This window comes from Dermochelys coriacea, chromosome 3 (genome assembly GCF_009764565.3).
Source record: "Dermochelys coriacea isolate rDerCor1 chromosome 3, rDerCor1.pri.v4, whole genome shotgun sequence".
NCBI lineage: Eukaryota > Metazoa > Chordata > Testudines > Dermochelyidae > Dermochelys > Dermochelys coriacea.
The window spans coordinates 62,742,884-62,864,779 of record NC_050070.1 but is presented as its reverse complement, the minus strand read 5'-3'; the positions used below and the strand labels follow the sequence as shown (position 1 = coordinate 62,864,779).

The following is a 121,896-nucleotide window of genomic DNA, read 5'->3' as shown; positions in this document are numbered from 1 at the left end:
AGGATAGAGAAATAAAAGGACCTTGAAAGAAAAGAAAATAGAGCAGAAAACAAAATGATATTCTACAAGGAAAAGTACAATTTAGAACATCTAAAAGTAAAATAATCTGATACACAGACATCCAATAGGAAGGAGAAATCAGTAATACTGCAGAATAGATAATCGTGATAGTGGAGAGTAAGTTAGACATGTGTTATTATGTAATGTCGCAATGAAAAAGGCCAGTGTAATTTTGGGGTGCAGTTAATAGAGAAGGAAGTAATATTCCATCTCTATACAGCTCTGGACAAACTTCATCAGGAATTATTTATTTATTTGATCCAATAAAAGATATTTACCTCCAGCCTTGTCTCTCTAATATCCTGGGACCAATATGGCTACAACAAAGCTGCATATGCTATCAGAAATATCAGTCACTTCTTCGGGATAGCCATTACCAGAAATGTATTTACAAAATTGAGAGAATCCAGAAAACATTAAGTAAAATCAGGAAGTTGGAAAGACTGACTATGAAAAAAATTAAATCAGTTAAATATGTGTAACTTGGCTGGTAGATGATAAAGTAGGCCATTTTTACAACTTTAAAAGTTTTGAAGGGTACTATCATCAAGAAGGGAGAGAAATTATTAAGATTGTGCAACAGAAGCAGCAGATTCTACTGAACCTACTGACCGCTATTCCTACCTACATGCCTCCAGCTTTCATCCAGACCACACCACACGATCCATTGTCTACAGCCAAGCTCTACGATACAACCGCATTTGCTCCAATCCCTCAGACACAGACAAACACCTACAAGATCTCTATCAAGCATTCTTACAACTACAATACCCACCTGCTGAAGTGAAGAAACAGATTGACAGAGCCAAAAGAGTACCCAGAAGTCACCTACTACAGGACAGGCCCAACAAAGAAAAGAACAGAACACCACTAGCCATCACCTTCAGCCCCCAACTAAAACCTTTCCAAAACGTCATCAAGGATCTACTACGTATCCTGAAGGACAACCCATCACTCTCACAGATCTTGGGAGACAGGCCAGTCCTTGCTTACAGACAGCCCCCCAACCTGAAGAAAAATACTCACCGGCAACCATACACCACACAACAGAACCACTAACCCAGGAACCTATCCTTGCAACAAAGCCCGTTGCCAACTGTGTCCACATATCTATTCAGGGGACACCATCATAGGGCCTAATCACATCAGCCACAATATCAGAGGCTCGTTCACCTGCACATCTACCAATGTGATATATGCCATCATATGCCAGCAGTACCCCTCTGCCATGTACATTGCTCAAACTGGACAGTCTCTACGTAAAAGAATAAATGGACACAAATCAGACGTCAAGAATTATAACATTCAAAAACCAGTTGGAGAACACTTCAATCTCTTTGGTCACTCGATTACAGACCTAAAAGTGGCAATTCTTCAAGAAAAAAACTTCAAAAACAGACTCCAACGAGAGACTGCTGAATTGGAATTAATTTGCAGACTGGATACAATTAACTTAGGCTTGAATAGAGACTGGGAGTGGATGGGTCATTACACAAAGTAAAACTATTTCCCCATGTTTATCCCCCACCCCCACTGTTCCTCAGACATTCTTGTCAACTGCTGGAAATGGCCCACCTTGATCATCACTACAAAAGGTTCCCCCTCCCCCCGCTCTCCTGCTGGTAATAGCTCACCTTAAGTGGTTACAGTGTGTATGATAACACCCATTGTTTCATGTTTTCTATGTATATAAATCTCCCCACTGTATTTTCCACTGAATGCATCTGATGAAGTGAGCTGGAGCTTATGCTCAAATAAATTTGTTAGTCTCTAAGGCGCCACAAGTCCTCCTTTTCTTTTTGCGAATATAGACTAACATGGCTGCTACTCTGAAACTTGTTTGTGTTAGCGATTGGCTGGACAAGAAGTAGGACTGAGTGGACTTGTGGGCGCTAAAGTTTTACATTGTTTTGTTTTTGAATGTTATAATTTATAACATTTATAACATTTATAAGTTGCACTTTCATGATAAAGAGATTGCACTACAGTACTTGTATGAGGTGAATTGAAAAATACTATTTCTTTTGTTTTTTACAGAGCAAATATTTGTATTAAAAATAATATAAAATGAGCACTGTACACTTTGTATTCTGTGTTGTAATTGAAATAAATATATTTGAAACTGTAGAAAAATATCCAAATATTTATAATAAATTTAAATTTGTATTCTATTACTGTTTAATGGTGTGACTAAAACTGTGATTAATCACATGTAATTTTCAAAATCTAGTTTATTGTTTTGCACTAATCACTTGACTTAACTGCGATGAATTGACAGACCTAATAAAAATACTAATGAAGATCAATCCTTAAACTCCACTAGTAATCTCCCCCCATCTTGAGAGTCCTTTTAGCACAATCCATTGTCTCGTCCTCTTTAGCAGGTTCATACTCACTTACAATTCTCATACTAATCCCCATCATCTCCAAGTTAAATAGTTTCTCACATAGTACCATGCCAAATGCCATTCTGAAGTCCAGATAGATCTACTGCATTTCTCTTTTCTTTCTTTCATAAGACAAGACATCAAGTTAGTCTAGCATGATCTACCTTGGGATGAAATGCAATATGGATTTACCCATGTTACATATATTTCCATTTAAATAAGAAGATTGAGAGGTAACTTGATAAGTATGTTTAAGTACCTTCAGAAGGAGAAAATACTGGGTAATAAAGGGCTCTTTATGCATCAGAGAAAGCATAAGAAGAACCAATGGCTGGAAGCTAAAGCCAGAAAATTCAAATTAGAAATAAGGTGGGTAGGATATATAGATATAGATATATATGATTAATCATTGGAACAAACTATCAAGGGAAGTAGATTGTTCTCCTTTTCTTGAGTCTTCACATCAAAACTAGATTCCTTTCTGGAAGATAAGCTTTAGTCAAATATCACAGTAACCTACCCTATAATCCTGAGGCAAGTCAAATGCATCATGGTTTGATAATAATGGACAAGAATTGATTACATTTGTTGGAAGTCCCACACTCTTTCCTTAACTGATTCCAGAGAGCTAGGGCTTGCTAGCAAGTCACGTGTTCTCTGAGACTATTTCCTCCTTTTTAAAACAAAGAAAATAATACCTTTCTATCTCTCCAGGGTCTTATATGGGTAAATTAATGTTTATAAAGTGTATAATGCAATGGCAGATAACATTTCTCATCATAGGCATGCTTGTGGCAACTGGATACTCCCTCAGAAGAACTTAAATCTCAAGAATAGCATGCAGATAGAGGGAAGTGTTGAATGTATTCAGAGTCATTCAGGTTCAGAACCTTAATTCATGGCTGATAAATAAAGGGTGTAACTCCCCCCCCAATACATCACATAAATAAGGGTATGCTTAGCAATGACGTTTACACCCATATTTAGGTAGTTACAGAAGCAGCCAGAGCAGGGATGCTGGAATAATTTTTATAGTGGGGGTGCTGAGAGCCATTGAACCGAACTGTAAACCCAGTATATAAGGAAACCACTTCAAGCCAGTTGCTGTGGCAGCACCCATAGTTCCAGCACCTATGAGCTACAGATAGTATACACTTTGCACAATCAAGACAATCTTCACCTAATTATATTGTCACAAATGGTATCTGTTGGGGAATATTCCCTGCATTTCAGCCAAATACTAGAATAGAAGCCAGGATACAAATCATGGTAGCTACACACCTACTAAGGTGGGGTACTACACCTGTGGTGTAAGAGCCAGGAAAATGTTGCATTTGTTAGTTAGCAAGGTGCTGTAGATGTGACCGTACAGGTTTCTCTAGTTTCAACATAATGCCCTCAATACACCAGGTAATTCACCATACATTCATGCCTATGCATCTTTCATTGCAAAAGTGTGCTTGCCACACCCGGGGGAAAAAAGGTAGATTCTGTGGCAGATATTACAGCCAATACTTGGCTCTGTAAAGGTAAGAAAATTTTACATTGTGTTTGGGACTTGGGAGAGTCACAATACTAGCCAGTAAGAGCATGCACACTTTTCTGAGGTTACCACTATCTTCACTTTACTGAGGTTATCACAGTTCTCATGTCTGTAACACTAGTTTTCAAAAGAAGCTGCACTTGAAACACAAATAAGGCTATGAACATGCACTAGCACATATGAACACACACAAATACACTGTGGATAACACATTAACTAAGTGGCTCCTTCTTAGCCATTTAACCTCCAGTAATTAGTTATGAATCAATGTCAGGAGGCTAGGGAGCTCTCTGAAATGGAGGGTTCATCTTTTGGATGAACCCAGAACAAAGATCCTTTTCACTTGTGATTGTTGAAAGGATACTATCGGTCAAATTTGGCACAAGAATTCCAGTTTGGTTTTTAAAAAAGCCACTACAAAAATCTAAGTCCAATAGCAATGTTTACATGATATTTAAATTACAATAGATACATTTTAAAACAAACATTTATACACTCCACTGTGGTGACTACACCCAAAGACTTCAGCACTGTTCTTGAATGAAGATAAGCAACTAGCTAGAAACAAAAGTTTACTAGTTTGTTTTCATTGTACATAATGAGAGAAATGCAAAAGGCAAACAAACAAGACAATGTGAAAATACTGATTAAACTTTTAATAATTTGAACTTTTATTTGTAAGCTTAGGTTTAAAAAAGTGTTTACTAAAACAATATGTTCTTAAGTCAGATAGCATTACTTTAAAAATATCATAGTATTTTCCTTAAAAATAGAGATGTCTGCCTCCTGTCCTGGCCAAATTCCAACATGGATAATTACATTCTTCCTACTTTCTACGGCCTCAGCAGTTTCAGTTGGACCCAGTCTGGGATACTGGCCCCTAGTGCTTAATTTGTGCTAGGCCTTGCCAGGGCACCTCTAGGCTTGGCAGGTCATAGCCCAACACCTCTGGGATTGCCACGTCAGTTATGAAAGTAAAAGAATTGTTTGAGCCCTGGAACCTCTTTCATTACAAATTAAGCACCAGTGGTCTTACTGAGCTAGGTACTATATAAATAGATAAGAAGTTTTAGCCATGAGAATTTACAATCTAGGTAAAATTGTAGTTGCAAGGGGCACAGAATCAAATCTGGGTCAACTGCTAAGAAGAAAGCTGTGCTCCCCAGCATACCACCAACAGTATTATTTCATGTTCAGTGCTAAACTGTTCAGGTACAGTTGCTGTGCACTTGAGAGACAGACAGATTTCAATTTCTGCTCTTTAAATTCTGTTGGTCTTAGCCTTTACTCAAACAAAAGATTTACTTACTTCATTGGAAGTTCTGTCTGTGGGATTCGAACTTTGAAAGTGTAAACAAAAATATTACTGGATATAATGTAACTATAATATTGGAGAGGGCCATAGCAAAAACAGTAGAAGTTTGAAACTTGAAGTAGTACTTAATTTGTTTCTGTATCTATGCTGGTCTACACCCGTCTACTGTCCATTGAAATCAGTGTGAGCTGTAATCTCTTACGCCAAGGCTGAATTTTTCCCATATTCCTCATCAAGAACGAGCACCTTTGTATAATTTCTGATACAGCACCCAATTTGTTTGATTCAAGACACTGTTGTTTATTTTAAAGAAACATATGAAAGGAAAGATGTGGTCTAGTGAACTGATTATAGGGTAGATTATAGACAGAAGATCTGGGATCTATTCCTGACTCTGCTAAAGATTCACTGTGTGATCCTGCAAAAGCAGTTCAATCTCTTTGTGCATCAGTTACTCCATCTATACAATGATAGGGTTGCCAACTTTCTAATTGCACAAAACCAAACACCCTTGCTCTGTCTCTGCCCCTTCTACGAGGCCCCAGCCCTGCCATGCCCCTTCTCTGAAGCCCCACCCCCTGCTCACTCCATTCCCCCTCCCTCTGTCTCTCACTCTCCCCCTCTCTCACTCGCTCATTTTTACTGGGCTGAGGCTGCAGGTTGGGGTGCAGGAGGGGGAGAGGGCTCCGGGGTAAAGCCAGAAATGAGGGGCTAAAGGTGTGGGAGAGGGCTCTGGGCTGGGACAGGGAGCTGAGGTGCAGGCTGTGGGGTGGGGCTGTCAGTGGAGGAGGGGGCTCCTGGCTGAGAGGTGGAGCTGAGGGGTTCGGAGTGTGGGAGGGGGTTCCAGGTTGAGGCAGGAGGTTGGGGTGTGGGAGAGGGTATGGGCTCTGGGCTAGGGGTGCGGGTTCTGGGGTGGGGCTAGAAACGAGGGGTTCAGGATGCAGGAAGGGCTCCAGACTAGGGCAGAGGTGCGAGGAGGTGCAGGCTCCAGGAGGGAGTTTGGATGTGGGAGGGAGCTCAGGGCTGGGGTGCAGGAGGGGATGCAGGGTACAGGCTCCAGGAGGAAGTTTGGCTGCAGGAGGGGGCTCAGGGCTGCGGCATGGCTGTGAGCTCCAGGAGGGAGCTCCAGGCTGGGGCAGGGGGTTGGGGTGTGTGAGGGGGTGCGGGCTTTGGGAAGTGCTTACTTCCGGGGGCTCCCCGGAAGTGGTGACATGTCCCTCTGCACCTAGGGTTTGGCATGGCCAGGCGATTCTGCATGGTACCTCCATGCACGGGCACCACCCCCCTCAATTCCCATTGGCTGCGATTCCCAGCCAATGGGAGCTGAGGAGCTATGCAGAGCCAGGTAGGAAGCTTGCCAGCCCTGCCAACCAGACTTTTAACTGCCCAGTCAACGGTGCTTACTGGAGCCACCAGGGTCCCTTTTTGAAAACCGGACACCTGGCAGCCCTAACAATGGAGCAAACTATGCCATGCATAGTAAAGCACTTGACACATATAGACAAAATGCATTGTAATTAGTAATATTTTAATTACAGGTTTCAGAGTAGCAGCCGTGTTAGTCTGTATTCGCAAAAAGAAAAGGAGTACCGGTGACACCTTAGAGACTAACAAATTTATTAGAGCATAAGCTTTCGTGAGCTACAGCTCACTTCATCGGATGCATTTCCGATGAATGCATCCGATGAAGTGAGCTGTAGCTCACAAAAGCTTATGCTCTAATAAATTTGTTAGTCTCTAAGGTGTCACCGGTACTCCTTTTCTTTTTGCGAATATTTTAATTGTTATAATGATTTGAATATTGCATACTGAGCTCATACAGCAGAAAGTTCCCTTAAGCCAACTGAAATTTATTTAAGTATAGAACAGATGCATTATTGCAACTCCTGTGCAGACCAGTTTGCACTTGTTTATTCAAAGAGCATACAAGCTCTGCTGGCATCACCAGTAGAGTTTGTGAGATATACAAATTAATAGTTGCAATACAAGTAGCTTATAAACTCCACTGGTTAAATCAGAAGACCTCAAACTGTGAAAATTGATTCCTTAAAAGGAAAAAAAAATGTGGAACTACCAATAGAAAGCCAATGAAAAGTTTTCATCTTTCCATACAAACAAGATGTCAAATTCTGCAGAAATCTATGCTCTGTTAAATTTTTGTTATTTTTCTAATCACACACTACTGGTGGTCTGCAAATTATAAGATTTTTCATCCTATAGAGAGTTATCATAACAAACCAAAAGCAAGCTGAAGAATTTCTGGACTGAGACATCTTAGAAGATCAGTAGCAACTTTTTTTTTTTTTAAAAGGATTGAAAGGGATATTGTAAAGGGGTGGGCCTCTTATGGCCAGCAGTGGCACTGCAAATACACCTCATTTAAATTTTCCTCCCAATGCACCATTAATAAATCGTCTTGCACAGATCAAGTCAATGAGAAACCAAAACAAACTAATCAGAATAAGTGTATTTCCTTTAATATAGCCCAGGGAAGGAGCACTTGGAACAATAGTTCAAAGGCCCTTATCTCAGGACCCTGGTTCACAGCTCCCAAATTTAAAGTCCAAAACAAAGCCTCAAGCTAGCCTAGACCCTGAGGAAATACACAAACAACCTGCATGACTATACACACAAACTATAACCTGCATGACTTTTATTCTCCACCTTGTTGCCTCTTCCTCTTTATATAGCCCAGCCCTATGGCAGGGCCTCCTTGATTACATTCCAGGCGATCATTTAAAGGATTAGTACACTATTTCAGAGAGATAAGTACCTGGGATTCAGGAAATATGCAAATGTCTGAGAGGAGTGGAGAGGAAACTTTTCTTTGCAGGAGATAAGCCCGTAACTTACTTTTGCAAGAAGGATTTCTTGCATCTTCCTCTGAAGCACCTGGGATCCTCCAGTCACTGACCAAGCCCTCTAGGTACCCAAACTTGCCCAGCCACTTCAATCTGAGTGGCACTCCTGGGCAGTATGTCCCTTTCTCTACAATGCGTAAAAAGATATAGGAGTGGGTCCCACCTATGACTGCTAACAAATAATTGAAAAGCCTGACTTGTCTAAAACTAAGTTCTCAATGTAAACTGTACCTTTATTGTTTGGTTGGTTTAAAATAAAAGCCTCTGATAAAAGTAAAAAAAAAAACCCTACATTTTTTTCAGTAGAAGTTCCTCGGTGCCTATCCTTCTGCACATATGCACTGCAGCCCTATGCCTAAGCCCCAGAGTGATGCATGAACCAGGGGTGTAGATGCATGTTCCTCTGCCTAACTCAACTGTAAGGCCCAGCTCACCTACCAATTTGGGCCCTTGTGGCTGGCCCAGGGGGCAGGGAAAGGGGAGGCCCTCCCTTATAACTTTTAGCTCAGTGGTTACAGTACTCACCTGGGATATGGAAGAGCTCCCTCTACCTGAGTGGGAGAAGGGATTTAAACTGGGATCTGCCACCTCCCAGTGGTCCATCTAGTTCAGTATCCTTCTACTAAATGTTTCATATTGATCAAAAGTTTGAGAAGTTTATCTTTGAGAATTTGTGGTGGATGTGTGAGATCCCAGAGGACTGGAAAAGGGCAAATATAGTACCTATCAAGGTAAAGGGGAATAAGGCAACCCAGTCAGCTTAATTTCGGTACTAGGAAACATAATGGAGCAAATATTCAAACAATCAAGGGTTTGTCAAAAATCAATCTTGTCAAACCAACCTAATGTCCTTTTTTGATAGGATAACAAGTCTTTTGGATTGGGGTGGGGGTGGGGGGAAGCAGTAGATGTGATATCTCTCTACTTTACAAAAAGAAAAGGAGTACTTGTGGCACCTTAGAGACTAACAAATTTATTAGAGCATAAGCTTTCGTGAGCTACAGCTCACTTCATCGGATGCATTTGATGAAGTGAGCTGTAGCTCACGAAAGCTTATGCTCTAATAAATGTGTTAGTCTCTAAGGTGCCACAAGTACTCCTTTTCTTTTTGCGAATACAGACTAACACGGCTGCTACTCTGAAACCTCTCTACTTTAGTAAGGCTTTTGATACTGTCTCACATGACCTTCTCATAAATATCTAGGAATACAACCTAGATGAAAACACTGTAAGGGGGTGCACAACTGGATGGAAAAGCATACTCAGAGAGTAGTTATCGATGGTTCACAGTCAAGCTGGAAGGGCATATCAAGTGAGATCCTGCAGGGATCAGTCCTGGGTCTAGTTCTATTCAATGTATTCATAAATGATTTGGATAATGGCATAGAGAGTATATTTATAAAATACGCAGACTATACGAAGCTGGGAGGGGTTAGAAGTGCTTTGGAGGACAGGATGATCTTGATAAACTAAAGAAATGGTCTGAAATAAATAGGATGAAATTCAGGAAGGACAAATGCAAAATACTACACTTAGGAAGGAATAATCAATTGAACATACATCAAATGGGAAACGACTGCCTAGGAAAGAGTACTGTGGAAAAGGAACTGGGGGGTTATTTAGTTTATGATCCATTATAAGAGTCAAAAATGTAACACCGTTGTAAAGAAAGTGACCATCATTCTGGCACGTATTAGCAGGAGTACCGGGAGAAAGACTTGAGACGTAATTCTTCCGCTCTACTCAGCACTCGTACAGACTCCGCTGGGGTACAGTGTCCCGTTCTGGGCACCATACTTTGGGAAGGCTGTGGACAAATAAGAGGCAGTCCAGAGGAGAACAACAAAAAGGATGCAAAAAGAAAAGGAGTACCCATGGCACCTTAGAGACTAACAAATTTATTAGAGCATAAGCTTTCGTGAGCTACAGCTCACTTAGCTCACGAAAGCTTATGCTCTAATAAATTTGTTAGTCTCTAAGGTGCCCCGGGTACTCCTTTTCTTTTTGCGAATACAGACTAACACGGCTGCTACTCTGAAACAAAAAGGATGAAAGGTCTAGAAAACATGACCTAGGGGGAGCGATTGAAAAACAACAGGGGGTTGTTTGGTCCGGAGGGCTGAGGGGGGGAGCCAGGCTTCAGGCTTGACAAAGCCCTGGCTGGGATGATTTAACTGGGACTTGGTCCTGCTTTGAGCAGGGGGTTGGACTAGATGACCTTCTGGGGTCCCTTCCAACCCTGATATTCTATGATTCTATGATTCATGGTAACAGTCAGCAGGTACAGACAAGGTTGCCACACAGAGGGGAGGGCGAGCCACCCAGGGCAGGACAAGACGCCCGGGGTTAAATGGCAGCCTGGGGATTTAGGTTGGCCTTTAGGAAAAACGTGCTGTCAGGGTGGGGAAGCACTGGGACAAGCCGGAGGTCAGACAAACCCCTGCCCGGGATGGATGAGCTAATACTCAGTCCCCGCGGGACCAGGTGACCTAGGGGTCCCCAGCAGCAGGCCGGTCCCACCTTGCCAAGAGGGAGGAGGGACCGTGGCGGGCGGGGGCTGGGAACTGCCCCAACCCCGGCACCCTGTCCCCGCACCGACCACTCCCCGGCGTCCGCCCCTGCCCCAGGCCGTGTGCGCCTGCGCGGCCGGTGATGGAGCGGTGTCTGCGGAGCGCTGCGGCGAGACGGGGGGGAGAAGGTTGCCGGCCAGGTCACGTGATTCGAGCCGAGCGCCGCGGACCGTCCCCAGCCGGCGGACTCGGAGCCCGGCGCCTGCTCCGCTGCGCCCGCCCGCGCGCCCTGCCCGCGGGCACAGGCCGGTCCGCGCGAGGCGGAGTCTGCGGCGGGAGACCCAGCAGCGGCACACACTTAAATTACGTGCCCGGCGCGAGCAGCAGCAGCAGCAGCAGCTCCGGCACAGAGGCACCGCCGCGCACTCGCCCCACACCCCTCTGCTGCTGCTCGCCATGGGATCCGCCGCCGAGCAGCCGGGCCGGGCCACGGGCCTCGCGTCCAGCCTGCTGAACGACACCCTCGAGTTCTACCGCTGGAGCTGGAGCATCCGAGGTACCCGGCGCCGCTTGCACGCACCTGCCGTTACCCAGCCTCCGCTGCGCTGCAGCCAGCGCCGTGCCCCGACTCTGCTGCCCTCCACCCCCGTCGGGCCCCAGCCTGTGCTCCCTCCTAGACTCCACGGTGCCCCGTCAATGCTCCCGTTAGCCCCCGCCAACGCTTCCCGCCTGGCCTCTGCTTCCCACCCCGTGTCTGCCTTGCCCCAGTTCTCCGCTCTTTGTTAGCTCTCCAGCCCCTATTACCATCCGCTGGGGATCTCCTGCCCTGCCCTGCTCTTATGGAACCTGCCTGTATCGAGCGCCTTCTGCTGTATTCTGGTCCCCTCCCCTGTTCTCCTCAGCTCCCCCCCCCCGCATTCCTCTTCCGTTATCCCTCGCTCTCCACTTGGTCTTCCTTTGCCAACCCCCGTTCTCCCTCTTTACTGCTGTCTTGTCCCCTGCTACTCTTCACCTGCCCCTGCCATGCCTACGGTCTCCCGCCGTTCTACCCTCCTTTCATCTTCCAGGCCACTCTGGAGAGAGGCTGTCCCTCCCTGTCTTCCCCCTTTCCTCACTGTCACTGTCGTACAGCGGTCAAAATGGCTCCATTCCTCCAGACAGGGATTCTCAGTCCCTTAATCGTGCATTGAACAGTTCTGGTTTTAGCCAGTCCGTGGGGGTGAGGAAAAGAGGAAGGTGCCCTCCATTCCTGCAGGTAAATTATGAAATAGTAGTCTCTTCTGCCTCAGCTTTCTCTATTAAGGGTCCCAGTTCAGTTACTGAGAGCTTATTGGTGCATGAGCTTCTGTTCACCCTATATTTCCTAGGTGTTACTGAATTATATATTATGGTTCAAGATAGTGGGAGCATCTTAGCTCACTTTCATGACTATATTAAATGCTGTGTGAGTCTCTATTCAGTAGCAATCATAGTATTGGTACTCTGGAATTTTATTGCTAAGTGAACTTCTAGTTCACTTCCTCCTCCCCCCCCCAATTTACTTTCTTGGTTATATGTTGATATAGCCTAGAATTTGATAGTAGCGATAAACAAGACCCATATATTCCATGGCATGATATACCTAAATTCACCAATTAGCATGTGGTTTCTCTGGCAATCTAAATGATACTGCTGCATAATTTCCAAATTTTACAAATCAGGGGTTTTTTTGTTTTGCAAAATAAATAGGGACATGCTTTTCTGTTTATTTTTAAACTAAACTAAAATCACCGTATTCCATTATATGGGTGTTCCCACATCTTCCTTGTGCTACCTTTTTTTTTTTTTTTTTTTTTTTTTTGTATTGATAACTCACAGCTACAACGTAGAAGTTGTGAAGGGGAAAGCTGGAAGTTTTGGAACCTTGGGAAAGGTAGGAAGCAGCTTGCAGTTTTGGGACAGGCCTGTTAGGTGGATGTTTCTGCTAAAATGATTAGCGGTGAAATAGTTAACAGTAATTGATGTTTAAAGAGTCACAGGGTGCAGAGTTATCCCAATGATATGACATGGGATAGGTCCACACTTCTCAGAATTGCTTTTCCAGGCAAGCTTCAGGCTCAGAAAGACAATAATGCATCTGTTTATTCTTAGTTTGTGATTTTTTTGGTTGTCTGTAACAGGCAATGGCTTCCACAGCTGTGCAGTGATAATGTATGGAGCCTTGGTTACAGATCCTGGGAACTCGCTACTTCATCAGCTGCCTTTCCTCTTCCTGCTCTGCAGACACCCACCTACAGCCATCTGTCAAATAATAAATTAAGCTTATGTTTTACATATAGACAGCTTATTTCGTGATCTGCCTTCCTACCCTAGTTTCTGGTTTTACCTTGACATATTTTAAATATTAAATTAATCCTATGCACTCATCTCTGTTTCAAATCTTCCAGAAGATGGGATCAAATGGAAAAGCTGCAGCAGAAATGCATTGCAATCAGCCAGCGTGTGTTGCACTGAATCCATTTGCATATACCCATGTAATACATGAAAGGCACCCTCTTCTCCCTAATCAGTGCTATAGTCAGACTGGAAGAAAATGATGGTAGGGGTCTCCTTACAGCTTTTTAGGGAGAAGGATTTTTTTAGTTTTCCTGCCTACTGAATGTGGTGTGTTTGTTTTTTTTTTTTTTTTTTTTACTGGCTACTCTGGCACAATACAATAACCGTAGTGATCAAAAGACAGAGCTGGAAGAAAGGAAACCTGAGGAAAGGGTGATTACAAAAAAAAGCAGCAAAAGAGATGGCTGTCTTCTGTTAAAACTGCATATTATAAAAAACTTTTTCTAACATGATGCAGTTTCTTTGTGCCATAGGCAATAATAGATGCCCTTTTGATGTTTCTAAAAGAATGCTGAGCTTTTTTCTAATTAGATCTTCAATAATTTTTCATTATTGTTTGGTTAATTGCTGGTAATGAAATAGTATTGTAATTTAGGATTTGAAAAAATTTAAAGGTCAGTTACATTGGAGAGGGGGAGAAACGTATCTTGTTATGACTATCAGGTTATTATTTTTGGAGGCTCCCTGGGAGGACAATCTTGGAAGGGGCCTAAGCCATACCATAATCATTTAGTATTTCTTATTTATATAGTGGCAATAGGTGTAAGGGGGCCCTAGTCACAATCAAATGCAGTAACATAAAAAAAATTGCCTCATGTTGTTATGTAGTCTGTGTATGATGGTTCAATTCATGACAACTTTAGTGTCATCACATGAAAATGCTGTGTCATCAGATAAGACATGACAATGCACCAAATTCAGTGTATGGATTTGTGGCAGTCTTGCTCAGTTCACTGCTCTTCTGTATATGCTTTTACTTGGGGAAGAAAGGCATGGAGCATCTGGATGCCCCTCTCTCTAAACTAATCCATTTTAAAATCATGAATTTACCACCATCATGTCCTGAAGAATCATAGCGGTGATGTTGTTCAGTAACCGACACAGAAGAAACTATGCCAGGCAATCACATTTCACAGCACAGTGTATGATGAAACTATACCATGTAGCGATGTTGCCCAAATAGCGATACCATGGATAAGTATTAATGAATAAGCCATACTGAAACTTCACTGCAGGAACAATACACAAATGAAGAAATGGTATTCCCGTTACAAGTCCTACCCAGGGAGCTTTCGTTGTTTATTCCAGCCTTCCCACATTACCTTCTGTTTTCCCCCTCATTTGTAATCAGGCATCCCAACTCTCACCTCTCCTCATACAGTAGAACCTCAGAGTTGCAAACACCAAAGTTACAAACTGACCAGTGAACCGCATACCCCATTTGGAACTGGATATATACAATCAATCAGGCAGCAGCAGAGACAAAAAAAATAAACAGATACAGTACAGTGTTGTGTACTGTACTGTGTACAGTACTGTGTTAAACAAGCTACTAAAAAAATAAAGAGAAAGCAGCATTTTTCTTCTGGATAGTGAAGTGTCAAAGCTATATTAAGTCAATGTTCAGTTGTAAACTTTTGAAAGAATAATGGTTTTGTTCAACTTCACAGTTACAAATATTTCAGAGTTATAAACAACCTCCATTCCCGAAGTGTTTGTAACTGAGGTTCTACTGTATTGCACAACCAGACCTTCCTGCCAATTTGCAATGTTGCCAGCCTTCTTTCCTTTTGTGGCCCCAAAAATCCAGGACTGGGACCAGGGATATCTTGGCTCACTTCTCAATTTTGGCATAGACTTCCTGTGCTACCTCAGCTCTACCCTGTCATAAGATCACCAGGAAGAGAAAAATATTGTATTTTTAAAAATCAGTTTAATCTGTCCTGGGATGAAACACTGTTGTGATAATCCCAATTGTACTTTTTTCATGGTGTCACTATAGGGCAAAGTTGTTGTTTGTCCTTCAAGTTCAAAGATGACCACGACGTTACTGATTGGTTTGGTTTCTGTGAATGAGTGGCTGATCAGGCCAGTTTGAGCTTTGAACTGTCTGTGGCACACTGAACGAGAGATGCCACTATGAGTTACGTGATTAACATGCCGCTGTTGTGACATTTACACTGCTGGTGCTTCTGCTCTGTCTCAGTAGTTCTCTGCTCATAGACAGTAGCTCTGGTATGGATGAGACTTTGCCAAGTAGAACGATCACGAGTGAGATCTTCCAAAAACTCTGGGTCAGTGGTGAAATGCCTGAAGGATAACTTGAGGGAGTCTTTGAAACATTTCTTCTGGCCTCCCTGAGAGCGTTTTCCCTCCTTTAGCTCACCATAAAAGATCTTCTTTTGCAGTCGCTCGTCTGACATTTTGGTGACATAGCCTGCCCATTTCATCTGATTTCATGAGAGTATGGATGGTTGGAATACCAGCCTGTATGACAACCTCAGTATCTGGAAACTTGTCTTGCCATTTGATCCTCATCAGTTTTTTCAGAAAGCCCATATGAAAGCGATTCAGCTTCATAACCTGGTGTCTGTATACCGTTCATTTTTACATGCATACATCAAAGTGCATGCAAACACAATGGCTTTGTAGACTTTCAGAATTGTTTGTTGACTAATGCGTCTGCACTCCCACACATTTGCTTGTAATCTGCCAAAGGTGACACTTGCTTTGGCAGATCTGGCATTGGTTTAATCATCAATGTGAACGGCATGTGACAGTGTACTGCCAACATAGATGAACTTGCCCATTGCCTGGAGCGTTTGGCCATTCACTGCGGTAGTAGGCTCTACGTAAAGCTCTCCTGGTGCAGGCTGGTATATCACTTCTATCTTCTTGATGTTGATTGTGAAATCAAAATTGTCAAATAGTCCACACTCCACTCCATATCAGACTCAGATCTGTCGTTCAGGGAACAGTCTCATCAGCAAACAGAAGATCGTGAACAGTCACTTCCTGAATCTTCGTCTTTGCCTATAGTCTCCTCAGATTGAAAAACTTGCCATCAGTGTGGTATCTGATGCCAATCCCAGTGTCACTCATGAAAGGCATCTGAAGCATGGCAGGAGAGGGTTGGACCAACACACAGCCCTGCTTTACTGCATTGGTGACTGGGAATGATTCAGATGACTTGTCGTTGTACATTGCAATGGTTAGGCAATTCCATGAATTTCTCCAGGCAGAGTTAAGGTTGTTTGGATGCCCTAAATGTACATTTCCATTCTTTAATGTGTTTGGATTTCTTGTAAGTTTAACCTTAACTCCAAATTTCTGTATTTAAAAGGCTTGGTTTTGAGATAATTGCAGAATCTCTGTAACTTTTTCCTCTTTAACACTCTCTATAATATAGCTTTTTGGTCTTGGAATACTTTTCTGCTCTTTCTTGTCCATTTAGGCCCCAGTCCTGCAGATATTTAAGCACATGTAACTACTCACAGGAGTAGTCTTATTGGAGTATATGGGAGTATTTCCATGAGAAGTACATTTATAACTAATGTTTAAGATCAGGGTCTTAGAGTTTAAACTAGAGTGGATTGATTTAAATCAAGGTTTCCTGCTTACTGATTTAAATCAACTTCAAGTTTGTATTTTGAATTTGTATTTCTTACTTTCTCAAAAAAAATTTTGATTCTCGTTAGTTTGTATGATTTGGTACTACTTTTTGTTAACCAGGAGGACACCCTACATTTATATCTTAATTCTTCAGATTCTTAAATTTACATTTTTATGTTACAAAGAAGTAAGTGACAATTCTTATTTACTAGGTATTTTTACTCATTGTGACACTTACCAGGGGTACCCAGAGTTGTGAGACACCTAACCCCTACCGGCTCTCAGTATGAGGAAGTCTTTTCTGTGCCTGTTGGGGATCATCTTCCTGAAACTCACTAGCCTCTGCCAACACAAGCACCACCTTGCAGGCCTCGCTTTCTGTACAAGTAGTGATAGGCACACACCAATCCTCAAGTCCATGCAGCATTCCTTGAAGAATCTAGACCCTTATCCATTGGACACTCATAGAGTTACCAGACCTGCTGTTGCCAAAAGAACAGTATATACACCAACTTGTAAGAGTCAACTCAGGATCACCACTTTGCTTAACACCACAGCACTTAGTATTATTTTCACTATAAACATATCTATTACTTGAATCTTCTTTAAAATGTAAGATTATTGGAAACAAATAGTTACATACGAATCATTGCATGCTTTCTAGAGACTAAATTTAACTAACAAGTTAAGCTTCTTTAGACAGGAGGATACCTCACTGAAAGTTCTCTCCTGCATTTTCAATCAAGCCTGGCTTAGAACCCTCTTTTATGAGGCAAACTTGCTGTCCATTTACTTTCTTAATGACTGATGACTGGTTGTCTTCTTTGTCCCCCCCAAAATATAGTAGAGCAAACCTTTGATGTGCACCTCAAGATAGGGTCAGTTCCTCCTCCCCCCCATTGCTGTTTGCTTCTTCCTGTTACTTTTCTCTCTTCAAAGAAGTTTTTTTTCTTTTATAACCCTTTAGCATTTAGTTTAGGCTAGGGAGAGGGAGATCTATTGTGAACCGTAATACTTAATTTACATGTGAACAGCATAACAGGTAAACACTTCTTGTCTGACAAATCTGTTTTTCACATTTGCTGGTGACCAGTCCCTAAGAACATAAGAATGGCTATACTAGGTCAGACCACTGGTCCATCTAGCACACTATCCAGTCTTCTGGCAGCAGCCAGTGGCTGATGGTTTAGAGAAAATGAATAGACCAGGGAAACTGCAAACAATCCATCCCGTATTCCAGACCCAGCTTTTCACGGTTGGAGGTTTAGGGACACCCAGAGCATGGGGTTACGTCCCTGATCATCTTAGCTACTAGCCATTGATGGACCTATCCTTCATGAATTTATTTAAATTTTCTTAACCCAGTCATACTTTTGGCCTTCACAACATCTCTGGGCAACAAGTGCCACAGGTTGACTGTGCATTGTGTGAAGTAATTCTTTGTTTTCGTTTTAGTTTTAAACCTGCTGCCTATTAATTTCACTGGGTGGAAATTAATTTCACTGGGCTCTTCTGTTATGTGAAGAGCTAAATAACACTTCTCTATTCACTTTCTCCCCAAAATTCATGATTTTTTAGATCTCTGGCATATCCTCTCCCTTAGCCATTTCTTTTCCGAATTGAAAAGTCCCAGTCTTTTTAATCTCTCCTCATATGGAAGCTGTTTCATAGCCCCAGTCATTTTGTTGCCCTTCTTTGTACCTCTTCCATTTTGAATATATTTATTGAGATGGGGTGACTAGATCTGCACACAGTATTCAAGGTGTGGGCGTATCATGGATTTATATAATGGCATTATATTTTCTGTGTTTATCTGTCCCTTTCCTAATGGTTCCTGACATGTTAGCTCTTTTGACTGCCACTGCACATTGAACAGATGTTTTCAGAGAACCATTCACTATGAGCCTCAAGATCTTTTTTGAGTGGTAATTGTATGTATAGTTGGGATTATGTTTTGCAGTATGTGTTACTTTTCATTTAATATTAGATTTCGTCTGCCATTTTGTTGCCTACTCACCCAGGTTTGTCTATTTTTTGCCATTTTGTTTGCCCAGTCACCCTAGATGCAGACATAGAACATAATTTTCAATGTTTATACATAATTCCTTACACAATATCCGTACATGCGTTTTGCAAGAATATTGATGATGAGCATGACACCAGCTTTGATCTGGGATCTCACATGACATCCTTTGAACTAGAATGTACATACCAGACCCAGGCAAACCCTGTAATCCCTGTACACCTCCTTGCCGGTTGGCATTAGTTGGTTCTTGGATCCCACTTACGATGCGTATCTAACAGCATTTGGATGAAAGTAGGAATTAAAGAAACACAAAACAAATAGATGTAAAAAGTTATAAATTTATCAAAACACAGTTTTATTGAAAAAAGGAATTATTCTCTGTAGCTAGTGAATTGGATTGTTTGTTTGTCACCGTATCCTTCAAGATTCTTAGGATTAGTATTCTCATCTCATTTTTATTCATAGAGTGGAAGAGGAAAACAAGCTTTCCTACTTTTCAACTCCCAACCACGTTCTCAATTTTGAATGAGTTAGTCATTGAACTGAATCAGTTGAATAAACTGAAAAGTAGAAAATAGTCTGTCTGCACCCACAGCAGAGGCAACTCTGGTTCCAGATGGTGAGCCAGTGACTTCCACCAGCTCATTTTAAAGAATGTCAAGCAAACTCAGATTTAAGGCCAGAAGGGACCATTGTGATAGTCTGGTCTGACATCCTGCACATTGTAGGTCACAGAATTGCACTCACCCACTCCTGTAATAGACCCATAACCTCTGACAGAGTTACTGAAATCCTCAAATCATGATTTAAAGACTTCTAGTTACAGAGAATCTATTTACTCTAGTTTAAACCTGCACGTGACCAGTGCTGCTTGAGTATTGATTTGATTTAAACGACTATATTGTACTAAGTTTACGCCTTAAAATAAGTGGTCATAATTTGAAATTTAACTTTAAATTATCTTGTTTTAAAAATTAAACCTGTTTAATTCACATTTTAAAAATCCAGTTTAAATAAAAATCAGAATTTTGTAAAAATTGTTTCTTCCTCTCCCCTTCCTCATTTTAATCTCTCCAGGGCAGGGACTATATCTTCAATGTGTATGTATGACACCTAACACAATGGGGACCCTATCAACTGATTTTTCTTCCATTTCCCCCTATTTATTCTTCTGTTGTATCTTAGTCTCTTTTTCCATTCTGTCTATGGTTTATTCTCCCCTTACTATTTTAAATGTCTATTCTCCTCTCCCACACAGTCTGTTTCCTCATCCCTATCTCTCTGCATACAGGACATTTTGGGGCTTTTGGTAGCTCAAGAGGTGACAGAGGCAGTTTGGACAATCAGGCTATGTAATCATACCGGCTACAACAGTAGCTGGATGATGGAACTGAAAAGGATCAGCAACGACATAATTAACAAGTCAAGCACTGGCATGTTTATCTTTTAGCTTTCAGAATTAACACTCCTTTGAGAAGAATGAATTCACATCAGTCTGCTCAAGAATTGTTTTAGAATATCTACAACCACACAGGAAGACAACATTGCATCATACTTTGTTTTAAAAGAAAATTAACATGAAAAGCTGTTAACATAAAGTTAATGCTTCTTAAAATCCCAGGAAGTCACAACTTGGAAAAATTAAGTTCCAACAGCAGTATTAATTTAAAGAAGAATTGTACACATGAAGGTATTTTCTATTCCTGTAAATTTTTTGTTAAGTGTCTGGTTTAATACGCTTATGTCATTACAATATATAACAAAATAGGTTCACAAACTTTTTCATAGCATGGACCATGTCTTTTGTGTCTCGCTTCCCTCCCCACTTCTGTTTACATATTGTCAGTGTGAAAAAGCAATTCCTTACATGCAAAATTAGTAGCAGAAAAGAATGAATGTATTTAGCTTTTTTTTTTTTTTGAAGCAACAAAACAAAGCATCACCACAAGATCCATGAGTGCTACGTGGAGCACTGGTGCTCCATGAATCACAGTTTGAAAACTGACAAAATATACAGGAAGTATAATGTGCCTTGTTAGTTAATGTTACTGGATCTTTAACTTGTGTTTTGACTTCTTGTGAGTGTTCGATCATAATATTGTATTAATATAGCTTTTTGCATTTAACTTGCTTGTTTTTAAAAGAAAATTTAATAAGCATTTAAATGGCCCCAAATAGGTGTTAAAGTTCAGGTCTCTGAAGCGAATGGATGTAAACCTTTACTATTGTACGATTAAAGAGTATTTTTAGAGGGACTAGGTTAGAAGAACAGCAGTGCCCTGGTTGACATGGCTGCATCTTTGCAAATGTGAGAGGTAAAAAATGAACCTTCAGAATGTTGTAGGATGTAATAAGTAAGATGAGACCATGAAATTCTAAGATCCACATTTTTCTTTCATGCCCATAGTACTGTCACTGATGTTAAAGCCATATATATGAGTTCTATTTTAAACATTTTGCAATGTATTCTTCACTGAGGGCATTTCTACACATACTGCATGGCACTCAGGTGTAAATCTGCAGTGGTCCAGTATGCTAAGTGTCTGTGCAGAACCTGCTACTGCATGCTAAAAGTATCCCAGTGTGCTTTGACATATAGCTGATTCAAACTGCAGTATGTCAAAGTGCACTAGGGAACTTTTAGTGTGCATCAGCAGGGTCCACATGAACAGTTAGTGCACAGCATGCTGAAGCACTGTAGATTTGCACCCCAGCATGCCACATGGTAAGAGTACATGGTATATCTGCCTTGAACCATTTGTCCCAGCAGCATCCTTCCCATGTTTGGCAAGGTGGGTAGGATAAGTGTGTGATTGTGTCCAAAGAAAAAAACAGCCTAATTTTAAATGTAAGGTTTTTGCTGATACTCGCTAAGTATGCCCAGAAATGATTTGGTTTTGTGTAGTGGTGGGGTTTGTTTGTTTGTTTTAGTTAAAGTTAGCAGTAACTGTTCAATCAGTATCCCACCCGCCACCATGAGCAAAGTAACTAGTCCTCAGCAAAGACACTACTGACTTTAAAACATTGGTAGTTCTGTAACATTAAAAAAAAAAGCCCTGTGGTTAGTGTATTTGGTTTATGGTGGAAATGCCATTTCTCCACTTCTCTATCCTCTCTCCATTGTGACCTTAGGTAGAGCTGGTGGCTCAGCAGAGGAACTGATGGTAGATGTCATACATGCCTGCAGGCCCTCACAGATAGTGTTGACTATCTGGGGTACTTATGAGCTATAACTATCTCCAGCCCCAAAATCCTTCCGTGCCCGTAGCATCATTGTAACAACTTTAAAAAAAGTCTCTGCTAGGAGCCACACTAATAAGTCAGCTGCCCCCCATTAGCTCCCTCCACTCCAACCTGCAGCACCTCCTGCCCGCCAGCAGCCCCACCAATTGGTGTCTGCCGCTCCCTCCCAACTCCTCCTGCCCACCATGATCAGCTGTTATGCAGTGCGCAGGAGGTTCTGGGGTGGGGGGGGGAGTGGGAGAAGAGCGAGGGCATGGCAGGCTCAGGGGAAGGGGTGGAGTGGGGGCAGACAGGGCCTGGGGCAGAGCAGGGGGTTGTGCACTCCCCTGGCACATTGGAAAGTTGGCACCTGTAGCTCCATCCCCGGAGTCATTGCCTATGCAAAGAGACACATACTAACTTCTGAAGAGCCACATGTTGGCCACCCCTGTTTTAATATATTTAGGAACTGTACAATAAAGACCTCCCGCCACCCCCATTTGTTCTCTAACTCAGTATTTCTACTGAGAAACAGCAGGGTCATATTTAGTTTTCTAGGTAGCTCTACTGGTTTGGGATTGCAAAGTTACTCCATTTCATTTCTTACTGGAATGGAGTGCTTAGACGTATCTGTGCAGTCTTTTAAACTTTATTCTTTTTAGAATGTATATATTTACTAGTTATATTTCAAGTATGATTGAAATTGCGGGTTTCATTCCACAAGCCTTTCTTGGTGGTTTATACCTTTTTTAAGACAAATGATTTTTGGTTTGAAATTTTTTAATACTGCTTATACACAGCTCAAAGGAGGAGGGTTTTTTATTATTATAATTACAGAGTGGGAGGAGAGGGGAAAATTTGAATTGTCTGTTTTTAAAAATGGGAAGTAATTGACAAAAGGTCAGTTGCTTGGCTCCCATACTCACTTTTGGGCTACCGTCCATATAATTCACCAGAGTTAACGTACTCGCTCCTCAGTGCTCTTCCAAACATCTACCACAGCTGTCACAACAATGGTATGCGTAGAATCCTCTTACACTAGGCCTATGCTGTTTTCCCTATTAGCACAGTTGAAATACTGCTGGGTGAAGATAAGGCCCAATCAACCAGCCAATAAGGCTGGTTAAGGTTGGAGTGCGTTCGGAGAAGGGTCATGAGATTGATTAAAGGAGTGAAAAACATGCCATATAGCAAAAGACACAAGGAGCTCAATCTGTTTGATAAAACAAAGAGAAGATTGAGTGACTTGATCACAATCTGTAAGTACCTACATAGGGAACAGAAATTTGATAAGAAGTCTCTTTAGTCTAACAGACAAAGGTATAACAAGATCCAGTATGGGAATTTGAAGCTAGACAAATTCAAATAAATAAGGTGCACCTTTTATAACAATTAACCATTGGATCACTTGATGAAGGGTTTTGGTGGATTGCCATCACTGGACATTCTTAAATCAAGACTAGGTGTTTCTCTTTTTAAAAAACCAAAACAAAATACTCCATTTCAGGCATTAATTCAGGGAAGTCCTGTTGTCTGTTATGTACCTCCAGCTCAGTGATAAAGCTTTGCCTTAGTTCTCCATCTGTAAGAGTCGCAGAATGCTAATAAATTAATTAATGCTTCTGAGTCACACGTAGTACAGTGGTAGAGGAGCATCAATTCCTAAGAAGACAGTCATGTTAGAATCCTTTAAAAATTCCTTTGTCCATGTTACCAATATCTCACATTATTAGACATGAAATTTTTTTTTTATTTTGCCTTTTTCTTGGCTTGAATTAGTCAGTTTTACTTCTGTTCATAGAAATTTGCTACTCTGGTTCAGTAGCATTTTTTCATATAACCACAAAATACTGCAATGTTTGGATTGCAAATGCCATAGGGGAAAGCTTATTTTTGAAAATTGTTTCTACTGAAAATTTTAAAACCTTGACATTTCTATTGGTCTTGGGTTTTGCAAACAGTTAGTTTTTGTCAGATTTAAGCTTTGGAACAAACTAGACACAATAGTCTTACTCCAAGTGCTGTCTATGGCACAACTGGCTGAAGTGTCAGAGGAGGAATTTAGCAGAGGCCTGGGTGGGAAAAAATCATTGCTTTTTCCTCCTGTTTGGTGGAATTTAAGGAAACTGAGATAGAAGGTTAGTTCTCACCTTCAAAGTCAAATTGGACAGACTGTTTAGTCATTCACCAAAGGGTTTAAAGGGCATATTTGCAGCTTTTCTGGAAAGCATTTCTCTTGTCCATTCTGAGGTTTCGGTTATCTTGAACTACTGAGCAACATGATTCACTCACCTCTTCCTGGCTGCTCAAGGTCTGGTACCCCCTTCCATTGTTTGCTCTCACAGTGTTCCCTCTCACTCAGTGCATTCACTCTTCATGACCCTCCAGCTGGGTCACTGTATGTGTTTTCCCTTCCAGGGCAGGATGGCTGCATATCAGTCTCTCCAGATGAACTGTCTGGCTGCCTTTCCAGGCCATCCTCTAATTCAGTGGTCTCCAAACTTTTTGGCTCGTGCACCCCCAGGGTGAAGATCAGAAGACCTGCCACAGGCACGTCGCCAATGGAAGAAGGCTGGAAGACCTGCCGCAGGCACACTGCCAGAGGGGAACACCAGCCGTGGATGTGCAGAGCTGCTGCCGAAGAGAAAAAAAAATGGCAGAGTGCCATCCGGCGGCACTCCTGCTGCCGCCCACCCCTTGGGGTGTGTGCATCCCCGTTTGGAGACCACTGCTGTAATTCAAGACTAGGGCACTTTCCTCAGTGGTGGGCTGGTGAACCCAAGCCCACCCAATAATCCAGGTTCCAGTACAGGGATCCTCTGTTCAGCAACCACAGTCTGCTTACTCCCAGACCCTGTTACAATTTCCCTGTGCTCATTCCTTATTTTGTACTCTAGCACTGGCCCTTTAGGATACCACTGGAGCTCCCTGTGGCTGCTTCACTCCTCTCAGGTGCTTGCCAGATTCCAAACATACCTCCCTCCTCCCAGGGAATAACTGCAGATTACTTCCCCTGTAGCTCCCTTCTGTTCTCAGACTTCTGGCTTGTACGGGCCCACTCTACACCTGCTCAGCTGAGCATCATCTTCTGTTAGGGCTTGCTTAGCCAGCCTAATTCCCCCCTCCCCTGCAGCCTGCTAAGTTAATTAGCCCCTTCCTAGCTACTTCAACCCCTCCAAATGAGGATTCTTTTGACATCCTGGCAGACTCTTTTGACAAGCTAAAAAATGTGATGGAATGTATTTCAAATGCAGTATTTGAAATGTTTATTATGTGTGCTAATTCTTCAGTTTACAAGCTTAGGACCAAGTGTTGCAGACACTTATTAGTGAGTGTCATGCTCTGTACTGTGAGTGATTCCCTTCAGGTCAAGTAGATTATGTGCAGTAGTAAATACTGTACTTGTTACTAAACGTTTGCAGGACTATTATTTAGTAAACATTTGGGCCATTATTTCTGAAGCATAGTGTTTCTTTGAGCAGTTTAAATTCTCAAAAAACCCATCAGAAGGAAGCTAATTTAAAGCCTTTATAAATATTCTGTTGTACTTTAATGTGTGTGAGCTCATTAATCCTGACTTGCTTACTTATGATGGCACTCTTTTGTAAAGTCCTTGCTTAATGATAGCAATAGGACAGTTGACTGAAGGTATTTGAAAAGTCAAATAAAATAATACAGTACCTCAGGAAGTGATCAACTGGTTAATATCTAGGATACTGTCATTTTCGTTGGAATTATTAAAATATCAGTTTAAATTTTTTGTCGAAATACACTGAATGAGATATAAAAAAACTTGCTCCTGAAGCGAGCTTTTAGAAATGTAACTGTTTAAAGACATCTGCGGAAGTGATGGTAATTGGACAGATGGATATGCTGGATTGGCACTGTAAGTGTCTTTGCGCTGAGAATAGTAGCCATAGCTATTAATACTTTGAAGGGCTCCCCACATAAATTAGTGAGTAGCAACCTTCTAGCTAAGAAATGAATATGCTCTTAATCTAAAAACCTAAACTACTATGTATTGATATTACATGAAATATGAATGCAAGGATATTTTAAACCTGCATTATATATTTTTAGATGTATAATGCTTTCCAAAGCTAATATAGAAATTGGATGGAAAAGACACATTAGACCATGCAGTCATCTTCCTACTAATGCAAGATTTTCCCTTACAATATATATTTGTAGGTACAGTATTCTTCTGCCTCTTTTAACAGTTTATACTTGCCAGTCAAAATTTGGAAAGATTAATTTTTGAGTCTCTATAATAACTTACAGATAATTTTAAAGAAAATAGCCACTAAATTTGACAGAAGCAAATTTCACACCAAAAAAATTGAACACCATATAATACGATTTGGTTGAGCTTCTTTCTGTTTTAGCTTTAGCTCACCACATTATTGATTTATCCCCCACCCCCTAAAAACTTTGGAAGATAGGTTAATTTTGTGTCCTTGTTTTCTTAGCATGTGGGTGTTTTATTTAAGTCCTTTATTGAGATTCTCCCCCCAATGCATGTGTGTAACTTCCACTAATGCTAAAGTGGCATGTATCTCATAAGGAGAATTTAAATACCACAAGGATAGGTACTTCAAAAAAAATAATTAAAATATATATTCTTAATCTCTTGCTTCAGATTTATAGTGTGGGATTTTGAAGAACTTTCACCCTCACCCACCCACAATTACTGTAAAACTTACTCCATATAAAGATCTGAGTTTTGTATAACTATATTTCTCATGTGGTAAAAACATTAATATTTGTGACTGCTAGACTTCCTGGGGTTTTTTGTTTTGTTTTGAGTTCATTCTTTCGGCTAAGTGCAAATTAAAACTCTTATCTTTTTGGAATATACATTTTATTTTTCTTACAAAAAGAGATGTAGTTGTGCTGTTGGCTATGCTGTAATGAGTCATTTTACTTGTGATCAAATTAGAATCTGGGTCTAAGGATTTGGAAGATAAATGCATTAATCCACTGAAACATTGTCACTCTCTGTCAATTCTAATCAGATAAAGGCATTTGTAATTTTGAACTGAAGCAGTTGGAGGGATCAGCTTTCTTGCTTTTTATATTTAATTTTCATGGGAAGATTCATTTCTCAACTTCTTGCATGTGAATTTGCTGGATTTAATAAGTCAGTAAGTCCCTTTAAAAACCATAGTTTTCTGTGCCCAGCAGATGTCATTTATAGTCATCACACTGTCTAATGAATAGGGTGCATAATAGTACTGATTTTGCTGATGTAAGAATTTTTGATTTTTTTTTGCCTGTTAACAGAATATTTTCAGATTCATTATAAGTATTATATATTATCTGACTCTGAATTAATTTTTCTGAAAAGAAACTCAGGGCAACATCAGAGTGACAGCAGACTATGTTCTTTTGTATACATCAGTCAAGCAACCTTAAATCAGTAAACTGTAGTGAAGTTGTTTTACTGAAGGTACTTATTATGTATTGCCTGATTTGACCATGCTGTGTGAGTTAATTTAAGCTGTTATAAATGAGTTTCTCATGGACATGCAAAGTAACTTATAAAAGAAACGGTGAGACATGATACAAACCTCCAAAGGACTGCTATATTTCCTGATGCATTGAATACATTCCAGTAGCTGTACTGTAAAAATATATCTTTGCATTTAGTATTGTCTCAAAAATAAATATAAGAAACCATGGTGTAGTAGGTGTGATAGAAGTTACCAACAATTAACTCATTAGTAGTGGAATGTCAATAATAGAATTGATTAGCCAAAGCATATTTCAAGTGAGCGGGATCTTGTCACTCCTTGTGTAGGCACATAACACCTAAACATAGTAGAACTCATAGGTGCTGGAACTAGGATTGCTGGGGGTGCTGCTGCACTCTCTGGCTTGAAGTGGTTTCCATTATATACAGGATTTACAGTTTGGCGAAATGGCTTTTAGCACCCCCACTATAAAAATTGTTTCAGCACCCTTGGTAGGACTGTCCCAAGGGAGAGACAGGCCACAGAAAGGCCACCCAGGCAGACTTGGAACCCCAGTGCACAATGAGGAGCGATGCTACGTTGTGCTCTCTTTGAAAATGTTTTGGGTGGATTGGGGAGCAGCTATTAACCGTGTATCTGAACTATGCAGATTCATTGTTCAAGCTGCAAGCACAGTTACAGTTCAGGGGTTGTAACAGCAATTGTGTAGTTGCAGTGTGATTTGCTCTGTACATTGTGGGGAGGGTTGCCACCCCACTGAGATGTTTCCTCAGGTATTGCATAGGTGGTGAAGATTTTACCATAAGTGGAACGTATCCATATCACGTTTTTTTCCCAGATGTTGTATAACTCTTAGCATTTGTATTGTGATTTGGTGGCCTATTAAAGGCATAGCTTTGCACCTTTACACAAAAGAGAACGTAATTACACTAAGAAAACTATATTTTTCTTGTCACTTGGAGACTTCAGCTTTACTAGCCTTTTTTGCATTTTGTCAAGTTTTCATCCTATTTTTGAGTTTCAGTCCCACGTGAAATCTTCAGCCATAATCCTGAAACAGATCTGCATGGGCAGGCACCTGCAGCAGTGTCCAGCCCTAATAAACTCATGAGGGCTTATCACTGGGTAGAGGTGTCTGTCCATCAAGATCCAGTTGCCAGATCAAGGTCATCTTTGGTTTTGTCTATCCCAGGAGAGAGGTGGAACCTCAAAACTTCTAGAAACTGTCTGATTCTTTTAAGTTTAATGGAATTGAGTGCAGTTAGTGTTTGTGGAAGGAAGGTGGTGATGAAATGTCTCCCATATTTTTTCTTATGGAAGGAAATGAAAATATAGGAGGAAATTTTATATCTGGCTATTTTTGTCGGGGGGGGGGGGAGCACCTAGTTCAATAAACTATTGGACTAGTAACTAAAAAATTACCTGTCTCTTTTTACTTTTGTCTTCTTTCTTAAGGTTTATTTGGGATTATGATTTCTAATAGTAAGAGGCACGTTCTTTGCTTCAAGGAGTTCACAATCTAATAGGATCCCCTTTTTATTCCATTCTACGGTACTCATGCATGACAAAGCACTTTTGGATTACAATGAGAGAGCTTACTCCAGAGTAGCAGAAAAAATTATGCTATGGAACTCTGCTTGTACAGAAGATCTTGAATCATTTAATATTTTTTGTTCACAGGAAATGATAGAAAAACCCCAAACCCTAATCCACCAGACACCCTAAACATGGGCTACATAAAAAGCCACAAGAGGTTTAAAAAAAAAAAGGCAGGTAGAAGACCATCAGCAGGGGGGAAGGAGGCTACCCACTTCATTGCACTGAGTCCAACATGTATGATTACCTGCCTCATGGGCATGTGTCACGTGTGTGCATATGGTGCTAGCAACTCACAGCCCTCGGAGATAGAGTATGGGCTCTTAAGGCCAGAGTGGATGAACTGGAGGTACGCAGAGGAGACTTCTGGGGACGTAGTAGAATGGTTCCTCTCCTATCCGGCAGCCTCTGTACGGTTAAGGAGGATGAAAGTGTCGAGGCAGGAGAGCATCAATCTGGAGCAGAGGGAAATGGTCCATAGTTGGGACCCACCTTCCAGATGATGTCGTGTTGTTCTCTCGCACTGAGGGTGCTCTTCCAAGGATGGAGGCCCAGTTTCTAGGAAGAGATAGTCATGGGGGATTCTTTTATTAGAAATAGTTTAGTTTAGAAATAGTTGGGGGGGTTTGATGACCAGGAGAACCCCATGGCAAAGGTTGCGGATCTCATGAGACATCTCAATAGCCTTCTAATAGCACTGAGGAGGAGCCAGTGGTCGTGGTGCCTGTTGGTATGACCAATGACAAAAGGAAAGGTAACAGAGTAAAGGCTGCTAGGTAAGAGGTTATAGTCTAGGACCTCCCTAGTAGCATTCTCTCAAATGCTTTAGGTTCCACTCACAGGGCCAGTAAGGCGGGCAGACCTGCAAGGGGTAAATGCATGGATGAGACAATGATGTAAGGAAAAGGTACTTAAGTTCATTAGGAACTGGGGAACCTTCTGGGGAAGGAGTAGCCTGTACTGGAGGGTTGGGTTACACCTAAACCAGAATGGAACCAGACTACTAGAACATAAAAGTTAAAAAGTTGTAGATGATTTCTTTAAACTAAGGGATGGGGGGAAAGCTAACAGGTATGGAGGAACACATGGTTGGGTCAGAGACATCCCTAGGGAGGATTTATTAAAGGGGATACTTTATATCCTAGTGTAGAGGAGAGAGGAAAGAAGTTGGTAAAGTACAGGTAGGATCTAGTGAGGAACAGTCAAACATAAGAGTCCCATTTAAACATAAAACATGAAGGGAAGCAACTAAATTCCTTCAAATGTACAAGTGCAAATATTAGAAGTCTAAATACTACAATGGGTGAAATAGAGTACCTGGCATTAAATGAAGATATTGATATAATAGGCATCACAGAACCTTGGAATGAGGAAAGTCAATGGGACACAGTTATGCCAAGGTACAAAATATATAGGAATGACAGAGTGAATTGTGCTGCTGGGGGAGCAGCAATATATGTTTAAACATAGTCAAATAATGTGAAAATCTTAAATGAAGAAAATTGTACCATGGAATCTCTATGGGTAGAAATTTCATGCTTGAATAATAAGACAATAGCAGTAGGAATATACTACTGATCACCTGACTGGGATGATGTCAGTGATTATGAAATGCTATGAGAGGTTAGGCTACAAAACCAGAAGATGCAATAATAATGGGTGATGTCGACTATCCTTATGTTGATTAGGTAAATGTTATCTTGGAGTGTGATGCACAGGTAAAATTTCTAGACTCCATAAATGACTGTTTCTTGGAGCAGCTAGTCCTGGAATCCATAAGGGAAGAGGCAATTTTTGATTTAATCCTAAATGGAACAGGATTTGGTCCAAGAGGTGATATAGCTGAACTGCTCTGTAATAGTGACCATAATGTAATTAAATTTAAACATCCTTGTAGAGGGAAAATATATATAAACCTCCCCCCCCACCAGTAATATTTAACTTTGAAAAGGGGAACTACATAAGAATGAGGATGCTAGTTAGGCAGAAATTAAAAAGAGCAGTCAAGGGTAAAGAGGCTTGGAGACTACTTAAAAATAATAGAGGCTCCATAATAGAGGTTTTAAATTAAACATATACACCAAATCAGAAAAGACAATAGGTGGACCAAAAGAATGGCACCATGGCTCAACAACAGGATAGTGGAGGCCGTTAAAGGCAAAAAGGCATCCTTTAAAATTTCAAAGTCAAATCCAAATAGGGTGGAGTACAAACTCTGGCAAATAAAATGTACAACTATAAGGCAGGCCAACAAAGAATTTGAGAAGCAACTTGATAAATACACATAAGCTAAGAGTAATTTTTTAAAGTACATTAGAAGCAGGAAGGCTGCCAAACAAGCAGTGGAGCCACTAGATGACACAGGTGTTAAAGAAGCACTCAAGGAAGACAAAGCCACTGCAAAGAAGCTAAATGAATTATTTGCAGTGGTCTTCACTTCAGAAGATGTGATGGAAATATCTACATCAGAGCTAGTCTTTTTGAGTAACACATATGACGTACTATCCCAAATTAATGTGTCAATAGAAGAGGTTTGAGAACAAATTGATAAATTAAACAGTAAGAAGTCATCAGGTATTTGGTTTTCACTCGAGTTCTGAAGGAACTCCGATATGAAATGGTAGAACAACTTACTGTAGTATTCAGAGTAGCAGCCGTGTTAGTCTGTATTCGCAAAAAGAAAAGGAGTACTTGTGGCACCTTAGAGACTAACAAATTTATTAGAGCATAAGCTTTCAGGAGTCTCTAAGGTGCCACAAGTACTCCTTTTCTTTTTGCGAATACAGACTAACACGGCTGCAACTCTGAAACCTGTCATTATGCAAGGCACTGAATTTAGCCGTATAGAGTGGAAATCTGTCAACTTCATGAAAAAACTCGCACAGATACAGACAGACATCATCTTCCTCTCCAAATGCATTTTTTTGAAGTGAGCTGTAGCTCACGAAAGCTTATGCTCTAATAAATTTGTTAGTCTCTAAGGTGCCACAAGTACTCCTTTTCTTTTAACTGTAGTATGTAACTTATTGTTGAAACAAGGTCACTGGAAGGTGGCTAAGGTAATGCCAATTTTTTAAAAAGTGCTCCAGAGGCAATCCTGCAATTACAGGTCAGTTAGCCTAATTTCAGTATTGGGCAAATTGGTAGAAACTATAGTAAAGAACAGAATTATCGGACACACAGATAAACATAATATGTTGGGAAAGAGTCAACACAGCTTTTATAAAGCTAAATCATGCCTTGCCAATCTATTAGAATATTTGAAGGAGTCAATGAGCATGTGGATCAGGGTAATTCTGTCAATATAGTGTACTTGAATTTTCAGAGAGCCTTTGATAAGGTCCATCATCAAAGGCTCTTAAGCAAAGCAGACAAGCATGCATAGAGGTGCGGGGGGTGCTGCAGCACCCCCTGGTTTGAAATGGTTTCCATCATATACAGGGTTTACAGTTTGGTTCAATGGCTTTTAGCACCCCCCACTATACAAATTGTTCCAGCACCACTGCAGTCATGGGATAAGAGAGAAAGTCCTCTCGTGGATCAGTAACTGGTTAAAAGATAGGAAACAAAGGGTAGGAACAAATGGTCAGTTTTCACAATGGAGAGTGGTGAACAGCAAAGTCTCCTAATGATCTGTACTGAGACCTGCGCTGTTCAACATATTCATTAATGATCTGGAAGAGGGAATGAACAGTGAAGTGGCAGAGTTTGCAGATGATACAAAATTACTCAAGATAATTAAGTCCAAAGCTGTCACAAGGGAATCTCACAAAACTCGGTGATTAGGCAACAAAATGGCAAATGAAATTCAACATTGATAAGTGCAAAGTAATGCACATCAGAAAAAAAGAATCCCATCTATCTATCTATCGATCTGTCTATCTATCCACACAATGATGTGTTCTAACTTAACTGTTACCACCCAAGAAAATTCTGGGAGTCGCTGTGAATAGTTCTCTGAAAACTTCAGCTTGATGCATAGCAGCAGTTAAAAAGGCTAAGAGACTGTTAGGAACTATTAGGAAAGGGACAGAAAATGAAAGAGAAAGTATCATAATGCCACTATATAAATCCATGGTGTACCCATACCTTGAATACTGTATCCTATCTCAAAAAGGATATAGTGGAATTGGAAAAGGTTCAGAGAAGGGCAGCAAAGATAATCAGGGGTATGGAATGGCTTCCATACATGGAGAGACTAAAAAGATTAAGGCTGTGCAGCTTAAAAGAGACGACTAAGGGGTGATATGCTAGAGATCTATAAAATCATGAAGGATGTGGAGAAAGTGAACAGAGAAGTGTTATTTACCCTTTCATACAATACAAAAAGCAGGAGTCATCTGATGAAATTAATAGGCAGCAGGTTTAATATAAACAAGAGGAAGTACTTTTTCACATAAAGCACAATTAACCTATGGAACTCGTTGCTATGCCGTGATGGCCAAAAGTATAACTGGGTTTAAAAAAGAACTAGATAAGTTCACAGAGAATAGGTCTATCAATGGCTATCAGCCAGCGTGGTCAGGGATGCAACCCCATGGTTGGGCAACCCTGAACATCTGATTACCAGAAGCCAGGAGTGTAAGACAGGGATGGATCATTCCATAATTGCTCTCCTCCTGAAGCTCTGATATGGGCCAGTCGAAGACAGGATTTGGTGCAAGATGGACCATGGTTTGTCTCAGTATGGCAGCTCTTATGTATGTACTAAATACTATGGTAGCATGAGCACAAGACTGTCACTGCCTCAGTGTTAGCTAGGACAAGTCATTTGACCCCCAATGCCCCCTTTTCCCCATCTGTCTGACATTTTATGTAGATATTTACTCTTTTTTTTTTTTATAAAATTCTTTACAGATGAAAAGCCCTGTCAAAATGTAATTATTTGTATTTATTCATATTTCTGTCCTATATTTCCCAAACTAAATTAGTCAGAATATAATGTGTTGTTAATCCTCTAAGCACGCAAAAATGTTATGGTGTGCGTTTGTGCAGAAAACAAGGATAAGTCAGCTGAGGAGATTGACTAGTAGTTTCTTGATTTATAATTGTCTAATCCATGCACCTTTTATCCCCAAGCACTTTACAAACATAGCTATACTGATATAGAAACTAAACTCAAGAGTCACTTCTCCTTCCCCTTAAAGGCATCGATTATCAGGTTCTCACTGAACCTCACTGAGGGGTTCTCCTTTGGGTGAAACATGTCCATTGTCCAAAGTTTCACAGTAACGGTAGGCAGGAGTTTGACAGGACATGAAGAATCCAGGGGTAGTTTTATAAGGTCCAGTCATGTGCCTATTTTTGAGGTCCCTGTATGTATATGTAGGGAAGCTGAAAAATACCATAGGCTAGAGGGGATGGGGACAGCATCAGGGGAAATGGGGGAAGGTTGGAGTACATCTTCCTCTGCGGGTAGCTGCTCACATCTTGATCACCCTGGTTCCTATTTACTCCCTGGCCAGGGCTCAGGGTTGCAAGGTGGTGTGTGACATGTGCTGGAGCAGAAATATAGATCAGCTCCCACAATATTTTCATTGCAGGGGTACTAGCCCCCACCGCCCTTGGTTTCGCCACACCTGCCATATACCTAACAAGAGTGCACCCAAAGTGTGCGCCTATGCGGACTTTGGGTGTTTGTATGACACAGGGATTTTGAAACGAGACTTCAAACAAGCAGGCCTATGATCTTTGCATCTCTTTGGGAGAAAGCAAGTCCAGTCAGTTCTGACAGGCCCAACATCAGCGCAGGCACAACATCCGTTCACATCTGGCTATGAATTATAAGTATTAGCACTAAAGTCCCCTTCAGGTCAATGTGAATTTGTGCCATGGCAGCACTAGAGAACGCAATCCTGGACCATTTCTGAAATCCAGAGATTTCAGGATCAGTTTTATTTTTATCTCAACATAAAGTGTTTTTACTAATTAAGCCAATAGAGATATAGGGATAGCTTGAATTCTACTCCATCGGAGGCAGAACATTGCCAAAGAGGAACAACCTGACCTGTCCCATATGGTAACAATACAATGCCCAATTTACAACTGGGAATTTTAGCTCATCAAAGCAGATTGATTTGTTTACTTTTTCCCTGCCTGGGAAGAGGATGATGATGGGAACTCTCACCAAAGCCTGATCACCTTTTAGCATCAGAGTTGTGGGCTATGCTTCTCCTGATGCCTGCATTGTCCATCTCCACTCTGGTTTCTTTGCACATATGGTATTTGAGAGACTCTGAGGTTTTCTGTGCCAGACATTTTCTCCAGTCATTTCCATTGTAATTCCCCTTGATGCAGAAGAAGGAATTGCTTATTATGTTGGAAGTTGCTGGGACTCATATGGTCTCCCTCTGCTCCCATTTCAATACTGGCATATTACTCATTCAGTATCTTTTGAACTGCTGGCTGGAGATTAAAGGCCAGATTTTCTGATGCAATCTTGCCCCTTTGCCCTGCTCAGGCAGTGCAAAGAGGCTGCGAAGCAACTGGATCTCTTTTCGTTCCTGTGTTGCCACACCCTGGCAGCCCTTCATGTATGAGATGAGAAGGTGATGTGGCCAGAGCATGCTACTTCTTGGCTACTCCCAGCTGTCAGATGGCCCAGAACTGATTCAGAATCTAGAAGCCATAACTGGTTCCATTGCAGCACCCTCTTATCTTTGCTTGGCAGAAGCTGAGCACAGTTGAGAATCTGTGCCAATTATTTCATTCTGTTAGGAAGCGGAGGTTCTGTTCTTTCTGGTGGTATAAGCATTGCACTTGTTTATCTCAATTTGCTAGAGAGAAAGCAGTTGCTAAAATTGAATGATAATAGAAGTGTGGGTGGGATGGTAAAATGGTAATCATCACAATGTGATTTCTGGGAAAATATTTAGCGTCTTGCTAGGGCTGGAAACAAATGCTGCAGTGCTAAGTATCCCAGACTTTGAGTACTGTAAAATCATGGTTCTCATACTCATCACAGATTGGATCATATTTTAATAGCGATACTGTCCAAGAACTGTGTTAATTACAGTCACCTCTTGCCCTTAATGTTTTCTCCCATTCTCACCCGGTCTATTCCACTATATCTCTCTAGTACAGTTGTCAACTTTCATGCAGTAAATAAGCACCCTGACTTTCACAGTAAACTAAAAATCAAGCTAATCCCATTTCAAAACAAGCCAATCCCTAAGAACCCCAACACTCTATGTGACTAGATCTCCCTCCAATGTGCAGTCTGGGACTGTGGTGGGCCCGCTGTGCACCCCTGACTCTCTCCCCCCCCCTTACCCTTGCTTGCTGAGAGCCAATCAAAAAAAAGGGAAGCTACAAGCCAAAAACTAGCCAACAAGCAACTCATAAGCCAAAAACAAGCCCAATTTCTGCTTTTTTCCCCATAGGGTTTGGCATGTCTACTCTCTGGTTCACTGTAAATGTTTTTCTGCCACCTGGTCCACTTCTCTTTTCCCTCTACATACTTCCCTGATGCTTGGGTCTTCTCTCCCCTGCACAAGTTGCTTAGCTGCCTGGTTCCCTTATCCCATTGGCTCCTCTTATTCTAACAGGACCAGTCCTGCTAGTGGCTCCAATTTTTGAGTCTGTCTCCTATTCCTTTTCCTCTTCCTATTAAATAGTAACAGCCCCCTAGTGGAAGTAGTTAGCCTGGTTTCAGTTCCCTCTATTTAGGCCTCCAACCTCTTAATTGCAAAAAAAAAGTGTCTGGAAGCGGGGAGGAAACACCAGCACCATGTGATTTGTCCTTCCTGCAGGTCACAGTCCAGGAAATTCTGCTATACAGAACTTGTTAAAAGCCCAGGAGGTTTTGAGATATTGGACCTAAAATGTAGTTCTAATTTGTACAAATGGAAATGTTATGTTTTATAGTTCTCTCATTGATTCTGTATCAGAATTGCACAATTTATAAACAAAAAGATGGGATTTCTGTCAGCCCTGCAACTTAACCTGGGATCAAGAAGTTATGTATTAGTTCAGGGTTATGCAACATGACCAGTAATAAAGATTCTGCCATGCCAAATTTTACCCTTAGTTACATATGTACAACTGTATTTCTTTCAGTGAGGTTGCACAAGTGTAACGGAGGGCAAAATTTTAAGACAATGATATTCCACAAGTGGCTCTGTAATTAAAATTTAGTTAACAATACCACTGGTAGTGCATGAGCCAGAAAATAATCCTGTTCACTCTCCTATAGCTGTGCTGATGGTAATGAAAAAGTTACTCTTCATATGTAGAGTAACTATATACAATTCTGAAGTACAGATAAAAAGCAGATCTGCTAATTAAACTGGTGCCATTTTTTACAGAGTTATTTTTCAAAGTGGAGCCATGCTTTAATTACTGCATCTCAAAGATGTCACTAGGTCCTCAGACTAGCAGTGCTTTTTTGACACTGACCTAGGACTTAATATAGCAAATTCCGGGACTTTAAGTATAACTTCAGATCTCTGGAGTGGTGCTCTTGAGTGACTCATTGAATCTGTAAATAAAACCTTGGTCTCCCACATGGCAGCACAGGGTACTCTCACTAAGCCAGCCCTTTGAACTGTTTTATTTAGTAGTTTTCCAATACTCTTATCATTACCTCTAGATCTGAGGCTGTCAAGGTTCCTTCCCCACTCTGAACTCTAGGGTACAGTTGTGGGGACCTGCATGAAAACCTCCTAAGCTTAATTTTACCACCTTAGGTTAAAACTTCCCCAAGGTACAAACTATTTTACCCTTTGCCCTTGGACTTCCACTGCCACCACCAAATGTTCGACTGGGTTTACTGGGAAAACGTTGTTTGGGAACGTCTTCCCCCCCAAAATCCTCACCAAAACCTTGCACCCCCCTGCCTGGGGAAGGCTTGATAAAAATCCTCACCAATTTGCATAGATGACCACAGACCCAAACCCTTGGATCTTAAGAACAATGAAAAAAGCATTCAATTTCTTACAAGAAGAATTTTAATATAAGAAAAGGTAAAAAGAATCACCTCTGTAAAATCAGGATGGTAAATACCTTACAGGGTAATTAGATTAAAAACATAGAGACTCCCTCTAGGCAAAACCTTAAGTTACAAGAAAGACACAAAGACAAGAATATTCATTCTATTCAGCACAGTCTAATTTCTCAGCCATTTAAAGAAATCATAATCTAATGCATATCTAGCTAGATTACTTACTAAGTTCTAAGACTCAATTCCTGATCAGTCCCCGGCAAAAGCATCACACAGACAGAGCCTTTGTTTCTCCCTTCCTCCAGCTTTGAAAGTATCTTGTCTCCTCATTGGTCATTGTGGTCAGGTGCCATCGAGGTTATCCTAGCTTCTTAACCTTTTACAGGTGAAAGGATTTTTCCTCTGGCCAGGAGGGATTTTAAAGGTGTTTACCCTTCCCTTTATATTTATGACAGAGGCATAGGACACTGACCTATATATCAAGTATAATAATTGGTCCTGCATTAAACTTAGTGTGGTTAAGTTAATTAATGCCTAATTTAAGCTAGTATAAAAGCAATTAAATTTTGAGTTCTCTGGTTTACCACATTTATGTGTATCTATACTTTGAACCTGAATGACATTGGTGCCAATTAATTTTGTTGCAATAATGTGACTGTAATTTGTGATGGACAATGATACAATTGTTTTTTGTGGACCTGACCAATATAATTTGCCTCACACAGTAATTCCCTAGCTTTTGAATTGTGTACACTAATTTGCATTTTTCTAACCTTTTAAAAATGTAATGTTACTAAAATATTTTCTTTGGTTTTAAAAAAATGCATGATCAGTGAAAGGACAAGTGCTTTATCTCTTAACTGCAAAACCCATCTATTCCAGGTAGGATAGATGTTATACGAACCTTTAAAAGAAGCACTGAGAAACGAAGAGGCATCCTTTAAAAAGTGGAAGTTAAATGCTAGTGAGGAAAATAGAAAGGAGCGTAAGCTCTGGCAAGTGAAGTGTGAAAATGTAATTAGGAAGGCCAAAAAAGAATTTGAAGAACAGCTAGCCAAAGATTCAAAAAGTAAGAACAAATTTTTTTTTCAACACATCGGGAGCAGGAATCCTGCTAAACAACCAGTGGGGCCGCTGGACGATCGAGATGCTAAAAGAGCACTCAAGGATGATAAGGCCATTGCGGAGAAACTAAATGAATTCTTTGCATCGGTCTCGACGGCTGAGGATGTGAAGGAGATTCCCAAACCTGAGCCATTCTTTTTAGGTGACAAATCTAAGGAACTGTCCCAGATTGAGGTGTCATTAGAGGAGGTTTTGGAACAAATTGATAAACTAAACAGTAAATAAGTCACCAGAACCAGATGGTATTCACCCAAGAGTTCTGAAGGAACTCAAATGTGAAATTGCAGAACTACTAACTGTAGTTTGTAATCTATCATTTAAATCAGCTTCTGTACCAAATGACTGGAGGATAGCTAATGTGATGCCAATTTTTAAAAAGGGCTCCAGAGGTGATCCCGGCAGTTACAGGCCGGTAAGCCTGACTTCAGTACTGAACAAACTGGTTGAAACTATTGTAAAGAACAAAATTGTCGGACATATAGATGAACATAATTTGTGGGGGAAGAGACAAAAACGTGGTTTTTGTAAAGGGAAATTGTGCCTCACCAAGCTACTAGAATTCTTTGAGGAGGTTAACAAGCATATGGACAAGGAGAAATCCAGTGGATATAGTATACTTAGATTTTCAGAAAGCCTTTGACAAGGTCCCTCACCAAAAGCTCTTAAGTAAAGTAAGCTGTCATGGGGTAAGAGGGAAGGTACTCTCATGGATTGGTTACTGGTTAAAAGATAGGAAACAAAGAGTATGAATAAATGGTCAGATTTCAGAATGGAGAGAGATAAATAGTGGTGTCCCACAAGGGTTTGTACTGAGACCAATCCTATTTACCTTATTTCCAGATCATTTATTAATATGTTCAATAGTGAGGTGGCAAAATTTGCAGATAATATAAAACTACTCAAGATAGTTAAGTTCCAAGCAGACTGCAAAGAGCTATAAAAGGATCTCACAAAACTGGGTGACTGGGCAACAAAATGGCAGATGAAATTCAAAGTTGATAAATGCAAAGTAATGCACATTGGAAAACATACTCTCAACCATACATATAAAATGATGGGGTCTACATTAGCCCTTACCTCTTACCTTATCTCTTAGCTCAAGAAAGAGATCTTGGAATCATTGTGGATAGTTCTCTGAAAACATCCACTCAATGTGCAGTGGCAGTCAAAAAAGCTAACAGAATGTTGGGAGTCATTTAAGAAAGGGATAGATAATAAGACAAAATATCATATTGCCTCTTTTGTAACAAAAAAGGTATGAAACAGCTTCCATATGAGCAGAGATTAATAAGACTGGGACTTTTCAGCTTGGAAAAGAGACGACGGGGGGGGGATATGATAGAGGTCTATAAAATCATGAGTGGTATAGAGAAAGTAAATAAGGAAGTGTTGTTTACTTCTCATAACACAAGAACTAGGGGGGGTCACCAAATAAAATTAATAGACAGCCGGTTTAAAACAAACAAAAGGAAGGTTTTTTTACACAATGCACAGTCAACTTGTGGAACTCCTTGCCAGAGGATGTTGTGAAGGCCAAGACTATAACAGGTTCAGAAAAGAACTAGATAAATTTATACATGCTATTCTCCAGTATGGTCAGGGATGATGTCCCTAGCCTCTGTTTGCCAGAAGCTGGGAATGGGCGATGGGATGGATCACTTGATGATTACCTATTCTGTTCATTTCCTCTGGGGCACTTGGCACTGGCCATTGTTGGAAGACAGGATGCTGGGCTAGATGGACCTTTGGTCTGATCCAATATGGCTGTTCTTAACTTTAAGAAATGTGATGCCTAAAATTACAGTGAATATATTTTATTTAAACTTAATGAAAAAACATGTAGTTTGTTATTTCAGTTAATTTGTTGTGTTTTATTTCCCTCAGACAAACGTGTTGATGACTGGTTCTTGATGCAATCTCCATTTCCAACGCTGACTATAAGCACTCTTTACCTCCTCACTGTCTGGCTGGGTCCCAAGTGGATGAGGAGAAGAGAACCCTTCCAATTGCGCTTCTTATTGATTAGCTACAACTTTGGAATGGTTCTACTTAACTTCTATATTTTCAAAGAGGTTGGTCTTGTATTTTTATACTTTTGAATTGTGGTAGAATTCACAACTTTGACAGTATTAGATAAATTGTATCATTTTTATATTCTCGGGATAATTTTACTGGCTATTTTGGAAGCTGAATACATTGATTGGATTTTTTAGAGCTCTGCTGGAATTGGTATATCTCAAAAGTTTGTGAATCAGCATACTGTAAAAGCATATATGTAGGAGTCATGTAGAATAGCTTCACTTATTAATACTTTGTTTTAACTCTGATGGTAAAAATCCTTTTTGAGTGGAAGGCATGTCTGTCCTTGCATCAGATTCTTCTCGCAAGTACCCACTTCTGGAGCAGATCAACGGAAGTCAGTGGAGTTATTCTAGATTTATACCAGTGTAACTAAAATCAGAATTTGGCACCCAGTCTTTAGGTTTTTTCTGCAAGGTCTCAGACAGGTATTATGTTAGAAACTGAAGGATAGCTACATTATATTAACTTGTATTTTCAGTGTATGTCTGCAAAATATTAATGAGGTAATGGAAATTCAAACTTCTGTTGATCTTTAGAATGAGAACAAAAGAGGTAAATCATATTTTCTTTTAGTTAAGGGCAGTGAGGCAAAATTTTACAATAGTATTCCTACTCAGTTCATAGAGTTTTCTATTGAAAAACATGAGATTTCACAAACAAGGATTTATGATAGCCAAGTTACTTGGTCTTGCTGCCTGCTTCACTTCACCTTTCTTAGGCCTTGTTTACATGGGTAAATTGACCAGCATGGCTAAAGCAGAGTATGTTACTCCTCAGTAGCTATTCTGGAATATCTCCCTTGTGGACACTTTATTCCAGAATAGAGAATTCCTAAGGGGTGTTATTAAGGAATAACTATCGCAGAATATTTTATTCCGCTACAGTTATGACAGTGAATTTCCTTGTGTGGGCAATGCCTTAATGGGATCATGTTCAGTGACCTAAACTTGAATTATCTTGCATATAACTTTATAAGGCGAGAAATGTTCACCTGAATGCTCTGATTAATAGAACATCCCTTACTGCTTTTTAGTGCAATTAACATCAGTTCAGCAAACCTTTTGCTGATTTAAAATTTGTGACTTTCTTCAGATTAACTCCTTGATGGAAGAATTTAGATTTTGCTCGCACAAGATCTGTTGCCAGAAGCCTGGAATTAAGCAAGTAAACTGTACAGTTGAAACTAACAGCTTTTGGAAACTGGACTCTTAAAACTCTATTTTTATGTGTTCACCATTGAAGTGGTATTGTTCCTGACAATTATTTTTTTCATATGGGCCCAGGGCTTCTTTTACAGCATTGTTTGGCTATGTGGAAGCTACTTGTGTGAAGACATACTTCAGTAGAACGAATTTTAACCTCAGTGAAAGTCCTCTCGCTATTAGATTATTCAGAGCATACTGGACCACATTCCTCTCCAATTTACACCACCCAGTGAAGACAATAGGATTGCAAAGAGTATATGTTATAGCAGAATTTGACTCAGTGTGTGTCTCATCTAATTGCAAAGAATAAACAGTGCAGTGTCAGCACTACATTTGATTTCTTCAGCTAAAGGTGGGAAAGGTGAAGGCAACTCCAAGATCCTCTCTGAAGACTTGTAATACAGGTAGTGTATGCTGGAAAGGGGGAAAGAGAGATGGTTGATCTAAAAATAATATATTCTGTAGTTGCTGTCAATTACATCACTTTTTCAGGTAGATGGCCACCTTCAGCACTAAGTTTTGAAACGTTAGTGCTAATTAAAAACTTAATGTCAGTTTATTCACGGTCACAAGCACTGCTTATCTTGTGAACTTTGCATTGAAGAACGCTGGTGCAGAAGCTGCAAATCAAAATCCTCAAGACTCTTCTCCATTCTTTTAATGAACAGCAAGACCAATTTCAGGATACTCTCAATGTGTTACTCTGCTCCTGTAGTAGAATCTTTAAAGTTAACACAGTGGTATTGGAATCCCCCACTGCACCAAGTTCAGCTTCAAAAAAACAGTTCTACTACCTACTGCTATCATTGACACGTCTCTGGTGTGTTTATCTAAATGTTAAAGCTATCACTAGTAACTGGTACAAATCAGATTACCCAGTAAACTCAATAGACATTAGGTACCATTTTTAAACTTCAGAATGCTGTCCAGGCATCCTTCCTGATGGCTAAATCCATCAACAACCTTAGAAACCTTTTGACTATGACACTTTTATAGTTTTTTGTTTGTTTTTTTTAGGCCAGAAAGGACCATTTAGATCACCTTGTCTGACCTGTATAACACAAACCATAGAATCTTACCCACTTTCCCCTATTCTGACAATATGTGAACTCATTAGGTGGGATCAGGCCAGTAAATGGGCTGGTCTTACAATGAATTGTAAGAGGACTCAGTGGACTGTGCTGATTTAATTGTTCTTTCTCCCTATTAACTCCTTTTTGAAGGGTCGTTTTTGTCATCTCTCCCTTTCAGCCTGTATATACAGTAACTAATGAAGCTTGATGCCATGGGCTGCAGATTTATCAGTATCTGAATGACATGCAACTTTACACCATCTCTTTGTTAGCTACTCCGTTCTTTTCCTCCTCTTCCAGTATCTGACAGAGATGGGGACACAGAGCAGTAAATTCATTGAAGATTGATCTGAATAACCTAGAAGTGACTGCTCAGTAGAGGCTGGAATGGAGGCTGCATCCTCTTCTGGAGGTCATCTATATAACCATTCTGTGCCATTATGGCTGATAGCCTAGAAGTCGGACCTGATTCATTGCTGTCTTTGAATTTGGAGACATGGCAGGGGAGGGAGGCAGCATGACATATACTTTTTTTTAAAGTTGACCAAAAGGCTGTGGCCCCTCCCTTCAGATGAGAACTTATAACAGTGATTGAAAACTTCATCTCCTGCAGGCTAAATTCCTGCAAAGTGCTTTATTTGGGATGTTCCTTCTAGAGCACTTGGAAGCTTCTGCTGGTACAGAATGCAGCAGTTAGCCTCAAAGTGGCGTGTATATGAACACATTATACCACTGTTTTTTACTGATTTTGTATTTGCCTCTGTGTACATTTCCAAGTGTTTGTTACAGTATTATAGCTCTGAATGGTCTAGGTCCCAGCTATCTGAGAGATCATTTTCTCTCCCTATATCTGATCATAGAGTTACACTTCTTGTTGGTTTCATTAAGGGATTCTGTGTCTCGGAAACTTGCTCCCTCTGATGGCAGGTTCCATATATGAATGGCTTTAGGTCACAGTGGAAGACGTCACAGTGGAAATATCTTGCAGACTATTCAGGTTTTTTTTTTGAGTATTTTATGTTTAATTTAGGGGACCACTTGTTTTGATACCACGAGATATGAAAAAGTACATTGTTAAAACTAAATATTGACCACTTTTTAAAATAACATCTTTGTATTGTAAATAAAAATTATTTAAAATACTGCTTTTGGAGTAAGTTTATAACACTACTAAAATCACTAATAAATAATAAAATTATCTTTTTATGGACTCTTTCCCCTCATATATAATTTTAATATTTTCAGCTATTTTTGGCATCCAGAGCTCAAGGATACAGCTATATCTGCCAGACAGTGGATTATTCAGATAATATTTATGAAGTCAGGGTGAGTACCCTTTTTATGTATTGTTATTCTGCACAGACAAGGGTGTATTTTAAGCTTTAACTCAACATGTCTGAAAACCACATGTTTAGAAGCAAAAGTTATTGATCAATCTTCCCTCTCCTAACCGCATGCTCTTCTGCAGTCCTCTGCCTCCTTCCATGGTTAGCTTCATGTCATCTTTCGCTCACTTCCGAAAGACAGACTAATACCATATAATAACGTACATTGCATAAACCTATATTAATATGCAGTTTTCAAGATATACATTCTAAATAAAGTCAGAAAATGCAAATATTAAAATTCTCATACCACTGTGGATTTGGTCGCATACTTCTACTTTTGTATGGCTTAAAAATAGCAGTGTTAGATGTGCAAGTCTAGTCGAGCAATCCAATTGATTTGTTTCAGGTGCCAGAGTGGATTTCAGAGATACCACTGGGATATGATTGGGACATTGATTGACAAGGAGTTCCATAGTTTTGAAGTCTATTTCCACAGTCACAGATAGGCTTGTGTCTCAGTGCCCGTTTATGGAGAAAGTAGGTGCATCTGCCATCTGATGTGTGGATGTGATTCAGAGTGGATCATATTTTCTGTGGGAGTGAAAGCCACAGGGTTCTTTGGTTGAGTCCTTGCTGAGGCATTTATTTGGGATATTGACATATTTCCACCTTGCTTACTTGTAGTCTTTGGAGGAAAACCCAAATCTTTGAGCTCTTGAGCTGTAACCCACAAAAAGGCTTTCTGGATTTGAGTTGAAATCTTGGTATATTATTTAGGTCTTCATGTATTGGAAGATTCTTGTTTCCTTAAATAAGATGGAAGAATTCTCATGTTTCAATGACTTTGGGGGGCAGAGTGGATATGCACTACTACAGGAAGCCATGGTTGTGTCATTGACTTCACTGTGCCCGTAATAATCTAAACGATGGTATTAAATTTAAGAATGGACAAGCGATGTGTAGGAGCAGTGTATCCAGATTGGTTAGCAGTATTCTCTGTAGAGTAGACAAGGACCGGTGAAGAGGAGCGTAGAGTTTTTGCATCAGCTCTCCAAGTCATTTCTGCTAGTTGCTGGATGAGATTTACACACACTTTTATTTTGTCGTGAATTTTTTCAGATATTGTCGGCATGTGAGGCTTCAGTCTGATGTCACACCAAGATATTTCAGGGTGGAAATGTGTCATATCTGCTGGCCACAGAAATCTGCATGGAGTTCCACCTTCCCTTTTGATGTTGAGAAAAATTCTGACACAATAGTCTGAGGGGTTTGGTTTTAGCCTCCAGTATAAAAAATATTCTTCCATGATTTTAAGGTGATACACTGAACATCCTGGATGATATTTTCAAAAGTACTTAAATGATTCAGTGACACTTAAGTGCTTCTGAAGGTTTTGGCCACTTTACATGAAAACTTACTTTTTACAGTCTAATCCAAAATTATTGTTTATATAACGCTGTAAATGTATATAATGTTTAATTAGTGGAATATACTAAACCAAGAACAAAATCCCTTCCCTGAACGGTTGTCTAGCTATGGGTGAAACTCAAAAAGTCCACAGCCTGCTTAAACATCCTAACAGCATGGAAATGAAGAAAAGAATCACAATTGTCATCATCATCACCACCACTTTATATCAGTTGCATGGCCAATATTGCAAAGCATGAGCAGGAGTCGTGACCCAATGTGCAGGATTTTTAGGTCATGTTCTCAGAAATCCTTCGTCTTCATCATTACCATATTCTTTGCCTCGTGCAGAGTACTGCTGCAGATCTCAATTCTGTAAAGCACTAGATGTCCTACTACTTTTGCTGACCTCTCAATGGCTCACCTCTTGCACAATGTAATCAAAATAATTCTGTTGCATTTTGGACCTTCTGAAACCCCTCTGAGGAAGAGAGGTCACCTGTCATAATACATAAAAGAACACAATACAGTGAATAAAAAGAAAATGGCATATGCTACAGACATTACTTATGCCCAGTGTGAGCAAGATAACATTGCCAAAAGGAACCTTAACTTTTTCAAACTTCATGATAAGTTCTTGATAAACTTTCAGAAAAGAAGATTAAATGAATTCACAGATTCTAAACCTAAACCTAAACCATAATGCCTCGGTTTCCAGTTGATCTAGTTGGAATATGGTGGGGAAAAATACAAATTGAATAATACCTATTATTTTACTAAAATAGCAGTAATTGGTTGGTAATACCAAACCAATCTTTTATAGACTTTGTCCAATATCAAAAGTTGATTTTCATAACAAAATATCTGATCATTCTGCCGAGTGTATTCCAAATTTATGACAACTTAATGATATGCTAGTTACATTTTAGATACAATTATTTTTTAAAACTTTGTGTTCTATAAAGACATAACACAACTAAATCTGCAGTTTCATAGGTGCATTTCCTCCTCCTGTAATACAAGACATTCCAAGTGTTGTTACCTAAAGAGGGAACTCGAATTTAATTTCCAGACAGAGTTTCAGTAGGTCCTGCATATATATTAAGGACTTAATCTCATGAATCCTTTCTTTGACCAGATAGAAATCTTTTTAATTTAAAACAAAATATTTTCTGATACTCAATTTTCTTTAATTAAATTAGTAAAAATAACCTTAGGAGTATCCAAATCAGTTTTGGTTGCTCTTTCACTTGAAAGTTTACCGTCTGTAAACTTTTTATCATACCTTAAATTGGTGGCATATTTTCTAATATATCTAGATTTAAAAAAAAACCTAGTTTTAGATTTGAATCAAGACCGCTAATTTAATAGCCCAAATATCTCTCTGAAGATGAGTGTCTGTATTGAAATATATGTTTTCAATGGTAATAGAATAACCAGTGGATAAAGTTGTCAGGAATATAGGAAAATTAATGGCTTGATCCTGCACTGTTTAAATCAATGGGAGTTCTTCCATTGATTTGAATGGCAGCAGGCTCAAACCCTAAGGAACTTGTACTATTAACCAGCAACTTCAACCCTCTAGGTGGTGCAGAGGTTCAGCAGCTACAACTCCAGCCTATCAGTCGACATAGTAGACTAGATAAAAATCTCAGAATCAATCCTCTAGAAGAGATTAAAAGTTAACAACTTTTTCTAACAAAATTTGAACCTATTGATTTTGAAAATGTCTGCTACCAAGCTGAATTTTGATGTTCAACCTGCAGATATATATGGCCACCAAAATTCACCAGAAATGTTTGATATACCAATGGTTTGTGCATGAACTTATCATTGAAATCAAACTGTACTTCTCAGTCTATTAAAAAGAGAAATGAGAAGACACAAATCATGGTTTTAACACCTATTGCACCCTAATATTCAACTTTTTATAGCTTTGAGTCATCTATATATTGTAATATTAGAAATAAGTTAATCAAACACAGAAGTTATTTTCTCATAAAAAGTGAAATCATGTTCTCAATTTCTTGCATGCTTAGTATTTGTATAGTATATAATGCTTTGTAGTTTGACCAGAATTAAAATAGATGTTCTGGCAATGGTACTTTGTTTACAAACAGAGCAACGGTAGTTAGCTGAGGTGGTTTATAACATTCATATTGGTTACAGCTGAAGATAAACTGGTAGTAATGGAACTGGTAGTAAGTCTCAACAGATCAACCCCAGTTTCCTACAGTCTCTACTTGCTTCTTGGCAAATAACACAGAGAAGATGGGCATGAAGTCAGTGAACAAGGATTGCGTAGAATAAGGGAGACAACAACCATTAGAAAGAAACTACACAATATCATATACGGTGAGGCCATTGACAGAACTGAGTCCATCCTTCATTCAAAACAGACAGTATGAATTATGTGGCACAGAAATTGCTATGCCCAATACACTGACAAGGGCAAATTCTAGAGGCTACAGAACACACGAGTATCTGCAGCAAGATTCAGAATAACAGCCATGTTAGTCTATATTCACAAAAAGAAAAGGAGTACTTGTGGCACCTTAGAGACTAACAAATTTATTTGAGCATGAGCTTTCGTGAGCTACAGGTCACTTCATCAGATGCATTCAGTGGAAAATAAAGTGTGGAGATTTATATACACACAGAGAGAACATGAAACAATGGGTATTACCATACATGCTGTAAGGAGAGTGATCACTTAAGATGAGCTATTACCAGCAGATAAGGAGGGTGGGGGGAAGGAAGAAAACCTTTTGTGGTGATAATCAAGGTGGGCCATTTCCAGTTGACAAGTTGACAAGAACATCTGAGGAATAGTGGGGGGTGGGAAATAACATAGGAAAATAGTTTTACTTTGTGTAATGACCCATCCACTCCCAGTCTCTATTCAAGCCTAAGTTAATTGTATCCAGTTAGCAAATTAATTCCAATTCAGCAGTCTCTCATTGGAGTCTGTTTCTGAAGTTTTTTTTGTGAGGAATAGCCACTCTCAGGTCTGTAATGGAGTGACCAGAGAGATTGAAGTGTTCGCCGACTGGTTTTTGAATGTTATAATTCTTGACTTCTGATTTGTGTCCATTTATTCTTTTACGTAGAGACTATCCAGTTTGACCAATGTACATAGCAGGGGGGCATTGCTGGCACATGATGGCATATATCACATTGGTAGATGCGCAGGTGAACGAGCCTCTGATAGTGTGGCTGATGTGATTAGGCCCTTGATGGTGTCCCCTGAATAGATATGTGGACAGAATTGGCGTAAAAGAATAAATGGACACAAATCAGACATCAAGAATTATAACATTCAAAAACCAGTCGGCGAACACTTCAATCTCTCTCGTCACTCCATTACAGACCTGAGAGTGGCTATTCTTCAGCAAAAAAACTTCAAAAACAGACTCCAACGAGAGACTGCTGAATTGGAATCAATTTGCAAACTGGATACAATTAACTTAGGCTTGAATAGAGACTGGGAGTGGATGGGTCATTACACAAAGTAAAACTATTTCCCCATGGTATTTCCCCCCCCACACACACACACTGTTCCTCAGACATTCTTGTCAACTGCTGGAAATGGCCCACCTTTTTTATCACCACAAAAGGTTTTCTTCCTTCCCCCCACCCTCCTTATCTGCTGGTAATAGCTCATGTTAAGTGATCACTCTCCTTAGAGTGTGTATGGTAATACCCGTTGTTTCATGTTCTCTGTGTGTGTATATAAATCTCCCCACTGTATTTTCCACTGAATGCATCCGATGAAGTGAGCTGTAGCTCACGAAAGCTTATGCTCAAATAAATTTGTTAGTCTCTAAGGTGCCTCAAGTATTCCTTTTCTTTCTGCAACAAGAGTATCACATGTGGCAGGCTGTAGTTTTCTCATTTAAAAACAATCAGTGTCCGTAATACAAGACAGTCCAGTTTTGTGAAACCTATGAACTGGAGATGTTGCATGTTTTGACAAGATGTGCACCATAAACAGAGACTCATCTCTGTTACTACATTCAAGATGAGTTAACAGATAATAAGGGCAGGTGCATTGACCACAAAATGAGTGTTCATTTAGGTGGAGTAAATGACCTCATAGCTGCTGAATCTAACTTGTTACATCTTGTTTAAGAGGTCTATGATGAAGAAGAGTGATGGCACCAAAATTACTGATACAGCAATCTGTTGGCTTCAAAGTGAGCCTCAGCATGTAGCCATCTGAGGTACAGCATCATTACTGCAATCTTATAAAGAAAACTGGCACTGAAATTCCACACTCCTACATCAGTCATAGATCATCATTTAAGGACAAACTCCAAGCTCATATTGGAGACTTATTTCAGTTCCTTTCATTGTCTGATTGGTCTCCTGCTGAGAGACAAACACTCTTAATTCCAGCCAAATATAAAAAAATATCCAAATCACTAATGATTCTTGCTAAGATGATAAGATGGCTGGCCCCATTTACCATCCCCAAGGAGACATATTTCTGTCACTGGGTACATGTTGCATTTGAAATTCTAGGAGATACTTTGTCACATCCTGGCTGCAAAGGTTTCAGGGTCAGTGAGGATGATAGCCTGCACATGTTCCTCAGGTGCTGTATGAAGACGATGGTAATAAAGAGAACTCTGAGAAACAAGAATCAGTGAAATTCAAGGTGCTTAGTGTAGCTCAATATTTTGTATATGGTGTGAGTATTGGAAGGAAATGGACACTAAAGCATATTGGTCTTGGGTGAACCCTCCATCAGGCAACAAGGTCAAAACAACTTGTTCAGACTTTTTTCCATAAGAGTAGCCACTGCATTAGTTATGAGGGAATCCTAAAGGTGGGCACAGCCCTAGCAGAGAAAACCCTACAAAGTATGAAAGCTGAGAATGATGATGTTATTCCTTCCAGCTTGTTCTCAGAATGCTTTTTTTCTCTATGCAGCCACCAATACTGACACAAATTATGTTTTCTGGATGTCAAGCACAAGTTCCATGCAACCCAAATTACTGCTTGGCAAAGAGGACTTGTCCCATATCTCATGCTGAATCATTTAAAACCATCAAACAACAGCACACTTAATGTTGCTGATGCAATTGACACAGTCCTATCAGCCAATGTAAGAAATGGTAAAGCTAAACCAGTATTCATGGACCATGTTTGCAAAGAGTGATGCTCTGAATCTGAAGAAAACTGCAAAGCTGCGGATGCAGGCAAGAGCTTCTGATTTAGCTTTTATTGTTAAACATCAAAATGAGATCCCAATATGTGGGTTTCAGCCAGTTGCACATGACAATTAGCACTGGATACCAGCCAATCATTCACCTGCCTGCCCAAGACCTAGACATCCTCAGTGCTGTTGTACAGAGATGCAAACGTGTCAGTACTTGGCCACCAGTATGTGGTTCTAAACGTTGATGAAGCTCTGTACCATAAACTGATGGAACTAAAAAGGGCACACCAGGGTACAGAGAATGGCTTATTCCATGATTAGGTGGCCTCCATATCTCAATGAGCTTTCAAAGACATATAGGCCAGCACCTACAGGCTTGAGGGCCAGCAGATGACTGTATTGAAAGTGGAGTTCTTGGACCAAATCAGCAGAACAAGCTGTGAACCATGTCAGCTCGCATGCCAGGGTGATTCAGGACTACAAGCAACGTTTCAAGGATTGTGTTAGTAGAATATCAGGGTTGGAAGGGACCTCAGGAGGTCATCAAGTCCAACCCCCTTCTCAAAGCAGGACCAATCCCAATTTTTGCCCCAGATCCCTACATGACCTCAAGGATTGAACTCACAATCCTGGGTTTAGCTGGCCAATGCTCAAACCTCTGAGCTATCCCCCCCCGTACTTCTTCCACAACTCTTGGACTTTATAGTAGCACATAATCAAGAGCTTAAAGAAGATATTGTCAAAGCCGATCAGTCACATTCTTATGATGAGTTCATGTCACTTCATCTTTGTAATTCACAAAAATTTTGAAATCCCACCTCCACATTGGTGACCAGTTGAGGTGAAGATAGTAGGAACTTCTGGTTTTGGTGGTGATACATGGAAATGGTGGTCCTACTGCTCAACCGTGCCCAGAAAGAAAGAAAGAAATTGGGAGCTGCATCTCTTCACCTTCAAATGTGTGATGTCATTCTTCATGAGAGATGACCACACAAACTATGCAATGTGGGGTACCATCTGCACTGTAGAAGTGCATCCACTACCACCTGAAGTGCTCAAGGAGTTCCAGCAAGGGAACTTCATTGTCAAGAAATCATGTCAGAAGTTCAACCAAATGGACCTTGATCAGATCCATAAGTGGCTTTATGGCATAAGAAAGAAAGGAGGTGGAATTATAGGCATAACCAAGATTTGTTCAGCCCCCAGCAGATGGGCCTTGTCTTACAAGCTGAGAGCCCATATTGCAGCAGACACCGGAGCCAAGTTCCACGTTGACTTTGATGACCAGCTTATTTGCAATGAATCAAGAAAGGCAAGGAAGCAGCGTGACAATGAAGATGAGGATGCACTCTGACTAATACTTCAAAGGTTCAAAGTTTCCTCTGGGGAGGAACCAACCACTTAATTGCAAAATACTTCAACAAGAAATCTGGCTACTGAAGCCATGCAAAGCACACTGTTGAATGGAAAGATCCTAAGACAAGTGCATTTGGACAGCTTTGTGGAGAAAGTTTATGACAGAAGAGGGGATGCCTGGATATGTACACATTCAGGATCCACTGACAAAAAATAAAGCTCCAACTTTTTTCCTGCTATATGGGGTGAGAAAAGAAGTCAAAGGAAAGGCTTTAACCATGAAGGCCAACAGAAATATTCTTCAGTGACTAAACGTAGCCTGTGAAGCCAGCAGGACTGTGAATTGGCAATAAAATTTGAAACCTGAGTTAATGCCTGTCCCTTTGGTATTGGCACAAATAAATGGCAGTCTAAGAACAGGCACAAAAGCAATACTGGGCAATGTAATGACAGCTAATGTCCACTGTCCACCAACAGTTACCCTGAGTCCCATTGATGGTAGTTGACAAGGGGTTCACTGTTCTTTACGAGCAACTCCTGTTTCAGATCTGACAAATTCACTACACCAAATACACTGCTTTCATGATATTTATCCATGTCAGGTAAGGTAAGGTCTCTAATGAAAGCTTGTAACTTATCAATACTCATAATCACTGTGAGATGTGTGTATGGGTAATACCTAAGGAGTAATGCAATGATATTGAAAATTAGGTCTTATGGTTTTGGAGTGAAACTGAGTCACATGGGAACAGTATGTCTCAGTGTCAGTCCTGGCTATCTGATTATGCAATATATTGCTCATTTGTTCACCTTTGCCCCAAGCAACAGAAGTTAATGGAAAGCTGTCAAAGGTTTCCCTCAAAACCACTTGCAAGGAAAATATGACTCACTCTCTGACTAAAAGTAAAAGACTAATTCAGTAGATCACAAGGTGGAGAAACACACTCTGGAACAGTTCACTGAGGATGCGTGGGTGTGTTTCATGAAAAATTGGGTCCTAACTCCTTGGGGTTGCAAGCACTGCAAAAGACTCAACTGTGTGGTGAGAATCTACTGTATTAGATACGAAAGGTAACTGTTAATAAGTGTAAGCCCTATTTCACATTTTATGATAATGTTTGACATATTGTATGTCACCATTTGTTTCCATCACTCACACTTGTTTCTGTTTGAATCTCTGTTCTTTCTCAAATAAAATTCCTTTTGTTTTACTGTAATTGAACTCAAGTGTTGTGTGTGATACAGGAGCAGTGGTGTTAGGTAAAATTGGTGAACTGGGGTACGCTGTTTCTTTGGAAACAAAGTATGTGGGATTTGCCCAGGGACTGAATTCCACAGGGGGACACTTTGAAGGACTTGGGAGCTGGTGTATATCTATTGTCAACCTGCAGGAAGCAGGGCTGGTATAGTCCAGAGGAAAGTGCTTGAGTGGCTAACAGGCTGGTTGTGTTAGCCATAGAAAAGCCATCTGGAGCCAAAACATTGGAGACTTTGCAGACACATTTGTAAAACAGTACTTAAGAGTGAAGAAGACTTCTACAGTATAGATGATGTGTTTGACAGGTACTACCAGGACTCTGTTAAGGATGGTACAAAGTAAAAATGCTCAAGAGGTACAAGACCCATGTGAAGAGTGGTGGAAGGCATATATGTGCCTCTTCCAAGTAACCAGATGAATTTCACTGTGTTCCAGAAAATATTTTTATCTGAACAACTAATGACACAAGGATCACCTGATAAAATCATTCTGGCTGGTGGCTTTCAGGATAAGGCTGAAGCATAAGGCTCAACAGCAACAGTTCACACCAATTGACTGGGTGCTCATGAGGAAGAATGAGACACAAGAAAGATTTTACACCATGTCCACAGTGATGCTGATGCCAACAATGTGGTGACTGCAGCCAGGGACACAGATGTGTTTACTCTTTTGCTGGTTTACTCTAGCAAAATGGCAGGTAAGCAGTTTGGATGAAAGCTGGCACATCAAAGGAACCAAAATATTTTCCTGTTCATGCCATTTGTGAGAAACTACAGTATGGACCCATTTTTCTGGAAACTCCCATTTCATGTCCTGACTAGTTATGAAGTTACCTCCTTTTTCTTTTTCTTTTTTTTTTTAATCGCTGGACACAATAAGATGACTGCATGGAAAATGTTTCAGCGACACCATCAGCTTCTAACACACCTTGGACAGGGTGATGTGCGCTCGTAGAAGGTCAAAAGTGCAAAAGAGTTGATTTGTCAGAGGTAAGACTTGTCAGAGGTCCACAGTACTGATAAAACACATGCCATTTTGTTCACATGCTTGCAGTTATCAGAAGCTATACCCCAACAAATGGTGCTCTTTTCTTCCACATACAGAGAGCTCATTACCAGGCACTAGTTTGGAGACAGTCCTACTACCGAAATCTAATTCTTCCTCCTCCAAATACATTGGGTTGAAAACGGGAGAATAGAGGTCTGCTGCCAGAGCTCAGGTCATTGCCACCAGTACCAGCAGACTGCCTGGAGGCAATATTCTGTGGCTTCACCACAGGGTGCAGAAGTCAACATTGCAAGATCAGGACTGCACAACTTTTTTGTACAGAAGCATACCAATGTAGAAAACTGGAACAAGGTTGCATCAATGTACCTGACCCTTCATATTTACAGACAGTATTATCAGGGAGGGATAGCTCAGTGGTTTGAGCATTGGCCTGCTAAACCCAAGGTTCAGAGTTCAATCCTTGAGGGGCCCATTTAGGGATCTGGGTCAAAAATTGGGGATTGGTCCTGCTTTGAGCAACGGGTTGGACTAGATGACCTCCTGAGGTCCCTTCCAACCTTGATATTCTATGAAAATAAGTAAATGTCGTAATTGACCAATAAGGTGTTGATTTGATCTGCCACTGTATACCAAAGTTTCTTGAAAAAGTACATTAAAATGTGTGCTTAACTTGTGTGCACTAAAATGTTTACTTAATGTTTAGTCAAGAAAATATTTTCAGTCGTTTTAAAAACAGGTGTTTTCGGAGTACGTGGTGTACTTCTGATAACTGAATCAACTTGCACACTTTTTTGTATCAAAGTGCTAATGCTCAAGTTAAGAGCCATGTAAAAATTCTCTTTCATGGTTGTATAACATATTAAAATATTTCTAGTACCTCTTGAAATAAGAAACTGAAATTCAGTAGCTTTATAAAAAGATTGTGCATATTTGATTACTTTTCTTACATCCTACAGCTCATTATGATAGAACTGAAGGATGTTAATCCCAAACAAAAAAGAAATAGACTTACATTTCATCGATTTCTGTTTTGTTTCTTTGCTTTTTTTGTAGAGGCCTTTGTACACAACATACAGCTTGGTAACAACCATATTTGGATTCAACAGACCTTAATTATCTTTAAAAGACTTGTTACCAACTTTTAACAAAACATACTTCTTAACAGTTAACTTTTTTAAAAATTCCAGTAATCTAGGATAGCCAGAGAACCAGTGCTGGGATTTGAGAATTTTACCCAGAGAGAACATTTTTAGCAGCCTTATGGGACCTCTGCAAAATCCTGCACATTCCTCCAGGATATGTATATGAACTTCTGTGACCTCATTTCCTTTCCTGAACATCTGAAAAAATCTATTTTGTGTTACGCTACGGATTTGAGAAACTTTCAGTTAACACCTTACATTGGAACTTTTTCGAAGAAGGGAAGCTACACATGAGCAGTGTTTCTCTGTTGATGTCTGTCAAGGCAGTGTCTTCTATTTCAATATGCATTTTCTGTTCCCATTTTCTCTTGTTGTCTTGTAAATATATTACTAAACTTGTCTAAATCTGAATCATCTTGTTCTTTCTGTTGCTTTTTCCTTTCCAATTAATATTTTTACTAGTTTTGAAACAAAGGTGAACTGATTAATGTAAATGTTTGGTGTAGCAGGACTTAGAGTAAAAAGAAAAATTAAATATGAAACAAGCTGAAGGATCAGGGGATATGTGGTCATGTAGAAGGGGAAAAGTAAGTAAAAACATTACAAAACCAAATGTGAACATTATGAACATTTTAAGGAAGAGTTTGTGAATCTGTACTGCTTGAGTCTCGTACAGTATGCAACAACTTTACATTGCCTTCAGCTGAGAACAGTTTTCTCTCACAAAGAATAGTCTTTGAGTAATTCAAAGGGTTCTTTGAATCAGGCTAAGATATATATTGGTTGGCAAATAATAATAAATAATGTTTTAACCTATTCTCTGAAAGTGATAGCAACAAAACTTACTACAATTAGGAGGCATCGTACAATTCAGTTCTGTTACGAGCTGGGCTATAGTGTTGCAGGTCTTCACTACCCGCTGGATCGGCGGGTAGTGATCGATCTATCGGGGATCGATTTATCGCATCTCGTCTAGACGCGATAAATCGATCCACGAACGCGCTCCCTGTCAACTCCAGAACTCCAGCTCGTGAGAGGTGGAAGAAGAGTCGACAGCGGTCAACTCACTGGCGTCCTCACGGCCAGGTAAGTCAACCTAATATACGCCGACTTCAGCTACGCTATTCACATAGCTGAAGTTGCATATCTTAGGTCAACCCCACCTCCAGTGTAGATTGGGGCTAAGGGAAGTCGACCAGAGAGCATCTCCCATTGATGCAGTGCAGAGAAGACACTGCATTAAGTCGACCTAAGATACGTCGACTCCAGCTATGTTATTCGTGTATCTGGAGTAGTGTAACTTAGGTCGACTTACCTCTGTAGTGAAGACAAGCCATTAGGCACTGTTAGAAAATTCAGGTATATGGGAATCGGCACAATATTTATCCCCTTTCCCTGACACAATGGAGTTTTTTTCGTAACTCTCACTGTCAAGTCTTGTAAGCATAAAGTGAATTTAATTTAGACTGCAAAACTATACATCTTTCATACAGAGGCAAAAAGAGGTGAAAGAATAATCAACTTTTTGCCACATTCAGCAGTATGTCCTGCTTTGCATTTAAATTTAAAGATAAAGACCTGAGATTTTCAAAGGTGCTTCAGAGAGAGAGAGAGAGAGAGAGAGCGCCATAACCACAGAAATCTCATTAAAGTTCAAACTCCCTTAGGCTCTTTACAGCATTTACAGCATGGTCTTTTCAAAAGTTATGAGTTTCCACTTTAATTTTTATCAACTGAACAAATTCCTCAAATAAAGTAAAATTAAGTATTTGTTTTGCTGGATTCCAACCTCCAATTCTCATTTGATCCAACAGAGCCTGGTTTTGTTCTTTCTTTGGGCACATAGTCAGGCTCCTCTAGTCTATTGGGGTTTACAGGGAGCTATGGGTTGAGGAATTTGGGGTCATTGGTTGTGGAGGTATTAAATAGTTTGCAATTTTGAAATGTGCAATTTGTGATGCTGAGTGGACTATAGTTTGAAGTGGCCTAGGACGGCTGATGCTAGGTCGACTATAGTGTGAAGTGGCCTAGGACAGTTATCTTTTTTGGCATTTCTAATAAGTGTACAAGTGCCTAGAACTTGAATAGGTATTTTTAATATAAAATAAACAAAATCATGTAAATTACTGCAGATTACTAATAAATTTTGGATTATAAGAGTCTAAACTCTTATAAAACTCCATAAGAAGGAAATGTGAATTTAAAAAAAAACAAACAAAAAACCTCTCCTTCACAATATATAAAGATGATCTCATATAAAGGATACTCCTGCAAGTCCTCTTTAACAAGTCCTTTAATTAGAGTTCTTCTGAAGGGAAAGCAGGGAGAAGAGGGATTCCACTTTAGAATCATGTGGTGTATTGTGGTTTTTTGGTTTGTTTTTAATTTCTGCCCTTATACTAAATAAATATCCTTTCAAATGTAATGATAAACATAGTATGTGGTACAAACCTGTTCAGGCACGAAAGATTTTGTGTGTGTGTGTGCGCGCGCTTGTTTTGGCAGCATGTATATTAAAATTAGAATGAAATAGGAAAAAATTAGCATGGTAACGATGTCCGGATGACATGCAAACTCATGAAGCATTACATCTTTTCTGGCCTTTAAACTCTATGAAAATAGTTAGGCCCTGTCTATGCTGGGCATTTTCATTTGCATAGCTAGACTGGTTCAAATCCCCATATAGCTGTACTACACCAGTGTAAAGCAGGCCTTGTGCCAATGCCTTACCCTGATTTGGATCTGGTGAAAAAACCTAGTAGTGACAAAGCCTTAGGTTAAAATTGTTAATGTGAGCGTGAAGTCATAATTTAAAAAGCTTGCAGTGTGCAGAGGTCATGGAGTTGGATCTGTTGCTGACCTCTTAATCTTAGGTAGTAATGTAATCTTTCTGGGCCATCTGGTGTCTTAACAGACTTAGATTTGACTCATATGAAAGCTCCCAGGAAAGAAATTTCATAATAAGAATTACATTATTGGTTTAAAGAATATTTAGTATAATGTCTATTATTTTTAATTAATTATTTTTATTAATTGAATTATTTCATTGTTAGTCTCTGTTGAACTTGATATTAAGAAGCAGTTTTATCAAAAATACAACTATCAGTTAGGTCCTACATTTTTGGTGCTTTACAAAGCAAGTTTAATGGTGCCTCTCTGTTCTTGATATATTACTTAACTGAACAGAGCATGGACATGCATGCTTTCCTATCCCCATCTCCACGTGGCTGCTTGACCTTGGACAAGCAATTTAAAATGTCTTTGTTTTCATTTTTTCATCCATAAAAATAGTGATAGTACCTCAATCCTTAGGGGTATTGGGATAATTAAAGACTTTACAGTACTTGAAACCTGTCAGCTTCTTTGTAAGTGATAAGTAGTAGCCAAATTGAATTATTTATAGCTGTTGAGCAGAGCATGCAAATGATATTTTCTACTTATGTAGCACCCTTTAGGTGGGGATTTTGAGGTTCTGTAAACCCCAAAAACTAGGTAGGCATAATCCCACGAGAAATGGGGAAACAGAAGCAAATACCACACTGGATCTTTAAAATTCTTCATGCCTTACAGGAAGGGAATGTCTTTTAAATGGATTCAGTGTTGTTCAATTGAATTCACCTAACAGGATGTGAATAATCTGCAGGACAGGTAGAATTCTAAGGCTCTTGGACTATAAATTATTGAGTGACCTACTCAAGGTCATATAGCAAACCTACAGTGTGCTGGACATAGAAACCAGGTTGTCTGACAACCAGACCTCACTTTTACTTCCACACTATGCCATCCACATTAATCTTCAAACACTGCTTCTTGTTCCAGTGTTTCTTTAAGAGCAGTTACTGTACTACAGTGTCATCAGTGGGTGTGAGGCCAATCCTTGCTGTGGGAGTTAAATATATGACTGCCTGGCCCAGAGGCAGAAGTGCTACTTATTGAGCAATATGCATCTTAAACATTCTTTTGGCTTACCCATAAATCTGGGAACTCCCAGCTCTGGCAGTCTTCTTTGTTTATTTCTTTCATCTACTCTCCCTCTCCCTATTATGACAGAAATTACCCAGTTTTGTCTCTGTTCATATAAGCGAATGAGTCTGCCCCATCCCTAGCATCTGCACTGGATTCAAAATAGATGCAGGGATGATGAAGCAGGCATTCAGCAGTTGATATGCAAAGCATGCAGATTGGCAACAATAAACTGTGGTGTTACCCTTCTGGGAGCTCACTGACTCTGCAATGCAGAACTGCAGTTTCTGCTCCTGTGATGCTTTCTCCTTCCAACCTTTACGTAACCTAAAATGCTCACCTCACTATCCAGAATGTAACTTGATGAATTCAGAGGCAAGTGAGACATCCCCCTTGCTCCTGCTCAGGTTGAGGAGGGAGACATCCCCAAGCAGAAACACCTGGGGCAGTCCTACTTCCCCCTTCTCTGCCCTACTCTGTTTATGTATTTGCGGGGGAATGTGCAACTCCTCTATCTCTTTCCTTCCGCCCCTCATGCAGGGGGCTGTCCTACGTGGTTTCCATGGAATGGAGCCCAATACTGGACAGTGGAGCCATCCTGCCGGGGAGGTGAAGGAAAGGGTGGCTTCTGCTTGCTTTTTACTTCAGGGAGTAGTCATTTAGAGCTCTTGCTTTCTGCTGGCCCGCTGCCAGTTTGGCTCTGTTCCAGCCCTCACAGGGTCCCCAGAAGACTTTGGAGACCTTTAATTATGAGCTTACATATTTCATCTTCCATTTTTTATTTATGGAGCGCTAACACATATATGTATTCTGTGCTCATCATTGTAAGAGTAGGAGTTTCTGTTCATAACTTTACATATTTATTTGATAACACTTGCAACCCCATCCCTTGAAAATGGTTTAAGCATTTTTGATATGTGGCCTGACTGTTTTTAGATGAATACCAATGTACTTCAGCTACAATGTAGATATGTGAATTAATGCGTGTTCCACTGTGTGCTAGCTCACATTGTGCACACTGGTGTTCGCATTCCAGGAGTGGTTAGAATACAGCTAATGTGTAAAATCATACATGTGTGTACTAACTGTCGCTACTCAGATGGACATGGTAAACAGAAACATAACAAAAAAAGAAAGAAAAATGTTAAAAAAGACACAACTTTATTAGAAAAATTTTCAAAGCTCAACATGTTTTTAAAAAAAAGAAGTCTCTACAAGGGAGTTATGAAGTAGCTGAAATAAATGACTGGGAACAACATCGCCCATATGAAGCTGGTGATGTTGAAAATTTGCAAGCAGAAGGAAAGGTCGTAGAAATATAGCAGCATGTTACTATATTCAAGGCTGATCAAGAATAAAATGTACATGTATCTACAACTGACTAAATTTCTACAGATCCTGCACTGTTGAGAAAATCTGATGAAAACAACAGGCAGTGTTAGGTTGCCAAAGGTTGGCTGTGTGTAGAAATGCAGAAATAGAAAACTTCCTGAATTCTACATGGGTAATTGCAGGGAAGAAAAGAGAATGTTTGGGTTTGTTTTCTAAAGAACTTTTTTTCATTTTGTCTGCATAAGGGTGAAGTTGTTGCGTGAGATTGGCTTATTTACTATCCATCTACTGGAAATGCTTATTGTTTTTCATATAGGCTTTTCTCCCTGGTAGATTGCATGTGTTTACAGAAGGCTTTAGTGATTGGAAACATCCCAAATGACTTTCTGAGCATAATAGGGGCATAGAACACTGATTCTGCATGCTGGCTTGGGTAACACATACATACAAAATACATACCAGAATCTTGTCTGGTAGGGACAGGATTCACTCTGATCTGGCACACCAGTTTAATTCAGAAGAGCAGTACCAAAGAGATGTTCTTTAGCATGTGGTAGCAGTTATAAAGTTTTTAAGTGCTCATGGGTTAGGCTTCCATGGTCAGGATGATGTATTAGAATCTGAAAGCATTCGAAATTATTTGGGGATTTTAGATCAAATTGTGATTAGTTCCATTTCTGGCTGATCACCTAGCTACATTTGGACAGAAGGGGAAAATTAAGCCCTATTGTGTCATCAGCTATCTCTGACATCCTTTGAATTGGTGGGAATGATAATTAAAAATACTATAGCAGCAGAATTACAGCAAGCCAAGTATTTTTCTGTAACTGTTGATACAACTCCTGACGTAGTGCATTTAGACCAGCTCACATTCACCTTCTGATCTCTCAATTCAGAGGGGCATATAATTGTGAAATTCACTGAGTTTCAGCCACCTGAGAACTACATTTGCAAATGGCTAAAGCTGTGGTGGCTCTATTCTTTCCGCTCTGCCTCAACACATTGATGGAAATCCATTTCCACAACATAAATACTGACACTAGCCAGAGACTGTTAACTTTCCAAAGTCTGTCAGATAGTCAGTGGTCTAATTGTACCAATTCTACCAAGCCAGAGTGTCAAAACTATTGCAGTATTCAACAAGCCTTGGAAGGTCTTTCAAAAAATATAAATCAGCCTCCTGACACTTGTTTAAATGCAACTTATCTTCAGATGAAAATGGAACAATTGGAGACAGCTGTCATGGCACTCTTTTGGACACTGTGCTTCAGCAGTTCAAACTGATCAGCACCCAGCTACAGAATATGGACATAGATATAAGTGTTGCTGTTAACGTACTGTGCTCCCTGGAAACGTTTGTTGAGCTATTATGTGACCACTTCGAGGATTTTGAATTCAGTGCAAAGAAAATGTGTTTGCTACTTCTGAAAACAGTATATTCTGCTTATTAGCAATTCCTCGGTTACCTGAAAAAGCTGCCATTATCTGGCAGTTGCTAATAAGCGAAAGGCAGGTTTGCGAGGCTGCAGCCAGGAATTGCTGGGGTGTGCCTTCCCTGGCTGCAGCCCTGCAAACCTTCCTGTGGCAGGTGCTCCACATGTCCCAGTTTTTCCTTCTGTGGTTGCAAGCTCATAAACCTGCCTGCAGCTGTAGCCTTTCTTCCAAACAATATTGTTAATAAGTGGCATGCCATTGCCAATGTCCAAATCCCATTAATATTAAAGTCCATTGGGTTGGGATTGGTTCCTGGCAAAATGTTGCTATTAACTGGAAGTTGTTAATATCCAGATCACTAGTAAGTGGAATCTATTTACAATCAACATGAGTTTGTTGTCCTCGTAAAAGAAAACCAATTGAGGGTGAGTCTGAAGGGGCAGTAGAGCCAGTACTCGAATGAAGCCATCAGTTTTGCACTGAAACATTTGTTGTCAGAACTGACCAACTTGCAGCTTGTCTATGTCACAGACTAGATGCTTTCAATGTGCTGTAGGAGTTCTGTGAAGTCCAGTTTAAATTGGGTTCAGTGTATGTCAATGAAGTGCGCAGATATGCAGCAGTTTACCCTCAAGACTTGGACCAAAACTTTCCTTACAAACTCTTTCAGTTTCAGTTCTCTGCACAAAATGAAACAAGTTGCCATATGCACTGCATCAGCTGACACAGTGTCCGTATGAAATACTACATTTTTATGAAATATCAGAGAATTAGAATAGTGTATATGAGGTCTCTAGAGATAGCTGTTTTGTTATCAATGCCTATTTTTGCTTTTTTGTAAATTGTTTTGGAGAAGAATTGTTACGACAAAGTCTGCGCAAAGTTGGATAATAATTCTAGATGATCTTGGTTTAGTGAATACTGTTATACTTGGCTGCAGTAGTAGTATATATATGAAACCAAATTGCTCTATTTCTGCTTCCTCTGTAGTGAACTAGTTATCTGTTTTCTCTGTCAGTTCTTGCATGGAATTGCTAAGTGTCTAGTGTCTAAACTGACATGCGGTATTGAGCAGGTAGTGCTTCTGAGGAAACCTATTAACTGTAAATATAAATTGCTAGCTAAATCTAATTCTTAATGTCGGCTATGGCGTGTGTTTTGTTCCCTTATTCTGTTAATTTTTTAAATAACATGTTTTTCATCGTATCAGGAAGGTTCAAAGTTTTGGGGGTTTTTTGATTTTTTTTCAGGAGGTGATTTAGAATATGTGCCCAAGTCCATAAGAGTTCTTAATCCATCCCTGAACCCTGCCCTTACGCACCCTTATCTAATGAGCTAGATATTTTATGATGCCAAGGACTAGGGTAATTGTCAACTTTGTTTGGGGACTGGAAAGAATTTTTCCCATATGGCAAAATTGGCAAACTGCTGTGTAGGGTTTTTCACCTTCCATCCAGCATATCTGAGGTCTGGATTTGGGCAAGATAAATTACATTGTCACAACTTTTGTGGGCTCCATTGTGGTTGGTGGGTTAAAAAATGGTCAAATGTGAATCCCCTGCTTTGGCATGAGCTCGGAGGGCTGCTTCGGCATGAGCTCAGAGAAATTTGTTGCATGATTATGGGGTGTGTCTCGTTCAGTGTATGGCTCCTCCTTTCTCCTACCTTCTTCATGGAGGAAGGGAGCAGGATAAGACTCTGAATTCCAGAGCAGGCCTGAGCATGTAAAGAGGATATTGCCCTCACATGTGCCTGTCAGGTTTGTAGAACTAGGCACCATTAGTACCCAGATGAAATCCACACTGGAACAGCCCATCTAGGTAGTTGGGGGGAATGCTCTTCATTGGTTAAGGGTTTTAGTAAAGTTGTAGCCTCTGCATTGAACCATATTGTGGTGTATGTGCCTCATTGTTTCTGTGTCTGTGCCAATTTGTGGTCTGCTTATATACAGGACTTTCAGTAGCCATCTCTGTAGAAGAGTCTAAGATAAAGAGGAAGTACATGAGAGATAGTTAACTGCTTCTCTTTAGAGATGGCTAAATTGTAAAATACGGTAGACCTTATAAAATAATATATTGAACCCATGTTCATAAGTTACAAAAAAAAACCCTTCATCCTTGACCGGAGTAAAATCCAAAGAAGCCTAATGCTCTGATGTTGCCAGATGTTTAATAGTTAAATCATAACTGACTTCTCCTAACCTATGATTCCACTCCTGCTGTAAATAACCCAGAATTCAGGGCATTTTTCAGAAATGGATTAGAAACTGCCAAATGTGCTAGTCGTATCTTCCATTTCTTCCTCTCAGCACATTGATGTAGTTAACTTTAATTTCATTTAATTATTTCGTTAAGAATCATTAGGATCTTTCTTTCTGTATTGCAGATAGCTGGTGCTTTATGGTGGTACTTTGTCTCAAAAGGAATTGAGTACTTGGACACAATATTTTTCATCCTGAGGAAGAAATTTAACCAAATCAGTTTCCTTCATGTCTATCACCATTTCACTATGTTCACCTTGTGGTGGATTGGTATCAAGTGGGTTCCAGGAGGACAAGGTGAGTCAACTGTCTTTTTCTCTTAAGGCGATATAGACATAACAGTGAGAATCAGCCTATTTGGAATTAATAAGGAAACCACTATTTCATGGAGTTAACTGAATACTATATGATAAGTATATTGAAACAGCATTGGATCATAGCAGTTATGTAAGTGTAACTTCCTTCTGTGTGAAATGAGGGGGAGGAAGAGAGAGAACTGAGCTGTAGTTTTATGAATTGCAAAACACTTTACTCACGGGCATCAAATGCAAGACTAGGAGTACTTGTGGCACCTTAGAGACTAACAAATTTATTTGAGCATAAGCTTTCGTGAGCTACAGCTCACTTCATCGGATGCATTTGGTGGAAAATACAGTGGAGAGATTTATATACTAAAAATATATGTATATGTATATAAATCTCCTCACTGTATTTTCCACCAAATGCATCCGATGAAGTGAGCTGTAGCTCACGAAAGCTTATGCTCAAATAAATTTGTTAGTCTCTAAGGTGCCACAAGTACTCCTTTTCTTTTTGCGAATACAGACTAACACGGCTGCTACTCTGAAAAATGCAAGACTGAGATTTCGTCTTTACAAATTCCATCTTTAAAAAAATTGTCACCTTGCTACATGGAGCAAGGCAGATAAATTTGTCTCTCACACCAGAAGTTGGTCCAATAAAAGATAATACCTCACCCACCTTATCTCTCTAATATCCTGGTACTGACACAGCTGCAACAACCCTGCCTAATCTAACATTTTGCAGCTACAGAGAACTAAGAATCAGAACTATGGGCCAGTTTCTTCCCTGTTACTCCAGCCTAAAGCCATTGATGTTAATGGAGTTATTCTGGATTTTTACTAGAGTAGAAGTTGGCTCAGTATGTGAGTTTTGGGTTTGTTTTGTTTTATAACAAAACAAGTATCAAAATCTGAATTATTCATGTGAAGGTTAGCAATAAACCCGTATCAACCAGTTGTAGATGCTTTATAATGACACAAACCTATAATTAACGTTCTTTTCCTTTCTTTCTGTTCCTATAAAGTTCACATCAAGGAAATCTTACATCCATTGTTTTCGCCACACCCTTCTTTTCCTGTGTTGTTCCCATGTCATGTCTTGCTTTGCCTTGTCTCTCTCAAATTCTGCTGAGGCAGAGGTTGGAAGAAAATGTCCCATTCTATTTGGAAAGGGCTGTAAAATAACTATAAAAATAATTTACAATAATAATCCATGTAATCCAGACTAAAATTAATCCTTTGTTAAAATATTCATATATTAAATTGTATATTTTGGATTTTTTACACACACTGTATGTACATTAGAATATAAAATGTATGGTTTATATAAATATTTCAGCCCATGGAGTGAAATTCATATCTACAGTTTATTGGAGGATGGAATTCTCCCCAGTCCAGCCTTAGGGTGAGAGGAATCCTGGGTTCACTGCATGTTCAGTCACTACTGTACTCATTACATGAGGTTTGTGGCCATTGCATATGTGCAGTTTGTAGTCCCAACTTCCATTTTCCAGTGAACTCCTTACCTTTTAGCCCCTTATAGTTTGATCTTGTAAGTTGCTGAGTGCCCTCAACTCCTATACCTATGCATGGGGCCATTTCAGACCTCAGCTCAACTCTGTGGTCCAGCTGTTCAGCCTCTAGAATTCCTGGTACCAACAGAAGAAATGCAGCAGGTCTGTGTTGCGGCCCTTCTGAAGCAACAGAGGCCTGGCATGGGGTCAGGATTTCACCCAAAATAAACTAGGATAGGTGTCAAGTTGTTACAGATTTCTTTGTGTGTATCTGTTCCATTGTTTTCTAGCAGACAACACATTGCCTACATACCAGCAGGTCTAAATTTTCTTTCAGAGTGCCAATTCACAGTAATTCATAATGACAATGAATAGTCATTTGGCCAGGGAAAGAATGAGAATGATTCTATAGCCTGGTGGTCAGGCCACTCCCCTATGATATAGGAGATCCAAGTGCAAGTCCCTGCTCCCGGTGACTGTTCATTTCATAGAATCATAGAATATCAGGGTTGGAAGGGACCCCAGAAGGTCATCTAGTCCAACCCCCTGCTCAAAGCAGGACCAAGTCCCAGTTAAATCATCCCAGCTAGGGCTTTGTCAAGCCTGACCTTAAAAACCTCTAAGGAAGGAGATTCTACCACCTCCCTAGGTAACGCATTCCAGTGTTTCACCACCCTCTTAGTGAAAAAGTTTTTCCTAATATCCAATCTAAACCTCCCCCATTGCAACTTGAGACCATTACTCCTCGTTCTGTCATCTGCTACCATTGAGAACAGTCTAGAGCCATCCTCTTTGAAACCCCCTTTCAGGTAGTTGAAAGCAGCTATCAAATCCCCCCTCATTCTTCTCTTCTGCAGACTAAACAATCCCAGCTCCCTCAGCCTCTCCTCATAAGTCATGTGCTCTAGACCCCTAATCATTTTCGTTGCCCTTCGTTGTACTCTTTCCAATTTATCCACATCCTTCCTGTAGTGTGGGGCCCAAAACTGGACACAGTACTCCAGATGAGGCCTCACCAGTGTCGAATAGAGGGGAACGATCACGTCCCTCGATCTGCTCGCTATGCCCCTACTTATACAACCCAAAATGCCATTGGCCTTCTTGGCAACAAGGGCACACTGCTGACTCATATCCAGCTTCTCGTCCACTGTCACCCCTAGGTCCTTTTCCGCAGAACTGCTGCCGAGCCATTCGGTCCCTAGTCTGTAGCGGTGCATTGGATTCTTCCATCCTAAGTGCAGGACCCTGCATTTATCCTTATTGAACCTCATTAGATTTCTTTTGGCCCAATCCTCCAATTTGTCTAGGTCCTTCTGTATCCTATCCCTCCCCTCCAGCGTATCTACCACTCCTCCCAGTTTGGTATCATCCGCAAATTTGCTGAGAGTGCAATCCACACCATCCTCCAGATCATTTATGAAGATATTGAACAAAACGGGCCCCAGGACCGACCCCTGGGGCACTCCACTTGACACCGGCTGCCAACTAGACATGGAGCCATTGATCACTACCCGTTGAGCCCGACAATCTAGCCAGCTTTCTACCCACCTTATAGTGCATTCATCCAGCCCATACTTCCTTAACTTGCTGACAAGAATGCTGTGGGAGACCGTGTCAAAAGCTTTGCTAAAGTCAAGAAACAATACATCCACTGCTTTCCCTTCATCCACAGAACCAGTAATCTCATCATAAAAGGCGATTAGATTAGTCAGGCATGACCTTCCCTTGGTGAATCCATGCTGACTGTTCCTGATCACTTTCCTCTCCTCTAAGTGCTTCAGGATTGATTCTTTGAGGACCTGCTCCATGATTTTTCCAGGGACTGAGGTTAGGCTGACCGGCCTGTAGTTCCCAGGATCCTCCTTCTTCCCTTTTTTAAAGATGGGCACTACATTAGCCTTTTTCCAGTCATCCGGGACTTCCCCCGTTCGCCACGAGTTTTCAAAGATAATGGCCAAGGGCTCTGCAATCACAGCCGCCAATTCCTTCAGCACTCTCGGATGCAATTCGTCCGGCCCTATGGACTTGTGCACGTCCAGCTTTTCTAAATAGTCCCTAACCACCTCTATCTCTACAGAGGGCTGGCCATCTCTTCCCCATTTTGTGTTGCCCAGCACAGCAGTCTGGGAGCTGACCTTGTTAGTGAAAACAGAGGCAAAAAAAGCATTGAGTACATTAGCTTTTTCCACATCCTCTGTCACTAGCTTGCCTCCCTCATTCAGTAAGGGGCCCACACTTTCCTTGGCTTTCTTCTTGTTGCCAACATACCTGAAGAAACCCTTCTTGTTACTCTTGACATCTCTTGCTAGCTGCAGCTCCAGGTGCGATTTGGCCCTCCTGATATCTTTCCTACATGCCCGAGCAATATTTTTATACTCTTCCCTGGTCATATGTCCAAGCTTCCACTTCTTGTAAGCTTCTTTTTTATGTTTAAGATCCGCTAGGATTTCACCATTAAGCCAAGCTGGTCGCCTGCCATATTTACTATTCTTTCGAGTCATCGGGATGGTTTGTCCCTGTAACCTCAACAGGGATTCCTTGAAATACAGCCAGCTCTCCTGGACTCCCTTCCCTTTCATGTTAGTCCCCCAGGGGATCCTGGCCATCTGTTCCCTGAGGGAGTCAAAGTCTGCTTTCCTGAAGTCCAGGGTCCGTATCCTGCTGCTTACCTTTCTTCCCTGCGTCAGGATCCTGAACTCAACCAACTCATGGTCACTGCCTCCCAGATTCCCATCCACTTTTGCTTCCCCCACTAATTCTACCCGGTTTGTGAGCAGCAGGTCAAGAAAAGCGCTCCCCCTAGTTGGCTCCCCTAGCACTTGCACCAGGAAATTGTCCCCTACGCTTTCCAAAAACTTCCTGGATTGTCTATGCACCGCTGTATTGCTCTCCCAGCAGATATCAGGAAAATTAAAGTCACCCATGAGAATCAGGGCATGCGATCTAGTAGCTTCCGTGAGTTGCCGGAAGAAAGCCTCATCCACCTCATCCCCCTGGTCCGGTGGTCTATAGCAGACTCCCACCATGACATCACTCTTGTTGCACACACTTCTAAACTTAATCCAGAGACACTCAGGTTTTTCCACAGTTTCGTACCGGAGCTCTGAGCAGTCATACTGCTCCCTTACATACAGTGCTACTCCCCCACCTTTTCTGCCCTGCCTGTCCTTCCTGAACAGTTTATAACCATCCATGACTGTACTCCAGTCATGTGAGTTATCCCACCAAGTCTCTGTTATTCCAATCACGTCATAATTCCTTGACATCACCAGGACCTCCAGTTCTCCCTGCTTGTTTCCAAGGCTTTGTGCATTTGTATATAAATGTGATATAGCTTTAACAGGAGAGATTTAGTACGACTCGTGCTATAATATCAGGACATTCTCTTGAGAAATGGGAGAACCAAATTCTAATTCTTTCTGTTTATCAGACAGACAGGAATTGAACTAGGCTCTCCCACATTCTGGGCGAGCTGTCTAACCACTAGGCCAGAAGGGAGGCTAGCTACTTCATCTCATCTCCCCCCTTCATCATCATCTCTGGCAATTTTGTAATCTTGCCCTCTTTTGGTTTTCTCACAATGCTCAAAATTGAAACAAAACATTTAGAGTGGGTCAAAATAAAACATTTTGTCTAGACATTTCTGAAACATTTTGAAACTGTTTGGAGAACTTGACATGAATTCCTGAATACTTTCAGGTTGACCAAAACTGCATTTTTGGTAAACTATTCACTGAACATTTTTTGCCAAGCTCCAGTGATGGTGATATTGTCATGCACTACTGTCGGGGAATTCACATGCATGCTCTTCCTCAAGACCTGCAAGAGGTCGTTCACCAGTATCAGCAGCTGCAAAGGTGGTGCTGAAGAAGCAGCAGGCATGGATGTGAACAGCAAAAAGGGGATGGGCTGAAGCATGTTGTTTAGTGTTGCTTTGGGGCCCATCCAAAAGACTTTTCAGGCATCAGCAGGGGGGCAGTAAAAATGTTATAAAAGTGTGAGAAGTTTTTCAAAAGCAAAAATTCTTTACATGCTATAGTTTGAATGAATCGGTTTTTTGAAAATTCAAGTTGACAAGTGTCTCTTTAAGGTTCAGCCCTACATGGGGATTTTCAAATGAAATTACAGGGAAATCCTACAGTCCATGTTGTCTAAAAAAGTATTACTGTCTTGCAAGGGGTATCCTACCCTGCAGAGGAAATTACCTTGAGTTCTGGCAAGAAAAGACGCCCTCTCCTGCATGACAATAATTCTTTAGGCAATTTTTTGCTGTGTAGCAATGTGTGATTTGGTGTTTGGAATCCTAGGCCATTCTACATTGCAAATGTATATTATCTAATAAAACATGAATGTCTAAAGTGCACGTATTAATTTGTTTTAAAGGTTGAAGTATATTTACTACCTAAATAATACTTTTCATATACTGCTGTTGCATCCTATCAAACAGTGCTTTCTACTGAAAAGTTTTCTTCAAGAGTGAGTGCCTAAATTTTGACATTCAAGTCCATATTTTAAGGGTTTGTCTACATATGGAGTTGTTCCTGATGAACTCCATATTTGCGGTGCTGCTTCTGGTTAGGTTAACCCACAGAAACAAGGCACTCTTAGTCTGAAATAAGAGTGTCCACACATGGAGTTAATTGGGAACAACTCCACTGATACATAAGTCCTTAGGCACCTATGTAAATGGTTCTGGTTTTCAGAAGACTGTAATTCATTGATGTTAATGGATGTTGCTAGGTGCTCAGCTCTTTTGAAAATCATTCTGTGTATTTGGGTGCCTAATTTTAGCCACCATAGATGGCAATATTAGCCTAAATGCAAAGAATTATTAAATTTTAAGGACAATCCTGAAATATCAGTGCTATTGTTTTAAAGTTCTTTTTTTTTAATAATGGATTGTTAAAAGCGGTGTATTGCATGTTGCAAACACCCATGTAATTTTGCTCATGCGAGTAGTCCCATTGAAGTCAGTGGGACTACTCACATGACCAAGTAACTCATATTAGTACATGTTTGCAGGCTCAAACCTACATAGTCAAACCTGTCTAAAGGGACAAAAGATGTGGATTTCAACTTAAGTTCAGTTTTTATGCATATTACTATTTAGTGCTGACAATACACACAAGATTATAAGTACAAAATGTGCCAATTTTATTTTTACGGTGTAATACAAATAAATAGAGAGAACTTTTTGGTTTTCATGTTTAAAAATAACACTATATGGAATTTTTTTATATCTGAACAGCTTTTTTTGGAGCCCAAATGAATTCTTTTATTCACGTTATTATGTACATGTACTATGGATTAGCTGCCTGTGGCCCTAAATTTCAGAAATATCTGTGGTGGAAACGATACTTGACCATATTACAATTGGTAAGTAAAATCTCTCTCTAAATTTGCTTGCTGTCTGTCTCTCTGTCAAATGGAATGTGTACCAGCCAAGCACGAGGCTGGATGGCTGTCACTTATTCACAGATCAAGTCAGAAACTCTGTATTTCTAGAACTGCAATGGACTTTTGAAATAATTACATGTAAAATTGCTCTTTGAATACTCTTTAAAACAGTCAAAATATGCAATGAGCCAGTAATTAATTAAGTAATTAAACTGTTATTTTGCTTTTGCAAAATAATCAAATCTTTATCAGTTTGATTATAGAGGCATGACAGAAATAATGAATACCTGATTACCAGTAGGCAATTACACTGTGAAACTATTCTGTGCCCTTAACGTAATCTCTTATTTCAAAGGAAAAGACAATCACTGTCAAGTTGGATATTTAATCTTATGTACACAGCAGCACCTGCTAGTGCAGAGTGTAGTTAAGGGTCTGATGTTGTTTCCATTAGTTCTTCTTGCATTTTTAAATTAATTTTAGTGTTAGTGAAACAGCATTGGAGATTGAAGCATGTATTTCAAACCTTAGAGCAGGTGCAACACACCAAGTGATAATGACAGTTTCCTAATGGTGCCCTACTGAGCTATTTCAACTCTGAACTGCCAAGGATCTCCTCTAAGGGGAGAAAGCCTCCAGCTCTATTCATTTCCTGGTTTGTAAGACTGTCAATAATAGTGTCCTTTGGTTCCAGCTGTGAATTATGGGTTTTGTGTTGTGTGAACAAAAATCCATAATGTGCTAGACTGAGTCCACTTACTCTTTCCACATAAACTACCAAACAGCAGCCAAGAGGTAATGAATTGCAATCACTGGTGGGCTGTGACAACATACCCCATTACTATATATTGTGGTAAGCTGAACGGAGTTGCTCCCTCCTTTTTTTTTTATGTCATGGATCAAGGATTTTTCTGAGACAATTTCTTCTTTGCCCAAACTTTGTCTTTTCCCTTTGTACATGATGGTGGCATGTATTGTATTAAATTATGATCTACATGCTGTGTTTTATAATAAAACTTTAAAAATATATAGACCAAGGGTTGTATTATGTATGCTTATTGTATGCTACTTTTTATAGCAAGTACCCGTGCGCCGCTCCACGTCCATATTTTTTTAAATCATGGGGCCTCGGAACAGAAGAGTAATTCTGTATTCTTTATGTAAGCTTAAGCTAACTGTCAGACGTAAAATTGAAAAGGCTCTTTCTTGTTGATTTTATAGGCCTGGTCTATGCACAAACTTGCACCAAAATAACTGAATCAGTTTTAATACACACCTTTTGTTAATTCAGTGCAAGTCTGTGTGTGGATGCTCTTAATTCAGAATAAAGGTTTCTTATTTCAATTTAGCGTAAATAGATTTTTTTCCTAAATTAATCAGAATAGGATATTTGTATTCTGAAAGAAGTGTCCACAAACAGACTTGCACTGAAATAACAGACAGTGTAAATTAAGACTCAGTTAGTTAGTTATTTCAGTGTGAGATTGTAGGTAGAGCAGCCCTTAGCCAGGCCTTTACAATAGTTGTTTCCGTATGGTAAATAAAAATAGTAGTTGGAGCTGAGGGGAAGGAAGAGCTTTTTAAAATAATTGTATTACATTTAAAAAGAATTATTTGTAAGCATTGAAGGCTTGACCTTCCTCGGCAGTAGAGGGAGGGAATAGCGGGGAGTGGAGCCATCTTTGGCAACGGGGTCTGGAGGGTATCAGAAGTTGAGGTGCCCATGTTTATAATCAGCATATGCATATGTCGTTTTGAGAACAGAATACTGAGATTTGTATAGCTGCTGTGCAGCTTTCCATGATCTCTGCCAGATGCTGTAAAGGAACAGCAGTCTAATCTCTAGCAACTTCCTTATAAAACTTAAAATGCTGTGAATGTAAATGTTTTGCTACTGTTTGTATTTGTTAGTATAGAGAAATATTGCAATTATATATTACTTATGATAAGTCTTATGTAAACTATGAATTGTGTTTCACAATCGGTAGTTTTTTCTTTATAGTTAATACTTTACTGTATTTTCAATAAAAGTTGGTATATTCAAATCTAACATAGTATCAAATGGTTTATTATGCAATATTTTATATTTTTCAGATTCAGTTCCATGTGACTCTTGGACACACAGCCATGTCTATTTATATCGACTGTCCCTTCCCTAAATGGATGCACTGGGGTGTAATGATCTATGCTATCACCTTTATTTTCTTGTTTGGTAACTTCTACTATCGGACATATAAAATGCCCAAGGAACCCATTAAGAATGGCAAAATAGTGAATGGTACTGTTGCAAATGGTGTAAGCAAACGAGAAAACAATCTAGCGGTGGAAAATGGAAAAAAGCAGAAAAAGGGAAAAGCAAAAGGAGAGTAACTTATCCAGGCCTTAACCATTGCTGGCAGTGGGGAACCTCCAGTTTGGTTTAAAAAGAAAAAGAAATACTATGTACCAATTAACCCTTAGGTTACCGAAGAGCTAGGACACAGATATTTTCATTATTTATGAAGATTGTTTTAACGAAAATACTTTAAGTTAAATTTCTGTTGTAATTATATAATTATCAAGCATTTGATGATCTCTGTGTAAACTTTTAGACCGCTGGCGCTGGTGAATGTAAGAAAGAATTGCCGTAAATAATGTGTTTTAGCAGTCCAAAGGTTAATATTACCCATGATCCAATGATTTGTTGAAGCCCACATTTCTGTGTGGAAAAAGGTAGCTTTTGATTATTTCTGTTTCTGCCAGAAATGTATTAAATTCCAAATTATGATGATGTATGTTTTTATCTGAATGTACAATTTCTCTTATTATTAGTTAAGGATATCTCAAGACACAGTTATGTTTATATGCTGAACAGAGTCTGTTGACTTATCAGACTCTCCTTGTTTTGATTTAGTGTCTGCTACAATTTTTCTTCTATTGTGGAAATATACCTGCCTCTTCATCTGCTGAAAAGAACATTTAACATTAAATAACTTTAATTTCTGAAATATGGAGTCTTCTAATATAAATGTCAGTTAATGCTAATTGGAGAAAGAAATTGCTTTCCTGAAAGAATATATTTTCACCTGTTTTGTAGAACTATCATCTGTCTCTTTCAATGCAAGCTTGGAATGGTATTTTGGATGTGATTAAGTGGGGGGAAAACTTTAAAAAAATATATTTATATGAAACAAAGATAATCCATAGCCTAAGATAATCCATCTGATGTAAAGTTATTCTACCTTGTCCCCCATGTGCATTAAACCCATGGTGCTAACTCTTGTAACGTTGAAAATGATTGTATGGTGTTATGGTGAGGGAGAACATACTGTAGAATGTAATCCTTCTTTTGCAAATGCTACGAGCATTCGACGCCAGTCATGTTTAAACAGAAAACTGGCACACTTCATCAGGAGAGAGAATCTGCAGTTAAATTATGTCTTTACAGCAAATACATTGTAGGTATATTCTGGAAATGTCTACCCATAAGTTGGTCTTGCATCTTAGTATTATGATGATTGTAGACTACACATCTGGTATTGTTTGCAGGCCTCTGTCTAATGCAAATGATAAAGGTAGATTGGCTGGCTTTTCTCCAATATTGCTGGCTCTTGTCAGTGTACTTTACAGGCTTGCTGTGCCCATCATTCCTTAGTCAAAACAGCTATAAGAAGACAAAGCCTTTTTATCTAGCACTTCACAAAGTTTAATCTTTCCATCTGTGAGGAAAGCATGACACTAATTATTATTCCTTTTCTTTTTAGATGGATACTGAGGCATAGAGAATTGTCACTTGTTCCTGCTCGCAATGAATATGAGGCAGAACTGGGACTAGAACATAGGTCTCTTAACTCCTAGTTCTCTGTTTAGACCCCAAGAGCTGGCCTGTTGGTTCCCAGATAAATTTCTGAGATTTGTGGTTAAAAACAGGTTCATCACTAGTCAGCTCTCTTACACTGGGGAAATGGTACAATTTTTAAAGTAAAGAATTCATAAGAAGCTCTGTATGTAGAAGTTAAAATATCCAACACAATTTAAAATTTTTAACTGTTATCCGTCCGCCCTATAATAAACAATAGGCAAACAAAACCAACACCTCTTCTGTTACTATGTTTCTGTCCTTCCCCATTTTACTGAAAACTCTGTCTGTATCCAAATACCAAGATAGGAATGCAAGGAAGAAAACTTAAGGACATAGCCTGTAGTACCGGAAAAAGGGGTTAAATTGGAAGTCAGTTCTTCAGTAGTAAGCCTTCTCCCTACCCCCAAGCAGAATACATGACAGGCGTACTGGATTGCTAGAGTATAGAGGCTCTATTGCACTGGAACTGGTCTATGACTATTAATTATCCTATTGGCTTAGTCTTGATGCTTTCCAAAAAAACCTCTGAATTTGTACAAATGTATATTTCTGTGTAATGATAGTCATAATGCATGTGGGAGGGGGAAAGGCTCAAGGTCTTTCTCAGACAAATTTGCATGTATTCTCCCTACTTCTAGTAAACTAGCATTTTGGCTTGAATGTTTTTACTTCCTTTCTTTTTAAGCCAAATTAAATAAAGTGATGCATACATGTAACATCTTTTGGCTCCTAAAAGCCTCTCAGGAAATTTTCTGGTACAGGTTCATTGATCCCTCTGCCACATCTTTGAAATAAAAATTTGATCTTGCATGTTGACCATTATTTGGAAGCCAAATTCCCACTTACTGTATGCATCAAAAACGCACATAAGAATGAAAACACCTGAAGGCTATGGCGGGAAGTTAGGCAAATCTTATATGGGAATTTTGGGTCTATGACATTGGAATTCTGGGTCAAATGGCGCATGTAGATGGGGAGCTTGCTGGTGGTAAAACTACATTCTGGGTGAATCCAGGTGCAGGCACAGCTCCTGTTTCACTTGGGCTCAGGCAAAGCCAGTTATAGAGCTTTCCTGGCACACTGCTATATGGAGAGGTTACCAACACTGTCACTGAGGTAGCATTGAGCCCACAACATCCATACTCTGCTACAGGGTTTTCCTTGATCTAGTTCTTGTCTATTGATGTCCGTATGATGCAGTCCTGCTTTGAGCCGGAGTATGTTGTCTCTTATTGGTGAAGTGTTTTGCAATTTGACCAATGACATAGCATGGCTGTGAGTGGAATACTTCTACTTTCTCTTCATTCCTTCCTGTGTCTGAGAAGCCAGAGCTGCAGAACACAGCCAAAGTTGACAGCTTGCAGTTCCTCCTCTTTTCTCAGGTTTGAGGCAGTAATGCACGTGTATGCACTGCTAGAAACTCTCAATCTTGCCCATTCTGTGCCTTGCCTGATTGTCCATGGCACCTCAGAATTTGGCTCCAGATGTAGAGGAAGTAGAGTGCATGTGAAAATATGTGTACATATATACAAAATTAAAACTAAAGTGCTGAAAATTTGTATAGTGAATTATTTTTTGCTATGCACTCTTTATATAATCATGACTCTATTTAACCATTTGGCACCTAAGCCTTTCCATTGAAAGGAATGTCTTCCCTAAGAAATTTTGAAACCTTTGGACCAGTCAGCTGTCACACCACTTTACTTGTACCTGATCCTACACACATCTCCTCAACCCTATTTCCCACAGTGAAACTTCATCTCTTGATAACTTATTTTTTTTAAAGCAAACTAGGACTTCTATATGTTCTTAACAGGTACTCCCAATTTGAGAAGTAACTGATAAGTTTTAAATAGCATGGTTGGATGCTTCTAGGGATTAATCACCAAAACCAAGCTGCTTCCATTGATTATAGCTCTGATGCCAGGCATTTCAAACGTGAATGGCATTTGTTGGTCATTTTAGGCATAGGGTGCTGGGAAACTCACAATGCCACTTGTTCAAATGTAAAATAAATATTGATGTCTCAAATGCACATTAATTGGGGGATCATTGTCATCCATACCTACAGATACCACATGTAATGCATGCTCTGATAGCTGATCAATGACTCCATTCAATGGTAGAGAGCATTTTAAGAAAACTGTACGGTTAATGGGATAAGGGAAAAGTCTCTTCCTCGGAATAAGCTTCTAGAACATCTGGCAGCCATGTGCTCGAAGTTGGGAATGGATATGGATTTACAGGCCCCAATTCTGTAAAGATTTATGAACATGCTTAGACATGCTTAAACATGTTTATGCACCCTTTACCAACTTCAGTAGGATTGCTCATGGTGTGTAAAGTTAAACCAGTCATTGCTCTGGTGCAATATCAAGGCCATAACTTGTAAATAAAAGCTTGTAATTTGGCATGTTGCGATTTGGACAGAAGGGAGATTTATTACTGGGTGTCTTGAATCAGCTGCAAGCACAAGCGATGAACATCTAGAAGGGGTGAGAAGTAGCAAGTCATCTCTGACTTCTAGTCACCCGACAATGTGATGCCAGAATTAATGGGACAAATTTTCTGCTAATATGAGCTGTTGAAATTCCACCAAAGTCAATGGAGTTGTGCACATTTACATCAGCTGAGAATTTGGTCCAATTACTTCTTTTTCCAAAGAATGAAAAAATACTTTCTTTCTGAGTGTTTGTTTTATTTGCCAATAATGCATGTAAATAGAGGTAATCAGTGATTAGGGGGGCTTCTTGTGCATAGGATGCTTTGCTTTTGTAAACATTAAAATAAAATGTATTTTTCATGCTGTGCATGTTCATTGGTTATGATTTTCATATAGATATGTGTTTTCCTCTGTGTCCCACTTGGCTTTGTGAAACTTGTCATCTCTGATTGCATCACTGCCTTTGTTCTAATGTAACTTGTCACACAGCACAGTACTTCACAGGGAACATTCTTCCACTTTATGATTTGGAGGGATTTTCTAAATTGAGCTTGCATCTGAGCAGATTAGTCTGGAGGCTTTGGAGTCCTAGTCAAGGAACTGAAAACTTAGTGAAGAATTTGGCTTCAACTTAGATTCTGTGCACGCCATAGACATCTTAGAGGTTGTACAGTATGCAAGTCAGTGCCATATGTGGTCCTAAATGTCAGCTTATGCCAGCAGAAACTGGAACTGTGTCTGCTGGGCAGGGTTTAGCATTGGATGCTTTTCCAGCTTGTTGTAACAGCAATAATATTGTGCCTTGGTTACATGGGCAGAAGAGAGTGAGTAATTCAGATAAGTAAAAGGAGCCAGTGAAATGGCTGAGTATAATGATCATGTTGATGGAAGCCTTCTGAATCCAGCCTGTTACTAAAACCTCTCCTATTGTACACTGGAGAAAGTGCTGAGGAGAGAAACCTTGCACTATCTGAGAGCCTTAGACAATCCTTTTTTTGCAGTATTAATACTAAGAAAAGAGAAATTAAAAACTAAAGCTGTGATTTAGTAATTGTATCGTAATGCTTTGTAATTATATAGCACCTTTCATCTGAGAATCTCAAAGTGCTTTACAGACATTGGGCCTGATTCCCCATGGCCTTGTCCTTTGCATAGTCATTTACACTTTACAATCCCATCATTGGTAGGAGTGGAAAATTGTGACTTAATAGTGCTTTACACCTGTTTTGCTCCCTCATTACTCAGGTGCAAATGACTACACAAGGTGCAAATCAGTGGTAAAGCAGGCCTAATAAGGGTATATCTACACTGCATCCAGGAGTGAGCCACCCAGCTTAAGTCCATAGACTTGTGCTAGCAGGGCTCACGGTAGTGCACTAAAAATAGGTGGACAGATGCTACTTTGACATTGTGGCTCAGGCTGGCACTTGTGCTCTCAAGCAACCGCTGTCCTATTTTTAGTGCACTACTGGGAGCCCCATCAGCACAAGTTTGTGGACCTGGGCCAGGAGGCTTGCTCTCAAATGCAATGTTGGCATACCCTAAGGGTATGTCGGTGTTGCTTAGTAAACCTGGGTTTAAACTCAGGCTTAAGACCAATCCCCTCACCAGCCACACACAGTCTTCTGACTCATGCCAGAAACCTCTCATGGCTCAGGTTTGAGGATTACCTAGGATTATGGGTCCAAGCCCAAGTCCCACTGTGGCATGAATTCAAACCCATTCAGTTTTGCAGTATGGAGGTAGCTGAAGCTTAGGTCACCAGGCTCCCATCCATAGTCCAACACTATCCCACAAATCCTTAGACCTTTATATCCCAGTCCTTCCATCCCCAATTTCTCACTTGATTCCCAGGAACCAGAAGCACCTGCCTGATTCCAATGCAACTGCTCAGCATATAACCCTTTATTGCCACCCGGAACACTCAATTGGAAACACACTTAACCCTATGGTATTTTAGCTATGACAAGCACTAATAAGTCCTACATCAAACACACTGCTAGTTGGTCAGAGGAACACAGCCAAATTCTGGTGAAAATGTGTGAAGAGAGAAGAGCTTCAACTTCCTCAAGAGCACCAGAAACAACCATGTATACAAAAGTATCTAGGCAAGGCTGGCAGCACTGGGGATCCCCTGGACTGCCTGTCAGTGCCGGGAGTGAGTCAAGATGCTGAAGACAGAGTACTGCAAAGCCAGAGATGACAACTGCACCTGAGGAAACGCCCTGTCTACCTGCCTCTTCTAGGAGGAATTTGGTGGTTGGAATTGCAACAAGCACAGTGCCAGTGGTGTTGCATGACGATCTGCTGAGGAGGGGTGACGCACTTATAACCCCTCAGTCACAGGCACCATCGAAGAAGAGCCTGCAGCCTTGGGATCAAGCAGTTAAAGTAACCCTGGTCCTCATGCTTGTCAAGGATCAGACTATGCTGCCAGAGCAGCTACAGCATATCTTGGGTCCATATTCAGAGGACCTGTTTGCAGATGGCCTGGGGGGAAGCAGCCTGGAGCTGAAGCAACAGCAGCAGCAGCAAGAAGAAGCTGCCCTGAAGCCAGAACCTCGTATGTATCAGCTGCCATATATTTTGTTATGAATACTAACAATGGGAGGGATTTCTGAGTTATGTGAAATTGAAATATTAGTACAAGCTGTGGGTTGGAGTGTGCTCCCATTGAGGGAAGAAGCCACACCATTTCCCTAGTGACCCCCAGCCTCCTCCCAGACACCACTTGGGATTCAAAATGGATAATGGGAAATGAGGGGGAGTTAAGCAGGTAGCATAACATTTTACTAGTTGCACACTTATTGTTAGAAACATGGATTTGAGTTATTAGACTTGCACATCTTACTTTCCCTTTCCTACAAGTACAACGCAGCTTAGAAACTGACCATGCTGGACCATGCTCCCAGCATAGCTGAAGTGTCCCAGGCTGCCTGTATTGCCAGCCCACATGGCATCAGAGTATGTATTTAGTATTATGGGTATGAATAGTATTTAGTCCACAGAGCCTGTATTATGAGTCTTCATGGCTGTCGAGGATATATTTAGTCCAAGGCTGCTAGTTGAGCCTGTACAGTAATTCAGGGTACTTTTAAGAAGGTGTCTCCATCCAAAATCAGCATCTTATTTATTTTGCCACTAATTTTCCCCCCATTTCTGGACGGTGATGCATGCAAACTTCTCATAGAGTGCAAACTCCATATGGTTACATTCTGGGCTAAGGCATACTTTTAGGTCTGCTTCTGTTGTTTATGAGCCCTATTCATTCATAGATCAGTCACCAGATGCCAAAAAATCTCCTTTGCGTAGATAGATGGCTCTCCACTGCTGGACTGGAATTAAAATTCTTGCTTCCATTCAAGCACCTTCCAGACCACAATGTCCTCCAGAGCTTGTCCTGCCTGGAAGGATTATAAAACGTAGCTAGTAACAGGGCCCTTCATAGGATTCCACCTCACCTCCCCCCCCCACCACCAAAAAAGAGGGATTTATAAATGCTTTTAATTTATTTTTGGTATGTGCATCTTACCAAGATGTGTATGTTGGCTTGAACCATGACATTCAGGAACTTCTATGCAGGGCAATGAATTTTATGTGAATAAAATAAAACCAAAAGATAAAAAGTATCATCTTTTGACCTTAAAGTGACCCAGCCCCAGGAAAACTGTAGAAACTTCTTTAATTTTTGTAGACTATGATGCACTCTTTCATTTTTCTTGGCAGGCCCTTCCACCTCTGCTAGGCAGAGGGAAGGAACTAGCAGCCTGGGGGAGCAGACTCTGACACCAGCGTATAAGGAGAGAGAGTCACAGATTAAATGAGGCTGGACATTTTGGGCAAAGCCAATGAGCATTCTTATCTGAGAGTGAAGGAAGAAAGAAAGCAAGGAAGTTAGTGAGACTGCCCAGCAAAAGGAGAGATTGGCAGCCCAGTTCATGGAGTGAGAGTAGAGGTTGAGGGAAGAAGACAGAGTGCAGCAACAGGAGCTGTTTGAGAAGTTGCTCACTCCAATGGCAACCAGGCTGCAGTCTTCAGCTGCAGCTTCATGCTCTGAGTCCCCTCCATGCTACCGTGTCCTGCAGGCTATGCAGCCTTTTAGGGTTGGCTGGTCCATGGCAAAGGCAATGAACATAACATTGAACAGTCATGTATACCCTGTATATTCCTCCACTTCTATTCAACCGCAGGCCATGCATGTGAAACGTACTAGAAGGGCCAAGGAGAATAGCAATACGGGGGACACACAGAAACACTGAAACTAATATAGTGGCAATGTATATAGTTTGGCTGTTTTTCCCCCTTTTTCATTTGGTTTCTTACTATGCTCTGTTTTTTATTTATTGTCTTTTATGTCTTGATGGCAACTAGTCTTCCTCAAAGATTTTTAAAATGTAACTTCCTTACTTGCATGTTTAAAATAAACATTTGTAAACAAGGATACATGAGTAATTTTTATTAAAATTGATACAAAGAAACCTCATCACAGTAATCCATAAACTGTGTGTTGAGGTAAATCAGTTTTATAAAATACAAAACAAAATTCAGAGAACTTCATTACAGTAATCCATAAGCTGTTTGTTGTACATTAACAGTCTTTATAAAACACATCATAAAATTCTTAAAAATTCTAACATAGCTGTCTGTAAAAATTCTACATGGCAGTCAGTAATTATGTCAGTCCCCTTCACCCATGTCACCTTGAAAACCCATTATGTGAACACACAAAGTATCTCTGATTTCCTTTGTGTGTGTGTGTGTGTGTGTGTGTGTGTGTATCCTGCCCCAGTAATGACAGGTGTACTTTCTGATTGCATATATCATTGCAGGAATACAGCACTGTCTTGAGTCCACTCCTAGTAAAATGGTTTAGCTTTGCAGACATTGTGCAGTGCACAGCAGGCCACAATTATGTGATTGGCATTGACAAGATTGGCATCCAAACAGTTCTGGAGACAATGCCATCTTGATTTCGGTTGACCAAATGCACATTCCACCACCATCTGACTGCTAGTGAGCGTGTAATTGAATCTTCTTTTGTCAGGGCCTCTGAAATCATGGTACAGTTTCATAAGCTGCAGCAGAACGGGCTATGCGGGATCCCCTAGAATAACAGTGGAGACAATGGCTCTATTTATATCAATGCCATTTGGAGGGAATAATGTCCCAATTTGTCCATGAACGTTAAATCCTGATCTCTTGGAAACCCTGGCATCATGCACTTTGCCAATACATCCCACATTGGTGTCCAGGAACTTGCCTCTATGGTTGACCTGGGCCTGCATAATGATGGAGTGGTACCCTTTGTGGTTTATGTACTCCATGCTCTCCTTGTGGAGGACAAACACTGAGCTCATGAGTCCCATCAATAGGCCCAGAGCAGTCTAGGAAGCCCATTCTCTCAAAACTGGCAGTTATTTCAGGAGCATTGTTTATGCCCACCACCTTTGGGTAAACCACAGTCCTGATTGCCTCACAAACTTCCGCTACCACAACTCCCACAGCTGACTTGTCAACACCAAACTGGTTAGTCATAGCTCTGTAGCCAGATGGCCATAGCAACCCACTTCTGGACGGGCATGGCTTCCATTGTGTATGTTCTGATGCTGGACGGTCAGGACAAGCTGATCACACAGCTTCAGGAACATCTGCTTCTTCATACAAGAGTTCTGGAACCAGTGCTGATCATCCCAGGGTCCACATGATGATGCGATCCAACCAGTCTGTCCTTGTGGTGGTGCTCCAGAAGCACTGGTCTGCATATGTGGCATCTGCAGTTATGTCAGCAAGCATGATCAGCGTCAGCTGGGTCATGGATGCCATATCTGTACGCCCCTTGGAGAGGTGCCTTTGATAGGACAAATATTGCCTCCAAAATCTCCACCAGTGTCTCACAGATGCTCTGCTTGCATGCTGAAATAGCAGTAAGAGGGCAAGTTGGAGCAGTTCTTCCATTGGTGCTAGATCCAACTTACAGGCTATGGTTGCAGGGAGAGTGCAGACCCAAAAATGGCTCCACTGAATGTGGTGGTGGGATAAGAGCACTTCTGGCAAGTGCCAGGCAATGGACAGAGAATTCTCCCACAATGCACCATGAACCAAGCCCCAGAGTGGCTACAGATAGCAAGGACACTAAGAACCCAGTGATATGACCCCAGAAGCCACATAGTCTACTCATGTCTGCATAATGCAATATGGATGCATCAAAACAGGTGTGAGACTTGTGTTATAATGCAATGTGAGTGGTCAAGCATGAGCTTGCTAAGAACAGGTCTACAGGCGTGTCCCCCACAGGCCCAAATTTACTGTGAAATGTAGACATGCCCTTAATGATAAAGATACCAAAGTAGGATTTTTAGTTGACAGTTATGACCAAATTCTGCTCTGATTCACACTTTCTGCAACTCCATTGAAATCAGAGGGCTGATATGCGGGTATATGTCAGGGCAGAACTTGGCCCTCAGTTAAGTAGGAAAATGCATACTGCAGGTAGTTAGACAATTAAAGATTCTGAGGTCTGGATTTTTTTTCTCTAATATATGGCACAATACTTGTAATATATGGTACAATATATTCCCTCTATATATGTACCAAGAACTAAGAGCTGGTATTTGTGACCAAGTTAAGTGTTCTGGAATTAAATGATTTGATAGAAAATAAAAGATTTACTGTATTTTATGTATATATTTTATCATGTCACCTACATCTTTAGCTGTCAGGCTGTTTTTTTGTTGTTTTGCTTGTTTGTGATTAACTACTTATCCATTACCTCTGTTAAGATCAAAGGGGGTTAACACAAAGGTTGAATTGGGTCAACATATTCTGTGGTTTGAGATGCAGTTTTGAACTCCATTACTCAGATAAAGCATTAGTTAAAGGTCAGTTCTGCAAACTATAAATTCCTTATATGGACTAGTGCCTTTGAGTATCATTGTGGTTCACCTCGTTAAGTGGCCTAATGGCTACAAATAAATTATGCATTGATTATTTAATGTGTCAAGAGAATCACATATTAGTTAATTACAGAAACACTTATTCACCTGATGGATTATGGCTCTTGTATTGAGCACTGTTGTATCAATTGTCTGTAGGCTGCTAGTACACATTGTCTTGATAGTATCAAGACTTTGGTGTCCGTGATAGATGGACTGAGCACCAGTGGAATTAGGACAGCCTTAAATGAAAACAAAAGCAATTTCATTTTAGATTCAGTATGATGGAAATGATTATGCCTCATTCAGAATCACTATTGTCTGTGAAATCAATATGTGACAGATTGTAGCCCGCTATATAAAAAGGCAAAACTGATTTTTGTAAATAGATTAGTGACTATCTATTAGTGACTATTAGTGACTTTTAATAGACTAATGCAGCTTGGGGTTGAGGGCCATTAAGACCATAACAGTGTCAGGTGATTCCATGTCAGACCTGTGTTTTGTAAATGAACTAAATGTACTAGTTTGATTTTAAAGGCAAGGAAACTAACTACATACAAACGATGAGTCAGGCCAAAAGTTGGAAAATTCAAAGATGAAGTTCACTCTTCCCTTAACTTTCGCTATTGTATCTGGATACTGCAGTGCTCTGAGACCATTACCATATTATTATTGCTACCTATTTATTATGTATATATCCTGTAATAGTGCTTTGTGAACATACTTGGCTCTTCACAAAACACTTAGAACGATGACAAGCACCTCAACTCCTAGCCACAACTGCTTAAGTTAAAGGTAGAATGTTAGATCTGCACTCCCATAATGCTTACATAAACAAGTAAATGTTTGCTCTGAATTTTTGATTTTTGGTCTGTCAGACTTTTAAAATATTTTAAAGCTCTTTGCAGGTGAAAGTTGCTATACAAGTGTAAGTATTATTCCCCAGAGTTCCTTTTATATCTGCTTTGTTTCTTTTTGTACCTGTGTCTCCTGGTCAGATGCCTGCTTTTACAATATATTTTGTGGGGTTCTTCTTTCTTTTTCTTTTTTTTATGTTACAGACTGTAGGAGGGCATGTGATGTAATAAAATAGGTTCCAAGGGAATATTGCCATCAAATTCAAGTTGAGGTATGAACTTTGGGCCAGCCCAGTCCCCCATCTGTCACTTTTGTGCCAGCTGAGTAGCACAGAGGGAACATAATCTGGCCACAGTTGACCTGTTGAGAATTTCCCTGGTGTAGGTAGGTGAATACTCAACTGGCATAAAGCTATTAGAACTGGTTCCTAGACCACACTCTCCTTCATTCATTCCTAGGCATAAGGGGCAGGGAGACTGGGGTGGGAGAGCTAGAACAGAGTTCCCTTACTGCAATTCTCAGCTGACATATGGCCCCTTAGGAGCCATAGCTAGCGGCTCTAAGTTAGAGCAGTCCCTAGCACATATTGACGCATGAGCGACTGTTGCCCAGTATATTTGAAAGTTTGGAGTCAGCAGCTTGGGTTGCAGAATTTAGTTCCAGGTTCATGTTTCTTCAGCTTAGCATCTCGTCTGTTCTTCAGTTTAACCTCTAGTTTCCAATGGCTGGTGTAAGCAAAATGTATCCGGGTTTTCCCAAGAAAACAGTAAAAATTGTTCTTAATAGCTGCTAAATTTTTAATGGAAACGTGTCTTTCTCTCTTTAACCAATGCTCATGTCTGTCTGTCTTTTTTGCCCTGCAATGTTATCATGAGTTAATTTATAAAGCCTAGAAGAAAATTGCTGTGTGCACTGAGGAAACAGTTACACTTGTTACAGGTTGTCATTTATAATTCAAAGCAATCAAATTTACTTATTTATTTTAGAGTGTTTAATAAATAGAAATATGTATAGGGTTAGTGGATTAAATAGAAAAAAATATTTTGCACTTTTAGTGCTTTCAAACCAAATATGTCAAACCGCTTTAGAAAAGTGGGTATTTTTTATACAACAGAGCAAACAAGTTCTTTTCAGGTCATTACAATATTTAGTTCACATTTTGTCACTAATTATTGGGTTACAGGGACAAGTTACGGTTTTGTACTCTGAGATGTCAACATATATATACAATGCTTGTAAGAGTTTAGGGCTATGGGGGAGTGAGTGTTTGTTAAACGATAAAAATATTGTTAGAGATTTTGTAATGAGGTATTCTGTTCTGTGATCTATCAAAGTGTAATAAAGAGAAAAGAAAAAACCTTCTAATCTTGTCGTGTTAATTGCAGGCAATCAGCAAAAATTTAGTATTTCTTGGATAGGACCTAATTCTTGTCCCATTGAAATCAGTGGAACTTCTTGGTCACTCTGGACTTGAGCAAAACTCTCTTTAACTTCTGGCTGATTTCAGTGGATATCCTGGCTGATCAAGGACAGCAGCATTCTGCCCAAAATGTTTAAATAGGATTGCTAAGACATATGGTGCATAGCAAACCTTAACCTTAATTGCATGGATTTTACAAAGTTAAAACTCGTCATGTATTTTACCGTACACGCGAGTAAAATGGAAATAGAAAATTCAAAATTAAAAAGGCATCCTATTAATCTTGCTATTTAATAGGCAGCAGATTTAAAACAAACAAAAGGCAGTACTTCTTCACACAACGCACAGTCAATCTATGGAACATGTTGCCAGGAGATGTTGTGCAGCCAGAAGTATAACTGGTGTTGCAGAGCTCCAGCTTTGCCTTGGCAGGTCCTGCACTTCTAGGCAGTTAGGGGCTTGCCTCAGAGGTTTGCTGTTACCCTCAGTGTAGCCTCTCTCCCCTCCTAGAGGCAAGGGTTACAGCTTACTGATCCACCTTCATCATCAGCCAGTCAACAGGTTTGGTGTAAGAGCCCTCTTTAGTTCCTATCGTCCTACTCAGGGAGTGTTTGTGTAGAGGTGTGGGGAGGGTTGGGGGGAACCCAGGCCTGCCCTCTTCTCTGGTCCCAGCCCAGGGACCCTAATGGCACTGGCAACAGGTACTTTTCCAATACTACCAGAGCTATAGCCTTTCCCTGGGCTACTTCCCCAATCAGACCCTACTAGGTTCCCCACCATGCTTGTCCTCCCAGCTCTTTCACTGCACACCTTCTTTCTGCCAGTTTTCCCACAGCACCATTTTCCTACTCCCAGCTCCTACCAGCTGGCTTCTCTGAAGGGACTTCCTTTTAAATGAGCATCAGGTGATCTGATTAGCCTGTTTCCCTTGATTGCTTCTAGTCGGTTCTTAATTGGTTCCAGGTGTCCTATTGAGTCTGCCTGATTTAATTGCTTCTAGCACTTTCCTGATTGCTCTGGGGCAGCCTTTGCCCGGGTCACTCAGTGAACAGAAAACTATTCATCCAGTGTCCTGTGTGATTTCCTTCGACCAGACTCCTGCACCCAACCGGTCTGGGTCTGTCGCACTGAATTCAAAAAAGAATTAGATAAGTTAATGGAGGATACATCTGTCAATGGCTATTTGCCAAGATGATCAGGGATATAAACCCATGCTCCAGAAGCTGGATTGGACAACAGGGGATGGATTACTCAAAATTGCCTTGTTCTGTTCATTCCCTCTGAAGCATTTGGCACTGGGCTAGATGGAACATTGGTCTGATCCAGTATAGCTGTTCTTATGTTCTTAACCATTTTTAAAGACTAAAAATGAAATTGCAGTTACCTGGATAATTACTTTAGTACAAAAGCCACATGTATCTGAATATCAGCCCCCACATACCACAGATGAGAAGCCAGCATATCCATCATAGTTTATGTAATAGTCACTGAAGAAATAGTCTGCTGAACATTGCAGGGGAGCATACAAACAAGCTTTTTCCTTCATCTGTGCATTTTCATTAACAATTGTCTTCATAAAAAGAAGCCATATCAGTTTCCAGTTTGCACTAGTAGTTCAGGCGTTAGCAGATTCCAAGAACTCCATCAGAGCTATAGATTATTGTTACAAGATTAATCTATGCATTTTATAACAGCATTTTATCTTATAGGTCTCAAAACTATATTTTTTTGCTCCAACAGTCTGATCCAGAACCTGGAAAGCTGGAAAAGGCATTTACTTACTAAAAGCTTTTGAGTCTGTACTGTTATTAAGCAAACATATATCAGGGCATTTTTGTTTTTAAATTATTGTAAGCTTTTAAGTATTATTATATTTTTGGGCTCAAATATTACTTTAGCAAAGGTATAGTTCTATTTATTTTTCAGTAGTAATTTAAGAGAATATTTTTCTATCAGGGCACTCACGTTTAGCAACATGCACCCTGGCTTACAGTTTTAGGGCTTGCCCCGGGCTCCCATTGACTCCCAAGTGAGCGAAAATGGGCCCACAGTAGCAATCATGGTTAAACATTTTGCTGTAAATATTAAAGAGAAGGTAGTCCAGCAACCTACTAGATTGTGCATTAAATGTGAGAGATTTTGCTTCAAGTGTTAACATTTTTATATTGCAATTTAAGACCTTCATTGTTATGTTGTAACACACAAGTACAATGGCAGTACTATCTTAAGGCCAGATTCTGATTCCCTTATTCACATGGAATAGGACCTTACTCCTTGACCAGTACCGCTGAAGTCAATTGGGCTGCTTGTGGACAAAGATGCTATTCAGTATGAGTAACGGTGTCAATCTGGCCCCTACTGTTTATAGTTTGTAGAAACTGTAGCAGACTGCTTTCTTTATGGAATAAATGGGGGGGATTGGTAGATAAGAGCTAGAGCAGTGGTTCTCAACCCACGGCTATGGGCTGCATTTGGCACAATTAGCACACAGTTGCAGCCCAGGCAACCCTCCTGGGCAGGCCCCGCTCTGGCTCCAGCATGACTGATTGTGCCATTTCCGAGCGGCCAGAGCGATCCCTGACCAACCCCAGCTGTGCTTCCGGCTCAGCCTGGTGGACACAGTCACCTCCCAGCAGGGCTGGTGAATGTGTCCAGGGGACAAGATGCAGGAGAGTGGGTCTCTGGGGAGTTTGTGGGGGGCTCTGGACAGTGGGGAGTTTGTGGGAGGTGCTGGGCAATGGGGGGCTGTGGGCAGGGGTGCTGGGCATATGGCTCTTTGGGGGGCACTTGGCATAAGGGTCTTTGGGGGAGGGTCTCTGGGCAGGGGAGAGCTGGGCATAGGGAGTTGAGGGGGCGCTGGGCAGAGGGTTGGTGTGGTGCGTGGTGCAGGACAAGCCCCGAGGGGAAGGGGCACACTGGCAGCACAGAGTTGGGCAGGCCTGTGTGTGTGTCTGGCTCAGTGGTTCTCAACCTGCGGCTAACATAACACCTTGTGGGCCGCATATGCATATGCGGCCCACAATGGTAAATAGGTTGAGAACCACTGAGCTAGAGAGATTTGTTAGTGTTTAAAATCAGATACTGAAAATAGATTATATATTTATTTATTCTATGTGTATGCTTTAAGTCAAATAACTGTAAATAGCCATTTAGTCTTATCTGTTCCTGTTGCAATAATATCTAATTCATGGCTAATTTTAAAAGGCAAGAACTGAATCAATTAAATGAATGTATGTGCCATTTTATGTCATAGTATTCTATTAAGTGCTTTTAGACAAATATGATAGACTTTTGGAACTACTAGAGACTTTTGGGGGGGCTATCAAAATGTCAAGTCTAGCTACTTTATGCAGCAGGTTTGGCAAGTACAAAAATGGAACCCACAAAATATTATTTAAATTAAAACAGTTGTGTTTACACTGTTTAATACATTAGAATCCTACTGCAAAATGATCAGATGTACAACAGTGGTAAATCACTGGTGTGGCCTGGTAGTTTTAATTACAACAGTGGTTCTGCTCTGTAAACTACAACCTGCTTAACATTAACTTTTGGAGTTACAATAAATATTTCCATTAGCTTGCATGCATTATGGACTAGGGTAAAATGAAAGAAGCAGAGATGGCATATGGATTAAAAGTGATTTCTCTCCTCAGTTTTAGTGCTGTATTGAAAGTTAAAGTATTATATCACAGTTTGGAAAGTACACATTAGCACAGAAAAGTATTGTTTAAAACAAGCTGCATGTTGAAAAGGTAAACTTGCAGGAAGTGAATTAGTGAATATGCTTTGAGCAGTTATGTATTGAATACTTAATATAGAAGAGCATAGAAAATAATAACCTAATGATGGACATCTAGTAAGTAGTTGGGCCTGATCCAACCCCCCTGGACTTTGGGGAAGCCCAGATCCTAACTTGACAACTGACTTCTGTGTCTGTAATGGGCCAAACTAGAATCATGTCACTGAGAGCCCTTGAACTTTGGAGGAGGTTTGGAACCCATCTTTACTAGTAAAGCTTTCACAAGTAGAGAATGTGTATATGCTGATAAACCACTTGTAGGGGGGCAATCAAGATGTGCTAATAATCATAGCAAGTGTGTTAATGTTAAATATAACGATATGCAGAATTTAAGGCTAGAAGTGAGTGATTATGTTGAGATTATGAATGCAAAAGCACTAGTCAGGGTTTGCTGGCTCTTAAATCACCGGGACAATGAAAATATTGCCTTGTTCTCGTTTGACAAACTAGTTTGAACTCTATGTTCCCAGTGTAAATAGTCAGTATAGTAATTTTGGCTGCATAGCATCTTGAGGCACTGTGAATATCAGTTTTAATATACAGTATGCACTGCATGCCATATGACAGCTTCTTCCCCTGTCTACACTTGCATTACAAGAATAATGTGATGCCATTTAGGCACAAACATTGCCTGCCTTAATATTGTTATAATTTGGCAGGCAATATATTCTGAATTTTAAATATTTATTTTTGTAAATAATCCACCACTTGGAAAATGTAATATACTCTGCAGCCTCTTCCAATGACTTCCAGTGAAGTCCAGGCCAGGACACAGGGAGACCCTTTATAATGATACTAAAGTACAACAGGCTCTGTTTAGTCTGGGAGTTACTGAGCCTGAAAGAAGTACAGGCCTGTTTGTTTCCTATATCTTCAATAAAGAATCATCATTGTATTCAATACAACTGAGTCATCTTGTAAATTAAGAAAAAAATTAAGAAAAGGTCAGTAGATGGTGTTTATGGAGTCCATTCCTTAGTACTCTTTTGTATCTTTCTGCTATCCTGGTAGTAAAAGAAACCATAGCTAAGGAACACAGGCGTGCAGCCAATTCTCACAATTTTACCATGAATCTTGAGATATTTTGTAATTTAAAGCCCCAACTCCTGGAGTCGTGTAATTAAATGGGAATCTCAGCTTTCATTAAAATAAGTTTTTAGTTCTCATGGTTGTGGAGAAGAGTTTGAAAAGATGGACCTTAAAGGCTCCAAAACTAAAAGGCAAATAAAAACTAAAAAATTATTATTTGTTCATCACTCATGATATTTAAGACTATGTTATGATTTCTGGGGTCTGACTTAAGAGTTTTCAGTGCTTGGGATTGGCAATACTGAACCAGAATCAGACTTGCTGTAATCACGGTGCAACTTTCAACTGGAACCACTCAGTTACAATAGAGTTGCCGGTGCTTACGCTGAGTCTAAATTTGGCACCATTATTTACAGAGCTCTGCTGACAACACGGGCTGTGCCAGTGAGTAAAATGCAAAACTCTTTCAAGCTGCACTTGAACCATAGAAGGAACTACTAGACCCTAAAAAAGGGGAAAGGGGTAAACAGTTAAGAAAAAATATTTGTTTTTAAGAGGATTAAAAACATTATAGATTGAAAGAATTAAAAATTCTAAAAGTGTGCTTGACCAGCTCCCTTTATTAACTGCAGCCTGCAACCCAAATCGCTGGCCACTTTTGTTCAATATCTTCATTAATGATCCAGAGGATGGTGTGGATTGCACCCTCAGCAAGTTTGCAAATGACACGAAACTGGGAGGAGTGGTAGATACGCTGGAGGGTAGGGATAGAATACAGAGGGACCTAGAAAAATTAGAGGATTGGGCCAAAAGAAATCTGACGAGGTTCAACAAGGACAAGTGCAGATTCCTGCACTTAGGACGGAAGAATCCCATGCACCGCTACAGACTAGGGACTGAATGGCTTGGCAGCAGTTCTGCAGAAAAGAATCAAAGGGTTACAGTGGACGAGAAGCTGGATATGAGTCAACAGTGTGCCCTTGTTGCCAAGAAGGCCAATGGCATTTTGGGCTGTATAAGTAGGGTCATTGCCAGCAGATCGAGGAATGTGATCATTCCCCTCTATTTGACATTGGTGAGGCCTCATCTGGAATACTATGTCCAGATTTGGGCTCTACACTACAAGAAGGATGTGGAAAAATTGGAAAGCATCCAGTGGAGGGCAACAAAAATGATTAGGGGACTGGAACACATGATTTATGAGGAGCGGCTGAGGGAACTGGGATTGTTTAGTCTGCAGAAGAGACGAATGAGGGGGGATTTGATAGCTGCTTTCAACTACCTGAAAGGGGTTCCAAAGAGGATGGATCTAGACTGTTCTCAGTGGTAGCAGATGATAGAACAAGGAGTAATGGTCTCAAGTTGCAGTAGAGGAGGTTTAGGTTGGATATTAGGAAACACTTTGTCACTAGGAGGGTGGTGAAACACTGGAATGCGTTACCTAGGGAGGTGGTGGAATCCCCTTTGTTTGAGGTTTTTAAGGTCAGGCTTGACAAAGCCCTGGCTGGGATGATTTAGTTGGGGATTGGTCCTGCTTTGAGCAGGGGTTGGACTAGATGACCTCCTGAGGTCCCTTCCAACCCTGATATTCTATGATTCCATTTACCTGAGTCAGGTTTCCTTGTCAGTGCTTATGAATGGGAATGAGAACACCGTTCTGGAGGCTGGAAAATAATGATGAAATGGAGCTACTTTCAAGTACAATCTATGAAATTGTTTGAAAGATTTAGCATGTTATTTGAAACAATCAAAGATTAAGATGAAAAGATTCCAAGTCCAGAAGGGACCACTGTGATCATCTCATCCTGTATATGAAAGACAAGGTGGGTGAGGTAATATCTTTTTTTGGAGCTATACAAAGCTTTTCGGGTGACCATGTAGCTTGAAAGCTCGTCTCTCTCACCAACAGAAGTTGGTCCAATAAAAGATATTACCTCACTCACCCCGTCTCTCTAACATCCTCGGACCCACACAGCTACAACTCTGCAAACCTCCTGTATAACACAGGCCTCTTATGAGCCAGGTAAAACCTTGGTTAGTTGGGTTAAAACCCTGTTGAGGTTGATAGGTGTGAACTCTCCCTTCAGTTAACATAACTATAAACATAAGAGTGATGGGGTCTGCGGGGTGCAACCTGGACTATGAGACCCCTCTGTCCCACCAACCTGAGCTTGCACTCACATTGTGATGCTGATGTCAAGCTGCAAACTTCTGGCAGGTACTGCACTTACACAGACATCCACGGACAGAGACACACCCAACTGTGTTATATGAAAGATCTCCCAGCCACGTATGAACAATCAGGAGGGAAGCTCCAGCCACCCCCTAGCTCCCCAGTCTTGCACCCCAGAACTGTACCATCTTGCAGTGATGAGAAACCTGGCCAGTGTAAGTTCATTTAGTTAGCTACTTCCTCCATATAGAATGGACACACACTAGCCTTTGTAAACTGAGCTGAGATTTCCCAAGTACTACAACTAAAATGCATTGTTTTAGATAAAATATAAATCAGGTTTATTAACTACAGAAAGATAGATTTGAAGGCATAGAGATCAAAGATGGTTACTGAATAAACAAAAATAAATTCGCAGTCTAAGTTATACACACTAAACAGGGATTTGACTCGAGCTGTGTCTCTTCTGACAGACGGAACAAGCAGGTAACAGAGCCTGAAAAACAGGACTTTGTAGATTCCTTGTAAATAAACAAGATTGCATCAAGGAAATACCTGACTACCACCAATTTTTACTCCCAACTTGAACACCCACATTTCCCTACTTGGGTCAAAAAGAGGGAACAGGCCATAGAACTTCTCCAAAAGGATTCCTAGAGCATATTTTTCAGAAAAACATCAATCTGGATTTAAAATGGCCAGGGATGGAGAATCCACCACAAATGTTGGTAAAATGTTCAGATGGTTAATTACCATTACTGTTAAAATGTACTCCTTATTTCCAGTCAGAGTTTGTTTAGCTTCAACTTTCAGCCTTGGATCATGTTATGCCTTTCTCTGCTAGACTGAAGATCCCATTATCAAATATTTGTTTCCCATGCAGGTACTTATAACCTGTAATCAAGTCACCCCTTAACCATCTCTTTGTTAAACTAAATAGATTGAGCTCCTTGAGTCTATCACTATAAGGCGTGTTTTCTAATCCTTTAATCGTTTTCATGGCTCTTTTTTGAACCCTCTCCAATTTATCAACATCCTCTTGAATTGTGGAAACCAGAACTGGACACTGCAGCAGTCACTCCAGTGGCAAATACAGAGGTAAAATAACTTCTCTACTCCTACTTGAGATTCCCCTGTTTATGCATCCAAGGATTGCATTAGCCCTTTTGTCCACAACATTGCACTGGGAGCTCATGTTCAGCTGATTATCCATCATCACCCCCATATCTTTTTCAGAGTCACTGCTGCCTAGGAGAGATCCCCCCCCCATCCTGTAAGTATGTTCTACATGCTTTTTTTCTAGATATTTACATTTACATTTAGCAGTATTAAAACTATATGCTTGTGCCCATCTTATAAACCAGTCCAGATTGCTCAGTATCAATTATATGTCACCTTCATTATTTAACACTCTCCCAAATTTTGTGTCATCTGCAAACTTTATCAATGATGATTTTGTTTGCTTCCAGGTCATTGATAAAAATGTTAAATAGCATAGGGCCAAGAACTGAACCCTGTGGGACACTACTAGAAATACCCTTTCGATGATGATTCCCCATTTACAGTTACATTTTGAAATCTATCAGTTAGCCAATTTTAAATCCATTTAATATGTGCTATGTTAATTTTATATCCATTCTAGTTTTTTTAAATGAAAATGTCATTTGGTACCAATTCTAGCACCTTGGAGAAGTCTAAATATATCACATCAGCACTGTTACCTTTATCAACCAAACTTGTAAACTCAAAATTTTTTTTGTTAGTTTGAGAAGATCTATTTTCCACAAACCCATCTTTATAGGCATTAATTATATGGCCCTCCTTTAACTCTTTAGTAATCGAGTCCTGTATCAACTGCTCCATTATCTTGCTCAGGGTCGGTTTCAGACTGAAATTACTATAATTACCCAGGTCATTCTGTTTACTCTCTTTAAAATATTGGTACAACATTAGCTTTCTTCCATTAAATTAAATTCTTTATTAAAGGGTACATATTATTAGTGTTGAAGGCACTTCTGACACATCTGACTCTGATTTCAGAGTAGCAGCTGTGTTAGTCTGTATTCGCAAAAAGAAAAGGAGTACTTGTGGCACCTTAGAGACTAACAAATTTATTTGAGCATAAGCTTTCGTGAGCTACAGCTCACTTCACTGGATGCATTTGGTGGAAAAAAATGCATCCAATGAAGTGAGCTGTAGCTCACGAAAGCTTATGCTCAAATAAATTTGTTAGTCTCTAAGGTGCCACAAGTACATCTGACTCTGATGTCTCTTCAAGATAGCTTCAAGTCCTAGTTAGCTCCCTAAATTCTCATGAGAAGAGCTTGGCACTTCTCCAATTTCTCCTTAGCATTAAGAATTTCAACCAGTGGATAATCTTAAATAGGTTTTCCATGTCCCACAATATCACTGAAAATGAATATCCTCTCTGGTGCTCATAACAGCTTATGACTATTCTGAGAAGACCAATTTAAGACTTAAACAATGTAAAATAATTCTCAGGAAGGAAGACTGAAGTGTATGAAATGGACAAACCTAGAGTGTTTCTGAAATGCCAGGAGTGTAATAGTGCTTTTCTGTGGGATATTACATTGGGGTACATTGTCAAAGCAATGAAAAGTGATGTAGCTGGTTCCCACGAGTGCTACACAAATGCTGCCCATAATAAAAGAGAGTTTATGAGGTGGTTGAAATATTATGCAAATCCTACTTTAAATAAATTGTTTACATTTACTGATGACAAATGTACTCATCATTTAATGTTCATGTTCCTTCTAAGAAGCAAGCAAGCACATGAAAGTTGCACACTTAGCTCCAAATTGTGGCAGGGCTAGCGTACCAGTACCATGGAGGAGGGGATGCTTTGCAACTCCTCACACCCCTTCTCCAGCTACCTGCATCACAGGTAGCAAGATGAGAGTAGAAGCAGACTCCGCAGAGATACTACTTCTGCGTAGTGCAGGTGGGCAGAAAGGGACAGTATGGGAGAGAGAATAAACAGAGCTTTGGGTCTCCTCCCCTGTTATTTCCCCTTCACAGTGCACCCAATGGCATAGCTATTCTGGTAGGACAGCAGTGTATTCCGCTAAATTATGCGATTTACTCCCTGGAGTCTGGAGCATGAGGAGTCTGAGTCACAATTTCCATCCTGATTGCTCCAGAGGCAGTGTAACCATGCTTGTTCCTTCCTCGGGGCAGATAGTTACCTCACAATCTAGTCCTAAGTGATTTGTATCATTGTAGTGCTTGCAGTTGTCAGTGTTCAATAATAAGAAGGCAAATTCTGTTCTGGATCACTGATTGCATTGCTGCTTTACTGGTTATTTCACTTAATGATGGATGTTAACTCACCAAAGACTTGTTTCAGATCCTAAAAAAAAAAGAAGCCCCATATATCTATACTTGTGATCAGTCCTGGAAAAATTAAAAGAAAATGTTACTTATCTATAAAATACATATAGATTACTATGGAAGGCACAAAAAAGGATATTTTATTAATACAGGAAAAATAAAGATGTGGAGATCTTACTAACGACATAAAACCTACAGGATTAAGTTAATTCTTCTTTAGAAAGCAGCTCATTCTACTACATTGCAGTTTAGTCTTTAAAATATAAAGTTAAGGCTATTCACTTAAGAAGCAAAAGTGAATGTTTACTCTTACAATACATGCATGCAATATTCATTATTTAAATAGTTACATTAGAACCTCTTCTTTTTGTGCATATCTTTTTGTTTTGGGTAAGTTTGGAAGAAGGGTAGATCATGATCACCTAAAGAACGTTCATATACATAGGCTGTTTAGTACACTGCTGAGTGTGGGGCACCAGTACAATTATCCCTTCTCCCCTGCATCAACCCTCCCCACCCGAAGTGAATGCATTATTATGAGTTTAGAATGCTGACATGGAGAATGTGCAGAGATCAGAGATAGAACCTAGCTCTCCCACAAAACACTGATGAGCACTGTTGTTAGGTGTTTTTTTTTGGTAATTACAAGTATTTCTGCTTTTTGTGATTGTCCCATGTGAATGTGTTTTACTAATTTAAACAAATCAGCACACTAATTTAAAGATAATGATTTTTAAATTTATATGCTCAATACTTGTTTTTACCAAGTGAAAAGACCTGTCATGCAGGGTCCAATTCTAAGTATGTGTATTTACCTTGTTCCAGCTCTTATGTATCTTGAATGTAGGTATCAGATTTTCCAGGGCTCACTACTCAGTCTCTCAAGGCCAATAATATACTGATATTTATATTCCAAGAATAGCCACTAGAGGGTGATCAATGACTGAATAAACAATAATAAGTGATTGACCTGTGGGTGAAGAGAGGCTTACAGTACAGAGATTTAAGGTTAAAAATAAGAAGAAACAAGAAAATGTTACAAATTAATCATGCAGGTTTGGTTTAGCAATCATGCAATAAAACAGGAAAAGAAAATAGAGGAAATGAAGTTTTGCTCGAAAGAAACATTAAATTGCCTTAAGGAAAGGAGTACTTGTGGCACCTTAGAGACTAACAAATTTATTAGAGCATAAGCTTTCGTGAGCTACAGCTCACTTCATGCATCCGATGAAGTGAGCTGTAGCTCACGAAAGCTTATGCTCTAATAAATTTGTTAGTCTCTAAGGTGCCACAAGTACTCCTTTTCTTTTTGCGAATACAGACTAACACGGCTGCTACTCTGAAACCTGTGATTAAATTGCCTTGAATCCAATTTAAACGTCTGCTTACCACAGTTTCAGTCATGCCAAAGTCTGTAATCGTGAACCAGCAAGCATCGCATTTGATTGCAATGGACTACTCGCAACAGTAAAAATAAGCATGTGAGTGTTTGCAGGATCCAGGCCAGTGCTGGTGAAAGGCTCCCTCACTGATTTTTTAGGAAATAACAGGCCATAATATTGGACGATGTAAATGCCTATACAAAAGAAAAAGATTAAACATTAGGCCAAAGTTTTGAACATAGGCCCTAAATCCATATATAGAAACCTACATAAAAGTGGCCATACTTTTAGAGGTGCTGAACACCCACAGTGCCAGATGATGTCAACAGGGGCTTCAGATGCTCAGCAGCATTAGGTCCTGAGCTGCTTCCAGTCATGTGTTGAAATGTAAGTGACTACCTGTGAAGAATTTGGCATTACAGATTTTAATCACACCACATTTGGGCTAGGACAAAGCTGTGATTTGTTAGGGGTTGCAAACATGTATTGCAATTTCCATTGTTTACTCTTTGCAAAAGATGCACAATTAATATTTACCTACACACCTCTGTGATGGCCAGAAGCTCTCTGGCAGGAGTGCTGCACAAGCAGGATGTAAATCATTTGTGTAGTACTGAATGGCATAAGACTAAGCAGCTGTTTAGAGACTGGGGGGCACCTCAGCTCGGCAGCATGTCACTGAGGTTCTACCCTGCAGGATTTGCAGATTAGATCATCACATCAGTGTATTCATTACAGGTATGGAGGATATCTGACCACTCAGGTTGGCAATTGCAAACAAGGAGTTGTGGGGGAAGAGGTTGGTCAATTTCCATGCCTGGATTAGTCCACCTTCCATATTTCTGCAAGGTGAATGCTGGAATGTTAGAGGAGAGGCTAGCAATATGACAGTGGCTCCTTTTTTCTTAATTAATCATATTTTTTTTTCAAGAGCAGCCTGTGATTTGATGTCTTAGTAGCTATAGCGAGCTAATCAAGAATATTGGTCATTTCTGTTTTTACATGACCTTTTGTCATTTTCCTAGGAAAAATGGCAAACTGTCAACAGAATAGTGAGTGTCCTGTGCAGAGGCTATAGATAGACAATGGATCATGCTACCCATCAGGCTCTCTCAAAAGCTACCAACACCATGTTTTGACATCCTTCTTGGAACTATTGTCTTGAAGTTGAAGCTGTTACATTCTACAGTGATAGTGGTCAAGCACTGCTTGTCCCAGGACATTTTTCCTGGACATACACTACAACCGTCAAGAGGGAAGCATTGGGGAATGACATGGTGGTTAGGCAGTTTAACATACCCAACATCATTTTAAATGGGCATTCTTTTAAATTTTGGCCATTCAGTCAGGTTATGTTGCTTATAAAATGCTAGTGTATACATGGCCAGCCCATAAAACAAACTGATTACTGTTCAAAGATGATCCCATTTTATTATACTGAATACCTGCAGTCAGTTTGAATGGGAAGCAGATTAATGTCTTTTGTAGACAGGTTGGAAAATCAGATTGGGTTTAGCATCCAGATAAGTCCAGAGTCTTCACAGATGTGTTAAAAACCCAAATACATCCCTAGTATACCTCTGTTCATATTATTATTCCAGACTTTTATGTCCTCATAGAATGCTACAAAGGGCATGTAGAATGCTGTGAATATTCTCAAAATGAATGTCCTTACAAAGATATGTCATTCATCTTTTGCTTTCTTTCTCTAAAAATCAATATTAAGCATCTCATTTCAGAGCTGAAAGAAAAGATTTTACTATCCAGCAGGACATCTGAGTTATTAACCTTGAACACTAATCAGTATGTTAGAATGTTCACACCAGATTTAGAATTGAAGATAAAAATCTAATTAAATCAGCAGGGGGTACAATTTATTTGAAATATCACAGCCTTTGCTGCAATGTTTGTTTCCTCTATTACCTGCTTACCGGCCTGCTTACCACTCTAACATGAAATATGTACCATATTTTCCCCCGGTTACCTGATTCACTTCACTGAAATAGATTATTTTCCTCAAGTAGGGCCTGTGAGAGGGTGTGTTCTGGTCCTTTGGGGTTCAGGAGAATGACTCTTCTGGGCTGAGATCACCTCACCCTAAGCTGGACCTGAGGGAGAAATTCCAGGATCCCTGCTTTCACCATAGTGGTTCATCAAGGACCAGCAGGGATTAAAGTAGTGGGGTTTGTTGATTAACTTGCCAGTAGGAGCTATATAATCTGCTGATGTTGGCTGTGAGGAGCCTAGTAAGGAAGCTCAGTGTCCAACCAGGAAATGCCCATGCAAGAAGTCTCACTCAGAAGTCTCACTGAGAAGGGAATCTTCCTGCTGTATATTTTGGACTATTTAGGTTTCAGTTGTTATAAGAGTGACTGTTTAAACTGTAAAGAAACAGTGAGTTGCACCTGAAAAATGGGGACCTGATGTGGGTCTTGTGTTAATTTGATTTGGCTAACTGCCTAAAATATGTGCAGCACCCAGGGAGAAGGGAAGTATTGCTATATCAGCTAGATAGTCTGGTGTCGTTACAAAGAAGGGATGCTGTGCTTAGCTACAGAGCTTGATCCTGTATGATCTCAGTTGACCCCTCAGCAGGACAAATCCTGAGAGCCAAGTTCTCAGCTGCTGTGCTGTTAATCTGGTGTAACTTCGCAGAGGCGGAACAAACTAGTCCAAATTTACAATGATGTCGGGGACAGCACAATTTCCTTTCAGTCTTTAACTTCAGTGAGAAGTTAGATCCTTCCTTTTAGGACTGCCACCAACATGGGCGGCTATGATGGTGGTGTATGCAACAATCTTACCATTAAAAAGTGGACTGTCACTCTTTATTCTCAAGCCACAAAAGAGCTATTCAAGGTAATGATTTTCAATAGTGACTGCCCCGTGCGGAATTTGAACCAATGACCTAGAGGCAAATGAGCTTTTATCTCACTAACAATTGCCTGATTCATTTAGCCCCCTGATAAAATGGCTAGTCTTTAAATAATAGCAGAGGGAAGTGACATGATGATTTTCAAAGGGTCAGATTCTTTCACCTTGACTCCCACTGAATAATAATATGTATGTATCTGTCTGTCTGTATTATGCTGCCACCCATCACCAGAATATCTAAGTGCCTTCCATGTAAGATCAATATCAATAAAAAAAGTCTCTAGTGGACTTCCTGGAGACCCTGGCATTTCTCCCCCATGAGGGTGAAAACTCTGCTTGGGGTAGGATTGTTGGATTTTAAGGTTTTGTAGAGTTTTTATCCTTATTGGTAAGGGTTTGTTGGCTAGAAGGAGATCTCAGTGCTGTGAATCTCATTCTTATGGTGGAAAGAATTTTTGAAGTGGAAGATTTATGCAGTGTTTCCTAAAGATGATCTGAATTCACCTAATCTCCTCTGGCAGATTGGTCCATACCCCAGATCTCCTGGGCTGAGAATGCTTTGTTCCCTGCTCTCATATGCTTTGTGATCTGCATTGGCCCAGAGAAGTGCAGCTGTCATGGTAGTTCCTAAAGCAAAATTCAATCTTTGGTGAGCTGGGGCTTGATCAATTAATTGCTTTTAAAATTAGGATGAAGATCTTAAATTGGCATCGAAGCTAAATGGGAGCCAGTGGAGGAACTGGAACATGGGCCTGATGTGGCAACGGTGGTTTAAACAATGAGAAATTCCTTGAGTTCAGGTAGTTGGTTGTAGGTTTCAGTGGAACTAATCATGGTACAAGGCATTATTCAGTATGAGTCAAGATGGCAGAATCTGGGATATAGTGACTATGACTCTGGGTCAAATTCAGAGATGCAATAAATGGTGGTGTGAGTGTAAAATGGTATAAGTTACATGCCCAGAGCATTGTAACTGGAAAACCAACCAATAGGGGAGTGTAAGATGGCAGCAGAAGGGAGCTGCTTTCCTTGACACATTCTTACAGCCTCCTGTTGGTTGCTTTTCCCCCCGATTGATCCCAAAACTTTTGTTCCCTCTCCCCAGACCTCATCTACATTGGAGAACTGTATCATGACTAGAAACGTGTGTTTCCCTCAGCACATCTGTAACATGGCCCACATGTAATTTAAACTAGTTTACTGATTTATGCCACTCAGTTTCACCCTGTTTTCTGAAGAAGGTGTGATGGGATGATTTGGAGCGAGGGGCAAAGTAATTTCAAAATAGTTGCATGGTATTGTGATGAGTGGAGTTGCCACTTAAGATGAACCCTATTGGATATACCAAACTTGCTTTGGCCTCGAGCATTTCCGTTATTAGAACAGCCCCGCATCCCCCCCCCCCCAGTGCTGCTTTACTGCATTGTATGCGAACCCGTGTTATATCAGATTGCATTATATCAGGGTAGAGGTGTAGTCAGTAGTAAATCTAATTCTGGAGTATATAAAATCCTGCTAATCTAATCTTCATCCAAGAAAGCAAATAAAACTCCTGAGCTGGGGAAACTTGTCTTAATCACAGTAGGGAATGTCTTCCCTTTTGGGTGTGGAGGGGGTGAAGTAAAATTCAAGAAGACTCCTTGCAACAGAAGATGTTTATTTAGACAACTGTCAGGAGGAGCCCAATCACAAGTGTTAATACATACATTATAAACAGCTCTTTGAATAGACCTGATGGTATTCACCCAAGAGTTCTGAAGGAACTCAAATATGAAATTGCAGAACTACTAACTGTGGTATGTAACCTATCATTTAAATCAGCCTCTCTACCAGATAGCTAATGTAATGCTGATTTTTTTTAAAAAGGCTCCAGAAGGGACCCTGGCTATTACAGTCCGGTGAGCCTAACTTCAGTACCAGGCAAATTGGTAGAAACTATAGTAAAGAACAGAATTTTCAGACACACAGATGAAAGTGATTTGTTGGGGAAGAGTCAACACAGCTTCTGTAAAAGGAAATCATACCTCACCAACCTTCTACAATATTTTGAGGGGGTCAACAGACATGTGGGCAAGGGTGATCCAGTGGCCATAGTATACTTGGACTTTCAGAAAGCCTTTGACAAGATTCCTCACTGCAGGCTCTTAAGCAAAGTAAACAGTCATGGGATAAGAAGGAAGATTCTCTCATGGATCAGTAACTGGCTAAAAGATAGGATACCAAGGGTAGAATAAATGGTCAGTTTTCACAGTGGAGAGAGGTAAATAGTGGAGTCCCCTAAGTATCTGTACTTGGACCAATGCTGTTCAACTAATTTATAAATGATCTGAAAAAGAGGGATAAACAGTAAGGTGGCAGAGTTTGCAGATGATACAAAATTACTCAAGATAGTTAAGTCCAAAGCAGACTGCAAAGAGTTACGGAGGGATCTCATAAAACTGGGTGATTGGGCAACAAAATGGCAATGAAATTCAGTGTTGGTAAATGCAAAGCAATGCAAATGGGAAAACATAATATCAGCTATACTGTACCTATAAAATGATGGGGTCTAAATTAGCTGTTACCTCTCAAGAAAGAGATCTTGGAATCATTGTGGACAGTTCTCTGAAAACATTCACTCCATATGCATAGGCAATCAAAAAAGCTAACAGAATCCTGGGAACCATTAGGAAAGGGATAGAAAATAAAACAGACTATCATATAAATCCATGGTGCGCCCACACCTTGAATACTGTGTGCAGTTCTGGTTACCCCACTTCAAAAAACGATATATTAGAATTGGAAAAGGTACAGAGAAGAGCAACACAATTAATTAAGGGATTGGAACAACTTCCATATGAGGAAAGATTAAAAAGACTTGGCCCATTCAGCTTGGAAAAGAGATGACTAAGGGGGGATTTGATAGAGGTCTATAAAATCATGACTGGTGTGGAGAAAGTGAATAAGGAAGTGTTATTTATGCTTCACATAACACAAGAACCAGACGTCATCCAATGAAATTAATAGGCAGCAAGTTTAAAACAAACATAAGGAAGTACTTCTTGAAACAACACAGATTCAACCTTTAGAACTCGTTGCCAGAGGAGGTTGTATAACTGGGTTAAAAAAAATTAGGTAAGTTCATGAAGAATAGGTCCATCAATGGCTATTAGCCAAGATGGTCAAGAATGCAAACCCATGCTCTGGGTGTTCTTAAACTTCCAACTGCCAGATTCTGGAACTGATGACAGGGAGTGGATCATTTGATAATTGCCCTGTTCCATTCATTCCCTTTGAAGCATCTGGCATTGGCCACTTTCAGAAGACAAAATACTGGGCTAGATGGACCATTGATCTGACCCTGTATGGCCGTTCTTATGTTCGTATGACAGAAAGCAGAAGGAAATGGAAAGGATTAAATATTGAGGGATATGGATTTGCATTCAATATTTTAAAAAATGGAACACATGCTGTATTTAGGTATGATTCTGCTTTCTTTGTGCTGCACCTTAACATTTAAGACCCCAGCCTTTTTGCAGAGACAGCAGCCATTTTGATCTGATTTTATAATTGTTCCTGAGCATTTGTGGAAACTGAACAATACTGCTGCTGATGGTTTTTTAAATCTCTCTCTGAAGGGTGCATCTTTTAGCAAAGTGCCATTTGTAACTTTGCATCTCCAGTCATGTTTGAGGCTCACTGGCAGGGGTTGCTGCAGTTTAAGCACCTTCTCTGCTGATGAAACTTGATACAGTTGTAGGGTTGCAGCAGTCCCTTATTGCTAGGGACAGCCCTTATTTTCTCATCTCTATACAACAAGATCAGGAGTTGCTGAGTGCTTAAAAAAGCATCAAAAATACCCCTAGTGAATGTAGGTGAGTATTGCTTATTATTATTTTTATATAATTAATATATTATTAATAATAATAAGGATGATCATAATATCGGGAGGAGGCATTGGGTGGGGGTGCTAAAAACATGTCCTTATTTTTGAAATACAATGTTATCAACCTGATATTGAAGCAATTTGTTTGCTATTTGATGGAGCTGGTGTCTTTGAACTCAGGTGGAGTAATTTAATATAATCTCTAATCACCATATTAGTTTGTCTGTGTATATATACCATGCTCATCACCATGCTAGCCAAGTGCCCTGCAGTTTAAATAGAAATCTTCTAGGTACAGTTGAATTCTCATTGTACGTAGGCAGTTAACACTTTGTTACCTATTGATCTGGAAGTGGTTTCTCCCAATTGAAATAAGTAAACCTAAGGCATCCATGTCCTGAAGGTGTGAATGGAAAATAATGCACAGTACTTCCTGAGGAGCCATGAATATGATGGCCCCATTCTAGTGCACGGGAAACTGTAAGTTAAGTTGATGCAGCTAAAGATAACTGGCCTGATTTGATTCTGAGCAGCTCTATTCATGAGCTAACTACAAGAAGGGCACAAACGTGGCTTTAAATTTCCTTAGAACTCTCATATACTGTAGCAGCTGGGGGCATTCCTGGTGTAAGTCAGAGAAACCCTGCGGCTTCTTTAAGTAATGGTCTCCTTTCCATGGCCCTTGTATGAGCCCTGGGGCAGAACAGGCTTAGAGCATGGTGCGATGCCACCATGCAACATCCCCTTCCTGTTCCCAGCCTTCTCTTAACGCTTCCCTGTCAGCTGAAGAGGATCCCTGCAAACGAGGTATTCCCAGGGAGTCTCTCCATCATCTATGTCCCCCCACACACACCTTGCTTACCACTGGAGTCGTGTAGAGGGGGCAGACTGCAATGGAGAGTCAGGCAAAATATGTTCTGTGTAAATTATTGGTCAGCTGCATTCTTTTCAAAATTCCCATTTTATCCTCACTATTTTACTGCGTATTGTATGAGAGCTGGGGTCTTTCACCTCTCTTTTTTTGGTCTTCTTTTGCCAGCAAGTTTATCTTCAAGTGATAAAAAAAATAAATCAAACTGTCCAGAAACATCTGCTGTATTATAACATTGGCACGTTTAAAATACATTAGCTAAAATTATCCCTGGCTTAGATCTCCAAGGAGATAATTGCTTCTGACAAGCCAGTTAATTCCTGGAGGAACCGAAGGACCTAATATGGAATTGATAGTCTGGAAAAAAAAAAAAAAAGAGCAGGTGGCCCAAAAAGAGGACTCTCCTGAAGCTTCTCACAACCCACCTGTTTTATCATGAGCATCAATACCAACCTTGCAAAATAATATATGCTACTTGCATTGATAGCCTTTCCAGGTCATTGCTATTGATTTGTGTCTTTCTAGATAAGTAATTTAGGGCTTTATCCTGCTGTCATTGGCTTCAATGGGAGCTGGATAAGGCTCCTAGAATCTGTCATGTGGTTATAGTGCAGGCAGTAGGCAGAGGTGAAAGTAAGCCAGTATGCCCCGGTACAGCGTACCGGCAAGAGCCGGTGCACCATACTGGGGCAGCCTGGCTTCCCCAGGGGGCAAATTGCCTCCAGAGCCCCGCTGCTGGAGCCTTGGGGTATCAGCTTCAGGGCTCCGGCAGCTATTTAAAGGTCCTGGGGCTCCCCTGCTTCAACCGCCCGGGCCCTTTAAATAGCCACTGGAGCCCCTCCGCTTCCCCAGCGCTCTGGCGGCTATTTAAAGGGCCAGGGCGGTAGAAGAGGGGAGCCCCAGGCCCGTTAAATAGCCCCCAGAGCCCTGGGCTGCTGCTGCTACCCCATGGAAGGGGCACTTATCTTACAGGGTGGGCTGGGGCTGGCTCTGACCCCCTCAACCCCGCCCCTTCTGCCCTAGGCTCTGCCCCTTCCAGGGGCCAGAGCTGGCCCCAGAGTACCGGTAAGTCACTCGACTTACTTTCACTCCTGGCAGTAGGTGACAACTGGCCTAGAATCCAGCTCCCTCGGAGCTCAGATGGCAAGCCAGGCCAGGTAATCCCCAGAACAGTAAGGAGTTCTGTCCCTCCCTGCCCTGTAACGTAGAGGGACTTTGTACTGTGCGGTTAAGATCTCTGATACCAGTAGCCAGCCCACAAGTACAAGGCCTCCCCCAAGCTCTCACCAGCTTGGTGTCATCCTGCAATGAGTAACTAACAGCCCTTCCAGTCCTGAGTCTTCCCAAATCTGTCCTCCCTGCATTTCTAATTACCAGACACTTGGGCCATTTCACTCTGGTTCAGTATCTCCCAAAGGTGTGAAACCAGCCCCCACAGTTACCAGCTCAGTTTGGTTTACACACACCACACAATTTGCACAACAGAAACCTGCTTGGGATGAAGACAAAGAAAAAGTTCATTTAATAGAAAAAACACAGATTCAAAGATGACATAGAAAAGGAGAGCAAACACATGCAGGTTACACAGAAACTAAAACCTTAGGTTTTACATTTCCACATTAGATTAAATTATTTTTCTAAAACTATTTACCTATTGCCTTAAAGTAGTTTCACAGCATACCCCTTAGCTATAGGAAGGATCCAGTGTACACAGACAGCTTCCCATCTCCAGACTGTCCCTCAAGTTCTGGAAAAGAAACCTCAGTTCCAAGCCTGCTTGTAAATCTCTTTTTCCTTTCTCTCCCCTCTCTCTGTCCATGGTGAGTCATGGTTTTTCAGAGAAGGGAAATTCCCTCTTGACTTGAGAGCCAGGATGTTCTTTTCAATTTCACTTGTCTGATAATGAAGTGTTACTTGAAGCCAGCTTCTTGTAAACAACTGGCTTGGTAGGTACCACTCCTTGCTTGTCTGCTCACTGTCCTGCTGTGATGTATGGCACAGATTATGAGCACAGTTTTCTATATAAACAGATACCTGCACATAAATTCATAACTGCAGTCTGTATGCAGATCTCATAATGACCATCAAGTTCAGAACATTACAACATTACTAACGACATTACTAAATATCTTTTTATAGTACAAAAATATTGTGGGCAATTAGTTGATTTAACTGATTATTTTGGGGGTTTAAACCTTCCCTTCTCCTCTTGGGATGTCCAGACCCCAATTGTCACAACAGCCACCATGGGCAAGGCTACCATTCTGTGGAGACAAGGTAACACACAGTCTTGGGTATGCCGAGAATCATCACAAAATGTAATTCCATTTTGAACAAAGCTCTTTCTATTTATAGAAGGTTTTCCTCCAGATATTTCAGAAACATTTGTGCAACATTTTAGCTGATGCAATACACCTGTTGGCTTCTATCTCCGCATACATCTCACCAAAAGCTGTTCAACCAAGCCCTCACTGACCCAATTGACAGCAGAACCTGATGGTGTATAGGTAGACCTGGAAAGCCGGATGGCATTTTAATTTGTGATTTGCAACCTGTCATGACATAGAGCAAGGTCTCTAAAGTCTCATACTCTTCTGAGAACGTTTGCACAGCCATATAGCCCCAATTCACTAAGCATGGTATCAGGCAGAAGCAGATGTATACCTTGCTTTCAATAATTGTAGTATGCATGTCCTGTCAGAAACAATACTAAAGCACACGGAAACTCAGGTGTTGGCAGGGAGTTCATTCAAGAATTTAACTGTGATTTTGAATAAGTAATTAGAAGAACAGCTGGTGTAATTTTTAAATGGCACTTTGTTCTACTGAAATTAGGCTTTGAAATGAAAAGTGCAGGTTTACTGTACATCCCAGCACTTGCAGAAAAATTGTAATGACTCTTGAACATAGGAACTGACATACTGGATCAGAGCAGGAACCCCATCTTGCACAGTGTCCTGTCTCTGACATTGGCCACTACCACATGCTTCAGAAGAAACCGCAAAAAACCTTTTATGAACAAATATGAAATGACCGGCACTTTGAGAAGATTTCATCCTAATTACTAATTAATGGGTGGTTATATGCCATACAAGTTATGCATCTAATGTAATGGTAACAGTGGTGCTTTCTTTTATATCACAAAACTTTCTTTGAATCTTACTAAGGTGAAAACACATCCCTGAGAGATGTAGCTACACTGACTTAACTCCCAGTGTAGACAGTGCTAGGTCGATGGAAGAGTTCTGAAAATGCTACCGCAGTGCAGCTGCTACTGCTGTGCTTCACTGTAGACACTACTTACGCTGACAGAAGGGGTTCTTCCCTGGGCATAGGTAATCCACCTCCCTGACAGGCAGTAGCTAGGTCGCCAGAAGAATTCTTCATTTTAAATGTAGACATACACAAAGCGTGTGTGTGTAGGTAGGTGTGGCGGAGTGGGCGGAATCCTGGCCCTGTTAAATTAATGGCAAATCTCTATAGATTTCAGTAGAGCCAGGGTTTCACATAATCGCTAATATTTTCTGGTAATAAATTCCACCAATTAATCTGTGTTTCAAAATTTTCTTTGAAAGGTAACAAGATTAAAACTGATCATTTTTTCTGGACATGCTGTGGTAAAGAAGAGCACCCATTTTACCTTCCCTACCACATTCATTATTTATAAACTTCTACTATTTCCTATATAAAGTGACAGTGAAAATAGTCCTTCCGATCTCTTCCCACTGAAGGTTTTTTTCCATGTGTCTACTTATTTTCCTGACCCATTTCTGGAGCCCATATGTTTCTGCTATACCCTTAAGATAGAGTAACCAAAACTGAACATAATATTTAGGATAAGGATGTATCATTGATTTTTAGTGGAATTTTAATATTTTCAGAATGCTATTCTCTCTAGTTCTTTTTGTATTTTGATCACTGCACAATAGCGGTTTCTACTGAGCCACTAGATGCTACCAACAATTTATGGCCATGTCTTTTTCTTAAGTGGTTACATTTAATTTAGACCCAAATAAGGTGGCAGAGTAGTTCAAATTGTGTCTTCTAAAGTGTATTACCTTGTAGTGTCAACTGTGAATTTCAGCTGCCATCTAGTTTCTCAACTGCCTACTTTTGTCAGTTCCTTTTAGAGTTCCTGGTCTTGCTTTACCTAAAAAAAATTTAGCTCATCTGAAAATTATGTTACCATTCTGGTCTGTAATTCTTAGGATCACTACATCTATTTATTGACAAACAAAGGCTACCATTAAGTCCTTTGGTAGAGGAGCTACGTTTAATAAGAGATTGTATATTTATCTAAAAAATGCTGTGAAAATCTTCTCTGTGCCAAGAGCAGCCTTGGTTCATACTATTGCTGGTGTATGTGGGCAAGGTAAATATAATTCCTGGAAGCTTTTGTTATGTATGTCACACAGATCCTGAGGAAATTTTTAATATACCATTAAGTTAGTATGATTTAGTGAGGACATTTGTCTTTCAAGCAGTCATAACTTAACCTGAAAATAAGGCATACATTTCTGATAGCGAAGGTAATTAACCATTGAAACAATTTACCAAGGGTTGTGTGGATTCTCCATCACTGATATTTTTTAAATTCAGACTGGATGTTTTCTTAAACAATATGCTCTTGGAATTATTTTAGGGAAGTTCTATGGCCTATACAGGAGTTCAGACTAGATGATCACAAAGGGTCCTTTCTGGCCTTGGAGTTTATAAATCTATGAAAATCTTTTCCATATATGTGAAATGAGTTTAAAGCACAATTATATAAAATATTTTTATCTCTATGTAATAACTCTGGCCCCAGTATTCGCACCTGAAGCGGTTTTGAGTTATTGAGGTACTAGTAGGTCCTGCAGCAGTGATGCAGCAGCATGGAATGCTGTCCTGGGAAGGGAACATCCAATGCAAGGCAGAGGAGAGGCTGAGATGATGCAGGAGGGGAAGCAGTTAAAAAAGCTGCTAGAAAGGGAGGAGGAAAGGAAAAGAATCTAGATGCTAAGCTAGCGCATGAACCAGAGAGGGTGGGAGGTGATAAAATAAAGCAACAGAAGAATAAAGTAGGGGACTGGGAAGAGAGAAGAAGGTGTCAGGTCACGAGGAGCAGAACAATAGAACAGGGTATGTGAGCAGACACTGTAAGAGAAGGGAAGTAGAAGAAAATAAAATCTACAGACATATCGGAGAGAGGATATCAAGGGAAAAACCTGAAAGGAAATATAATTGGCGAAAAAGGGAATCGATCAAAAGGCTGTGTTAGATGAAAATAGATCCTGAGAACAGTCAACGAGAAATCCAACCACAAAGGACTAAAGTAAATGAACCGAGAGAATGACTGCTTCTTGAACATCTGTTGAAGGGAATACAGTTCATGTGAGGGCGAAGCGGACAGATGCATCAGTGTAACATTGCAGCAAAGCAATAAAGAGTAGGCTCTTCTGCTAACATTGTAATACAATACCATAACCATTTTTATTTGGCATAAACCTCAAAGCATCTTTTAGTGAGTAGATAGACAATTATAGGAGAGTACAGAAGGCTACAATCAAAATTTCCACCAATACTATGTGTATCCCTGACATGCAGTATGGAAGACAGGAAGTTGTGAGATCACTAATACAAACGTCGCCTCTTAAAGACGATAATTTTAGGAAGTACTTCATAGCCTTGACAAATTACGCAGTTTCAACTGTGGTATGTATATCATCAGCAGAAGTACCATTCTGGAGAAAGACAGTTTTTCCAGTCAGGGTATCAAAACAATAATGGAATCCAAGGCTCTTCCCCTGCCATGCATTCAGATTTTGGACAGCAACATTTTCAAAGGTCCCAGCCAACCCCACATTCAAAGGGCTCACACTTTATGAACATTTGTAGCTCATCTGTGAGCAAAATGTTAATAAGGGCAGTTGAATGGAAAATGATTTTTGTTTCAATTACAAATTTTGATGAAGATGAAAAGGGTTTTCATTACTGTTGAAAATATTTTCCAAAAATTTTCAGACAATTTTCCATTTTTGGTTGTCAAAAACCAGAAGAAAAAAAATCATCAACAATGGAAATTTGACAGCAATTTTGTGTCGGCTATGGAGAAAAAAATTGATCTCCTTTATTGATAAAGTATGATAGCTGACATCTACTCACCATTAAGATGATGCTTAATCCAAGGAATCAATTATGGAACTGGATGACCCAGCAGGATTCTGGCCTTATTATTTTCAGCCTTCAGAAGTGTTAGCATATAAGCCTGTTTGTTAGCTTGAGATAGAATTTTGGGTTTGTCTTTTACATCCTTACTAATACGTATGAAGAACAAAGGACAAAGATGCTGTGTGTTGCATTTCCCACAACCAGATCGGGCTTTTAGTACAATGAGACACATAAGGGATAAAGCTAAAAGTGTTACAGGGTATGGTGGGAGTGTAATACATAAGCGCACACTTGACGACTGCCTCAACTCCTCATCTCAAAGCAAGCTCAGGCAACCAGTTGGGAGGGGCAAGGGGGGATGGGGTGGGGGAAGGTAAAATACTAAAAGACCAGAGAAATGCCTGCCCCTGACTGGAGCACAACCTCACTCCTTACCCTTCCCATGGGATACAAAAGGGGTGGGATGAAGACTCCGACTCTATGACCCTCCAGAACAGAACATACGTTATAAGGGGTGTGACTAGGGGAGTGCATTGCAAGTATATTTGGGCCTGCTAAGAAGAAGGAGTGGGAATGGAGAATGGGAATTGGGGACTGGGAGAATGGGAAACAGGGACAGGGACACAGGCAAGGCTCTGCAGCGTCAGAGCTGGGAAGGGGGACACAGGGTAAATGGTCTCTGACATCAGAGCTGGAAAAAGAACAATGGGAAGAGGGAGCTCCATCGGGGGATGGAGCTAGGGGTTAGAAAAAGAAGGGGTTCTATTGACATATAAAACTGTAGTTGGGGGAGGGGGAGGGGAAAACTATTAGAATATAAAGATAAGCTTGACTGGTGTGAAGGGCTTCGGAATATGATTGCTTGGAACTAAACCCCAATAAACATCGCATTGCTGGCACTTTGGACTTCTGTTTTCTGCTTTCCGCCTGCATGACAAGAACCAGGGAAGGGGGTGAAGGGAAAGCCCTCTAACAAGGATGAGGAAGAAGACTCAGAAATTGTCCAGTGCTCCTCTGTGCACACTGAACTGGGGAAATGCATCCGATTAAGTGAGCTTATGCTCAAATAAATTTGTTAGTCTCTAAGGTGCCACAAGTCCTCCTTTTCTTTTTGTGGATATTAAAGGTCTCCCTAAGAATGACAAATAATGGGTATCTTTTTTTCGGGGGAAAGGTAAAGCTGTAAAAAACAAGTTATCAGAATGCTTCTAAAGAAGTAGGAGTAAATATTTCCCTGCATATACTTAGTTGCTAGGGGAAGAGATTCTAATATGCTTTGTATGACTAGAAAGAAAGAGAAAGGTCCAAACAGTTATCCCTGGTAATAAAACATTGGGGCTACTCTCTCTATTGCAATGAGAGAGCACTGTACTCTCTATTGCACTGGATTTATAAGGTAGTGTTGGTAGCAAGGCTTTAGTGAAAACAAGATCAAGGATTGTCAGGAGCTCTAGCTGCAACACCGATCTCAGCTAAGGAAATATTGGTTATGATTCACATCTGGCAAGTCACCATACACAGCCTGTTACACTGGCCAGTGCTCACCATCTTGTTTCATTTTGCTAATTAAAGTCTAAAGTCATAGTTCAGTGTTTTCAACAGATATTTTCATAATGCAAATAATTACTGCAATATATCAGAAAACCAATAATGCATGAGGTCTCTGCAGGGCAACCCAGAGGTTCTTGAGGGCCTTGGTAAAGTCTAAAATTCAGACCCCACCACCCTTCCAAAAAATTGCCATTGAGGGGAAGCCCCAGTGCACAGAAGGGGTGCAAGAGAGCAAGCCTGCCCCTTGCACATCCCACAGTAGTGGCTCCTGTCCAGCCTGCAGATTCCCCTTTACTCTCCTGTCCAATCCCTCTCTCTGGGAGTTGAAACTTGGCCCACCGGGTTGCAGTGCCACTTAGGTATGGCCCAGTGGTCCCTCCGTCAGGTAGCAGGCCAAACCTGAGTGGCTCTGCAACACCTCACTCTAAGTTACAACACCACTCACTCAAATTTGGCCTAACTGTCTCTCCATCTTTATGGAAAGAATACAGGGCCAAACCTGATTAGCACTGTGATTCCATGCAGTTGCTTCTTCTGCTTTTTCTGATGTTTTTGCTCTTTTAGGTTTCTTCTGATGTTCTCCTTTTGGTTCTCCTTCTTCTGCTGCTCCTATCGTGACTAACTTTTGCTGCCTGCTCTCTGCCTTATATACAGTTTTTGGCCTGTTCTGATTGGCTTATTTTTCAATCCTAACATTGGCGAACCTATCTGCCAATCACCTCTCTGCTGGGTCCATACTTATATACCAATCATAACTGCTAAATCTATGGCAACCCTTACATGTTTTTGGACTGCGTATGCCTGACTGACCCCTCCCTGCAGTTTTAGACTGACCTTTACCTGACCTTAGTCCACACCCTACCTAGCAACAAACTAGTCATATGCTGCATGGCTTGAAATATTGACTGTCCTTGGCTGTGTGCCAACATTGATCGCCCATTTAAATGACCAGACTTTTAAGCCATAAACCATCACCTTATTTCTTTAACATATGATTAATTGTTAACTTATGTCCCTCAATGTTATGGTCTACCCCTGCTACCCCATTTCTTACCAATTTAATTAATTTTTTTCAGTTTTTTCTCTCTTTTCAGTTAATAGTGGCAAAATAGTGTTTTTCACTGCTATGCTTGGAAACAAAATACAGCAGATCAAAAGCCTTTGTATCACACAACCTGTACTAGCTCCCTTTTATTTACCAAAAATACTTTATCGTGCTGGTACTGGTTAAAAAGTTCTGAATGGTGTAGCATCATGTGATCTCTAAGGCCAACTCTCCTTCCTGGACCCACTATGCCAGCTGAAATAATCAGGGAACTCTGTGTCTCAGAACTCTGGGAATGCTGAGGCAGGGAAATGCATGGAGCAGTGTGTCATTAGTACTCTTAATAGCGTAATGAATGTATATTCCCTTCTCTGCCCCTCCCTCCTACACACTCCCTGCTAGGTCAGCTAAACATTGTCAAAAAAACTAAATTTTTTTTCTTGTATTAATCAGATATCAGATAAACAGGCTGATTCATCATGTGAACATTGGCATTATTAGATTATGATGTTTGTAGGCGAATCTTTATTCAGTAATGGATAGCTTATTAAACCCTAATGTAAATGGCTTATTGTGAAGCAGCAGTGCTACCTTTGGTCCCATTAACAATGGAATTACAATATTGACAACCACCTGAAATATTAGCTTCTTTCGTGATAATAAAGCAGAGTGCCTGAGAGCTCATTGGAAAAAGCTGCATGACATTCCATAAAGCTATCCTGCATTCCCATTTTGACTGTATACATTAGTATATGTTATCAAAAGGAAGCTATCTGATGCGTTCTTGAAAACATTCAATAAATCTAGTTGTCGTCCTCAGACAACTACAGACCTCAGTTTGGTACAAAGAGCTACGGATTGCATTTTACAAATGGCTGTTCTGATCCTGTTGCAAACAGGACTGGAACTGATGAAGAGTTTGCCTTTGTTCAAGACATCATCTGCTCTCACTAGATGATACAAATCATACATTATGCAAATTAAAGCAGGGCCTCCTGTTTACCATGTCCCCAAGAGCCTATGGCTGTCTCTTGAAGTCACCTGTAGCCTACTCCTCTTCTGAGCCAAGTTGCTTTTCTTCCCTTCCTTCTCCTATTATTTCTTTAGGAGGTGCTGGTTAATGTTGATTAATATGCAGTTGTGTTATATACTCAAGAGACTACAAGTAGGGAGGAAGGCATTAGGGAAGGGGGGAAGAAGTCTGATGAAATGAAAAGGTACATTTTCTTATCTAATAGATAATGTGTGTTTGTGAGAGTTTCCTTTTCAAGGGCTAGACTCTGCACTTATGCATGTGCTTATCTTTAAAGATAGAATAGTCCCTTTGACAGGTCTACTTCTGGGCTTAAAGTTAAACACATACATGAGATAAATTTTGCAGGACTGGGGCCTTGTTCCACAAATTGTCATAATCTGGCCCTATCTTTTTGACCCTCTGGATATAGTTAGCAGTAGAGCTGAGTGGATAATGGATTTTTGGCTTGGGGGCCTTGCTAGCAGATCCTCATAGAGAAGGGAAGTGCTGTAAATGGCAAGAAGCCTCAGTCTGAATACAGTAGAACAGTGGTTTTCAACCCAGGGGTCCGCAGACTATATCTAAGATTTCCAAAGGGGTCCACACCTCCATTTGAAATTTTTTAGGGGTCTGCAAATGAAAAAAAGATTGAAAACTGCTACAGTAGAACCATAAAGGAAGTACAGGATTAAGGCATCACCAGGAATAAAGATTCTGCAGCTGAAATTTATTATTAATTTATTATTTGTATTCCAATAGTACCTAGGAGCCCCAGCCATGGACCAGGAATCCATTGTGCTAGGCATTGGACAAACACAAACCAAAAGCTTGGAATCTAACTACAATACAAGAGACAACAGATGGATACAGGCAGACAAATGGAGAAGTACAAGGAAACAATGAGACAATATTGGTCAGCATGAGAAGCAGTTATCGTTGAACACCAGCTGCTTAACTGTTAAGTAAAAACATGGATCATGGGTTTTGAAGTAGATAATGAATTAGTTTTGTGGATGTTTATAGGGAGCTCCTCGCAATCATGAAGGGTAGCATCAGAGAATGCATGGAGGTGCTGGTTTGGAAATTTTTACAGGTGATGGAGACTGGCATCATGGGATGATTGAAGGAGGGAGCGATATCTCAACAGTGAATGAGAGATGAATAGGCCATTAAGCCCTTGAAAGTGAAGACAAGTAGCTTGTGATAGCCAAGAGGGATGCAGGAAAACAGGTGACATGATCAAAGTGATGGGCTAGGAAAATGATCTTTGTAGCAGCATTCTGAATGGATGTGAGTGGAACGTTTGTCAAGGCCAAAAAGAAGGATGTTGCAGTAATCAAGAAGCAAGTTTATGAGAGCTTGGATGACAGTTTTAGCTGTCTGGATGATTAACAAAGGCCATATCTTAGAGATGTTATACAGAAAGCATCTGTGAGATTTAGACTGAGCCTGGACATGAGGACCTGGATAGAGGTCCAAGTGTTGAAGATGATAGCTTATGGGCCTGAGTGACAGGTAGAAGCATGGTGTTATCCACAGTGTTCAAGAAAGGATGTAGCGGGAAGGGCTTGGTAGAGGAGAGAGCAGGGAGATTACGAGCTCTGTTTTAGCCATATTGACCTTGAGCTGAGATGTCAGAGAGACAGGGTGAGCTTTTCATTTGGACAAAAGGAGACAGATCTGTGAGTCATTAGCATAGAGATTGAAGCTGAATTTGTGTCTGTGGATGGGATTATCCCAAAATAAGGTGAAGAAGGAAAAGAGGAAGGGACCAAGGACAGAGTCCCGTGGAATCCCCACAGAAAGTTGGAGGACAGATGAGGAGGATCCTCCAAAGGACGCGATAAAGAAGCGAGCAGAGAAGTAGGAGGAGAACCAGGAGTGAACAATGTCACAGAAGCCAAAGGAAGACAAGACTGCAAGAAGAACAGCATGGGTGATGCTGTCAAAGGCAGCTGACAAGTCAAGGAGAATGAGGATGGAGTACTTGTTCTAAGTTTTAGCTAAAAAGAGGTCACTAGAGATTTTGGTGAGAATACGTTCAGTGGAATACAAGGAACAGAAACTGGATTGGAGAGGGTTTAGGATGGAATTGGCAGAGAAGAACTACAGCCAGGGAGTTTAGAGAGGAAAGAGAAAATGGAGATGGAATGATAGGCACAGACAGCTGCAGCGACACAGGAGCCAGCAAACAGAGCTGTAAACAGGGGTGTTTGTATTGTGGTGCTTGTTTGGGGTTTGGTTTTGCTGTGGGGGATGGTCTTTTGGTGTGGCTTGTGTTTCCCAGATTAACAGGATTTAGATGGGAAGGCTATGACAGGTACAGAGGCAGCTGTGGGAGTGACTCTTATAGTGGAAGACACAATGAAGATGACTGGATATGGAAGCTGTGGTATGTACATGATCCTGGAGGGGGGACCTGGTAAGAGTTTTTTTCTGCATGAAATGCCATCTGATAGAGCTGATGGAGGAAAAGATCCGAGGTTTGGAGATGCAGGTGGAAAGTCTGGTTGAGTTTAGGAAGGGGTTTGAGCAGATGATGGAGCAAAGACATGAGGTATCTGAAGGGAAAAGCTCAGACTTACAGATGGAAGCAGGGCTGGGGAATTTTGAGGGGAGACTGGGTGAGAAAAGTGGTCAGTGGAAGCATGTGACTAAAAGAACCAGGCAGAGGAAAAGACGGGCTAGTGAAGGAGAAATAGAGCTTAGGAACAGGTTTGCAGAGTTGGAAAATGAAGAAGGGGCTCAGCAGGTAGTCGCTGAAGGTGGAAGGGCAAGAAAGAAGAGAAGAGAGGCTAGTCCTATAGGAAAAGGGGAAGAGTCAATGGAGACTACACCAAATATGAGCCCCAGGAGGATACAGGATGGGTTGAAGAGGATTATAAGGGAGAATAGGAATGGAAAGAACTTGCAGTCAGAGGGAACAGGGGAGAGACTGGAGAATAGCACCGTCACCAGGAAAAGGCAGGTCTATGTGATAGGGACTCTTTATTGAGAAGAATAAACAGGCCTGAAACCAGAGCTGATCCGGAGAATAGAAGGGTGTGCTGTCTTCCAGGTGCTAAGATATAGGATGTAGACCTGAGGTTGAAAAGGATCCTAAAGGGAGCGGGAAAGAATCCCCTAATTATCCTTCATGTGGGAACAAATGATACGGCTAGATTCTTGCTGGAAAATATTAAGGGAGACTGTGCTAGGTTGGGGAAGACACTTAAGGAAACAAGACTCAGGTGGTCTTTAGTTGGATTCTGCCTGTTCCTAGAGAAGGGCAACAAAGGTGTGACAAGATTATGACTATCAACAGATGGCTTAGGCAGTGGTGCTATAAGGAAGGCTTTGGGATGTATGGCCACTGGGAGGCATTCAAGGACAGAGGACAGTTCTCTCGGGATGGACTTCATCTGAGTAGGGAAGGAAATAGACTTCTAGGAGGGAGGCTGGCACAACTGATTAAGAGAGCTTTAAACTAGGAATTTGGGGGAGATGGTTGGGAGATGTCCAGGTAATCTCCATGCTGGATTTTAGCATTGAGAGGGAAGAAAATGAAGTAAGAAAGGATACAGCCGTGGGTAGGAGAATGTATATAAGGAGGAAGGGCAGTGTGGATACCAGTCTAATAGGTTATACTGGCTGTAGAATGACCGTGTCTAATAGGGTACAAAATGTGAGCGAGGCCAAACAGCAAAAACTAAGATGTTTATACACCAATGCGAGGAGCCTAGGTAACAAAATGGAGGAACTAGAGCTACTGGTGCAGGAAGTGAAACCAGATATTATAGGGATAACAGAAACATGGTGGAATAGTAGTCATGACTGGACTACAGGTATTGAAGGGTATGTGCTGTTTAGGAAAGACAGAAATAAAGGTAAAGGTGGTGGAGTAGCATTGTATATCAATGATGAGGTAGAATGTAAAGAAATAAGAAGCGATGCAATGGATAAGACAGGGTCCGTCTGGGCAAAAATTACATTGGGGGAAGAAAACTAGTAGAGCCTCTCCTACAATAGTGCTTGGGGTGTGCTATAGACTGCCGGGATCTAATTTGGATATGGATAGAGCCCTTTTTAATGTTTTTAATAAAGTAAATACTAATGGAAACTGCGTGATCATGGGAGACTTTAACTTCCCAGATATAGACTGGAGGACCAGTGCTAGTAATAATAATAGGGCTCAGATTTTCCTAGATGCGATAGCTGATGGATTCCTTCATCAAGTAGTTGTTGAAATGACTAGAGGGGATGCCATTTTAGATTTGGTTTTGGTGAGTAGTGAGGACCTCATAGAAGAAATGGTTGTAGGGGCTAATCTTGGTTCAAGTGATCATGAGCTAATTCAGTTCAAACTGAACGGAAGGATTAACAAAAATAAATCTACAACTAGGGTTTTTGATTTCAAAAGGGCTGACTTTCAAAAATTAAGGAAATTAGTTAGGGAAGTGGATTGGATTGAAGAATTTATGGATCTAAAGGTAGAGGAGGCCTGGGATTACTTTAAATCAAAGCTGCAGAAGCTATCGGAAGCCTGTATCCCAAGAAAGGGGAAAAATTCATAGGCAGGAGTTGTAGACCAAGCTGGATGAGAAAGCATCTCAGAGTGGTGATTAAGAAAAAGCAGATAGCATACAGGGAGTGGAAGATGGGAGGGATCAGCAAGGAAAGCTACCTTATTCAGGTCAGAACATGTAGGGATAAAGTGAGACAGGCTAAAAGTCAAGTAGAGTTGGACCTTGCAAAGGGAATTAAAACCAATAATTAAAGGTTCTATAACCATATAGATAAGAAGAAAACAAAGAAGGAAGAAGTGGGACCGCTAAACACTGAGGATGGAGTGGAGGTTAAGGATTATCTAGGCATGGCCCAATATCTAAACAAATACTTTGCCTCAGTCTTTAATAAGGCTAAAGAGGATCTTAGGGATAATGATAACATGACAAATGGGAATGAGGATATGAAGGTAGATATTACCATATCTGAGGTAGAAGTGAAATTCAAACAGCTTAATGGGACTAAATCGGGAG

The 121,896-nt window shown here is 40.4% G+C and overlaps 1 protein-coding gene across 2 annotated transcripts; it reads left to right on the top strand.

Annotated features, from left to right (window-relative positions):
* Positions 1 to 10,838: 10,838 nt before the first annotated feature.
* ELOVL4 (ELOVL fatty acid elongase 4) lies at positions 10,839 to 74,709 on the top strand. 2 transcript variants are annotated; one of them, XM_038393579.2, is made up of 6 exons: positions 10,839 to 11,232; positions 40,933 to 41,120; positions 44,654 to 44,734; positions 65,186 to 65,357; positions 72,125 to 72,252; positions 74,368 to 74,709. In XM_038393579.2, the coding sequence occupies exons 1-6, from the start codon at positions 11,133 to 11,135 to the stop codon at positions 74,641 to 74,643; spliced, it is 945 nt and encodes a 314-aa protein (XP_038249507.1). In that variant the 5' UTR covers positions 10,839 to 11,132; the 3' UTR covers positions 74,644 to 74,709. The 2 variants fall into 2 exon arrangements, with proteins under 2 accessions (XP_038249507.1, XP_038249508.1); XM_038393580.2 differs by lacking the exon at positions 10,839 to 11,232 and adding an exon at positions 11,846 to 11,931.
* The last annotated feature ends 47,187 nt before the right edge of the window (positions 74,710 to 121,896 follow it).

Coding starts and splice junctions, on each gene's coding strand:
- ELOVL4 (XM_038393579.2), top strand. CDS start 11,133: ATGGGATCCGCCGCCGAGCAGCCGGGCCGGGCCACGGGCCTCGCGTCC. Junction 41,121..44,653: donor ACTTCTATATTTTCAAAGAG/GTTGGTCTTGTA, acceptor TAATATTTTCAG/CTATTTTTGGCATCCAGAGC. Junction 44,735..65,185: donor ATAATATTTATGAAGTCAGG/GTGAGTACCCTT, acceptor TCTGTATTGCAG/ATAGCTGGTGCTTTATGGTG.